Source organism: Pteronotus mesoamericanus, unplaced genomic scaffold (assembly GCF_021234165.1).
Source record: "Pteronotus mesoamericanus isolate MK-2021 breed Mesoamerican mustached bat unplaced genomic scaffold, CSHL_Meso_final contig_46, whole genome shotgun sequence".
Taxonomy (NCBI): Eukaryota; Metazoa; Chordata; class Mammalia; order Chiroptera; family Mormoopidae; genus Pteronotus; species Pteronotus mesoamericanus.
This window is the reverse complement of record NW_026555170.1, coordinates 2,110,112-2,222,256: the sequence shown is the minus strand read 5'-3', so window position 1 is coordinate 2,222,256 and position 112,145 is coordinate 2,110,112. Positions and strand designations below refer to the sequence as shown.

The 112,145-nt window shown below is 47.9% G+C and overlaps 5 protein-coding genes and 1 pseudogene across 12 annotated transcripts; 2 read left to right on the top strand and 4 right to left on the bottom strand.

Moving 5' to 3' along the window:
- Nucleotides 1–20,083: 20,083 nt before the first annotated feature.
- On the top strand, nt 20,084–23,122 carry SDR39U1 (short chain dehydrogenase/reductase family 39U member 1). Of its 2 annotated transcripts, XM_054577882.1 has the most exons (6): nt 20,084–20,136; nt 20,451–20,557; nt 20,647–20,729; nt 21,074–21,195; nt 21,935–22,078; nt 22,355–23,094. In XM_054577882.1, exons 1-6 carry the CDS (start codon nt 20,121–20,123, stop codon nt 22,765–22,767), a joined length of 885 nt encoding a protein of 294 aa, XP_054433857.1. In that variant the 5' UTR covers nt 20,084–20,120; the 3' UTR covers nt 22,768–23,094. The 2 variants fall into 2 exon arrangements, with proteins under 2 accessions (XP_054433857.1, XP_054433858.1); XM_054577883.1 differs by lacking the exons at nt 20,084–20,136; nt 20,451–20,557; nt 21,074–21,195 and having other exon boundaries at nt 20,648–20,729; nt 22,355–23,122.
- Nucleotides 23,097–31,762, bottom strand: KHNYN (KH and NYN domain containing). 5 transcript variants are annotated; one of them, XM_054577877.1, is made up of 8 exons: nt 31,567–31,762; nt 30,730–30,950; nt 28,843–29,954; nt 28,561–28,691; nt 28,376–28,472; nt 26,714–26,821; nt 26,405–26,506; nt 23,097–25,849 (listed from the first exon to the last, which is right to left on the bottom strand). In XM_054577877.1, exons 2-8 carry the CDS (start codon nt 30,928–30,930, stop codon nt 25,597–25,599), a joined length of 2,004 nt encoding a protein of 667 aa, XP_054433852.1. In that variant the 5' UTR covers nt 30,931–30,950; nt 31,567–31,762; the 3' UTR covers nt 23,097–25,596. The 5 variants fall into 5 exon arrangements, with proteins under 5 accessions (XP_054433852.1, XP_054433856.1, XP_054433853.1 ...); XM_054577881.1 differs by having other exon boundaries at nt 30,862–30,950; XM_054577878.1 differs by having other exon boundaries at nt 31,571–31,762.
- A 434-nt stretch (nt 31,763–32,196) lies between these two features.
- On the top strand, nt 32,197–36,396 carry CBLN3 (cerebellin 3 precursor). 2 transcript variants are annotated; one of them, XM_054577884.1, is made up of 3 exons: nt 32,203–32,940; nt 33,204–33,323; nt 33,651–36,393. In XM_054577884.1, exons 1-3 carry the CDS (start codon nt 32,626–32,628, stop codon nt 33,846–33,848), a joined length of 633 nt encoding a protein of 210 aa, XP_054433859.1. In that variant the 5' UTR covers nt 32,203–32,625; the 3' UTR covers nt 33,849–36,393. The 2 variants fall into 2 exon arrangements, with proteins under 2 accessions (XP_054433860.1, XP_054433859.1); XM_054577885.1 differs by lacking the exon at nt 33,204–33,323 and having other exon boundaries at nt 32,197–32,940; nt 33,651–36,396.
- Nucleotides 36,397–46,699: 10,303 nt separating this feature from the next.
- Nucleotides 46,700–65,944, bottom strand: NYNRIN (NYN domain and retroviral integrase containing). Its single transcript, XM_054577876.1, has 8 exons — nt 65,747–65,944; nt 56,368–57,014; nt 54,692–56,248; nt 53,721–53,851; nt 53,495–53,591; nt 51,854–51,955; nt 51,544–51,645; nt 46,700–50,085 (listed from the first exon to the last, which is right to left on the bottom strand). Exons 1-8 carry the CDS (start codon nt 65,942–65,944, stop codon nt 47,208–47,210), a joined length of 5,712 nt encoding a protein of 1,903 aa, XP_054433851.1. The 3' UTR covers nt 46,700–47,207.
- A 5,797-nt stretch (nt 65,945–71,741) lies between these two features.
- Nucleotides 71,742–72,650, bottom strand: LOC129074112 (40S ribosomal protein S2-like; annotated as a pseudogene).
- Nucleotides 72,651–86,051: 13,401 nt separating this feature from the next.
- NFATC4 (nuclear factor of activated T cells 4) lies at nt 86,052–94,709 on the bottom strand. Of its 2 annotated transcripts, none has more exons than XM_054577763.1 (10): nt 94,592–94,709; nt 92,402–93,497; nt 90,840–91,002; nt 90,075–90,274; nt 89,566–89,738; nt 88,964–89,104; nt 88,015–88,070; nt 87,611–87,737; nt 86,843–87,424; nt 86,052–86,119 (listed from the first exon to the last, which is right to left on the bottom strand). In XM_054577763.1, exons 1-10 carry the CDS (start codon nt 94,689–94,691, stop codon nt 86,052–86,054), a joined length of 2,706 nt encoding a protein of 901 aa, XP_054433738.1. In that variant the 5' UTR covers nt 94,692–94,709. The 2 variants fall into 2 exon arrangements, with proteins under 2 accessions (XP_054433738.1, XP_054433739.1); XM_054577764.1 differs by having other exon boundaries at nt 87,164–87,424.
- Nucleotides 94,710–112,145: the final 17,436 nt, after the last annotated feature.

Genomic DNA, 112,145 nt, shown 5'->3' with positions numbered 1-112,145 from the left:
CATTACTTTGGGTTGGTTCTCTCATCAGTAGTTGCATCACAGGGCAGGGGTAGCCAGGAAGCTAAAATCTTCGCTAATTTTCATGATGTTTTCCTGATGAAAATCTCTTATTTTCATCTTGCACATGTGCTTATCTTTGCTGGGCCTGCTGGTTCTGAAAACAGCATCACAACCAACTGCAAGTGTTCTATTGCCAACCGCACCTCTGGACAGTGAAACAATTTTGTCATCCTGTCCTTTGAGCCTTTATCCTCAAGGAGTCTGTCAATTCCCAGCAGCGACAAATGGCACAGTCACACAGGAGTATTTGAGAAAGTTGAATGGAGGATTTGTGTGCAAAGGGGGCAGAGTTACAGGACATCAATAGGAGACAGTGATACAAGAGTGAGAAGCCACCACTGTCTCTTGGGCATGAATGGGCCTGGGAAGGAGTGGTTACTGGAACCAGAAAAAGGGTTGAAGCTCTTCCTCTTCTAGCTCTAGCTGTAGTTGCAGGACAGGAGCTGGGGGCTATGTTAAAGAAAGGACTCACAGACAACTGGTGATCTGGCACAGAAAGACTGTGAATAAATTCCACATCTCCTTTTCCTGACCCCCAACTCCTGCCATTGTTCCTTTGGCCAAACCCCACTGAAAAGCCAGAAGAGGAAGAGACTTTTGAAGCAGCCCAGAAGGTAGGCCCCAGGGCAGGATGAAGAGTGGATCTGGAGGGGTGAGTGGAGAATGACCGCACAGCCTTTCCAGCTTCAGCCTACCCCCTCAGAGAACCTTCCAGAGAGTCTGTTCTCTCTTCCATGACTTCGGTTGAAAGTCCTAAAGCCACACGCCATTCTGTACACACAGCAGGCTTCTCAACTCTTCCTCTTCAAAGACAGAAGAAAAGGAAAAGATCACATCACTGAGGCTTAGATTCTCAAGCCTGTACTAAAGCCATTTTCAGTGCAGGAGTGGTAACAGGAAGGCTACTCTTGTGAATCACTTCTACAGGGAGACAAGCAGGGCTGCTTTTTTAAGGCAAACCGCTCAAAAGGGAGACATCTGGTCCTAAGTGACAGAGGCCACCAAGGGAGTCAGAGCTATTGCAGGAGCCAGAGCAATAATTTTTTGATCACTCAGTAACAACTCACTCCTAACACTGCCCCCATTCTATCACAGGGAGGGAACCCACTCCCATGCCAGGAAATGTAAGGTGACGCTAATCAAAGCTGACTAACAGCTTCAGGGGAACAAAATGTTTGACACGTCTTCTGCCTTGTCTTTTGCCCTCTTTGTTCAGCATTTTATAAAGTTTCTCTAGTCTCTCACTGCCCTGTTTGCATCTGAGAGACCTGCTCACCTCAGGGCCTTCCCACTGCACTTGATCTGACCTTCAGGAAATATTTTTGCAACATTTTGCAAAGCGACCTACAAAACATCCAGCACTCTTGAGAGCTCTTGCATACAGGATCTAAGCTGATACTAACACTTGGAGATCCAAAACGTGATCATGGCCCGTCAGAGTTGGGACATAGCAGATGCCAGGTGGCAAATGAAGTCCTTGCCTACATCCACCTAAGAATGGGTCATTTTGGTCTTTGACCCCCAGCCTGTGGTCAATTCCCTGATCTTTGAATGTATGCTTGGAATGTACATACAGTACTTAGAGGTTGACAGACTCTCATATTGATTTTTTGATTTATAAAGTAAGGTCTATTTTTGTAGAAAAGCCTGTGTAGCTGCCTCCCAACTTCTGGCCAATATGGGAGCTCAGAAACAATGCAACATCTTAGGTGAAACGGCTTAATTTAGTGGCACCCTCAAAGATGTAAAGCATGCAGGGGATGGTATCCTGGAAAGCCAGATGTACCACAGCAATGACAATGGACTACCAATATTTCACCAACTACAGCCTCAATTGCTGCTGATGTTCTGCATGTCAGATCTTTGCAACCTCATAGGGCAGCAACCTAAACCAATAGACGTGTTTGCCAAGGGGCAGATTGGGGGATGGGAAGCTGGGAATAGACAGGTACTGGAGGAGAAAGATAAGAATGATTAATAGTGACCCCAGGACCAACAGCAACAATAGGGACTACAGCTGTCCCCATAAAGGCATTTTTTAATTCAAATAACATTTACATTGGTAGACTTTGAGTAAACCTCCACAACACAGGTATGCCTTATCCAATCAGCTGAAGACCTTAAGAGCAAAGCCTGAGGTTTCCTAAAGTAGAAGAAATTCTTCAGTACTGCAGCACAGAAACCTTGCCTGAGTTGCCAGCCTGCTGCCCTATGGAATTTGAACAAAGCTGCAACATCACTCTTACCTGAATTTCCAGCCTGCCTACATCTCTATCTGTACATCTACTTATATATACATGTTTTGTTGCTGTTGCTGTTGTAACTTGAAAATGATAACTACCTTGAAGAATCAGTGGTCAGAGGAAATAGACTGACTGTAGAGCATGAGTGGGTCAGATCATTGCAGAGGCAGGAGGGTAGCTGATACTGTTAGTATCCTACCCATAGTCCATAACTGCTCACTGAAGTGAGCCTCTCCAGAAGGCTTCTTACTCCAATCATCCATAGCTCTCTCCCTAAGAGCTTTCTTTGGTTGCAGGAGCATCCTCAGCCAGTGCATGGCAAACCAGAAATGGCCCCTAAAATGGCCTCAACCCATGGATCGGACTTGGTTGATAATGTTGCTCTGGCAGGACAACTCCGAGACATGTCTTCACTACCTCCCAATAGTCTCACACAAGATGAAGCTCCAGTCATCCACAGAGGCAATCTGTTCATTAACACACCCAGTATTCTCTTTCCTCTTTCCTTCTTTCCTTGTCTGTTCACTGCTTCACTCCTCTGTTAATGCTTCCAGGAACCATATCACAATAAACTACTTCCACTCAAATCTTTCTATCAGGATCTGTTTCTGAGGGAATCCAATCTAAGATACTCCTAGACATCCAAATTTATGTAAAACTACTGGCCTTTTTGTCCAACAACTTATTGAGGCTGCAGTGGTCGCAGCTACTCTTGGAGTTTCGCTCTGCCACCGAGGGATGACAAGAAGAAAGATGCCGGAAAGTCAGCCAAGAAAGACAAAGACTCCGTGAACAAATCTTGGGGCAAGACCAAAATGAAGAAGTGGTCCAAAGGCAAAGTTTGGCTCAATGACCTAGTTTGACAAAGCAACGTATAACAAATACTGTAAGGAAGTTCCCAACTATAAACATATCCCTAGCGTTGTCTCTGAGACACTGAAAACCCACGGTTCCTTGGCCAGGACGGCCCTTCAGGAGCTCCTTAGTAAAGGACTTGCTATTAAACTAGTATCAAAGCATAGAGCTCAAGGTATGTACACCAGAAACACCAAAGGTGGGGATGCCTCAGTTGCTGGAGAAGAAGCATGAACAACAGGTCTCACCAGCTGCAGCTGTACATTTTGAAAAATAAAAACTCATTAAATCAAAAATTTTTAAATAAAACTACTGTTACTAGTACAATGTGATGTTGATGCGAAGGCAATCAATCAGAGCAGTGAAACAGCATAGAATCCAGAAACAGACACATTCATCCACAGACACTCAGTTTATGGAGGAGCTGCAGGGCAGGGAGAAAGAAGTCATTTCAGCAACATGTTGCTGGGCCAAGTGAATATCCATAGGGAAAGATGAAATTTGATCCATATCTCACAAAGCCACAAAAATCAATTCCATGTGATCCACATGGGAAAGGTAAAACAATAAAATTTGTAGATGATGTGATAGGAGAGTATCTGTATTACCTTGGGGTTTAGAAAGATTTCCTCAAGGCACACAAAAAGCACTAACCTTAAAGCAAGTTTCTCAACCTTGCACTACTGAAATTTTGAACTGGATAAACTTTTGTTGCAGAGGACCATCCTGGGCATGGTAGAATATTTAACAGCACCCCTGGCTCTTACCCATTCAATGCCAATAGCACAGCCACCACCATGCTAGTTATGACAACAAAAATGTCTCCAAGACATTGTTACCAAATATCCCCTGGAGGTCCAATTGCCAAAATTAGGGAGTAAAAACAGAATTTAAATCTAAGATAATAACCAAAAATAGTCTAAGTATGTCCCAAATATTACCTGGGAAATACTTACATTAAAAGCTTTTTTACCATGGCTAGTTCGTTGGTTCAGTTGGTTGGAGTGAAGTTCTGTAACCAAAATTGTTGTGGGTTAGTTGGTTGGAGCATCATCCCATAACCAAAAGGTTGTGGATTCGATTCCTGGTCAGGGCACATACCTAGGCTGCGGGTTCAACCCTCCCAGCCCATGCACATACAAGACGCAACCAGTCAATGTTTCTCTCCCTTCCTCTTTCCCTCCTTCTTTCTCCAAAAGCAAGAGAAAAACAAAAGTCCTCAGGTGAGGATTAAAAATTCTTTTTTTCATTGTTCATCTGGTATTTGCATTTAACTAGGTGTTATGTATTTTGTCTTTTAACCATACTTAGGGAGCAAAATCATCCCAGTTGAGAGCTACTGTCTTAAAGGAAAAATGATTTGACAAACTAGACTACAAGAAGGACTTCTAATCATCAAAACACATCTTTAAAAGAATGAAAAGGCAAGCCACAGTGTGGGGGAAGATCCTTGTATCACATATACCAACAAAGGATTCATGCAGAATTCATAAATAATGCCTATCAATCAACAAGAAAAATATCAGATAACCCAGTAAAAAATAGACCAGAGACTTGAATAGGAAATCCACAAAATAAGATATCTAAATGGCCAATAAACATATGAAAGCTACCCAACATCATTAATAATAAGGAAAATGCAAATTAAAAGCCTAATACAACACCACTACACACTCATCAGAATGGTTGATAATATCAAATACTGACCAAGGAGTGACAGGAACTCTCATACATGGTAGGAGGGAGTGTAAATTGACTCAGCCACTTTGAGAAACTGAAAACGCACATCTCCTGCGATCTACCAATTCCACTCCTAGGAATACATCAAAACAAAAAATATCTGCATCATAAAGCATGAACAAAAATGCTCATAACAACCTGATATTTGGAAACAACCTGGAGATCCATCAAGAGTAGAAAGAAAAAAAACCTTTTCAGTATGATAACACTACATGGAATACTACCCTCAGTAAAAATAGAATAACATGGATGAATCTCACAAGTATAATGTTGAGAGGAGAAAAAAGCCAGGCCTGAAAAAAAAAGACCTGTTGTGTCAGTCCATTAATATAAATTTGAGAAGCAGAAAAAACTAACCTATGGTGTTAAAAGTCAAGATAGCATTACCTTTAGTGAGGAAGGAAGAGGCAGGAACTGGAAGAGGCACATGTCTTAGGGAATGGGAAGCTTCTGGAGGGCTGGTACTGACTGGGGTCGTGCTTATATGAATATGTTCACTCTGTGATAACTCACTGAGTTACATAGGTTACACTGAAATTAAAAATTTGGGATTTTTGTTAAGTTGGTTTTTAGTCCCCCTAAGTTCTTTGGTTATCTCATTTCTAGTTAACATCTAAATCTTGTTATTCAATGATTTTTATTTTACTATATTTTTAATATATTTTCTTGATTATGCTATTATAGTTGTTCCAATTTCTTCCCCTGTGCCCCCCGCTACCTGGTACCCCCATTCCCTCCAGCAATCCCTCCCTTAGTTCATGTCCATGGTTCATGCACGTAAGTTCTTTGGCTTCTCCATTTCCTATACTGTTCTTAACATCCCCCTGTCTATTCTGTACCTACCAATTTGTGCTTCTTAATCCCTGCATCTTTTCCCCATTCCCTGCTTCCTCTTCCCAGCTGATAACCCTCCAAATGATCTCCATATCTATGATTTTGTTTCTGTTCTGCTTGTTTGCTTAGTTTGTTTTTAGATTCAGTTGTTGATAGTTGTGAGTTTATTGCCATTTTAATGTTTGTAGTTTTTATATTCTTCTTTTTCTTAAATAAGTCCCTTTAACATTTCATATAATAATGGTTTGGTGATGATGAACTCCCTTAGCTTTACCTTGTCTGAGAAGCACTTTCTGTGCCTTTCAATTCTAAATGATAGCTTTGCCGGATAGAGTACTCTACATTGTAGGTCCTTGGCTTTTCATCACTTTAATTACTTCTTGCCCATCCCTTCTAGTCTGCAAAGTCTCTTTTGAGAAATCAGCTGACAGTCTTATAGGAACTCCATTGAAGGTACCTATCTGCTTTTCTCTTGCTGGTTTTAATATTCTCTCTTTATCTTTAACCTTTGGCATTGTAATTATGATGTGTCTTGGTGTGGTCTTCTTTGTGTCCATCTTGTTTGGGACTCTCTGTCCCAAACTTTCAAATAAAACTTTCAAATAAGTTTTCAATGTTTTGCTCTTTCTTTTCTCCTTCCGGCACCCCTATGATTCGTATGTTGGTACATTTGAAGTTGTCCCAGGGGGTCCTTAGTCTGTCCTTGGTTTTTTTGGATAATTTTTTCTTCTTGCTACTCTGATGTAATGCTTTTTAGTTCCTTATATTGCAAATCATTGATTTGATTCTTGGCTTCATCCACTTTATTGTTGAGTCCTTGCAAATCTTTATTTATTTCACTTAGTGTAATCTTCATTTCTGTCTGGATACTTTTTATGCTGTTGAAGTACCCAATGAGTTTCCTGAGCATCCTAATAGCCAGTGTCGTGAACTCTGCATTTGATAGATTGCTTATCTCCTTTTTGTTTAGTTCTTTTTCTGGAGTTCTGTTCTTTCATTTGGGCCATATTTCTTTGTCTCCTCATTTTGGCAGCCTCCCTGTTTATTTCCATGTATTAGGTAGAGTTGCTTTGACTCCCTGTCTTAGTAGTGTGGCCTATTATAGAAAACACAACAGTAAGTTGGATGGGGCAGAGCCTTAGGTAATCACCAGGGTGGGACAATCCATGTTCCCCAGGTTGATGGAGTCTCAGATACGGTGTCACCATTCTGTGGTTCTGTGTGGGAGAGGGCTCAGAAAGGGGACAATGGCTCCTGCCTGGCCTCTAGAGTTTTGTCCAGGAGGAAGCTGTCACCTGGCACTCACCCTGGTGCCAGTCACTTCAGTTTCTCCCCTTCCAGCTGCTGCCCCAGTACTGGAGCCCAGAGGGAGTGAGTCTGGGTAATCCTAAGTACATTGCATGCCCTTTAAGAGAAGACACTTGAGAATCCTGCAGTTTCTTTTTCCACCCCAACCACCATTGGTTTTTACAGCCAGAAGTTGTGGGACCTTATCTTCCTGGCACTGGAACCCTGGGCTGGGTGGTCTGGTGTGGGGCTGTGATCCCTCACTTCTGATGTATCCCTCCTGATTTTTATCCACCACACGTGGATATGGGACTGCCCATTCCATGTCTGCATGTCCTCACCCTTCCTACCAATCTGGATGAATGTTATTTCTTTAATTCCTTAGTTTTCAGACTTCCATATGGCTCAATTTTCTGACTATTCTGGGTAATAGTTGTTTTGTATTTTTGCTGTGGTTGTGCAAGGAGGTGAGCCATGTTTACCTACGCCTCCATCTTGACCAGGTGTCTTTACTATATTTTTTAAGGGTGTGTATTTTAGCCCTGGCTGGTGTGGCTTGATGGATTGAGCACCAGCCTGCAAACCAAAAGGTTGCTGGTCTATTACCAGTCAGGGCCATTGCAGGCCACGTCCCCACTAGGGGGCATGCAAGAGGCAACCACTTGATGTATCTCTCATGCATGTATCAATGTTTCTCTCCCTTTCTCTAAAAATAAATAAATAAATAAAAAATTTTTAGGGAAAAAAAGTGTGTTTTTACCTGTAGCAGCCAGCCTCTTAACTATGCTAGTTAATCATTAAGGAGGATTATTTTAAGGGCCTGGAAACATTAATCCAGGAATTTTATTTCTTAATTTAAAGGGTCCGTATGGAGTGTTGCTTATCTTTCCATTTTTCATTGACTAATTTTCCTATTGTATCTCAGCTATTTCCATCTTCCACAAGGATATTGGATTTAATTGTGTGTAAACACTATTACAAAAGGAATTACAGCTAACACCTGACCTAGTTTATGTTGCAATCTATTTGCACATCCCAAAATCTTAAATAAAAACATCACTTCTAATTTCCACCCTTATACGGCATTTTCCACCCTTTCTTTCAAGTAACACAGTTTATATTCAATTAACAGCTTCTCTAACCTCCCTTTTTACTCTTGGAGTGCTCAGATGATCCACCATAGAGAGTACTCCATTTTTTTATATTCATAGTTCATTTTTTATTACTTATTCAACTTTGAGTAATAAAAGTCTACTTTGCTTTTCACCACCTCACCCACTCACTCAAAAATTCTCAGAAGGGATGTCAAATAGTTCTAGAAGGCCACCGAATAAGTAAGTTTTTTGCATCTGGAGATGATACATAAAATCAGCTGACATTTTATTGTATGTGAAAGTGATTCTGGAAAATCACATTTTCCTCCCATAGACATTATGTAAGTTTGTACTTTAATATTATTTGTCTTTCCCACATACAGGGTCACTTCACTCTCATCTGCCTAACCATATCCTTCTTTTACTGTGGAATTATGGCCTATCGACCATCTTCCCACTAAGTCCCTGCTGATCAGATAAGCCCTCATAAATTGCCCATAAGCCACTAAGGGTTTCAAATCCTGTTTAATAATTAATGATTCAGCTACGAATTAGAACCATTTCTCCCATGTGGATTGACCTGACTTTTCCTGCCTACATCTATTTTGCTACACTGGTTGGCCAGGGGAAAATCAAACCCAGGAAAAATCTCCTGATGGTCACTGTTACAGCCCAGAGCCTGAACATTAGCAACAGTCTGCAGCCTGTACCCCTCTCTTTGAGTGGATAAGAAAAGGAATTTCTGGTCCCAGCCAGGTGATTCAGATTGTTGGAACCTTGTCCCGTACACCAAAAGGTTGTGGGTTGGATTCCTGATCAGGGCACATATGGGACGCAGCTGATCAATGTTTCTTGCTCACATTGATGTTTCTGTTTCTCTCTCTTTCTCTCTCCACCCCCTACCGTCATCCAACAAATACACAAACACACAGAAGATGGGGCTGATATAGAGGTGAGAAGGTATCAAGCCCTGAGCAAAGCTCTACTGGAAATAGATGTCTGGATAAGTGTCTGACTAGAGAGGGTGGCATCTAGAAGTCTTCATGGAAGGGAGAGGAGAGAAGAGAAGGTGCACTCCCGGGAGACAAGAGCTGATCCCTCCACAGAGGAAGAGTCTCAGGTAACCCTGCTTTTGTCACCAAAAATCCAGGGATCTGAGGAGACTATCTTAAAAAGGAGGCACAGAGGGTTCTAGGTCCTTCATCTGCTGGGTCCCTATATTAGGATTTTGGTTGTTTTGTTGGCTCTACCATATTTTAATTTTTTTTTCTGAATACAACAATCTATTACATACCCACAGTTTCAGGAGTGTGGAATATAATTTAAATCCACAGATAAAACCTAATGTTTATTTTGATCATGATCTCAACTCTCTTTCCCAAGAACTTCTGTTATCAAAGATTTTTTTATTTATTTTTTTACTGTTCAAGTACAGTTGTCTCCATTTTCCTGCCACCACTTTCCACTGCCCCACCCACCCCCATCTCCCACCATCAATCCTTCCCAATTTTGACTTTGTCCATGGATCCTTTATACATGTTCCTTGACTTCCCCCCTCCCTCCTCCCCTCTGGTTTCCGTTGGTTTGTTTTTTTCTTTCAATGTGCTGGTTATATTCTTCTTGCTTGTTTGTTTTATTGATTAGGTTCCATTTATAGGTGAGATCATATGGTATTTGTCTTTAGTCGACTGGATTATTTCACTTAGCATAATGCTCTCCAGTTCCATCCATGCTGTTGCGAAGGGTAGTAGCTCTTTCTTTCTTTCTGCTGAGTAGTATTCCATTGTGTAAATGTAATAGTTTTTTGATCCACTCATTTACTGATGGGCACTTAGGTTGCTTCCAGCACTTGGCTATTGTACCTTGTGCTTCTATGAACATTGGGGTGCATAAGTTCTTTTGAATTGGTGTTTCTGGGTTCTTAGGGTATAATCCCAGCAGTGAAATTGCTGGGCCAAAAGGCAGTCCCATTTTTAACTTTTTGAGAAAATTCCAAACTGTTTTCCATACTGGCTGCATCAGTCTGCATTCCCACCAACACTGTACTAGGGTTACCTTTTCTCCACAACCTCATTAGCACTTGTTTGTTGATTTGTTTATGATGGCCATTGTGACTGGTGTTAAGTTGTATCTCACTGTGGTTTTAATTTGCATCTCTCTGATGGCTAGTGATGCTGAGCATCCTTTCATATGTCTCTGGGCCCTCTGTATGTCCTTGGAGAAGTGTCTGTTCAGGTCCTTTGCCCATTTTTTAATTAGATTGTTTGTCTTCCTGGAGTGGAATCATGTGAGTTCTTTATGTATTTTGGAGATCAAACCCTTGTCCGAGGTATCATTGGCAAATATATTTTCCCATACAATTGGTTCCCTTTTCATTTTGCTGGTGTTTTCTTTAGCCATGTAGAAGCTTCTTATTTTGATGAAGTCCCATTTGTTTATTTTTTCCTTTATGTCCCTTGCTCTAGGGGACATATCGGTGAAAATATGGCTGCATGGAAGATCTGAGAGTTTCCTGCCTAGGTTCTCCTCTAGGACTTTTATGGTGTTGCGACTCAGATTTAAGTCTTTTATCCACCTTGACTGTATTTTTGTGTATGGTGTAAGTTGGTGGTTGAATTTAATTTTTGTGCATGTAGCTGTCCAGATATCCCAACACCATTTGTTGAAGAAGCTATTTTTACTCCATTGTACGCTCCTGCCCCTTTTGCCAAAAATTAATTGACCATAGAGACATGGGTTTCTTTCTGGGCTCTTTAATCTGTTCCATTGATCTATGTGTCTATTCCTATGCCAATACCAGACTGTTTTGATTACAGTGGGCTTGTAATGTAGTTTGATGTCAGGTATTGTGATCCCTCCTACCTTGTTCTTTTTTCTCAAAATTCCTGCAGCTATTCAGGGTCATTTATAATTCCACATAAATTTTTTAAATATTTCTTCAATATCTGTGAAATACATCATTGGTATTTTAGCAGGGACTGTATTAAACCTGTAAATTGCTTTGTGTAATATGGACATTTTTATGATGTTAATTCTTCCAATTCATGAACACAGTATATGCTTCCATTTATTTGTGTCTTCCTTAATTTCTTTCTTAAGCATTGTGTAATTTTCTGACTACAGGTCTTTTACCTCCTTGGTTAATTTTATTCCTAGGTACTTTATGTTTCTTGTTGCTATATATAGCAAATGGGATTTCCCCCCCCTAATTTCTGATTCTGGTACTTCATTGTTGGTATACAAAAATGCCTCCAATTTCTGAATATTGACTTTGAATCTTGCTGTTTTGTCAAATTCACTTATTAGGCTGAGTAGTTTTTTGGTGGAGTTTATAGGGTTCTATGTACACTAGCATGTCATCTGCAAACAATGACAGTTTTACGTCCTCCTTTCCAATTTGGATGCCTTTTATTTCTTTTTCTTGTCTTTTTCTTGTCTGATCACTGTGGCTAGGACTTCCAAAACATGTTGAACAGAAGTGGTGAAAGCAGACATCCTTGTCTTGTTCCCAATTTTAGTGAGAAAGCTTTTAATTTTTTTCCTGTTGAGTATGATGTTGGCTGTAGGTTTTTCATATATGGCCTTTATTATGTTGAGGCATGCCCCCTTACTCCCACTTTGATAAGTATTTGTATCATAAATGGGTGCTGTACCTTATCAAAGGCTTTTTCTACATCTATTGATATGATCATGTGATTTTTGTTTTTCCTTCAGTTTATGTGATGTATTACGTTTATTGATTTGTTAATATTGTATCCTTGCATCCCTGGGATGAATCCCACTTGATCATGGTGGATAATCTTTTTAATGTATTGCTGGATGTGGTTTGCCATTTTTTGTTGAGGATTTCAGCATCTACCTTCATCAACGATACTGGCCTGTAATTTTCTCTGTCGTGTCTTTATCTGGTTTTGGGATTAGGATGACGCTGATCTCATAAAAAGAGTTTGGGAGTCTTCCTTCTTCTTGGATGTTTTGGAATAGTCTGAGAAGGACAAGGGGTAGCTCTTCCTTAAATGTATTGTAAAATTCTCCTGTGAAACCATCCATTCGAGGGCTTTTGTGTGCTGAGGGTTTTTTGATCACTGCTTCAATTTCCCCAGCTGTTATCTGTCTGCTCAGGCTTTCTGCGTCCTCTTCATTGAGTGTTGGAAGGTTATGTTTCTAGAAATTTGTCCACTTCACCAAGGTTTTCAAATTCCTTGGCATATAATTGTTCATAGTAATTTGTTATAGTCCTTTGTATTTCTGTGGCATCAGTTGTTATTTCTCCTTTTCATTTCTGATATTATTTATTTGGGTCCTCTCCCATTTTTTCTTCATGAGTCTGCTTAAAGGCTTGTCGATTTTGTTGATCTTTTCAAAGATCCAGCTCCTGGATTTGTTGATCCTTTGAATTGTAATTTTAGTCTCTATGTCATTCAATTCTGCTCTGATCTTGGTTTCCTTCCTTCTACTTGCTCTGGGCTTTGTTTGTTGTTGTTTCTCCATTTCTTGAAGCTGTAGGGTTAGGTTGTTTGTTTGAAATGTTTATATCTTTTTTAAGTAGACCTGTGTTGCTATGAACTTCCCTCCCAGGACTGCCTTTGCTGTGTCCCATAGGTTTTGGACTCTTCTGTGTTCATTTTCATTTGTTTCCAGGTACTTTTTGGTTTCTTCTCTGATCTCATTATTGGCTCATTCATTGTTTAATAGCATGCTATTCAGTCTCCATGAGTTTGAATGTTTTTGAGTTTTTTCCTCGAGGTTGGTTTCTAGTTTCAAGCCCTTGTGGTCTGAGAAAATGCTTGATGTGATTTCAATGTTCTTGAATTTGTCAAGGCTTGTTTTGTGTCCTATCACGTGGTCAATCTTTGAAAATGTTCCATGTGCATTTGAAAAGAATGTGTATTTTGGTTCTTTGGAATGAAAAGTTATATATATATATATCAGTTAAGTCTGGTTCTACCATATTTTAATCATAAACCAAGTGAGATGACAATTTGAATAACATTTAGCAAGTAACATTCCAGATCCTGAGAACAGCTGGAAAAATCTGCCCAAACAAAATGAGGCAGGGGCCATTCACACATTTAGAGGTGGCATGGGAGAAGGGCAGAGGCTCCTATCACCAGGAAACCCCCACCCCACCCTGGCCCAGCCAGGCTGAGGGAAGCTAGGATTCTTGAGATCCCTCCCAGAGTCCTAACTTCCTGTCCCTGCCCAGTAGTGATGGCCAGACCACCCAGAGGGACTGTGCTCAGCTCCTTTTACTGTTTCAGGAAACAGCTGTTGGGAAAGAGTCCCAACAATGAATGAAGACCTGGCAATTGCTGCAGATTCAGGAGGGACCCTTGACTTCCTGAAGGGCACATCAATACATTTGCCACTATACCCAGATATGTAGACAGAAATTTCTCATGTTTTGTTGTCTGGCTCAGTTTTGGATATTTTAACTGTTGAAGTGCCAGATGGACTGTGAGAGCTGCAAACAGTTTAATTAGTTCAGTTGTTAAAGAGAGGCCAAAGAAGAATAAGACGACCCACCCATCCCCAGAACCCAGAAAATACAAAGACTTTAAGTCGTTTGAGGAGAAGCTGAGTACACCCCAGCAGAGCCTGTTATCAGCCTCCCTGGAGAGCAGGGAGTGGCTACTGGGAGCACAGCACTGTCCTTAGGTATATCCTCTCTCAAAAGGGGCACAAAGCTCTCAAAAGGGGCACAATCACCTCCATGAGGATATTGATTGACCCCAACCCTCCTGAATTTGTGATCTAAAGGCAGCTAATTTAGCAGCATCCCTTCTCCCTCTTCCCCAGCCCCCAAGCTCACTGGAAGAAAAGATAGAGCCAGGAGAAGAAGAAGGGACTGTCAATAACTAGGGTGTGGCTGGAGAGGAGATGAACCCCTTGATACCTCAGAAATCTACTTGAGATTCCACACTGGAGGATGGGATGGTGAGTGGGGACCCCCTCAACCCCTAGTCCAACAGTAGACACACATCCAAGTATGGAGAATACTTCATACTTAGCCACATTCGTTGGTTCAGAGATGGACACATAAGCCAACTAAATCCAAGAAGAGTCAACTTCTGAGATTTTTGCTGGGATTAGAAATCAAGAATCCATCCTTGCCATAAAGCGGGGGACTCTTCCTAAACATAAAAACAAACTACAAAAAGAAGAGCTGAGAACTGGAAAGATGTGAATTTCTAATAACACTACAGCACCTGGATCCAATCATGCAGGAAAGCAATATGTTTTGAAATATTACCCAATGTATCTTCCCCTAGCAGCACTTCCTTCTCTTTCTGCAGTATAAAGAAACAAATAAGATAAGCCTTAGCTTTGAATCTCAAAATAAAGTTATTTTGTTCTGTATCTAAATAATACCTTGGAAAGTTGGACATGTGCTTGCAAGACCAAGGTTTTGTGTTCCAACTAGTTGGATCTTGGAAGACTGAGCATAAAGTCTGTTCTATAATGAAAGAGTAAAACTCTGGCTGGGTGGCTCAGCTGGTTGGAGCATCATCCCATACACTAAAAGGTGTGGGTTCAATCCCCGGTCAGAAGGCAGTGATTGATGTTTCTCACTTCTCTTTTCTTCCTCCCCTCCCCCTTCCTCTCTCTCTAAAATGAATAAAAAGGATTTTTTTTAAAAAAATTTTGAAAAGAAACAGGCTATGTATGATACCAGAGCAGCTGCCCATCACACAGCTTTTCCTGGACTAGGGGGAGGAGCTAGAAGAGATTTGGAGGGAACAAAACTAGATTATAAGTGCTGCCTGTGTTCTCTGAGAAGGAACCCAGCTAAAGAGGTAGGGAATTGATGCTCAACCCAGAGTAGCAGAAGGGGTATCTGAAAACAGCAGGATTGTGCCACCATTCCCAGGCATTGCCAAGAGACTACAAGCCTCTCAGAGAAGTGCCAATTGCCCCCACAGAACTTGTGGTGCTTTTAAAGTATGTCCACAAATTCTTTGACATTCCTCTCTTCAAAAGTTAGAGCCAAATTCCTCTCCCCTTGAACTTAGTGACTCACTTCTAAGATATATATAGTGACTGTATGTAACTTCTGAGACTAGGTTAAGGGCATTGAGACTTCCTCCTCAATCTCACTTTCTCAGATCATTGGAAAGCCAGTTGCCATGTCATAAGACATCAAGGAGCTCTATGAAGAGGTCAATGTGGCAGGAAATTGAGGTTTTCTACCAACAGCCAGCAAGAAACATGGCCCCCTGCCAACAATCCTGTCAGTGAGCCATTTTTTTAAAGAATCCTTTAAGTCTTCAGAAAACTGCAGCCCTAGCTGCTACCTTGATCATAACCTCATGAGAAACCATGAGTCATAATCACCCAGCTAAGCTGCTCCCAGATTCCTAACCTACAGAAATTATATGATATAATAAATATTGTTGGTTCAAACCACTAAATTTTTAGATAATTTGTTAACAACAATATTTAATTACAGTGCCAGACTGCAGCAAGGTGCCTGGGCAGTAATGACTGAGGCAGATAATGAAGTGAGCCTGAGGGGAGACTAACCAACACCCATGTGTTCCGTGCTGTTGGCCAGAAGCCAAGCCAAGTGTTCCCTGGTGCCCCAGGGAAGGCTCTGGAACACTGAGATCAAGACAAGGACCATGAGTATCAAAAGCAAAAGGTATGATACTCAGAAGCTGGGTATCAGTATCAAAACACTAAGCCCAAAGACCTGGCCTAACCAGCTGTGCCTCAGATGTCCACAGGCAGCATCTAAAGACCAAAGGAGATGAGATTCTTCTGAGCAAGCATTGAGAACTAGACCAAAGTGCCTGGACAAAAGGGCCTCCTACACCCAAGTAAGTAGCTGAGAGAAGGGAAAGGAAAGTGGGATAGGGCACTCTGAAAGACTAAGAATTTACTCAGAGAAACTGAATTAACTGAGAAATTTTAAACTAGAAATGATAAAAGTTACTTGGGTTGGGTGACTTTAAATTTATTACACTACCAAGGAGAAATGTTCATGCATAACTTATGTTCAATTATAAGAAATAAAGTTATGTTTCTGCACATCTGAGATCTCACTATAAATTTTAAATCCACTATATATTTTTATTTATTTTGAAATATTTCAGATACAAAGAAAAAAAAAGTGAATGAATGCTCATGTACCCATCACCTAACAAATAGGAAATCAGTTCTGGCTGGTGTGGCTCAGTGAATTGAGTGCCAGCCTGTGAACCAAAGTGTCACCAGTTCGATTCCGAGTCAGGGTATATGCCTGGGTTACCGGCTGGGTCCCCAGTTAGGGGCGTGTAAGAGGCAATCAATTGATGTATCTCTTGCACACCCACATTTCTCTCTCTCTCTCTCTTTCTCACTCCCTTCCCCTCTCTCTGAAAATAAATAAATAAATCTTTTTAAAAAAATAAATAAAAGAAAGAAATCACAGTCCCCTCTGTACTTCTCCCTGATCGCATCCTCACTCTACCCGCTTAGGGAACTGTTATCCTGAATTTTCTCATTTTCACACATTTCCTTTTACTTTAACTACAAATCTGTTTATCTCCTCAATAAAAAAAAAGTAGTATGATTTTGCCTATTTTTAATATTTAAATAGTATCCTATTGTAAATACGTTTCTTTAATTTCCTTTTTGCTTAAGATTATAATTGAGAGATTTGTTCTTGTTGAAATTTGTAATTCCAATACATCTAGTTAATTTCATTTTTTGGTCTGTTTAAATAATTATGGTTACTGATTATTCCTATTATTTTATTTGGAGTTTTCTAGTTTTATCTACACTTTCTTTTTATGGTGATTAAATACTTAAATTGTTTTCCTGTTTCTACTGCTTTGGAAGTGCACATTTTATTACTAATATGCAATAATTGCCCTTAATTTCTTTTTAATCCTCACCCAAGGATATGTTTTTATTGATTTGTGGGCGGGGGGGGAGGGAGAAGAGAGAGAGAGCAAGAAACATCAATTGGTTGCCTCCTATATGCCCCCTGCCTAGGCATCAAACCCACAACCTGGGTATGGCCCTGACCAGGGATTGAACTTGCAAACTTTTGGTGTACAGGACAATGCTCCAACCAACTGAGCCACCTGGCCAGGACTCCCTGTATCTTTTAAATATATATTTAAGTTTAATATTATTCAGTATTGTTATCCTTTCCCCAAAAATCCAGCTGCAGTCACATACTTCTCCATTATCGGTGACTAATACTTTAGCTCCCTTTTCATTTTTACCCACAAATTATATATTATTATAGTTGTTCTTTATATGATCAATATTTGTTTATATTTACCCATTTGTATACTAACATTCTTATTATTTTCTTGCATCTCACACCTTCAAGATAATTTTCTTTCTTTCTGAAAGTCTCATTTTTTGATTGTCCAAAAGTATCCTTGTTTTACCTTCAGTCTTGAATGCCAGTTTTGAGGTAAACAATTCGAGGTTCGCAATTATTTTCTATTACCATTTGAAGGTACTATTGTACTACTGGTATATATTGTGGTTGAGGTGTCAGTTGCCCATCTACTTGTTATTTCTTTACAGATAATGTGTTTTCTTTCTGCCTGCCTTTAAAATGTCTTGTCTTTTTTTTATAGTTTTATTATGATGTGACTGGGCATGAATTTATTTTTACTTTATTTATTTTACTTACTGAATCTGAGTACTCATTATCTTTCATTAATTTGTGAAATCAGCTATTATCTCCTCAAATATTTTCTCCATCTCCTACTTTGCCTCCTCTCTTTTGGAATGCCAAATAGAAGAGTTAGTATCTCTTTGTCTCTCACCTTCTCTTTCATATTTTCTACCTCATTGTCTCTGTGCTGCATTATGGGTGATTTATTCATATCTCATTAATCCTCTCTTAACAAATGACAAATCTATTCCCTGTTGCTTAAACTCATTCGATGAGTCTTTAAATTTCAATCATTATGTTTTTAACTTTTAGGAGTTTGAATTGGTTATCAATTCTGCTATAATTTTTTTTTGATAGCATCTTGTCTCTGATGTTTTTAATGTCTCCTCCTTTAAAAATTTTAGACTTGGTAGTTTTATATTCTATACCTCAAAATTCTAATATCTGAAATCCTTTTTGGTCAAACTCTAACTCCTCCCCAGAGTGGTTTGTTTCCCTGTGTTTTGTAATTTTGGATTGTGTGTTCATCACTGGCAGGATTTTATCTGAGATCCTGTGAAACCTAGGGTTTACATTGGCTCCTATCTGGTACACTTAACTTGAATTCTTGGCTTAGGGCTTCCTAAGCCAGGTAGGCAGGTAACAGTGAGTTCAAACTCCAAAACTGCATCAGGGCAAGCCAACAGATACACTTCTCAGAAAAGACTTTTTTTTTTTTTTTTTTTTTTTTTTAATGACAAATCCTGCCTAAGAGCCAAGCTTATAGAAACAAGTTTCCTGATCATGTTCTTTGATACCAAGTGGACATAGCCCATGGAGAACTTTATGCATGAGTCTCGTTCCCAATCTTGCTCAGGTCCCAGGCATCATCTCCCCTCATGCAAGCCTCTGGGTTACTGAAACTGACAACCAACCACAAAGTAGCCTCAGTCCCAAGCACACTTGTTTTTGGTCTCTGGGGCTTTCCTTTGTTTTCCAGCTAGCTCAAAAATATATTTAAATTGAGATGTGTTCAATTTTATCCAGCACATCCAGGAACTTTGCGATTGAAGGGTTGTTTTAGGATACATATGCTACTATAGTGTTCCTCCCACATGTTCTTAAAAGATCCTTCAGCCTGCAATGTATGGAACAGTTTGGAGGAGAAACAAGCAGAAACAGGAATCTATTAGGAATCTATTGCAGAAATTTACACTAAAATTTAGATATCATGGAGGGGATTGGTGGTGGCAGAGATAAATAGATAAGCAGTATTTAGTAAGTAAAATCAACAGGGCTTCAGACATTCAAGAACAGATGTCTAGTGGGAAGTTTTTATAGGAGCCAGAAGCTCAGAGGAGAGATTCAAGCTGCACAGGAGATTCGGCAAATCTTCTTTGAAAAACTGGCCACTGACTTCACCGACAAAGATGCTTGGAAGAAAGTGCATACTGGGAAGAAAGGAAGGTCCTAGAACCATCTTTGAGGAATATCAACATTTTAAAACCTTAAAAGTGGCTAAGCAGGCAACAGAGACTGAAAAGAGCTAAGAGGAAAAGCCAGAGAAATGTGGTTTTCACTGAGGCCAAGAGATGAGCATTTCCAAAAGGAGGGAGGAGTCAGCACATGTCCAGTAATAGAGTTCAAGAAAAATGGCTGAAAAGTAGGCATTCGATGTGGTGGCACATGGGAAACTGGTGATCTTGGCGAGAGAGGCAATGAATGCTAATGTCAGAGTCAGACAACAGTTAATTGCTAAGTAGAAAATGGACACCAATCACTTAGAAGTTTGGCAATGAAGGCGAAGACAGAAAGAGGACATCGGCAGAGGACGAAGAGGGCGGGAGAAGGGTTATTTTAAGACGAGGGAAACTTTAGAATGTTTAAATGCCGATAGGAAGGGGCCGGAACAAGGAGAAAAAAATAAAAGCCCGGGTAAGAAGAAATCTGTTGTAACGGTGGACAGATTGTTTTGGATTACTAACCCACGAAGTGGACCGGACCTCAAGAATTTAGCGGTTTGAGTAGCTTCAGGTTTTAAGTCAAGGATGTTCTTCTACACTAAAACCTTCGCTTTTCCGCTTCCTCCTCTTCGTTTCCGGCCCCTGAGTCAATTCCACCACCCCTCTTCGGTCCCTCCCCCAACCTCTTCCCTGACCGCCCCCCCTTCTCTTCACCCCCACGCACCACCCCCGACCCCCAACACACACAAAATCCGGGCCACGACTCCCAGTGAAGTGCTTATACGTTTTGCCTTTGCTACGAATTCTTCCGGGTCGCGGGATAGAGCCACGCCCAGTCTCAAGCCGGCCCACTTCCCAATTGAAGCGCGCTGCCCAAAGGGCGCACGCGCAGCCAGGAGGGGTGTGTTTCGATCTCGCGCAAGCGCCTTGGGTCCTGGTTGCCATGCGGGTGCTCGTAGGTGAGGGAGGGCAAAGTGGGAGAGGTGGGGGTGGGGCTGGTTTATGGGAACGAGATTGAACCAGAGGTTGAAAGCTAGGTCGCCCTGATGGAGTGCACTGTCTTGTGCACCGGCAACCTGGCCTTGTCCTCCTAACTGAAGCCGAATCTCCCTAATCCCTGTGACCTGTGTCACCTGTGCACCGCGGGGACTGGGCCGAGGCCGAGAAAGAGGGGAGAAATCTGGGGTCAAATGGGATGCACCAGAAGAGGGGGCCACATGCGGGAACAGAAGGCACCTGTCTGGAGGATAAATACCTCGTATTTTCTGATCAGGTGGCGGGACGGGCTTCATTGGGACAGCCCTAACCCAGCTGCTAAAAGCCAGAGGCCATGAAGTGACTCTGGTCTCCCGAAAGCCTGGGCCGGGCCGGATCACGTGGGTATGTCCACCCTCTGGAAGCTGGCGGGTTGGGGGAGGCCCGGTTTGGCGGCGCAGGGTTAAGCGCGCACGGTGTACTTTCTCTGACAGGATGAGCTCGCTACGTCGGGGCTGCCCCACTGCGATGCCGCAGTCAACCTGGCTGGAGAGAACATCCTCAACCCTCTCCGAAGGTCAGTTGGTGCTGGACCCTAAACTGATATCCTCTAGAGCAGAAGAAGAGGGAACGATATGTGAACCGTGGAGCTGCCCCATCACTGATTACTTATCCCGCCCCACTCCTTCAAACCCACCCTCCCTCCTACCCACTCAGCCAGTTGACTTTAGTCCTCACTTATAACTCAGAATGTTCAAAAAGGATGTGCCCTTTCCCTCTCCAGGAGACATGGGCAGTTTCTCTAAGGCACAATGCAGAGTTTTACTAGAAATGGGTATGGACAAGGCCCCAGGGAAAGGGAGAGGAACAGATATGGGCATGTATGTGTTCAGTGGCTTATTTCCCCTGTTTCTCCTGTAGGTGGAATGAAGCCTTCCAAAAAGAGGTTCTCAGCAGCCGCTTGGAGACCACCAACCTTCTGGTTAGAGCCATCACCAAGGCCCCACAACCCCCCCAGGCCTGGATCTTAGTCACTGGTGTAGGTATGCCCCAAATCATCAACCCCTTACATCACCCAAGGGAGGTGAGTACACAGTGAAGGGGTAGCTCAGGCCCTTTCAGGTAGACATGCCCAGAAGTCCATAGGCCCTTGATCCATGCATGTTTCTCCTGACCTTTGTATACTTTCACGGAGAAATAGGGAACCTCAAGAGAAAGAGAGTGGAGTGGTACTGCCCCCTGTGCCAGGAAAAAATCCCACCTACTCCCAAGTCCCTTGTTTCTCACAGCACAGTTCTTCAGGAACAAATTTTCTGATTCTTGTATTTTACCTTGGAGACCAAATAATTGCAAACAATTTTGGCACATATACCAACCACTGAATGTTTTACACATATTACAGCATTTAATCTTCACAAGAACTATGAGGTAGGTACTATTATTCCCCTTTTAAAGATGCAAAAATTTTGCAGAGAGGTTATATAACTTGCCTAAAGTCATAGTTAAAGTGATAAAGCTGAGATTAAAACTCAGCCTGGCACCCATGTATTTATTCTGAACCACTGCACTCTAGCAGTCTCTCAGCTTAGCCCTTCAGCAAAAGATAAGACACTCCAGGGCAGGAACAGATCAATGGTGACACTCAAGGGAAAAATATCCACGGCTCCATCCCATGGGGAGGCCCCAAGGGCCAAGGGGGGCTAGGCCAAGGGGGCCCTTCATTGCAAAGGACCAAGCAGTACCAAGGACAGCCAGGGCAAACAAGTGCTATTCCACTGGCAGCTTACTACCAGCCCAGCCTGACTGCTGAGTATGATGAGGACAGCCCAGGAGGGGATTTTGACTTCTTCTCCAACCTCGTAACTAAGTGGGAAGCTGCAGCCAGGCTTCCTGGAGATTCTACACGCCAAGTGGTGGTACGCTCTGGTGAGAACAAGGGCCCTGCCTATCAGGCAGGGTTGGAATGTCTTCTCTGTGCTGGGGGAGTTGGGGGATAAGGAGAGCTGAGCTTACTGATGAGGATGCCACCACTTCTGGCCAACCTACAGATGGGAGGATGGGAAGTCCCCCAAGAGCCATACCCCTGGACTGCTACAGAGCTAAGCCAGCATGGGAAGAGTGAGGAAGGGAAAATGGGAAGGAACAGTGAAGCTACCTGGAGGCTGAGGGGTCTCCCTGTACCACCCTTTTTGCCTGCTCTAGGGGTTGTGCTGGGCCGTGGGGGCGGTGCCATTGGTCACATGCTGCTACCCTTCCGCCTGGGCCTGGGGGGCCCCATCGGCTCAGGCCAACAATTCTTCCCCTGGATTCACATTGGGGACCTGGCAGGAATCCTGACCCATGCCATTGAAGCAAGCCACGTGCAGGGCATCCTAAACGGAGTCACTCCAGCCTATACCACTACCAATGCTGAGTTTGCTCAGGCCTTGGGCACAGCGCTAGGCCGCCCAGCCTTCATCCCTCTCCCTAGCACCATCGTGCAAGCTGTCTTTGGACGAGAACGTGCTGTCATGCTGCTGGAGGGCCAGAAGGTAATCCCACGGCGGACACTGGCCACTGGCTACCAGTATTCCTTCCCAGAGCTGGGGGCTGCCTTGAAGGAAGTCGTAGCCTAAGTGAGAAGATACATGGCAGGGCCTACGGTGTTTCCCTCAACAAAGGCTTCCCAGTTGGGACCGAATAGGATGAGGTATTCCTCTCCTTGAGGTATGAACCCATCTGATTCTTAGGGACTGCTCTCCTCCCTGTCCTTTCTCCTTATTCTGTTGCTGCACTTTAACTGACTGTCCACTGTTTCAAGGGTACAGTCTCATCAAGTTGGGACCGTAACATCTCCAGGTTTACTAAGCCATGTAATGGAGATTACTAACAATCTCCAAGTTTGGTTTCCCTACATGACCCAGTCCTGCCCCATTTCTCTTTTGCTATGTAGTGAATGCTCTACAGTTTAGGCAATAAAGATAAATTATCTCATTAGCTTTGGCTTATCTCTTTAGCCTAGATTCTCCTTGAATTTATTTCAAGAAATGTCACCCTAGAAGACTCCCAAATGTGGGATTTTGAAAGTTACAATGGGCATTATCTCCCTTTTTGTTTCCTCCAGTTCCAAAAGAGCTGGTAACAAATTTGGGGCATGAGGTTATAATAACGGTAGAGACTAGAAAACAAGAGAAGTCATGATCAATTTCCAGTGAGTTCTATGGTCACTCTGCATACTTGTTCACATGGTACCATTAGGATGCCAGCAGAGGAGGACACAAGGCCCACGTCTAGGACAGCCTTCACAGTCTGTTGCTGAATGGCAGTGAATTAATAAAGTGATCACACAATGGTACCAGTTCATCAAGCTGCAGGAGTAAGCCAACAACCCTTTCTGTAAGAAGCTTAGGACTGGCCTCACATCTGATTGAGGCCACTCAGTCAACCAGAGTCCCAGGCACAAAAGGGAAGAAGATACCTCTGGTCTACTTCATATCCACCATCACTGAAAGTGAAAGGGACAAGGAACATACCCAAAATTACAAACTTAATAGGAAAAAAAAAATCCCAAGTGTTCATTTAGGACCCTCTCCCTTTTCACCTACTCTGATACCTGCCACAATTTGACCAGTAGTTCCCCTAGCCCCCCAACTTGGGCTGTATTAACCAATCTCCTTTCTTCCAAGGGGACTTGAGTCACTGTCACCTACCTTCCTGACTAGCCTCTCTGACACACGTGTCCCCAGCCTAAGTCAGTAAGGTCTAGTGGTATCCATAACAGGGAGGAGGGCGAGAGATACTAGGACCCAGAGACCTTCTCCATCAGCACTCAGCTCCCACTAGCTGCTGGAATGAGGAGCGGGGGAGGCAGCCTTCAACTCCCTGCACTGCTCAGGGAGCAGAGGCCGGAGCCTGGAAAGGATCATGTCCAGGGACTTGCCTCAGGGCCCAGACACAGAACCCTCTGGTACCTGTCCCTCTTCTTTATCCAGTCCTGGACTCTTTAGGAAGTTGACCGGCCCTGTATTGTTCCTGGGGGGATGACCAGCCTCAAGGGCAGAAGCATATATCGGGGGCTGCACTGAAGGAAGGACTACTTGGAAGTAGTCAGTTTGCTGGCACAGGACTTCAAGCAGATACAGGACGACGACCTGTAGGAATCAGGGCAGAGAATGTTCTGATGGGACAGCAGTTGGTCTGATTCTATTATAATTATTCTTCAGTTTTCATTTTCCAGATAATTAGTTCATCTAGATACAGCCTTGATAACCGCCCCCCCCCCCATTCACACGCACACACACAATCACACACAATCACACACAAAGCCGAAGTGGGCCTCACTTTATGCAACGTGTTCTGTAGAGAAAATGCTATGGTTAAAATCACATTGTCATTGCAGAGCATGGCTTCCATTGAGTTCGCAACACCACAAGTGCAGTGAACAGGGGACTTTCTGACACATTCGTCAATCTGTAAACAAGCACTTGAATGCAACAGGAGAGCTGCCATTTAGAGGAACCCTGAGAGTATTCTGGTAATGCAAACAGTCACCCCTAACTGTTTTGTAAATGTGGACTTGGGGGTTGCCCCAAAGGGACGCAGCCATTATAGGGCACATGATGAGGGTGCAGTGTTAAAATCTAGGGCACAGGCCCTGGGGACAGAGGACCCTCAATTCTCTGAAAGTAAGGTTTTGGTGTGGAGGCCTGTGCAGTCACAGACAGACACACCTGAGACTTGGTCCAAATACTTTTCCTCCAAAGAGCCCTCCTCCATGTTCTTATTTCTCCCAACAGGCATTTTTACATCTGATTTATAGGCAGAAGTAAAGGCCAAGTAGCTCAGTCAAAGTCACAGACAGGCACAGCTGAGACCAGAAGCAAGTTGCCCTCTACCTTTCCCACCAGCTCTCTGCTGCACCACTGTGACCCAGACCCCGTCACACTCGCCTTTCCAGGGCCCAGCGTTCCCTTCAAGGCTCCCAGGAGCCCTGCCAGGCCTAGGAAGCGTCCTGTCCTCTGGCTATCCAGAGCAGCAGCCAGGAGCAGGAAGGCTCAGCTTCCTTGCCACCTGTTTTCATTCCCCTCCCACCCACTCCAGCTTCCATCCTCAACTCAGCTTCGAGGAGGGGCTGGCAGTCCCAATCTCCAGGACCTACGCTTCCCAGCAGCCCCCACTCCTTAGAGAAACCCTGTGCTAAGGTTGAGGAGTTGGAGCTGCACAGAATCTCTTCAGAGCTGGTTGAGGTGTTGACTCAAGAGGAGATCCGGTCACTTTATGGACCTGTCTCTGAAGTGCCCCACGCAAGAGCATTGGGATGCTCTTCCTCAGTCCTTCCCTGCCCCGCCACTCCAACTCAGAGTGGGTCTGGGTCAGGGTCTGAGCACAACAGGGATCCTCACAGAAGAGGCAAGGCTGAGCAAGGCTGATGCTGATGGGGAGGCAGCCACGCAGGCCAGTGAAGCTCAAAAGTTGAGACTGAGCAGGGCCTCAGACAGCTGGTTGATGTCGCGGCAGTAGGGCTCCCTCTGCAGGATGAAGTCCACCTTGTGATCCTGGCCCCAAAACACTTCCAGCAGCTGGCGCCGGAGCCTCTCTGTCTCCCGGGTCTTCCGAATGCCACCACTGCCTTTTTCCTCCTCTTCTCTCCCCTGCTGCTGATTACTGTGTTCTGTGAAGCCCCTGGAAGGATGCTGAGACTTAGAAGACCCCTGTGCCCTGGGAAGAAGTAAACAGAAGAGAGGAGCTGATGTGCATCCCAGAGAGAAGTTAGAGCTCAGCGGGCCTCCCAGCACTTCACTGCTCTTAACTGCCCTGACTGTTCCTGGCTCAGAAGTTCCCCAAGCGGACCACTGAGCGGCACTATCAACCCACTCCTGAAGAGGAGATGGGCGGTTACTTTGAAACCAGGAAGGCAAGCCCTGCCACTAGTATAATGTAGTTCTAGTCTAATAAATTACTCACTTACTTAATGGCCCAGCAGAGGGGGTGCTGAATACAAGTGGCTATAAAAATAAAAGCAACCATGTTCCAAATAACTCCAGCAAACACTGACCAGGGGAAACAGGAAACAGGAGCTTCCCTCCAAGCCCCCAGAGGGTCTGTCAGGATGTCCAGGGAAACAGTTAGGGCCAAGCCCAAGGCAACCTAAACCACTCTAGAATTAAGCTGGCCCAGACTGAGGTCACACTTACCCCAAGCCTCCAGGCCTGCAAGGCCCCTGCAGAATGGGGGCCAGGGCTGGGGGCTGCCTACGACAGTCCGGGGCATTACCTGACTGGCTTCTTTAGGAACTCATCCAGCATGGGGCCATTTCGCCCCAGTGGGTCATCAGGGACCATGAAGAGGTTTCCCACAAAGGTGAAGGGCAGCAGGCTGGAAGGGGACAGAAAAATATAATGATCACAGAGGGGCCCCTGCTCATCTCCCAAACAGCTGAGACTAACTCCACCGGAATCTGTAAGCCACCATTCTTTAAGCCAGTGTCAAGTCCGTTACCAGAGCCCTCACCCAGTGGCAGAGCAGAACCAGTTTTAGAGAAAGTTCTGAGTCCGAGCCCTGTTCTCAGGGGATGCCCCTCACCGCTCTCTGATGATTGCCATCCACTTCTCAGACTCCTCCGCTAGGTCCCGGAACTGGTCGTTAGAGACAATGATCCCATCAGTCTCTTCAGCCAGCTTCACCATGAACCTGTCTCAGAAACCACAAAACATTCTGAAATTCTCCAAAGCCTCAACCTCAAAGAGTGTTATCAATTCCCATGACCCACTTCTAGTGATAGAGATCTGCCCCTTCCCGCCCCCCTCATCTTGACCCAGTCACGAGGGGACTGACTGGATACAGGTGCCATGGGTTAGAGAGGAAACAGATGAATCCAGTGTAGAATCCCAAGAACATCCCTCCACGCGCCACAACCCTCCACCCAATGCTTAGTGCTTCATTAATAAGACAGTAAGACTTAGCCTTGGCTCTGTATTCTTCCACACTACAGTCGGTCACAAATCCATCATGTTTTTTCTCTGAAAAGCCTTCCATTCTGCTCCCTTCCTTTCCAGTTCCACTATTACCACCTGAGCTATTCAGACATTGTAGCAAAGATACTGGTAAGGGGGTCCCCTGCCCCCTGCCATTTACCACCCTCCCGTTTCTCCTGCCCTCCCCCAAAAGAACATGTTCTTTGACCACACAAAAATCTCCCATAGTTGCCCTTTACCTCCTGAATAAAGTCCACATGCCCAGGCCTGGCAGCCAAACCCCTCTGGAACCCAGGTCCAGCCACGTTTATGGCTTTCCCTCTCCCGGTACTCCCAAAGGTACTCTCAACTCGTGTCAAAATCAATGATCAGACTACACATCCTGTTCTTCAAACATGCTGACTTCTATGTTTCTCAAACTACTCCCTCCATCTGGAAAGTGATGCCAAACTTCACTGATAAACACAATTACTTTAAAAAAAAAAAAAAAAAAGATGCCTGGGCCCCACCTGCGTGATCCTGATCCCATGGAACTGGGGGAGGACTCATGAACAAGTGGGTGAGGATCTTTTTAAACATGTTTAGAAACCAAAAGATTCATCCCATCCCATATCCTTCTCTAGCATCAAAAAACAGATCTCTCTCTTCCCACAAAGCCCCAGCTTGAAGCAAGTTCCCTTTCCTCCAGGCTACTGAAGTGTTTGATTTATAGCCTCTTTTGGCTCTTTGAAATCAAATCCCCAGCATTCCCATCTCTTTCTGAAAGCCACACATCTAGCACTAAGTGGGCAGTCGGTGTTTGAAAGACAGTGTGTTTTATGTTATTAGGCATGGATTGTGTTTCTTCATTTGACTTGTTATTTTGAACATTTACTCATTTTTCTAGCATGTTGGGGAATTTCTCTACGTGTTTGGAAATTTAGGTTGTAAGAAGGCATCTGTCAGCTATTCATGTCATCAGCTTTCCCACCTTTCCATTTAACTAGTATTTTCTAGACAGAGAGGCACTATATAAAAGCAAAGCATTATTTAGCTTGATGAGTGAGAAATGAATGAATGATTGGGCAAACAGAGTTGTCTACCGTTTATCTCATCTCACCTGCAGGGCAGGTTTACCTGCCCAGTCATAGAGGCACACAGTGGAACAGCTGGTCCTTTGCTCAATACCAGGCTTAGAAACAGTACAAAGGGTCAGAAGCTTCTGGCTCTCCCTCGATCTCCCACTGAGCTCCTTGAATAGCAAGTGTGGGTCCAGGACAGAAGCAAGTACCTGTCATCATAGGAGGAGATCCTCTTGCCATCCATGACCCGGGAGGGAGTGAGGGAGAGTAGACTGAGGGAGTACAGCTTTTGCAGGAAGTGACCCTCTAGAAACAGAGGAGCATAACGCAGTTTATCCTCAAGGTAGAAGCAGGATCTATCCCAGGACACAAAAAAAGACAAGACCCAACTCACCTCTGACCTTGGAATCCTTACTGAAGCGCCACTGAGGCACAAAGACAGTTATGTCCCGATGGCCACGGTCCCAGAAGTACTGCACGGCAATGGCAATGCCCCGGCTGGAGAAGTAGTGCTGGAGGCCGTGCCTGCAGTGGGAAGGGGTCGGCACTCTGGGGCCCCAGAGGAGGGCCTGGCAGCCTAGCTGGAATGCTCACCCCTCAGCACATGTCCCCAAGGTGAACAGTACTGCCCATCGCATCCCCCTCCCCAGGACCCCCAGCCCCGCCTGGTACTCACACCATGGCCACGTTGCTGCCATCAATGACAATATGGCGGAGGTCTGGCTGGCCAGGTACATTGGCAAGGCACAGGGTAAAAGGGTCCTGTAGGGCCTCCTGGAAACGCTGTGTGCCAGTCACCAAGTTGCCCCCCCGGGTGCCTCGTTTCCATGGAGACCCGCGACCTCGAGCCACAACCTGCTGCTTGTCTCCCCTGTCTCCTCGGTCTCCACAGTACCATGGGGGTTCAGGTGCAGGGGGAGGGCTAGGCACTCTGGGAGGTGAGGCTTCCCCATTGTGGAGCCGCTGGAGTAGAGAGGCTCCCCGGAGCTGAGCTGCCCTCTGACAGGGGCCCTGGGCACCAGGAGGCTCACCCTGTATACAGAACCTTCCTCTTTCCTGAGGCACCCCCTCCTTCTCCAGAGCCTTCCCCTTCAGGAGCCCTTCCTGCCCTGCCTCTCCTCCCCCGAACTGCGACCTGAAGGTCACTTCTTTCTCCCAGGCCTCTGCCCCAGGCAGCTCCTTCCATCCCAAATCCATATCCCTGGGACCACCCTGCTTCCCTCCCTCCTTCTCCATAGCATGTCTCTCTCCCCTTGACTCTTGCCACCCTGTAGGTCCAGTATCCAGGAGCCCCCTGCCTTCACTCAAGGGAGCTCTGACTCCCTGGTGCGGAGCACCCAGCAGGCCTGGGTTCGCCCCCTCCCAGTAAGGAAGCCCTTGGGGCCCCTGTCCCTTGGATGCCTCTTGCACCAGACTCAGCAGTTCCTCCTGGACAGCCGGGGGCAGCTGCAGCAGGGCCTCTCTGTGGGCATCCCCCCGGGGCTGCAGCAGGGCACAGAACTCTCTCAGCACTCCAGCACACTGGGAGGCTCCAGCGGACGGCCCTGGCCAGAAGTCCCAGCTCAGCCGCTCTACCAGCTCCTCCACTCGGCTCTGAGCCATGACGAAGGCCTCGGTCAGGCCACTGACCATCAGTGAGCCAGGCGCCCCAGGTACCAGGTGGGCTGATGTGCTCCAAGCCAGGCAATCAAGAAAGAGGCCCTGGGCCCCCAGGAAGATGCAGTGCAGTTTTGGTGGGTAGTGGATTTCATCCTGCAGCTCCGGGCTGCAGAGACCCTTCAGGTACTCCTGGAGGAAAAAGGGAAAGGTAGGAAAAAAAGGAGACTGCTAGAATCCTAAGTGGCCCAGTAGCCCCTTCAGGCTGACTGCTCTGCCCTGAGCTCCAGGATGCCTCCGCAGACAATGGAGCCCCACAAATCCTGAGAAAGGTGAGGGTTAAAAAGGGGTCAAGAACCTCACTTCCTTCTCTTTCCAGCTGAAGCCACAGCTAGTATTTCCATTTAGAACTTGACTGACATTAAGATACAATCATAATTGATTAGTTACAGGACTGTCTCTCTAAATATTTATGTGTATGTGCTGCGTATTCCCATCATAATTATCGCTATTGCTAACTTTTACTCAACTCATGCTTTACCTCATTCACAATTAGCCCAAAGAGGCGCATACTGCTATTATTCACATTTTATAGATAAAGGAACTGAGACTCAGGTCACAGGGCTGGTAGGCGGTAGAGCTGTACTGGACCCCATGCCTGGCCTCCCTACAGTGAATTCCTTGGTGGGGCTTGCTTGCCCAACCGGATTTTCTCTACTGTCCCAAAGAGCACACACTTATTTGAATTGAAGCACTTGTCTCCAAACCCTGGCAGAACCTAGGTCATCACAGCAGAAATAAAACCAAAACTCCAAACAAACACAAAGTTGGAGACTGTCTCAACTGCGCAGGACCACTGAGGTCGCCTTGAGACCAGCAGTGGTGGCATCCTTCCCACTCCCTCCTCTCTCAGGCCTCTGAGTGGGAGGAGTCATTGTTCCCAGAAGGGTCAGAATGGGTCGTTCACCTTGGCTCTGCTGGCGTTTTCCTTGGGGCCCTCCAGCTGCAGCCAGATGTGAGGGTTCTCAGGGCAGTCCTTCGGGAGGACGCTCATCCCCACGCGGAAGATGCGCTCCACATGGGGTACCTGCTCCCGTACCTTGTCCTCGGCCTCCGCAGACACGGCAAAGCGGTCCGGGGAAGGGGAGCCAGCCCCCCAGGTAGGCATGGCTGCTTGGCTGCCCAGGCCTGGAAGTAGGAAAGAGAGCTCAGAGCCTCACCGTCTCCTCAACCCAAATCTTGGTCTCTTGGGCTACATCAGCTACCAACAGGTCGCACCTAGTTACAAATCTGGTGAACAACCCAGGAGATCTAGGCCCATCTTGAGGGTAGGAAGAGAACGTCAGGTTAAAGGGGCACGGGCCTTCTCTCCAAAGAGGACGTCATGGATCAACAAGGCTGTCTCTCTGGGATGTAAGTCTGGGCTTCGTAAAAGGATGACCACAGCGCTGAGCTGAAGCGGGGGACGGTTCCAGCTCGATATGGGTCCAGAAGGAGAGGACGGGTGACGAAAGAGTCCCTCCCCTCGGGGGGCTCTGCAATCACCGGGTCGAAGACGTCCTGTTTAAAATGGATCCTCACCAGGGCTTGAACTGAGCTGTACTCTGAAGTCCCTCGCCTGCCATTTCCAAGGTTCTAGCCACTCTCATCCCCCTCCTCCTCCCTCCGCGTCTTCTGCCACCCCCTAAGTTGCGCCACGCGCCCCACCCGGGGCCCAGGAGCCTGACCGAGCCCCGCCTACAGCCTCTGGCGGCCGCCGCCCCCGGCCACGCACTGCACTGAGGCCTCCGACTTCCACCCCTACCCACCTCGGCCGCTGGCTGCGTCCTCTCCAGCCGGTGCCTCTAGGTGTCCGTCGGCCCCAACTTCACCAGCGTCCCCGGCCCGGGCCCAGGGGAGAAAGACTGGGGGATGGGGGGCTCAAATCTGGGCGGGCCTTCCCGGATTTCTCACCCAACAGGGACCTCTCTTCACATCTCGAACTGTTTTTTGGAGTCACTTCCTGGCCGGGGGCGGAGTCAGCCGAGCTCCTCCCTTGACTAGGCCTGCACTGCCCCCCGCCTCGCGCCCTCCCCCGCCCCCGCCCCCGCCCCTCCGGTCTCCTCCCAGCTCTCGGCCCCGCCCCCGGCCCCGGCCCCGCCCACTTGCCCGCAGTTCACTGTGTCTCCCTGCAATCTCTTCAGTTGCCTGGGGGTGCTTGCTCTTTCTCCATAGTTCTCAGAAAACAGCAACCACTCATTGGAGTGGGTGAAAAAAGCCTTGAAGTGACGAATCCAGTCCCTTCGGATGAAGCTATTGGAAGGCCAAAAAGGAAAAGTGACTGGCCCAAGCACTTTCCCCCCAAAACAATTGTTGGAAAAAGACAAAGGCTTTCCTTTCTAACAATGGAAAGGATGCCACTGAAAGTGCTGTAGACTTGTGAGGGATTCTGAAGAGGGGAGGAACGAGGAGGACGAAGGGCTGTAGGATCTCTCTTGCACTGAAGCGCACTCAGGCACGTGCAATCTCTGTGGTCCCAGTTCCAGCCTTCAGTTCTCTCCCGAGGGGCTGTCCTGGGATTCGGGCTGTAGCCCTCCTATCTGGCTGCTTCCTCTCTGCTCTCCCTCCCAGAGCCCAACTGCTGTCATTCTGTGCCCTGCCAAGGAGGAGGGAACTGCAGTGACAGCAGGAGTGAGAAGCAGGACAGAGTTGTGGTGCACAGAGAGGTATGAAGAGGGAGATGCTGAGACCAGGTGAGAGTGAGACAAAGATAGAACGCTGAGGAGCAGGGTGAGGAGAGTTGAGAGTCGGGGGAGAGCAGAAACTGAAAGAAACAGAAAGGGGGACAAGAAGACAGGAAGACTTGTGAGTCAGCCACTCAGCCATGCTGGGAGCAAAGCAACACTGGCGACCAGGTCTCTGGCTACCAGGTCTCACACTCAACTCCAGGTTGCCCTTGGCCCTGGTGATTCTGGCCCTGGGGACCGGATGGGCCCAGGAGGGAACAGAGCCTGTCCTCCTGGAGGGCGAGTGCCTGGTGGTCTGTGAGCCTGGCAGAGCTGCTGCAGGGGGGCCTGGGGGAGCAGCTCTGGGAGAAGCACCCCCCGGAAGAGTGGCATTCGCTGCAGTCCGAAGCCACCACCATGAGCCAGCAGGGGAGATCGGCAATGGCACCAATGGGGCCATCTACTTTGACCAGGTAACCCCCTACCCTGGAATAAATCTGAGCCCACTATGCTGTGACCAGCTGCCCCTCAATCCCACTGCCCATCTCCCTTCCCTTCACTCCTACCCATACTCCTCCTTGCCCTCTCTCATTATTTCTTTTGAATCTGTGCATTCCTCCTGTTGGCAGCTACTTGCCAACCCTTATTTTCCTTACTCACTGCCCCATCTCCCAACGCAGTGGTTTCTCTGAGCCCCAGGTGTCCCCAGCCCTCTCAGCAGGTCTGCTTCCCCCAGGTCTTGGTGAATGAGGGCGGTGGCTTTGATCGGGCCTCAGGCTCCTTCGTGGCCCCTGTCCGGGGTGTCTACAGCTTCCGGTTCCACGTGGTGAAGGTGTACAACCGCCAAACTGTCCAGGTGATCTGAGCACTAGGCCCTGTCCTTGTCCCAGGTCGGGTGGAGGGAGGAATAAGCAAAGCCCAGCTGAATCCTGGGCAGGTCCTCCATTGGCCTGTGTCCTAGGGGCCCAGAAGCAAGGGAAGAAAGGGCCTGCATAGCAGAATGTGAAGGACCTGCAGAGTCCAACGCCGGCCACCCCTCAGCCCTCCCAGGAGAGTGCATGAGCTCCAGGTCCCCAGATTCCAGAGTATCCCTCTGGAGCTGGGGAGAAGGAGGGCAATCCTCAGAAAAGTGGGGTTCTAGGACAAGGACTGGGGAGAGATGCTAACTAGCCTCCCTTCCCAGGTGAGCTTGATGCTGAACACATGGCCTGTCATCTCAGCCTTTGCCAACGACCCTGACGTGACCCGGGAGGCAGCAACCAGCTCTGTGCTACTGCCCCTGGACCCTGGGGACCGGGTGTCTCTGCGCCTACGTCGGGGGAACCTCCTGGGTGGCTGGAAATATTCAAGCTTCTCTGGCTTCCTCATCTTTCCGCTCTGAGGGCTCATGCCTTTCAAGGACAGGAATCTAGCTGCTGACCTCTGGTCTCTGCCCTCTCCCCTCTCCTGCCCCAAAAGCAACATATCTGAGGTCAGAAAGAGGTTCCCTCTGGCTGTTTATATTTCACCTTCTTGCATGGAACCCTGTGCCAAACACCCAAGGTGATGAGCAGCGCTATGGTGCCTCAGGCCCGTCCTAACCCCTCCCCCTTCCCAAAAGCTGTCACGGTCTCTCACAGTCTCTCTTTGTCTGCAGCCCTAGGAAGAGGGCAGGATTTGGCACGTAAAGAGTCCTGCCATACTTTGCAGACTTTGCTCTTCCTTCTCCCACCCCACCCCCAGCTTCTAGCTCAGTGCTACTCGGAACAGGTGGACAGGTCAGCCGGACAGGCCCCCCACCAGGGCCCAGATGGACCAGGCTCAGCATACCCTGCAGGCTCCTTCCTGTGAGGAGTGCCAGCATCACGGATCTCAGCCAGCACAGTCAGGAGCTCAGCCAGCTCCATATGGACTAGGGCAGGAGGCTCAGCCAGCAGTAGAAGTGTAGGGAGGGCCACTGAGCAGCCCAGGGTCTATGGCTGGTAGGCCCAGAGGGGGACATGTGACCAGCCTGAACAAGGCACATGTTTTTCATATATATTGGAGCAACCAGCAGGCAGTGAACCTGGGTGTTCATCCATAACAAGTCCCAAATGGACTCTGACTCTTACTTCTCCACCTGAGACATGGGGAGTGTGTTTGTACCAGCTGAAAGCAGGTGTACAGCACTTCCTTGGGCAGCTGTAAGTAAAAGGTCACATGTGGGCAAGCGTAGATCTCCAGGCATGGAGCACATCAGTGACCATAGCCACCTTCTAAAAGGGTCCCTCCGTTGTAGTCTGATCTTCCGTCATTCCATGCTCTGACCACCACGTCCTTCCTCCAGTTGTCTGTTATCTTCACTGAACCTTTTCTAGACTACCCCACAATGTCTCTTCTTTCTCCAGATCTTTACTGTCTTAAACTTTCTATTACCTTGAATTCAATAATTCATCCTTTTGACCAATCTCCTGCCAATATTTTAAACTCTCTTATTTCCCTATCCCATTGGCCCAGCATGGATGACTCCGTCAATAAAGCAACTAGAGAACTATGGTTGATGAGACATTATAAGGTCACTAAAGATAGGAGGTGCCATTACAATTTGGGTCAGGATATAACCAGGTATGTTGTAGAGACTATAAACCTATACGTTAGAGTCAAATAAGAAAGGATTTAGTAATGCTTGAGTTAAATAGGAAATACCAATGTGAATTTGTGGTTTTCAAAAGAAATAATTTTTCAAACTATATCACTAAAGTAGCATAGAAACAACATTAGGAAAAATTCTGATATGCATTCTTAGCACCTGGATCTTTGCCTCAAACATTATTCACCTTTAAAAGGACTCAGGGTTCCTTGGTGAATGGCTCTGTATCGTAAATAATTCTAGGCCTGGAACATGTTGTAGATGACAGTAAGCAAAGATACATTTTTAAATGTATAGTACAAAGCTGAGAAGGCAAAGAAACCAATTTTAAGAGGCGCCCATCTGACATTCTGTGACAATTTGACAATCAAAAGGAAAATAATGTAGTTAATTGGAACAAGGTGACTTTTTAAAATTTATGACTCTAGTGATATTCCAAAAGGAAAAAAGTCACTATGAAGCATGCAAAAAGACAGTTAATGTACTGAGTGAAGAAGAATGAATATATTGGATATTTTTAGTTAATTTTGATAAACAGAAGAGTATAAATATAGTAGGTATTTTAACTATTCATAAGGTACATTTACTTTTCTTTATCTGTATAAGTAGGGAGGGGTGGATATAGAGAGCTGTGAGTAATTCCAGAAAAATGTTGGAACTGTACCAAGAATGAAAGAGACTGATTGGCACCATCTGGTCATATATTACAACTAGGAAGAAAGAAAGCCCAACAGATAACTGCTCACTGCTCAAACTTGATCCTTTATCTCTTGGGAAAAGGAGGCTCTGTATTACCTACTAATTAAAATGATATTACAGTAATAGTAAAGCCCAAAATAAGAATGGCTTAAACAAGGTAGAAGAGTATTTCTGTCTCGCATGGAAGAATCTGCAAATCGCCCTGGCTGGTGTGGATCAGTGGATTGATTGCCGGCCTGTGAACCAAAGGGCCGCCACTTTGGTTCCCAGTCAGGGCACCTGCCTGAGTTGCAGGCCAGGTCCCCAGTAGGGGGCGCGTGAGAGGCAACCACACACTGATGTTTCTCTCTTTCTCTCTCCCTTCCCCTCTATCTAAAAATAAATAAATAAAATCTTTATTAAAAAGTGTTTTTTTAAAAAAAAGAAGAATCTGAAAATAGAGTCCAGAGATAGATGGCAGTTCTTTTGGGTTCCTGGATTCAATTCTTGTGTGTGTGTGTGTGTGTGTGTGTGTGTGTGTGTGTGTGTGTAGGGAGGGAGTGCTTCCCACAAAATTCCAAGCAATTCTCAGACACCAGCAGGATATCCAAGATTTTGACTCAATTCAACACAATTCTGACACTACCTGCCTGGATTTTGCATCAGATTCCACAAGTTAAGGATTTGTCCTTCACCCCCCACCCTCCACTTCAGACCCCAGCAGAAAACCCAGGCTGTTAACTGTGCTTCTGATCAACTACCTATAGATTGGGGGTTTCAACGATCCCTCCTTGGCAACTCGATTCAAACAGCAGTCTCAAGTCCAAGTTGTTCCCTGTGCCTTTGATTGACTGGCTGGGTTCCAGTATGCTTCTGACAGGATGGCTTTTTGAGTTTAACCTTTACATGATGAGCCTTAGAGCCCCAGGAAGATATAAAAAAGAAAGGACGCACCCTTTTTCTTTAAGGACGCTTTCTGAAAGTGCACCTAACATTTCTGATTGTATCTCATTGGCTGGAACAGTGGCTTAACACAACAGCCATTTACCTCACAGTTTCTGTAGGTCAGCAGTCCAGCGAGCGTGATGGGATTCTCTGCTCAGAGTTCCATTATGTCAAACGCAAGGTGTAGGCAGGACAGCCTATCTTCCTGAAGTGCGAGAATCTACTTCCAAAGTCATTCAGAATTCAGTTCCTTATGGTTGGAGGGGAGCAGAGTTTGCCACCCCAAGATATACCTGTTTGGAATCTTGATTATTTTAGGCCAGTTAATTTTAAGAGCCAGAAGACTTGCAGAGAAGCTCTGGAAACCAAGAGTAAGCTACTCTCTGTAAAGGATATTTGCATTTGTATGGGAAGTCTCCATCTTTAACGGTGTTTATCTCACTGTACCAACCTGCCTTCACTATCAGTGGAGAAGGCCCTGGGCTGAACTCTGCAGGAGAGCCTTACCCTTGTTTACCGTGCTTTCCCCGGTAACCTCCTGTAACTGACTCGCGCTGGCCAGCGGCTTTGTCTTCGGCTGACAGTGGTATGACAAGGTGATGGCTTCCACCGTGTTGGGGAACTAGTCCAGTGTTCCTGGCTCTAGCCCATGTATACAAGACGTATACATGTTATTAAACTTCAGTTTGGTTTTCGCCTGCTAATCTGTCTCATGTTAACTTGATTATTAGCACAGCCAGAAGAACCTTGGAGTACAGAATGATTTTTTCTCCCCAGCATGACTGTAGGACTGAGGTCCTGGTCCCCTCCATCTCTGAGCCAACTACAGGGAGCCAAGTCCTTCTCGCAGTTTGACTCTCTCTGACCTACCCTTCTGCCACATGTCTGACTTCGGTAGCGAAAGTTCTCTGATTTTAAGGGTTCGTGTGATTAGATGGGCCCTACTCAGATAATCCAGGGTACAATAATCTATTTTAAGGCCCATAACCTTAATCACATATTTAAAAGTTCCTATTGCCATGAAATATAACATATTCAGAGGTTCCAGGGATGTGGGCATGGACAGCTGTGTATCATAGTCGATAAACTCAAAGATGACATCATTTAAAGAAAAGGCATCCAGTTACAACACACTAAATGCATGGAAAATGTGTAAGCTTGAAAGGATCCCATGAAATACAAGATAAGCCTGGGTTTTAAAGGTAAGCCAGTTCCCAGGTCCCAACCCAGAATTCATCTATTTTTTTTTTTGAATTTTCATAAGAGTTTATTTGAGCCAAACTGATGATAAGCTGGAAAGCGAGATCTCAAACACTCTGGAGAAAGACAGTTTTGCAGTTTCCTTTATATATTTGGAATAAGAATGTATTTAATGTAAATCCAAAACCTGATCTGCACTGAAATAATACTCTTTGGGGTATCCAAATTCAAAACATGGTCTCAAATGAGATAGTGTTTGTCTCTTGGGTGTACAAACCAACTTTTATAACAAGTTTAGGTGTGGTAAATTTCATAATCCTTATAGGATATGTGTGCTTTACCAAATGTTTGATGGTTTTAGAGAAGCTGATCTATTATATTGATGATTCTATCACAATATGGAGGAGGGTTTAAGTTTGTAGTCAATTTTTAAATAATTTGATTTGTAAAATGTGTTGACTTTGATTTGTTGGTTATATAAATCATGTTTAAATGTTCAGACAATTTTTGCTAAAATGGACTTATGACGTAAATAGGTTAAACAATAAATAAAGCATAGATGGCAGTTAGCGGTCCCCTCCAGGTACAAAAAGCTCCTCAGACTTTAAAGATCCTAAAAATAGAATCCGACTGCCCTGCTTTCCCTACACCGACACCCTGGCAGCTGATTACTACCGAGATAAGTCCCACCACTGAAAGATGCGCTGTGGACCTAAACCCATGGTCTCCAGACACCCCGTCCTCAGTCTTCAGGCTATTAGTCCCCAACATTTTTGGCACTAGGAAGACCCAGTTTCATGGAAGACAACTTTTCCACAGACCTAGGGAGGGAGGAGTTTCAGGATGATTCAAGCTCATTACATATATATTGTGCACTTTACTTTTATTATTATTACATTGTAATATGTAATGAAATAATTCTACAACTCACCATAATACAGAATCAGTGGGAGCCCTGAGCTTGTTTTCCTGCAACTAAATGGTCCCATCGGGGGGTGATGAGAGACAGTGACACCCAAAGTGTGTCACTTACGTCCAGTCTACTCTGTAATTTTGTTTTGGTTGCTGTCACTGCAGAAAACCCTACTTCACAAAGATAGGATGTTGAATGTGGGAGCAGGCTTTTCAGTGCTTTTGTTGCAATCTCAGGATATTCCTTCTTGAATTTAATCCAGAACATATGGAGATGTAAAGTTGTCTCAAACATACTTTTAAGGCCACCATCATTTGCAGTCTCAAGCTGTTGATTCTCTTCTAGCACGGACAAAGTTAATTCACCTGGCTTACTCACAAATGGGTTGCAGATCCATTCCTTCCCAATTTGGGAGTCTTTAGTAGTTGGAAAGTAATGTTCAAACTCTTTTGAAAGACGAGATAAGTGATCATGCACCAGCTGAGAGAAAGAAGTCCTTGGCTCAGTCTCTTTCAAAATCTCTGCTAATGTTTGAAACATGTCAAAAATCCCAATGTTCACTCATCGCCCCCATAATTCCAGTTTGGCTTTGAATGCAGCTACTTTATCTGCCAGCTTGAACACAGTTGTCATTCTCCCTTGAAGTAACAGATTGAATTCGTTGAGTAGGTTGAAGATGTCACACGAGTAAACAAATTTTGTGACCCATCCTGTGTCACTGAAATGTGCTGCCACTGGTAACTGTTTTTCTAAAAGAAATCTCTGGAGCGGCTCTCACAACTCAACAACTCTCGCCAGTGATCTACCTTTAGAAAGCCATCTCACTTCTGTGTATAAGAGAAAACGTGTGTGCTCTGGGTCTATCTCCTCACAGAGCTGTGTGAACAGATGTTGAGTTAAGGGCATGTACTTTAATGTGGTAGATAATTTTAATAGCATCCTGCAAAAGGCTGTTAAGTTCAGGTGACATTTTTTGGCTAGCCAGCATTTCCCTATGGATGACACAGTGCATAGACTCACATTCAGAAGCGACCTCTTCCGCCTGAGTAGTGAAACCAGAAAGACATCCAGTCGTGGCAGCCACTCCATCCGTGCATATGCTGACACAAAATGACCAATTCAGCTTTCCTGATGTGTAATCATTCAAAGACTTGAATAGTTCCGCAGCTGTCGTGTTGGTTAGCAACAAAAAACCCATATAACATATCCTTATGCACAACCTCCTAAAAAATATATTGCACAAAAACAAGCATTATTGCCTTATTGTCAACATCAGTAGGCTCATCAACCTTGATCACATGCCATGGTGACTCATTAACCCTCTCTAACAATTGTGCCTCAGTATCCTCTGCTGTTTCACAAATTTGTCTAGTTATGGTACCAGCCAAAAGAGGAACACATGCCACCTTTTGAACTGTGGCCTCTCCTAAAAGTTCATGACAGATGTCCTTAGCAGCTGGCAGGATCAATTCTTCACCAATAGTAAAGGGTTTTTTAGTTTTAGCAATGTGATTAGCCACTAAGAATAATATTTTCAGTGCAGACGCGTTGGATGAAGTGGTGGCCTTCAATAACTGCTTCTGTTCTTTGTGTTCACCTTTTTTTTTTCTTTTGAAAAACTCCAAAGCCTTGTTTGTTAATGTAGGGTGCTTGGTCTCCATGTGGTAAAGCAGTTTTGATGGTTTCATGGTTTCCTCGTATAGCCAGCCACCACATATATAAAGCAGGCTTAGAGAATGTGAATCATCTGTTGCAATGAACCCATAACTTAAGTAGGACTCTTGATATTTTCTTTTGAGTTCAGCTTTCTTTTTGCTGGCAGTCTTAGAGTCTACTGCTGTCTCATCACTGAATCTTTCCCCCTTTCCAAAGAAGCTCTCCAGCACTGTTCGTTTGTAACTTATTTTGGCTAGGGTAGCTTGTGGGCTTACCAAAACTGCAACTGACACAAGTGCACAGTGCAGAAAAGAAGAGCAGACAGGAGTGGCACAGACTAAAATAAGTGTCATATTCTGACTTAGAGCCTGCCACCAGATGCAGCTTAATCATCATTTGCCACTCACTGACAAGGTTTTGATATGAGTCTGCAAGCAATTGACTTATGGTCTCTGTGCTGTCAAACCTCTCTGCTAATGATAGTCTGTATTTGCAGCCACTCCCCAGGGCTGGCATCACTGCCCTAGCTCCACCCCAGGCCATCAGGCATTAGATTCTCATCATGAGCACTCAACCTAGATCCCTCACATTAGCAGTTCATAGTAGGGTTTCTGCTCCTACGAGAATCTAATGCCACAGCTAATCTGAAAGGAGGCAGAGCCCAGACTGTAATGCAAGCGATGGGGAACAGCTGTAAATACAAATGAAGCTTTGCTCACCACCACTTGCCTCCTGCTGTGTGGCCCAGTTTCTAATAGGCCACAAACCAGTACTTGTCCCTGGCCTAGGGGTGGAGGACCCCTGCTCCTGACAATTTTTCTGTGGTTTCTTTTGCCAGCCTTTTTCCTCACCCTCCCTAGAATCCAAGTGAAGCCTCCTGTTTTCTCCTTAAACCTCTACCCCACCAACTTTGCCAGCAGCAGACAGCCTCACCTTTTATTTCACTGAAAAAGCAGAAACACCAATCTGGAGTCCATCCCATCACCACATCGAGAAACTCACCATCCTCCTCATCTGGGCTTCTTCCTATCTGGCTCAGTAGAATATGTGTCCCTCCTCTTGCCAATGCAGCTATCTTCATCCTCCAGCCATGGACTCCACTTCTTCCAAACATACCCTCTTCTTTTCCTCTTATCTCTCCTATATGTTCAACTTCTCCCTCTCTACTTACTCCTTCCCTTCAGCAGTTAAATAAATTCAAGTCTCTTAAACCTAAAAGAGAAAAAATGGGTGTGGAAATGGTTGTAGATTTATAGTTCTTCTGGGCTCTATATGCCCCCACAGCTAAAAGGCATCATTCCCCTCTTCTTTAGAGCCAAAGATCTATGCTCACCAGTTACCTCTTAAGTCAACTGTGGCCTCCACAGTTCCACCTAAATTACACTGAGCTGGTCACTACTTCCATGTCACTAAAGTCAAAGGACACTTCCTAGACCTTCTGTTGCTGGGGCTCTCCTTAACATTTGACCCTGTTGGCTACCCCTTCCTTCTAGAAGCACTCTCTGACCTGGCTTCCCTGACTGTGTACTCTCTGGGCTTTCCCTCTACGTCTCTGTCCAAGCCCCATTTTTTTTTCCAGGCCTCTTCTACCTCTGCCCGCCTCTTAAATGTTGGTCTTCCTCAAGGTTCTGCCCTAGGATTCCTTCTATCTGACATACTCTCAAAAGCAGGAATGTCTCCCCATGTGCTGGCAACTTCTGCATTGTTTATCTCTATCTAGAATCTCCCTCCTAAATCTCAGACCTATACATTGTATATCCCACCTTGAAGTCAACCTACTGAAATTAGAGTCTTTCCTCCCTAAATCTGTTCTCCCTCCCTCATTCCCTGTGTCTCCATATGGAACCTCCCTGTTGCCCCAACCAAATACCAGCTCTTATCCTCAATTCTTCCTTCTCCCATAACCCCCATATCCAATTACTCATATCCCTGGATTCCATCCATTGTTTTCCATCCACTCTGGCTCAAACCACCAGCCTCTCAGAGCTTGACAAAAGCTTCCTAACTGGCCCCTTGGCCTCCAGTTTTGCCTCCCTTAGTCCATTCAATGCACCAGTATTGCTGTAGTGATCTATCTGAATGAACTTCACTGTCTAGAGCTCTTCAAGGGAATCCCCAGTAGGGGAGTGGGTCTCAGAATGAAATCCACATTTCTTAACATGGATTTTTGAGGTCCTTTGCAATCCAGCTGCTGCAATATCCCTACTTCATTTTTCACCATCTACAAGAATGTGGAAACCTATGAAATAACACCCTTCGTTAGCTGAGGGAAAATGGCACTTCTTGGAAAAAGAGAGTGTGGTATTTGAGTCAAAACTTAACAGGGCCAAAGGAAGCATTCTTGGACCCAAATGAGGTAAATCAGGACCTGTTTTAGTTTAAACATTACATCAATCTGGGCCACACTGAAATGGAGAAATCTTAACTGACATTATATAACATATTAATGAAAGATGGCAAGGCCATAGATTGTGGAGGGAAAGGAACTCTAGGAACACAGTTAACCTACGTGCATGAGAGGTGGTGAGCACCGTGGTCAAGGTGGTGGGCATGGGAGCCTCTCCCTGAGCAGCTGCACACGACCTTGAGCAAGTCAGTTCACGGTGCCTCATCTTCTACATCTATAAATGGAGAAAATAATTGTATCTACCTGACAGGGTTGAAAAGCACTTAGAACAGTGCCTGGCACAAAGAAAGTACTCAAGATATGTAACTTACTGTTATTGTATGAATTAATAAACAAGTTAAAACTTGTACATGCCCCAAGGATTCTTGGAGAATCTTTAAAGAGTAGGCAGGATTTTTATTTCGTTTTACAGTGGTCATTTACCTGTTATAATGCTTCTTTCTTTCAGGTATGTTCACCTTTACCCATGAACACAGGACTTAGTAAATGATTGCTAAGAAAATATGGTTATAGCATGGCTTACGGCAGTTAGGGGAAGGGGGAGGTTCTTAATCTCACCAAATAGTTTATGTATGTTTTAATGTGGGAATGGGGTACAGTATGGAACGTTCTTTATAGATTGCTTATGTCATGAGACTGTCTGCATGCTAATGACTTTGTAATTTCTCAGTTAGAAACTTGGCCAAACCCCCCAGCCAGTGCCCCCAAGGGGGGCGGGGGAAGTGACGGTGTAAATGAGAGAAGCAGTGATTCGTAGTCTTTAGTACCCAAGGTGCTCAGCTGTGGACAAGCCATTTTATTCACTCCTTTTCAATCTCTGCTCAGACCTTGTAAATTGTCTGACAGTGAAGAAGAGACATCTCACCATCAGAGGGCCCAAGAAGCCAATGTGCACAAAATCTGATACTGCTTAAAGTTATCTTGAGTAAAAAATGAAGAGGTTTTTGCTGACACGCATATCTTTTTTTTTTTAAGATTTTATTTATTTATTTTTATAGAGAGGGGAAGGGAGAAACAGAGGGAAACATCAATGTGTGGTTGCCTCTCGCACGCCCCCTACTGGGGATGGGCTGGGCCACCTTTCTGATCAGTCTTCCACTTAGGAGTTCTGAACCTTTCACTCTCCTCCCCGTACCAAAAACCTGTACATTATTCCTGGTGCAGGGAGTCAGGGAAGACCAGACCTGTCTGAATGATGTGTGAGCTGAGACCTCAGGCCCCTGTGCCATGGGCTGCTGTGCCACGCCCTTTCCCTTACCACTCTGAACTGTGTTTGCTTGTTGGGCTGTCTCCCTCACCTGACTGTGGGCTCCAAAGGGGCAGAGACCCATGTCACTCATGTAACCTACTATCTACACCATACCTAGTCAGGGCCCGGCACACAGCAGGTGCTCTACAAATACTGAATGGCAGTGTACAGATGAACTGGGAGTTGTCAGCTCACATACATGTGCACTGCCTTTCAGTGTGGGCAGGTAAGAAAGGCAGCAAGAAGCAGAGGCCTGAAGTCGGGAAGCTTGGCCAGGGTAAGAAGTTCTCTGAGCCTGAGGGGCAGTAACCTCGGGAGTTCTAGAAGCAGGAAGGAAATGCTAGCTACCATGTGATCCTCGTAGTCCGTTCAGGCTGCTATAACCAAAACACCACAGACTGGGTTGGCTTAAACAACAGAACATGTATTTCTCACAGTTCCAGAAGCTGGATATTCCAGACCAAAGTGCCAGCAAATAAAGCGTCTAGGGAGGGCTCACTTCCTCGCTTGAAGACAGCCATCTTCTTACTGTAGCTTCACAAAGTTGATACTGAGAGCAAGCCTAGTTTTGTTGTGTTGTTGTTGTGTGTGTGTGGGGGGGGGTTTCCTCCTCTAATAAGGACACTAATCCCATCATGAGGGCTCCACCCTCATGACCTCATCTAAACCTAATTGCCTCCCAAGCGCCCCTTTTCCTAATACCATCCCACTCGGGGTTAAGGTTTCAACAGAGGAATTTGGGGGGAACACACACACTGAATCCATGACTGACAAATGCTTACTCCTCACCCGGCACCGCAGAAGCCTCTTCGCAAAGATTATTTCATACAGTCCTTGCACCATCCGTAATTTAGGAATTGTTACCATGCATCTGGTAGATGGGGAACCCGAGACCTAAGGAAACAGACCACCTAGGTAACAGACACAGAGTCAGTATTCAAACCTAGTTCTGGCGTGTTTCCAGGACAACTTAGCTGGTTCTGCATTGATGCCATGCCATTACGCCAGTCCTCCTTCACCTTCCCACCCTGCCTGTCTTCGAGACATAAACTGGAAAGAACACTAGCTGGGAAGCCACAGCCCGGGCTTTCCTGCAGGCCCTGCCATGAACCAGCGGGGTGGGGGCCTTCAGATCCCTTACCTGAGTGGTGGTCTCGTCTGTTAAATAAGAGCTTGGGTCGGATGAACCTGAGAAGGTGCCACCCAGGTCTCCAGATCTGCAAGTTGGCCCGGGAAACACGCAACAGCCATGCGCCATGGCTGCGCCCCACCCTCCTCACTCCCATAACTGAAGATAACAAAAGAGCTGGACATTGGCTCCATATTGACCTTTTTATTGATAAATGAAAAATAAAAAGGTATAAGATCATAAATGTAGGTAACAGGGGGGATGGGTATAGCACTGGGGAGGGAGAATGAGGTTGGCCATACCATAGAGAGGGAAAAAAAGTGGGGAGGGGAGGAAAAGAGGAGGTCTCTGCTAACACTCCCACAGCTCACCTTTCAACTTCTCGTCTCCCAATCATTCTTTCCTGGACAGAACAGCTGAAAATGGTTTAAGGGCAACATCTAGTAGTTTGCCTATAAGAAACAGGAGGTGAGGAGTTGGAGGTAACTAGGAGTACAGGATTTTGAGGGATTCTCTGACTTGAGCCTGTCACCAGAACCCCGTCTAAGGTGAACTGAGAATCAGGAAACTTAATCCCAGTCCCTGCTCAGCCACACACTAGCTGTGTGACTTTAGGCAAGTCACTTCCCTCTCTGGGCATTTCTTTGGCTGTCAATCAAATTTGACTTTATGGCAGGTTCTACTCTGGCTCCTGCAATGCCAAGTGTGCAGGCAACCTGAGTGAGGCCAGGAGACTGGCTCAGCTTTGGAGAAATAAGAGGCCTAACCAGTGGGGTGCGGTGCCGTGCCGGCCTTCACTGGAGTTCATTTTGTCAGTGGCAGTAGCAATTCAGAGGGTGAGCGTTTAAGCACACACACTTCCGGGAACTCACTCTTGCTGCAAGCATGCTCTTTGCAGTTCTCTGACAAAGCCCAGATTTTGCTCCCCACAGAAAGCAGGTCCAGGAAATTTGGGGTGGGGGAGAGAGCCAACCACAGCAGTCACACACTCTGTGGGGGCTGGGGATGCAGTGGAGGCAAGGTACAGTGGAGGCGGGAGGAGGAGAGGGCTGTGGGCTTTGGAGGGGGGTTGGGAGGTAGAGCCACATCAGCACCTCACCGTCTGCCACACTGCTCATTTCAGACACCTTCCCCTCTTCAAAGAGAGGCCGGGCCCCTTGGCCTAGTTAAAGCAGCTCTTCAGGTAGATGCCATAGTTGGCATCACGATCCTTGATTCCTGTGGGGTCGATACCATCGCCGCAGGGGTCAGGGTTGTCTCCAATGGCTGGAGTCAAACGAGGTAGGCTGTCTCAGTCTCCCCCTCGCCCTTCTGTGCTGACAAGCTCATCCGCAGCTGGCCCACCCTCCCACCCCAGCTCCAAGTCTAGGGGCCCGGGACTGGCAGCTGGGCCGGCCGGCCTGGCCTGAGAAAGCCGACCATGAGACTGGGAACAGACTACCTCTCCACAGCCTGCATGGACTTGTGTCAACTGTGACAACTTCAAGGGCAGAGGGTCCCCAAATGAAGATCGGGGGAGGAGTCTACATTTGAGGTTCCTGTTCGAGGGGAATGTGTGGTTCCAGTTCTGAGATCCTGAGCCACAGTTCCTGGATTAGGTAGCCAGAAGTCAGATTCTGGGTGTGCGTGGGCATGTTCGTGTGTGTACACCTGCACATGTGTCAGGGCGAAGGGGATACTTGGGGAGAGACACTGAGCCTGGCCTACCTCAGTAAGGGGCCTTCGCGCTCCCCCGGGTGAGACTGCCAGAGGCCCCTATCTGACAGCAGGTTCTCCCACAGGGACGCTGGTCCCCAATTCAAGGCGATTCAGCAAAGCTTTATGAAGTAACTTCACAAAAGGCACATGGAGGCCCCCACGGGGCTTTCGAAAGGAGTACTGATGGGGGGAGGGGGAGGCCTAGCAGCAGCAGCAGCCCAGGACACTGGGGGTGTGGCCTCCCCCACAGCTTCAACTCACTGCTCCAAGACCTTGAAGGACAGGGGGGTGCCACTCTTGGCAAAGGACTTCATCAGACTGCTAGGATAGATACACCCAAGCTTCTCCGGGGTTGGAAAGCCCCAGACCCTGTAGAGAGACAGGCTCAGCCGGTCCCCAATATAGAAGGGACCCACCCATTTGGCGCTGCTGCCATTCCTGGGGAGGGACAGCAAGAGGACCTGGTCGCCCACGTTCCACTCTTTCTCCTGGCTCTCCCGCTTGAAACGCCTGTTCTCTGCCTTTTCACTGGCCTTGTCAGCCACCCTCCAGTGGAGCTCCAGCAGCTCCCCCACCAGCTGCAGCAGGAAGACATCCATCTTGAGCCCTTCGATATTCGCGGTACTCATCTCCCACCACAGGGGTTCCATCAGCCTCTCCTGGCCCCCCGTCAGGATCTGGAATGGTGTGGCCTGGAGGGAGGAGGCCCTGAAGGCCAGGTGCAGCAAGGGCAGGGAAGCTGCCCACTTCTTGCCGTGCAAGAAGATAAACTCCTTGAGGGCCCTCTTGAATTCCCAATAGGCCCCTGAGCTCGTCAGGCAGGGGAACTGGAGGTCTCTACTCAGCGAGGCAGCCTGGGCTCCCAAGGCCAGCCCGCAGCTCACCAGCACATGCCGGGCAAACTGGGGGCCCTGGGCAGCCTCCAGCCTAACGGGAACGCCCCACCTTGCAAACACATGCTGAAGCAGCACTTGGGCCACAGCCATGTGCGTGTAGGGCTTCAGCGGGAACGCTTCCACCCACCTGGTGTTGGGATCAGCCACAATCAGAACATGCTTGTGACCCTCCTCACTTACGGTGATTGGACCCACCACCTCAATCTGCAGGTTCGACCAGGGGGCAGTTGACCTGAGGGGCCACAAGGACTCGATAACCTTCAACTCGCTGCCTAGATTTCGGGGGATGCAGAACAAGCAGCTCCTGCAATAATCTCTAACATGCTCCTGCATCCCAGGCCACCACCCCAGCAACCGCAACTTCTTGTAGGTCTCCTCGGGCCTCTGGTGGGACCCCACGGGGAGGTCATGCACAGAGAAAATCAGGTCCCTCCGGAGTTGCCTCGGGACTACCCAGACCTTGGGCTTCTTATCTCCCTTGAACAGAAGCAGACCGCTCTCCTTGTCCAGGCTGAGAGAGTTAAAGGCAGAACTGAATGGTGAGGAGCCAGACAATTTCTGCCCAGCCTGCAGCTTGGCAATGATATCTGCCAGGGTGCTGTCACTCAGCTGTAATGCCAGCAGGTTGGGCCTCTTGTCCATAGTATGGGGAGACACCATGGGGGCTGGCACATCCGTTGGCAAATTCCAAAACTGCCCGCCCCCCTGCGCACCTTGCTTGGCCAGGGTGTCCACTGTCACAGCAAACAGGGAGCCACGGTAGGAGGTTCGGTAGATAAACGGAAGGGATGAGAGGCCAGAGGTGAGGGATATGATGTAGGAGAGCAGGCTCGGGTGAGGTAGCGGGGCCCCATCGGAGGACAGGAAGCCCCGGGCCTTCCACAGGGGCAGGAGCTCCCAGAGGAGGCTGAAGACCCAGTTGCAGTGCGTGAGGAAAACCACAGGGAGGGGGGACTGGCCGAAGCGCTCCAGGCCACAGGCCACAGCAGCCAGGTGGGCATAGGTAGGTGTGTAAGGCGAGCAAGAGAAGGAAAGGGAGACGGGTGGGCTGGTGGGAGACAGGACATAGAGGCCAAAGCCAGCACACCACTCGTCCTCACGGTAAAAGCAATAGCCTGACATGTGGATGCAGACAAAAGTGGACAAGTCAGAAAAAGGAGGCAGAACCTGGAAGAAACGAGGCATGGAAGTTGCGGGTGTCAGCAGCCGGTTTTCCCCCAGCAGGCCCTGGAGAAGGGCCAATTCCAGGGCCCTCTTGCCTTTGTCCTGTACCAGGAGGGACCATCGGATCAGCCATGCTTTCGAAACCCTGCGGCCGTCCCATGCCTCAGGGTCCACGGTGGGGCGGGCAGCGTAGGAAAGGCCCAGGACCACTGGGGTGTCTCCAATGCAGCGGGAAAAATGCTTGAGAGCCCAGGCCACAGCGTAGGGGCTGTCTCCCCCCGACTGGGGGCCCTCACTCTCCTCGTCAGGGAGGAGGGGTTTCGAGGTATAGGCAATGGGGTGCTTCCTCCCTGAGTGCTCTTGATAGACAGTAGCCGTCAGGGCCACCTGGCTCACTGTCACCTCCAGGCGGAAGGGCAGCTGGGAGTTGGGGGCCGTCAGGCAGAGGGCAGACACCAGGGCTCGCTTCAGGGCCACAAAGGCCTTCTCGTGCTCCTGGTCCCACTGCCAGTCTGGCTTCTGCTTGAGGAGGCTGTGGAGGGGGCCCACAAGGGCTTCGTAGTCAGGGATGACTTCCCGGTGGGAGTCCATGAATCCCACAAAGAAGGAGAGCGCGGTGAAGTTGCTGGGGATGGTCATCTGGGCCAAGTGGGCAAGAACCTGCTGGCAGGGAGCTTGCCCATCCCAGGGGATGCCTAGGGACGGAGAAGCCACCACTGGAAGGAGATCAATGTCAAGGGCTCCGTCGGTGGGGTCATGAAGGCTGAGGCACCGGAGGATTTCCTCTGAAAGAGAAGGGCACTCAACCCTGAAAACCGACGCCAGCGAGGAGTCCAGGTCCTCTTCCTCTTCCTCGGCTGCTCTCTGCATGCCCTGCTCCTCCATGGGCTCCTCATCCTGCCTCTGACTCGGCTCTTCATCCTGTCCCTCCTCCTTCTCCTCCCTGACTTCTTCCACTTTCTGAGGACTCTCCAGCGGCCTTGGATCAGCGGTGTCACTCAGCTCAGAGATGCTGGCTGAGCTGGGAGGAAGAGCTTTCCACACCTTCAGGAAGTTGCCAATGTCGGTGTCCAACCTGTACCGAAAGAGCAGAGTGGAGGAACCCTGCGGAGTAGGGAGAAGGACAGCCTACCCCAAGGGGTCAACCAAAGGGGAAACTGCACCTGTGGAAACCCTGGGGAGCCCCAACCTATTGCTCAGGTTGGGCAGAGTGCCAGCCTGTGACAGAGCAGAGCCTCAGTCAGGACCCGCCCACAGGTACTCCCTCTGCCTCCACCCTGTGCCGGGCCTCAATAGGAGATTTCAACGTACTTTGAAGGCTTATCCAGCCAAAACCTCATTAGCCAAGTGACACTTTCTTTTCTTTTTTCTTTTTTTATCCTCACCCCAGGACATTTTTTTCATTGCTTTTTTAGAGAGGAAAGGAGAGAGAGAAACATCGATGTGAGAGAGGAGCATCAATTTGTTGCCTCCACGACGCACCCAGACAGGGGAATCACATGTGCTCTTTGCCGAACCAACAACCCCAGTATGTGCTCTGACTGGGAATCAAACCCGCAACCTTTCAGTTACAGGATGATGCTCCAACCAACTGAGCCTCACCGGCCAGGGCAACCAACTGACATTTTCAACCAGTTTTAAGTCAGTGGTTTGATGAGAATTAGATGACTGCTGCTTCCAACCTGACCCCAGGACGAGTGAGCCAGGGAAAGGTCGAGAGGGAAGGAGGCCTGACTAGGGATTTGGGAGGACACAGCAGACCAACTTCAACCATGTCACTTTTTTCCAAACTGAGAAGATGAGTTTCGGGAAAACTGGCCCAGGAGACAGTGCCCTGACCAGACAGTCCACCACAGTCCCCTGCTGGGCTCAGGCACCTGGGAGATGGGCAAAAAGGTGGCTTGGAGGGAGCAAAGGCCAGAGGATCTGCATTATGGCCAACTAGTTCTGCTGGCACCAGCAAAGGGACCTTAGGAAAGTATTTGAGTCTTGGATTGCTTATCTGTAAAATGAGGATAGTGGTCATGAATGTCAAACTCAAGTTGTAAGGACCAAAGGGGATAATAAACGTGGAAAAAATTCTACTTGGCATAGACTCTAGACACAGTTGCTCTTGTACCCAGTGGAACAAGAACAAGGCTGCAGCATTGGTTCCAATAGCATGATTCTAGGAAACCATCAGTGGCCCTCCAAAAGCGATCCGGTAACTGTTGGGTACTCCTGTGATGGAATACCACACAGCCACTAAAGAGAGCCACATGAATTAACATCTTGAAAAAAATAATAAAAATTGAGTACAAATGCCAGTTGTGGAAGGATATGTATAATATTAAAGCATGTGTACAAACCTGTAAAGCTGCAAAACCATCCTGGAAGTGGTTTACAGTTACATAAGTAAGTGGGAAAAGTATAAAGACGTGAAAAAGTCAAATCACTCTGCTCCCTATTAAGCACTAGACAAATGCTGGCTGGCACTTAGAGGAAGGTTCTGGTCAGTCCCGGGAGGGGCTGGGATACAGGGGACACCCGTTACCTGTTTGGCTTCCTCAGAAACTCATCCAGGGTGGGGCCATCACGGCCCAGGGGGTCATCGGGCACCATGAAGAGGTTTCCCGCAAAGGTGAAGGGCAGCAGGCTGGACGCGGAAGAGAGGAGGCACAGTCACAGGGGAGCCCTTGACCTGCCCGCACCCTGTTGCTGCCTGGGCATCTCCACAGGGGCAGAGACCCACATCTCCTCTCGGCAGGTGCTGGTGGGCACTGTCCCAAGGGCCCTCTCCCTGCTTCAACACCCTACTGCCGTGGTCTGCCTGACATTCAAAGGGAACAGCCCAACCCCCTCACCGATCTTTGACCATCAGTTTCTTGGAATTATTCATCAGGATGTGGAGCTGCTCATTGGTGACGATGACACCATCTGTCTCCTCTGCTAGCTTTACCATGAACCTGCAAGGAGAGAGGGAGTCACTAATGGCCCAGTGACCAGCCCCTCCTTTCCCCGAGCCTCTGGGAAAATGAACTTGCAGCTTCCCTTTGTGTTGGACAAAGACTGCCCTTGGTAGTGGGGAAGCGGGGCTCCCCCATCCCCTTGTCTTTGTGGCTACCTGGGGTCACGACTAGCCCCTGGGAGGGTGAACTGAGATGGACGCCTCCCAACTGTATATACATACACAGACCCTTATTTTACACATAGGCACTCACATACACACAACCACAGACACCCACACAGACCCACGCACTCGTTCACACCCATACGTGCATTTTACTGCTTCAGTTTCTGCATCTGTAAACCATAAAATACCTCCCATACATTGCCTTGAGGATTAAACTGAATGACAACATATTGAAGTATCTAGCTCAGTGTCTGCCACACAGCATACACACAAATTTTCCATTATTACTCTTCACCAACACACAACATTCAAGTAGTACACATAGAAAAACACACACCTGAATAAACAAATCCATGTCCCAAGGGTCACTTCTCCTTAATCTCTTTAACCAGGAAAGAGCGAAGGCCACCTCCTTAGGCACTCCCTGAGGACTGCCGTGTGGGCGGCCCCGGACATGCTATTCCACAGGTGCCCAGCAGAGGGGCCTCCTTCAGAAAAGCCATCTTCCCTTGAACTCACGCCTGAATCTACAGGCACTCAAAACACCTCCCCGAGGGGCCTCGCTCTTGAAGGAGGGATGCCTGGGCTGCCCTGCCCAGCCCTTCCCAGGCCTGAAGGCTGAATGGGTGCCAGGTTTTGGGAAAAGCGTGGAGAAACAGAATTTCTCCCTGCCCAGCTCGGGAGGTGCCGCGGTGAAGCCAAGACCGGTGTCTGCCGGGCATGGACTCCAGCCCAGGACCAGTGACTTGAGCCTTCCCTGCCCCCACAGAGGCAGCATCAGGGACACCCCCTTGTGCACACTGGTTGTGCAACCATGTTGGGGACTGGGTGCTTAGGATTGGCACGTAGGGAGGCATTTGGGCTTCAGCTAGGAGACAGGGCCGGTCTAACCACCATATTCAGAGCCCACCCAGAGCTCCAACCTCACATAGCCACACACATACCTCCTCCCAGTGCCAGAGCTGGGGAAGGGAAAGACTGAAGCAGCTCCTTGAGACATGAACTTCAACTCAAAATCAGCTGCTTGGGGGAGCAACTCACTCGATGCACCAGGAGTCACCTGGGCTAATCTCATCCAGGGCAGCAGGTCTCAGTTCGTAGGTCATGGGGGAAGAAAGCTTGTTAACTAAGGGACACGGAGCTGGAGAGTCCCAAAGTCAGGAATGCCCCTTGGCCTCGGGTAGAGCCAACACTGGAGCCCTCTCTCACTGTGTCCCTCTCTCTGCCTACAGAGGGTCATGTGCCCGCCTCCCTGAAATGACCCCCTCGGGCTTGTTTGCCTCCATCTCCGGACAGCGGATGAGGCGGGACTCCACCTGACACACCAGCCCAGTTCCCGGAGCCCCACAGAGAGGCCTGGAGACTGGCACACCTGTAATCGTAGGTGGTGATCTTCTTGCCATTCTCAAGCTGGGAGGGGGTGATTGAAAGCATCTTGAGGGAATGGAGCTTCGTCAGAAAGTGGCTCTCTGGAGGTGAAGGGCAGGAGACAGAGATCATCAGAGGAAGGGCTACGTGGAAAAGGCCATGGCAGGGACAGAGAGGCAGGGAAGGAAAAGCGGGGGGCTGCTGCAAGGGCTGGGGAAGGGACAACTCACCCCTCACCCTCCGGTTCTTCTTTAGTTGCCAGGTGGGTACAAACACAGTGACCTCTCGGTGTCCTCGGTTCCAGAAATACTGCACCGCCATGGCAATGCCACGGCAGGAGAAGAAGTGCTGAAGGCCGTGCCTGCAAGCGTGGTGGGGAGTGAGGGAGCCACTTCCTCACGCAGGAATGGCCCTGCCTCCCCCCAGCCTGAGCCTGGGCAGCACAGCGGGCAATGCCCGGGCACCACCAGCAGCACCACAGGCACTGACCATGCCTTTCTCCCTTCGCTCCCTCACTAAACATACCGTGAGCACCGGCTCACCTACCCCTACAGTGTGCGTACGCATGTGTGTGCGGATGCACATGTGCATAGGGGCCTCCAGGGCAAGAAGAGAAGGCAGGCAACCTCTGCACCCACAGACCTCAGGTTAGAGTGGGAAGCAAAGAACAGAAAACTCCAGTGTGTTGGCACATTAAGTGGTCTTACATATATTTATGCTGACACCTACATACAGTAAGTGCAAAGAGGGCAACTTCTAAGGGTTGGTCAGGAAAAACTTCCTAGAGGAGGTCTGCTCGGCCTTACAGTTCGGGCTAAATGTTTGAAAGCTCGCCTGGGGTTGACTGATCGCCATGTTATGTGAGACAGGCTGCAATGGGAAGAGCATGGGCCTCAGCAGTGGACAATCGGAACCCAAAGGACAGCTGGACCCCTCACTGGCTCAGGAACCTTAGGCAATATTCATCACCTCTCGGAGCCTCCTTCTGCTTTTATCAAAGAGGAAAAACAGAAACCTACGTTTGCAAAGCTGCTGTGACACGTCCACGCCCACGGCCTAGCATGTAGTAGCCACTCAGCGTGGGCCACCTCCCCTCCATCTTTTCCCCATTTGAACCCCATGTCATCCATACAGAGGACAAAAAGGAATGCCCACACTGCCCCAGCTCCCCGGCAGGCCCAGCCTGCCCCGTGCTACTCACACCATGGCCACGCTGCTGCCGTCAATGACCACTCGTCGCAACCCCTGGTTCCCAGGTTCTCCTGACAGGTTCAGCTCGAAGGGTGTGTTCAGGGCTTCATGGTACCTCTGAAAGCTGGTCACTGTGCTGTTCGCCTGTGGTTGTCGAGGCGGCTGCCTGGGGGCCCCCTCCCAAGCCCCGAGGAGCCCGCCCACCTGAGAGCGGTGCTTACTGCTGGGAGCCAAGGTGCTGCTGGACTGGAGACCCTGCTTCCTGGCCTCCCCCTTGCCTTTTGGGACGGAAGCACTGCCCCTCGACAAAGGCTGGACCTCCCTCAGGAGCTTGGCTGCATCCAAGGCCAGCCCTGGATCCGTGAGCGCCTTCTGGGCTGCAGGTGTTTCCGGAGCTCTGGAGGCTTTGGGGGCCGCAGGCGCTTTGGAGGCCGCAGGTGCTTTGGGAGCAGTGGACCCTGTTTTAGCTGCAGGCCCGCTTTGAGTTTTGGGTGTTTTAGGACCCACAGGCGATGTTTTGGCTGCAGGCATTTTCTGAGCTGCAGGCTCCACTTGAGCTGCCGATGCCGACACAGGTTGACCCGCAGCTGCCTTTTGAGCTGTGGGCCCCCCATGAGCTGCTGGCTTTGTGGGAGCCGAAGGCACTTTGGGGGCTGCAGATTCTGAGTGCACTGCCGGCGTCGTTTTGGCTGTAGGCACTTTGGGGGCTGGAGGCAGCACTGGGTTTGCAGGTGCAGTTTGTGCTGTAGGCACTGCTGCAGCCATGGGCACTTCAAGAGTATCAGGCACTATTTGAGCATCAGGTACTGACAGAGCTGTCAGCCCCCCTTGACCCACAGGTCCCCCTTGAGTTGTAGGCGGCCCTTGCCCTGTGAGCAGCACTGGAATAGGCCCTTCTTCTGGCCCCTTGCAATTCCACTGTACACTTTCTTGAGCCCCCGGCTCACTTCCAGCTTGGAGTTGGAGTGTAGAGATCAAAGGTGGCCCTACCTGAGGAAGTCCTGGGCTAGCTTTGTCCTTTATACCTGAGCTCCCTGAGACCACCAATAAACTCATGACTTTTGGGGGGGTCTCTGCCCTTGAGCAGTTCTGTAGGGCTGCCTCTCCTCCTGGCCCCCCTTCTGGTCTACAATCTGGGCTTTCCACACTGGGCAAAGGAACAAGCTCCTTCTGCTTCCACTCCAGGTTTAAGGGCAAAGGACTCTGCCCTGGCAGCTTGAACTGAATGGGGCCCAGAGGCCTCTGCCAGAAGGGGAAACTGAAGCACGCCTGGGACAGGAGCCAGGCCAGGTGGAGAGAATGCAGTTCATTGATCCTCCAGAAGGTTGCAGCAATAGCCCCTGGCCACAGGGGCCCAAAGGCTGGCCCCGGGGCCCAGGCCTTCCAAGATGGACACACGCCCAGGGCTGACACTGGAGGCTGGAAGGGGAGTTTGTCTTCCACCCTCTGGACCTGCCTCTGCTGCGACAAGGCTTGTGAGTGGTTCGCAGACTCCTGGCCGCTGGAGGCTGGCACTGGCCCTTCCTTGCGAGCACTGTCCGTACCACTTTGGTGGTTGGAACCGACCCTGGAGGAAGCCCAAGTTTGTTGGAAAGGTGGGGAGGCCAATTAGGTCCCAAACTATTTCCTTGGGGTGGGGAAGCAGGGGTAGGGGCAGAGATGCCATACTAACTCTCCAGAACTTACCGCACCAGCTGGTTTGCTGCCTCCTGCTGCGCGTTCTGTCCTGGGGTGGCTCCCAGGCTGGTTAATCTCTTTGAATTTTCCGTGCCCCCATTCTGGAGGGTCCTCATCTCCAGCAAGGGTCCGGGACCATCTCCCACGGACGTCATGGACGAGCCTTCCTTCTGCTGGTGGGGAAGGCAGATCAGGACCTCCGGGTCGGAGCGGGCATGGGAGGCGCCAATGCGGCTGAGCCACTCGATGATGTCCTCCTTGCCCGCGGCATCCCGCACCAGGCTCAGCAGCAGCTCCTGGACCGCTGGGGGCAGCTGCAGCAGTTCCCCTGCATGCTGGTCACCACGGATCCAGATCAAAGCCCCAAAGGCCCGGGTCACCTCAGCTTCCCAGATCCCCCGGGGGGTAAACAGAGGGGCAGGGCCCCAGCGCAGCCGCCCCACCAGCTCCTCCAGCCAGTTCTGGGTCATGATGAAAGACTCGGTCAGCCCGCCCACCATTAGGGAGCCAGGGGGGCCGGGCACCAGGTAGGCCAGGGTACTCCAGCAGAGGCAGTCGAGGAAAAGGCCCTGGGCCCCCAGGAAGGCGCAGTGCAGGACTGGCGGGTAGCGAACCTCCTTCCACAGCTCTGGGTTGCACAGGCCTTTCAGATACTCCTGAAGCCACAGCAGGGAGAACACAAGGAAGTCATTCCTTCAGGGAGTGGCGACCAGCTCACGCATCCCAACCCAGAAGGCCCACCCTTCATCAAGCAGGTACCTTCGCCCTGCCCCACAGGAGCCAATGACTCCCCCAGGGCCACCCCTTCTCTCCTTGGTCCTGTCTCCTCACGCAGTCATTTCTGTCCAGGAAACTGACAGATTGGGGGAGCTCTGGAGAGAAGGGAGCACTTGGGTTTGGAATCAAGGGACCTGGTTCTGCTTCCAATTTGACCTCAGTAAATTAGGTTAATTGTGGGAAATTTATCATCTTTTCAGGGCCTTAGCCTCTTCACCTGTATGACAGGTTAAACAAGGTACTCCGAAGGTCCAGTCCTACCCTGACCTTCCAGAATTGTGAAATAGCTGGGGAAGGGGGTTTGCACCCTCCACATGCCAGGGACTTAGGTGACCTGCAGCGAGTTATTTATCCTCCCTGTACCTACATTTCCTCATCAGTAAAATGGGGATAATCATTGGCCCTCATTAGGCTATTATGGAGCTTCTGAGAGTTAATACACAGGAAGTGCTTGGACTAGCGCCTGGCATAGCCTATTCCCATTTCGCAGGCTCAGAGGGCTATGCGGCTTGTTCAAGCTGAGGGTAACTGGGCCAGGACCACAACCCACATCCGTCTGACCCTGAAACCAGGGCTCTCCATTTCCTCAGGCTGACTACACATTGACAACAGGGTAATCCTGTGGGATTCTGGCTTAATCCACCTTCAGAAAGTCTCTAGCACAATCTGTACCCGTAACCATGGTAACTCTGTTGCCCAGAGAGGACAGAGGAGGAGAGGATATAAGTTGCTGGGCCAGCATCCAGGAGATAACCTCGCAGATACACACAATGGTTGAACCAGAAGAGAGGCCTCTGGCTTTCCAGGCAGACCTAGTCCTCCTGCTTACAGGGCTCACACACTCAGCGTTCAGCAGTCCTTGGGCTGGGAGAGGTTGGCTTCCTTCACCACACGGCTGAGTCCCACCGGCATGATCCCATGAGCCCCAAGGGAGCACGAGCGCTCCCTCTTCATCAGCCACCCGACGCTGACTGCATTTGCCCTCGTGTTGCTCCCTATCTCCCTGTTGGTAACAGTCATGTTCTTCCTGCTCTCTCCTGACAGTTCTGTTAGAAAACAAATGCTCCATTCTGGGTCTCCAGCAGCGACTCTGAAGGCCACTCTGGGAACTCTGCTCAGTGCCCAGCCCGTGCTTCCAGGCTCCAGCCTATGCTCACCTCTTCCATCTAAGGAAGAAGACCAGGCCACAGACTGCCAGCCCCTTCCCCAAAGGGCCCAAAATGTACCCAGGCACTTAGGCCTGGGTCTAACCCCTTTCTAATAAGTCCAAAACCAGCTCAAAACAGATATCCCAAGCCAACTCCTCCCACCCAGACATCAGCTGGACCCAAAGGTGAGTCTGACCAGGTGCGTGATCACTCTCACAGAACTTAACAAACTCCCCTGCCCCGTGCACCCCACATTCTAACCGCATGAAAACAAGATGCAAACAATAAGAGATGTCCTGAGGAAGAAGATGGTGGATGGTTTCTTTCTCTCTGTGCAAAGAGCTTACAATATTTATGATACCATTAACTATTCAGTATTTTTATTCATTTTATTTTTTTAAGATTTTATTTATTTATTTACTTTTAGAGGGGAGAAGGGAAGGAGGAAGAGAGGGAGGGAAACATCAATGTGCGGTTGCCTCTCATGCGCCCCTTACTGGGGACCTGGCCTGCAACCCAGGCATGGGCCCTGACTGGGAATCGAACCAGTGACCCTTTGGTTCACAGGCCAGCACTCAATCCACTGAGCCACATCAGTCAGGCCCTGTTCAATATGTTTAAACTAAAAGATATATAGGAACTGAAATACTTTTCAACATAATACATCTGAGTATTTACTGAACACTTACTGTGTGCCACACGATATCTCATTGATTCCTCTCTTGGTCCTCTAAGGAAATTACTATCATTCCCATTTTAGATGAGCAAAGACAGGCACATGTCCTAGGTCACAAAGATAGTAGTCTGGGATTCTTAGCCACTCTGACTCCAAAGTCTATACTTTGAGTATGATACACGATGCTATCTATACTTTCAAGGAAAGAAAAAGGGAGGAAGGAAAAGAGGAAGGGAGGAAGGAAGGAAGGAAAAGGAGAAAGAAGGAAGGAAGGAAGGAAAGTAAACAGGCATATACATCCAGAAAATACCTGGAGCAATTTTCCTGCACAAAGCCCACCCAGACCTTTTTCCCCCAAGAGGAGAAAAAGTAGATAAGAGGCAGGAACAAAATAAGCATAGAAAAAGAGTGTTATGTTTGTAAAAATATATTGCCCAATGTCCTGCAAGTCCTTTGTCAACTTGTACATTAAATAGTTCAACACTGCTCTATACTTGATCAAAGTGCTTTATTATTTAACACCTGACTTAGGGTTCTTCTTTTTCATAAGCCAGTTACCATTCATTGTCTACTTTCCAAAACCATCCAAAATTACACTGCAGAATACACAAAAGTCTCAGAAGATGGCTGCACCAAGAAACTGTAGAATTGGGAATGAAGGGGAACATAAAAAAAGGTGGACTGAGGTAAAGTTATCTGTGGAGCAGTTAGATTCAGGAACCACCCTCCCTAAACACACATACACACAAATACATGCTGGGCAAGTACCTCCCTACCCACTGGAGATTTGTTCTCTAGAGAGCTGAAAACAGGTCCTAGGATTAGAGGTTTATCATCATACTTGATAGTGTAGGTAGCATACCAAAACACATGGAGGAAGGGAGGAGAGCCAAATAATGATGTCCACAATGAAAGCTGGGTGTGGAGAAACTCATGCTTCCCATTCAGAGATTCAGCAGCCAGGCCCTGACCCTCCAGGACAGAAAAGAAAGAAATACATTCTAGAAATCCAGCCAGCCCAAGAGCAGAGACCATCAAATGGGTTCCCTTACAGACAGTGCCCCCATATCTCTGTACAGCCAGGCTCAATATCATAAGCCCCAGCCTCAGCTCCCCATTGACTCTTTCTTCACTCTTAATCATGCAAAGATTACTGGACACATGAGGAAACTTCTAATGTGAGATAAGTACACGCGCGCGCGCGCGCGCACACACACACACACACACAGCACATAGGAAGGGGATCAACTTGAAGAAAGAGAAATTAGGCAGGGAGAAGAAAACTTCAAAATGTTTACTATCACTATTCTCCTCTGAGAGATAATAGAGAATATTGTACACACTGAACAAGAATAGGAAAGTATTTTTAAAAAGAGAATTCAGAGAGAATGTAAATGACTTTTAGACATTAAAAATAGGATGACAGAAATGAAAGACCCAAGAAAAGGGATGGAAGATAAAGGAAATCTCCAAAAAAACAAAGCAAAATGTCAAAGTTGGAAAATTGGAGAAAAAATATGAAAAGTGAACCAATCAGTCCAGAAAGTCCAATGTCTGAATAGGAGTTCCAGGAAGAGAGAACACAAAAACCACAGGGGAGAAAATCATCCACGAAATACTTCCAAAAAATGTCCTAGATCTGAAGAACATGAGTCCAGATGGAAAGGCCTACTGAATACAATAGTAACCAACAATGAATGAGGACAGACCCACACAAAGGGGTTTCCCTGCGAAACCTGGAACAGCGGGAGAAACTACAGACTTTTAGAGAAAAGAAACTTCACATATGAAGGACCAGGGACCCAGAATAGTCTCTGACATCTAAAACACAAGAAGTCTGTGGAGTAATGCCTTTACACTTCTGAAGGACAATAATTTGCCACTTATAATAATTCAATGCCAGACAAAGTATCAATCAAATGACCTTAGATATGCAACCGCAACATTTTACTTCCTACAAAACCTTTCTCAGGAAGCTACGGGAGAGTATTTTCCAGCAAATCAAGAAAAAAACAACAAGAAGAAGAAAGGAGAATAACATAGGCAAAAAGCAAAGGCAATCTCCAGGATGATAATAAAGAGAACTCTCAAAATGTGTTTATTCACTCAACAAATCATTATTGATCATGTACTATGTGCCAGGCACTGTTCTAGGATGACAAATGTCAGCAGGCATAGAGGACAGCTAGTTCAGACTGGAGGGAAGGACTCAAGAGACGACCACATTGAGAGCTGTCATCAGAATGCTCTTTACCGTGCCATCTTCCTGACCTGATGAAGCTATTGATGGATGGGTCTAGCAACCCAAGAAAGTGAAATACACTCAGTTCATGGAACAAGACATTTAACAAAGGGGAAAAAAGGCAGAGAAATGCCAAAAATGACAGCAAACAGAAATTCTCAGGATGACAGCTCTGCAAGGCAGACCAGACAGAAGAAAGGACGTCTCCAAGAAAAAATGCAGAACTGAAAGAACAACTCGAACTGATAGATTGACCTTGTAGAAAACTGTAGTGAGAGGCCACTGAACATTGTAAGATTAGCAATAGCTACAAAGAAAAACAAGCATATTAAAAAGCAAGGGGTTCTAAACCTCAGTGAAATAAAAAAGAAAGAAAACAAAATCATAGTACACTTCAAAGCTTAGATGTTAATGATATTTGCATAGGCATAATGATGCAAATACTAAATATAGATTTAACAGAAAATTGAAAAATAACCATATTGGGGATATAGAGGGGATGGCAATCTAAGGAAGTTAAATTCTCACCTACAATAATAGGAAGTGAAAAAAAATCTAAAATGGATTGATCGAAAGATAACATCTCTACAATTTTTTTAGGAATATGGGGGTGTGCAAATGTCAGAGCCAACGTCAACTAAAGAAAGGGCACTAAAGAGAGAGTCAAGTCAGGAAGGGAAAGGCCGTGATTCAGTGTGTTCTACTGTGAGCTTTTTCAAAATTATTGGACTTTTAAATTACTAATTACTTGGATAAAAGAAAAATTAAGTTTTAAAAAAAGAAGGGCCCCGACCACTGTGGCTTAGTTGGGCATCATCCCACAAGGCAAAAGGTCAGCACCGGTTTAATTCCCTGTCAGGGCACACGTCTGGGTTTCGGGTTTAGTCCAGGTCGGGCGCATACGAGAAACAACTGATCGATGTTTCTCTCTCTCATTGAAGTTTCTCTCCCTGTTGTCCCTCCCTTCCCCTCTAAATAGATAAATAAGTATTTTTAAAAATATCTTTTAAAAATTAAAATAAATAAGCAATCAAACAAATAAATAAGGAAGGAAGCTTCTTCTTCTCAACAAGGCAGCAGAGTGGCCGTCCCAGGAGACATTGAGATGCAGATCTTTGTGAGACCCTGACTGTCAGAACCATCGTCCTGGAGGCTGAGCCCAGGGACACCACGCAGACCATCAAAGCTAAAATCCAAAACAAGGAGGGCATCCCACCTGACCAGCAGCATCTGATTTTGGGGGGCGAACAGCTGGAGAATCGCTGCACTCTCTCAGACTACTATGACATTCAGAAGGAGTCCACCCTGCCCTTGGTGCTGTGTCTGCAGGGTGGCATCACAGAGCCCTCCCTGCGCCAGCTCACCCAGAAGCACAGCTGCAACAAGGTGATCTGCCACAAGCGTTCTACCCTCCTGCACTCCGGCGCTGTTGACAGCGCACAAGAAGGGAGGTCACACCAACAAGAAGGTTAAATGAGGCCTCTCCGCCACCTCTTCGCCTGCAGGGCGGCCTTCCCCCTGTACCCTAGGGCCTCAATAAAGTTTCCCTTTCATTGGCTGAAGCAATGAAAAAAAAAAAGGTAATGTGCCCGCAACACAACTGGGAGATAGTCCTGATTTGTAACATTTGCCAATTTATTATCTTTTAAAAATATTTTGGAAACACTTTTTTTTTTTAATCCTCACCCAAGGACATGCCCATAGATTCTAGAGAAAGGGGAAGAAAGGGAGAGAAAAATCTACTCTCACACATGCCCCAACCAGGGACTGAACCTGCAAACCAGGCATGTGCCCTGACCAGAATTGAACCTGCGACCTTTAGGTTTAAGGAACAACACTCCAACCAACTGAGCCACATGTCCAGGGTACATTTGCCAATTTCTGTGGTGTAAAGACTCCCACCATGGCTGATTTCAAACTACCAATAGGATCCCACAGGTTTGCAAACTTCCTGAAATTTTAACAGAGTCAGCTCCAACATACCCCTCACCACTACCAACTTCCACCGTGCAGTGCTCACAGTTCGTGTGAAGAGACAGATGAACTTCCATCTGACAGCCAAGCCAAAAGTCAGCAAACCACACCCTGTCTCCCAGCTCCCTGAACCCAGTCATGGTTCCCAATCAACTCCCTCTCCCATCTCCAAAAAGAGTCTCCATCAAGGGGAGAAGTAACCATGTCACCTCTCCTCTCATCCTCACATTGTTGCCCAGAAGGACAAAAGGGCTTGTCCCTGAGCAACTCCGATCATTATGAAAACCCTCCTTTCCACTTGCTCATTTCACCTCAGTGGCCAGACCTCCCCAGTGTTTGTTTTGGCTGCCTGGGAATGTGATTCGAGCAATGTCTTTATTTTTTAAATCCCGCCACAGCATAACAATGTGAAGACACTCTAGAGTTTGATAGAGATTTTCCTGGAAAACCAGCCACATATGATGTAGAAACACAACCCAGTCCCTCTCCAGATAGGTCCAAATCTGTCCTGACCCTTTTTCCCCTCAAGAACAAGCCATCCTTATCCTCAGCCCTTCCACATCCTGCAACCCTGGTCTCACTGAGACCTCTCTGCCAGCTGGCCTGTGTATAGTAGGCCGTTATCAAAACGCATGATTCTGTGTCCCCACAGCTGGAATTGGGGTGAGCCACAGTACATCCACACAGAAACCACAAGACATCCTAATACTGACCTTAGAGAGCAATTAATCCAAGCTTCTCACTTTACAAACAAGGAGATCACGACTAAGAGAGGGAAAAGGACTTGCTCAAAGTTACACAGCTAGTTAACAACAACTGACATCTATACTCTACAGCTCTGCACATTTTGCAAAAGTACATAAGCATGCATTGTTTCAGCTGATTCTCACAGCCCCCCCATAATGTGGGTGTTATTATATTATTTTATAGATGAGAAAATAGGCTCAAGAGAAGGTAAGTGATTTGACCCAGGTCACCCAGTTAGAAGGTAGCAAACCCCAATCTCAAACTCTCTGCACCATATCCCTCTCTCCCAGTATAACTTAGTGACAGCAAATTTAGCCCAGATCCCCTAACTCCTGGGACAAAGCCTTATACTCCCTGCCTTCCCTGCCCTACTTAGAACCCCCTCATGCTATATTTCCATCTTAAACAGTGCCTCCCCCCTGTGGAAGACAGGGTGGGGAAACTGAAGGAACCACTGGTTACATTAGCAGGGCTGGGGTGTGAGGGATGGATCCCTGAGGAGGCAGTGGGAGTAGGAGCAGACAGGCCTGGAGAAGCTGATCCAGGATTTAAGCAGGGAGCAGGGGAGCTGGGCACTTCAGAAAGTGCCAAGAAGATTAAGAACCCAAAACAACCCAAAGGCTCCTCTTATTGACCCACTCTACCCCAGCTACTGAAAAAACTTCATCTCGGGGCTCCTGCACATCTGTTCGAGGGACAGGCACCCCACCCCTCCCCCAGCACCTCTGTCAGAATTGGAAAAACCGCTGACGCAGCAGCTCAACAGAGGGAGGAACTATCCAGCCAGCCTGCCTGCCCTCTGGCCAGTGTGTTCTGGGCCTCCCCCACCCATGGCCTTGACCAATTAGGATGTTGGTATAGACCCAGCTGGGGTGGTCTGGGGAAGAGGGAGGCTGTAGTATTCCTGCCAGGAAAAGATAAGATAAAGGAATTCTAGGAAAGAAGGAGACCTTGGCCATAATTGGGGGTCAAAGGGAACTTGAGAGGCCCAGGCGGAGAAGCTTGTGAGAGAATCCAGGGAGGATACAGAGAGGAGCACTATGTCCTGGCCTACCCACTGTCCAGCCCCATACAGCCAGTCCTTTCATCTGAAAGCCCACAGTCGTCCTCCCAGATTTCAACCCAGCCCTAAGGGCTGGTGCCTTCCAGAGCAGCTGCACCCCCAGCCCTGAGCCCCTGCAACAGGCTGCCTAGGGCATTAAGAGTGGAGCAGGGAGCCCAGAGCTCTGGGTTCCTGTTCCAGCCCCTGACACCCCTACCTACCTGACCCTGAGCACTCAGGCCCCTGACCCTCTCCAGTCCCCAATAACTCATCTGTAAAATGCCAGCATTGCTTCAAGAGCATCGCTAAGGCCCCTCCCGTCCCAGCACCCTGACAGACTCCAAGGCACAGCCCAGGATTTAAGGAGATTTAAAAAGAGATAAAAAGAGCCTCTTGGTGAAGAACAAAGAGGTGTGTTGCAGAGGCCATAGAAATGCAGGACCTTAAGTTTTTCCCCAGATGGGGGAGGGGAGTTGTGGACTGTGGGGCCCTGGCCAGGGAAGGCTCATGGGGGTCCACACGCTGGGAAGCCTCTCTCACGGCACTTGAGGGACAGAAGTGGCACGCGAGAGAGGGGTGGGGCAGAAAGGAAAGAAGAAACCAGAGGGAAGGAACCAAGACTGCAGATCTGGAAAGAGGGGAGGATGGTTCAGAACCTGCCCGCCATTCTACCGAACCCAGATCCCCGGACCTCTAGGGACCCTTGTCTCCCCGGGTGGCAACGAAGTAGGAGAGGGGTCTGGCAGGGAGGGACGGGGTGGGGGCAGGGAGAAGCTGTTTACCTTGGCTTTGCTCAGGTTCTCCCGGGGTCCCTCGAGCTGCAGCCAGAAGTAGGGGCTGTCTGGGCGGCTCTGGAAGGCGTTCAGCTTGACCCTGAAGATGCGCTGCACTTGCAGCCGCTGCCGCTGCACCCGGGGCTTCGATTTGGTCTGTACCATGACCCATTCCTGCGCGGGAGGGTCGCCCCCAGCCAAGAGCATGGCTGCCCCGCCTGCCCCTGGAAGGAGGGCGCCCGAAGTGTCACCCCCGTCCCAGCGCGGGAGGCTCCCCCAGCCCCGTGTCAGAGGAGCCCAGGCCACGCCCCCAACTCCCGGCGGCGCGCCGCCGCCTCCGCCGGGGTCCTCCCGGCGGATTGACCCACCCGCCACCGGTCGGGCGCCGGCCTTCCCTAGCTCCGTCCCTTTCGGCGGCGGCTCCCACGACAAGCTCTTCCTGCCAGGGGTTGCAGCTGGGGGTGGGACCGGTCGGGCTCCCGCCGCCCTTCCCTCCGCCCCTACCCTTCCCCCTTCACCACTCCGCCAGCCCCTCCGGGATGAACTCCTTCTCCGACTGCCGGGCAGCTTAAAGGACGCGGAAGGAGGGGGGAGGGAGAATTGAGGGACGGGCGGGGGGTGCTGGAAACCTCTGCCTTCCACCCAAGTTTTGGGCCCAGAGCCAGAATCTAGGGGTCAAAGTTAATTTCCTTCCACGTTCCCCTTTCCCCAGTGGAAGGAATAGGAAGGGGAAGGAGAGGCATTTGGAAGAGCGAGAGGGGGCTTTCAGGGACCCGGCCTTTCTCTTCGTTTCCCTCTCCCATCCCGCTGCCTCCAGGCCTCCCCGGAGAACGAGGACCTGTGCCCCCTCCCTCCCTCGAGGAAAGGGTTAAGAGAGGGCAGGATGGGCAGCCCAGGAGGCCCGGGCCCGAGGAAACTCTGGGCTGGAAACCGGGCGGGCAGGAGACGGTAACAGCACAGCCTCTCCACCCTCCCCCCAAGTCTGGGGACAGCCAGGAGCTGGCAGGCAGCCCAGACCCTCCTGAAGCCCCCAAGGCTGGAGGGGCCTCCCAGCCCCAGTTTTCAGACTTGCCTTGTTTATGAAAGCTTTTTTTTTTTTTTTTTTTTTTTTTAAATAGCAAGTTTGAGCTATGCCCTGAGGCTTTAGGATAGGAGTGAGGGTCTGGTGGGTAACACAGCCTCTGAGAGTTCCCGTTCAGGGAGGGTTGACCTTGACCCACAGCCAGCTGCTTGGCATCAGTGGTCAGGGACTGGCCCTGGGCTGGGGGCCACCTCCAACACCGGGCCCTGGAGGCATCCCCAGCACAAAGGACAGCTTATGCAGCCTTGTGGCCCGAACAGAACCTGGCTCTGTGGAGGGTACAGTCTGCATCTGGGCCTCACTGACCTTTATGTTCCAAACCCAAACCAAGAGCCACAGTCTGACAGGCACAAGTGTACCTATGGAGACAAAGGGCAGTGGACTTCAAATCAGAGCTGCCATGGAACATCTGGGCTGAGGGAACATCGTGTTTTTGTGTGCATGCAGGCAAAGGCCAGGAGTGCCCCACTGCAAGGAAATGGCCAGCTGGGGGAGGGGAGATGGGCCCACACCACTCCTAGTCTGGACTGAACTGGGCCCAACCAGTCCAGTCCCACACCCACTTCTGCTGCTTCTCCCTAGATTGGAATCCAGATAAGGAAAAAGGTGATCTGTATCACCTCTCAAGGCCTTCAGCTCTGCTGCTTGTCACGTCCCTAACCTGCCCCTCTACAGCACCTTGAAGCAGACTCTCGGAGTGAACTTTTATCGCTCCACTCTTCTCACCTCTAACTGTTCTCCCTTTATCAGAAGAAGCTCCTGCCTTATTGTGTCCTTCAGTTTCTCCTCTGAAGCCAGCTGACAAGCCAAGTACTCCTGCTCCCTCTAATAAATACTGAATTCTTGCTGCTCTCTTCCAGTTAACCTCAAGCATCTTAAAGGAAAACTCTCAGCTTTAATCCTATGTTCAAAGAGATGATGTGAAAGGTGAGAACAGGTCAAGCTTAGGAGTCAGGTACTTGATAAATGAGAAGAAGTGGGTAATTTATTTAAAGTCTTGTGCCTCTATTTCCTTAGCTCATAAAAATGGGGACCATAATACCTACAAGCACAGGCTGGAAACCAGACCACACAGGTACAGGTACCACACCTGGCACATTGCCTGGCAAGGAGTAAACATCCAATATCTTTTCATTTTTTCTTCCTAAATCTTGTTGGTTCGCCACCACCTCAGTCTAGTCATTATGTCACCAGACGTTCCCAGAGATTCCCCTACTTCCTATTCTTTTGAATCTCACTGCCACATAGATGGCAGCAGTCTGGCTCCTACATCAGGCTCTCCTTACCCTTCCTGCTAACCCATTCCCCTCCAGCCTCTCCCCCTAGATGTAGTGGAGTTAGTTAGATCTCCTGGTTCTAGTTGCAACTTTGTCAGTGATGAAGAGTTGTACACTGTTAAGCAGGTAACTAAATCCCTTGGCCTCTCCAGGCTTCCTCATCTAAATTCATCCACTGGGCAATAAATAAGGAAATAAATAAAGCCAAATTCATTCAGTCATTCAATAAATTCAACACATATTTATTGAGTGCCTACTGTGAGCCAAGCCCTGGGTATAGAGCATTAACTAAGACAGGTATCTATCTGCCTGCCTTCATGGAATAAACGAAGAAAGAAGAAAGCAGCTGTCATTTCAAGCAATGATACTGTACCTACCCTGCGGGAAATAAAACAAGGTGTGGTGATGCGGAGAGTGCCCTAATGGGGCCTCTTTGGTTGGGGTGATGTTTCAGCTAGAGGGAGCACAAAGACATGGGCTCTCAGGTGGCAACGCCCTGAGCACTAAACGATTTTTGATCCAGGTCTCTCCCCAGCTTGAATACATGTAGCCATTCCTTGACTACAATATTATGTTAAAAGTTGTTTGATTGTTTTGGAGGCCTTCCTCACCCTGGCCCAGATCTACCTTCCATGTTGTATGGAAAGATCCCAGGTCGTGTGTAAATAGAATTAGATGTGTCTAGGCATGTCTGTCAACAGGGTAGCACTGCCCTGCCAGGAGCCTGTTTGCATAAGGAATGAGAAGCCTCAGGGAGAAAGCTCACTGTGATCAAAGGACTGGCCTGCCCTGTGATCCTGACAGTAACAGATCTTATCCCTCCCAGGCTCCAAAGAGACAGGCAGTTCTGTCACTAAGAGACCTCCCCGCCTAGCCCAGACCATTCCTAGCCCAATTCCTGGGGATGGGGGTGGTGAGCCCTGGAACCCAGGCAGTGTGCCTGGGATCTTTGTGTAGAGTAACCCAGAGGGGAGACAAGCTCCTCCCACATTTTGCCAGCCTCCCTCAGCAGCTTGCCTTCCTGGAGGGCTCCCATCAGAGAAGTGGCTTCCCAGAGGCACGTAGAGTGGTCAAGACTTACCGTGGATCCAAATGAGCAGGTGGAGGCAACAGCTAAGGCAACTGGAGTTGAGGCAGGAGACAGTCAGGAAGGAGGAAACTCCAGAGGTGCCCCAGGAGATAAAGAACATGGATAAAGGGCAGAGACCCTGTCCTAAGTCTGGTAGTTTCTGCATCGGGAGAAGCATTGAATCCTAATGAATCAGGACTGCCCCTGCGCAGAAGATGCTACCTGACCCCTACTTCATTATAATGAATTAGCACTGTGGGACCCTCTTCCCAGTAGCCAATCAAGGAAAGGACGGCCCACCCTAAGGAATAAAAGTCCTCTAGCCCCTGAGTTCCGCCCTTTTTTGCCCTGCTCCAGCTGCCCCTGCTGCTTGCTGCTGCCGCGGCTGTTAGGCTCTTCTCCTTTCTTCTCTGTTCCACTCTGCTCAGAGTTGGCCTGTTCCCATGTTCTATGTGGCTTAATAAATCTGCTTTTCCTCGCTTTCTGCTATAAGCTCTATGTGTTCAGTTCAATTTTTTGTCCGCGATCACCAAGAACCTGGTTACCTGTGCCCACCTGTGACAGAGTTACTCAAGGTATTGAACGGGGAGTGGTGGTGCCCGCCGTTGGTCAGGATCTGGGCAGGAAACACATAGTCCTCTCACAGAGATGGCTGAAGGAACTTAAAAGATCTCTTATGGGGATGTGGTCGGGGTTAAGGAAAACAAGTAAGAGATGGGAGTAGTACTCTACGGTTAGTATGGGGGAAGCTGTAGGCCTGAAAGGGACAAGGGGAGAAGCGGTCATTGGAACCAATGGGCCAGAGCTGGAGCTGCAGAGGCCACAGAACACGAACTGTGACCTTCGGTAAAAAGGTGCAGCCCCTGAGGAGCTGTGGCCCAGCAGGAAGCAGGTCACCTTTCAGTTGCCGGCTGCTGCCTAGTGTTGGCCAAAACCAATCAAAAGTCAAAGGGCAAGGAAGTATGGTCAAGGCAGTCCATGGAAGTCAGCCTCAAGGTCACAGGGCAGGTTGGAGAAGAGCAAAGAAGAGAACTAAAGGGACACAAAATAGTCAGCACACTCCTTTGGCCCTCAACACCCACAGGCTGATGAGGCCCAAGGAAACTGGCATTATATGAATTCCCCCTCCACCTCCCCGCAAAAAAACACCCTATCTCAGGAACAGGGCCAACTATCCTTGAGCTCCTGTTCAAAACACAAGGCTTACATTCCAAGGCTTGCATTCAAATCCCAGCTCTGTCACTGTATCAGTTACCTACAGGTGTCTTTACAAGTTAGCACAACTGGGTGGCTTAAAACAACAGAAATGCATTCTCTCACAGTTTTGCAAGGTGGAAGTCCAAAGTCAAAACATATAAAACCACTACAAGTAACTGGTGCATGAATGCACAAACTATTCAGTGAAACAGACTAAAAATCTGGAAAAGCAAAACATCCATACCCTGGAATTTAGTATTTTGACAAAAGCCCTTCAGTCAATGTGAACTTTTCCATAAGTGATCTTGGGACAGTAGATAGCTCTTTGAGATAAAATAAAATATGCACACTTCACCCCCTACACCAAAACAAATTCCCAAAGGATCAAAAATTTAAATATTAAAAATGAAATGATAAAAATACTACAACAAACCATGGGATAACATTTTTTATTCTTACATTGGGAGAGAAAGGCTTTTCAAACGATGGCACCATATCAGAAGTCATTTATAAATTGCTCAATACAGGTGTTCACAACTGCCACTGTACCACCATTGCTCTTGAACACCAGAGCGACCTCTAGCTCCCCAAGCTCTTTCCGAAGAAGGAAGATAAGTAAAGAGGTCTCTGTGTCCTGGCTCAGGTAGAGGGGTGGTAAAGCACCAAGGAAGCAACTGGCTACAAAAGGGGTTTTCAAGGCACGCCCTCCACTGGAGGGGTAAAGAAACCTCATCGTTACAGGCCTGGTACCATGGCACTCCATGAAATTAGACATTATCAGAGGTCCACTGAACTTTATGATTTGCAAACTTCCTTTGCAGCGGTCTCGTGTGAGCAATTGCTTCAGGACTTAAAAACAGATCTGTGCTTCCAGAATGCAACTACTGTTGCTTTGCAGGAGGCATGTGAAGTCTATCTGGTTATTTTTGAAACGCCAATCTGCGTGCTATCCATGCCAAACATGTAACAATTATGCCAAAAGATATCTAGCTAGCACACCGCAAACGGGAGAGTGTGCTTAAGAATCTGTTATGATGGGAAATGTTTCAATTTTTTTTTTAATTTCTCTTCTTCCTGTTATTGTTAGTTCTGAACATTATATTTTTTTCCCATGGGGTCAAAAGGTAACTAAGTATATGATTGCAAGTGGAAAATAGGGGGCAGAAATCAAGTATTGGCAGTTTTCCCTTTTTCATTTGTGAGTGAATTTTTAAAAATGTAAATGTGGGGACAGAAAGCATTAATGCAAGTCAAAATGTTTCAGTGAACAAGTTTCAGCAGTTTGACTCTATAACAATTATAAATAAACCTGTTAAATTTTTCTGAACAATGCCGGCATTTGGATTTTTTTTTTTTTTTTTTGAACAGGCTTAATTCACTTTATTTTTTTGTATAAAGGTATGTGGTGGCTGCAGCTGTAGCCTGCCCTATACCCTCCCTCCTCACAGAAACTCAGGTGTGGCTCTTGACTACATGGTCAGTGAATTCTTGTAGGGAGACCTGGTGAACACAGTCTTTGGCCAGAGGTCGGGGGTGAGATAGCTATAGGTCTTAGGGACAGCATTAAAGGTGGCCTTGACAAAGTTGCCCAGAGTGGCAATGTGGCCCCCGGTCGAGGTATAACAGTCATCAATACCAGCCATCAGCAGCAGCTTCTGGGGCACAAGAGCTGAGAGGATGCCAACGCCCCTGGGGGTGGGAATGAGGTGCGCCAGCATGGAGCCACAGTGGCTGGGGGGTGGTCAACTTACAAGTTGGTGTGGGGCTTGCCGATCTCATCCCCCTTAGCCTGGCCCCGCAAGGACAGTAGAGAGCTGGGCCAGGATGACGGCCCCACAGATGGCAGTGGCTACTTTCTCTGAGCATTTAACACCCAGACCAACACGTCCATTATAGTCCCCAGTGGTGACAAATGCCTTGAACCAGGTCCTCTGGCCAGGGTGTGTCTGCTTTTGCAGGGGCATAGTCTTCAATACCTCTTCCTTGAGGGATGCCCCCAAGAAAAAGTCAATGATCTCAGATTCCTGATGGGCAGGGAGAAGAGATGGATCTCCTTCAGGGACTTGATCTTCATGTCCTTGCCCAGGCGGCCCATTGTCGTGAAAGGGATCCACTTCTTGCCTGCATGACCTTTGTAGCCTCAGCCCAATCTCGACCCTGGCCTTGACCTGCCACCCTAACCAAGACCTCAGTGCCCGAGGCCGCTGCCAAATCCTCCACGGAAGCTGCCACTGCCTCCTGCTCCGGGGCCTCCAGGGCCTCCCGCACAACACCGGCATCATCCGCCATTTGGTGTCTCCTTAGAAAAGAAGCTGGATTTTTAAAAAACAAGTAAACACTCTTTTTGATGGCAAAAAAAGAAAAAAATTGCTTAATACATTCGGTTACATAAATACAGAATTTTTCCCCATGAGAAAACTAATACCATAAGCAGAGTCAGTTAACAAATGAAAAGCTAGCAAAATACATTTGCCAATTATAACACATACCAAGGGCCAATTTTCTTAATATTAAAACAGTTCTTACAAATCAATAAGAAAAAGATTAACTCAATAGAAAAATGGAAAGAAGTACATAAACAGTCCACAGAAAAAGAAATATAGGTAGTTCTTAAACATATGGAAAGATGCGACTCTTCATCATTAATAAGAGAAATGCAAATCAAAACTACAGCAAGATAGCATTCTTCACCTACAGAGTAAGGAGTCAGCAATGTTTGCTAACACAGTGTTGACCACTCTCATACCCTGCCAGCTTTCCCTCAAGGACAGCATATGGCAATATGCATCAAAAATTCAACTGGATATGCTCTGAGACCCAGCAATAGTACTATAAAAATGTATTTTACAAATATGTTCTCACAGATGCTTAAAAAAATATGAGCAAGGTAATACTTTGCAGTGCTGTTTGTTATGGCAGCTTGAAATCATCTAAATGTGGATGTTTGTACCATGGAATACTAGCTTTTAAAAAAGTAGGGGTAGACTTGGCCTCCTTTATTTGCCCAAAGATGAAACCATATCCAAGACATACAAAGGTGAACTTTATCAAGCCAAGGGCAAGGGAAGGAGTGCAGGGGGGACCAGCTAACCGCTGGCAGTCCCAGTGTGCTAGCCACACCCCCTGCCCAGAGGCACAGTCACTTTGTCCCTAAGGAAGCTGAGGCATCAGGGCCTAACCCAACATAGGCCCTACCAAGGTCATGTGTTTACACAGTCCTGTGTTTCTATCAAATTGGCAAGAGATATTTTAACCTCAGTTGGTTTAGATCACTGTGCCTTTCCCTTTAGACTTCCCTCTGTCACACTTCCCCTTGTCTCAGGTGACCTTGAAGCAGCCAAGGGCATTTTGGGGATCTGGCTAAGGGGAAGGAGGGTTGCAGACACGTAACTTGTAGGTTTTGTGGGACAGATTTATGTGACTTGCAGTAACTTCCATACAGGCTTAAGTTATTGCTTGCCATCCCGGAGCCCAGATGTCTTCCAGAACTATTCTACTGCCTGCTCACTGTGCCACCTCATCTGGGATGGTCACACAAATTCTGCATTAAGCAGTTAGTTATCATTTTAAAACACCATGTTATTTTTCTGAATTTTAGAGTGTTTGTGGTATTTGTTTTTCAAAATGTGTAATTTAGTTTGATTCTTCTGTTTTGTACCAAAAATTTCAAAGCAAAATGCAGAATACCTTGCTAACCTCTGTCTTTAGGGGAAAAAGAAAAAAGGAGTGTTCCTCCTATTGGCTTAGACCTTAGGAGTCCAGATAGCCTGACAGTAACTGCCCTGTTTGAACCCCCCAAAAGGGAAAATTTGTTAGTAGGAAACACAAGTCCTCTGTTTCATAATGGCCCTTTGTTCCCCCTGCAGAGTCCCCAAAACCAGAGTTTCTCATACCTACATGAGTTGCTCTCTGTCTCTCCTTAATTATGTTACAAATTAACAGACTGACTCCATTGTTTCACTGTTGGCAAACATTCAGGTGACAGAGTTTTTCATGCGGGCACTGGCGCTTCTGTAGGACAAATTCCTAGAAACAGAATTGCTGCACTAAAGACCGTGCCTGCTTAGATTATTCTCCAGAATTATGGTACATTCCCGCTGCTAAAAGTTATGTGGCCAATAAAAATAATGAGGTAGATGATTTATCAGTTCCTTAAAGCGGTGGAGCAGGGCACAGGCTGCAAGACAAGACACATGGCATGATTTTAAAATAAGGGCGGGTAGAGGTGGGTAGAGAATGTGGGACAGGACTTCCACTTTCACTTTCTGCTTCTTAATGCTTTACGGTTTTTAAAAATATTTTAAAATATTTTTAATAATCAGGTACTGACTTTATAACTTTTATATTAATAGAAGGTAGACCTATTCTTATGCAAACATATCAATACCCAAGAAGGAAATTCTTAAGAACGTTCCAACTGACATGGAGGGGCTATTCACTCCTCTCCTGAGTTCATTTCTGAAGGATCATTCCTAGAACTTCACGATTACTGTGCATCTTGGCTTGGGCTAGTGAAGAGAGCATCTGTCCCTGACATCACACTAGATATGCTGATTTCTACCTTGCCTCTGTCCTGACAATAGTTCCAGCCCTAGAAGCCTGGGGTAGGGCTCATAGAGATCTACTCCCTGGCTTCTCAGAGACACCAGAGGATACCCACAATCACCCCATATTTACTGCCATGCGACACCAATGCACTTTGGGAAATCGTTGCACAAAACCAAGGGCAACGTTTCAGAGCTCTGCTGGTGCTGAGCCGCGTCTTTGAGGCTGACTGTGAGGGCATTTGGATTAAGTGGCTGTGGAAGGCTAGGGATCTGGTGGGGGACAGTGAGCACAGCGTGTGCTGGGGCATATTCAGAGACTTGTCTGGAAGACACTGAGAGGAGGGTAGGGGGCAGCAAAGCTGGTCAAATGGGGGCTCCAGAGGTCAAAGGCCATCACAAGTCAAGCAAAGCAGGGTAGGCAGTGGGGAACTTCAGGAAGGAGCCTCTCTGACAAGTGTAGTGTACGACTAATTAAAGCTACCCCAAAGCTCTAGCTCCTGCCCCCTCACCTATCTCATCCAATCAATCATCAAGTCTTACAAGACTTGCACGATTGATTTATCTTTCCTGCAGTGGGTAAGTATTGAGTGCCCACCATGTGCCAAACTCTGTTCTAGGTGCCGGAGATATATCCGCAATCATGGTCCCTACTTTCATGGAGCCTATGCCTAGAGCTGAACAAATAATGACATAATGACATCATTATAATTGTATTAAGTGTTATGAAGGAAAAGGAATGCTGTATGTTTTACCTTTAAAAATAATCAACTTCATTTACCTGTGTTTTCTATACTTACCTCAAAAACCACTACCTTCCTCTTTTTCTTTTCCTGTACATACAGGCTTTACTTTCAGAGCACTTTTCGGTTCTTAGCAAAGTTGAGTGCAAAGTACAGAGTTCCCACATGCCCCTTCCCTCCACACATGCGCAGCCTCCCTCACTGTCAACATTCAGCACCTGCATGGTACTTTTGTTACAATAATTTACATTAGGACCCCTCTTTGTTTGTTTGTTTGTTTGTTTGTTTGTTTGTTTGTTTGTTTTTACTCTAACACTGTATTAACACTGAAACCCACAGCTCTAGGCAGCAGAGAGCCTAGAGTATCGAAGAGGGAACTGACCACTTAGATTAGTGTGTTGCGCAAGCAATACACTCACTGCTTTTCCTTATTTTACTCATGAACGTGCCCTTATCTTCTGAAACTTATTTGGTTCAAAAGCCACAGACAACACCCTTGCCCAGGCTACTGGAATGACCAGATTGTCCCTCCACTGCCATGCCTGATTCTCTTAACTCTGAACTCCTGGAGAACAGGAATTGTATCATTGTTCTCGATATCTGCAGTGGCTAGCATTGCCTGGTGCTTACTACTGACTCTGAAGCGAGACACCCAGTTAATTGAAGAAAACCGCTGTCTTGATGCCATAAGCTTGCTCACACATTTTCAGGAACTCCCTAGCAGTAGTTTTCCAATATCCTTATCCATGGAACCCATTTGGTTATGGCAGTTGAGCATAGTGATTAAAGAGGTAGACTCTGTCTGGAGCCCAGACACTATATCCCAGGTCTAAGAATTCCAGTTTTCTCATGTTTAAAGAGGATAATAATACTACCTAGTCAAGGAGGTAGGAGATGGGGAGGGGGGCATTAAATAAGATAAAGTACATAAAATGCTTACTAGATGTATGATAAACATTTATAATCATCAGCTCTTAGTGTTGTTATTGTTCAAAGGAAATCGTAAAGAAAGCCCAAGATATGAGATATAAAATCAGTTGATATGATCTGAACACCATGGTTCTACCAGCTTATAGGACTGTGTCTAACCTCTCAGCCCTGTCTGACACTCCTCACCCCAAAGTTCACTGCTTACCTTTACAATGTTCAGGCCATACTGATCATTTACTTTGCATCTGTATGTCATGCAATGTCTGAATTTTTGTCCATGTTGTCCTTCCACTTCCTCTGACCCACCCAAACTCTACTGCAGTCAGAGGTCTCAATCAAACACTACTTCCCACTTCCTGTTGAAGCCTTTCTTGGCCACTCTAACCTCTTCTCTGATCAAGTAGCACTCACTGTCATTACCAGCTGTCTTCAACCTTCCCCTTCTTGTTCCTCCTCCTCCTAACCTGGAGAATTCATATGGCAGATATACTCTCTGAGTATGACCACAGTTGTACAAAATCCCTAGTTATAATGCTGCTGGTCTCTCATTCAATAGGTTGCAAGTGAGCATGAGTGACATTTATAGAAGCATAAATTTCAAGAGGCTCTATTTCATCTAGAAGAATCATTCACTAGTATACTAGACTGAATAGTGTCCCCCCAAGATTCATGTCCCCCCAGAGCCTCAGAATGTGATATTATTTGGATATAGAGTCTTTGCAGATGTAATCAATTAAGAACAGGTCACACTAGATTACAGTGGGCTCTGAACTCAATAATGATCAGTGTCCTTATAAGAAGAGGAGGAGACAGAGAGACCCAGAGGAGGAGAAGACCATGGGAAGATGGACAGAGACTGCAGTGATGCAGGAGAGGGACAAGCCAAGGATGGTCAGGAGCCATCAGAGGATGGAAGAAGCAAGGAAGTATTCTTCCCTGGAGCCTAAAGAGAGAGCACGGCCCTGCTGACACCTTGATATTGGACTCCTGGCCTCCAGACTGTGAAAGAATAAAGTTCTGTTGTTTTAAGCCATACAGTTTGTGGTCATGTTGATAGCAGCTCAAGGGAAATAATACAATTAGCTTCAACATTTAAACTATTTTTAGTAAAAAATTATTTCTATGCCATTTTATAGTGCCTCACATCCCCCTACAGGAGCAAGTGGTTGAGTGACCTCTAGGACGTATTTGACCTCATCACATACTGTCCTCCATAGTTACCATCAGAAATGCTAAAAGACAGTGGTCACAAACAGTGGTCAGGCAGATCTGCTGGGTCAGCAGAGCCTGAGATAAGCAATAGAGAGTGACAGGGACTCCGATGAGCTGGAGATGTAATGTCCGGTCTCAGTGGGCCAGTAGTAACTCAGCTCTAGCAACTTCTTGCCATAGCTCTCCATTGTTCAAGAAAAAATAGTAAACCTGATCTTTTATGTGAAGTAGAATTTTGTTTTTATGTTGGCAGCTGCGGTAGTTTGCAAAACATAACCTCAGGTTCTTCTCCGTCTGTATGCACACCTTTTGCAACGTGACCTAGCCATTCCTCCCATCACAGGGTAGAGCCTAGCCCAGCCTTGTGTTTTGTGTTGACCAATAGGATGCAGTGTGGGTGACATTTGTAACATTGTGCCAACACCCCAAGAGGCCTTGGGACTTTGGGTTTTACCCTCTTGGAATTCTCTGCCATCATGTAAAAGAGCCCAGTATCACCTGAAGGATGGTGAGAACCCACATGGAGAGAGGCCATGTGGTCAGAGAGAAGCCAAGTTATCCCAGCCTTTCCAGCAGCCTCAGCCGAGGTCTCAGACACATGAGTGAGGCCATCTAGGACCAACTAGCTGAACTGCCTGCCCACTGAATCCAACCATGTACATGTGCCCAGGTGAGACCAGCATGAGAACCACCAGGGCAAACCACAGAATCTAAGGAAATGTAAATCACTGTCATTGTAAGCCACTAAATTGGAGTGGTTTGTTAGACAGCAATAGAGAACAGGCAGAAATTATTAAAGCACCATGCCCACCGAACACCTCAAGTTACTAGCTAGTGATCTCTTAACTGTGAACTCCTGGAGGACAGGAATTGTATCTTACTGTTCTTGGTATCTGCAGTGCCTACCATTGGCTGGTACTTACGGCTTAATAAGTCCTTTGTGAATAAATGAATGTGGCTGGAGGACAAACTCCTGCACAGCTGCAGCTTCTGTGGGGATAGGTCTTTGTCATACATGCCTTTTTCCTCCCAGCAGAGACCAACCGTTCTCCCTGCAGTTACATATTTCTTTTTTTTTAAGTTTGATAAATAATGAATTAGTAGTGCAAATCACGTAATCGGATAGAATTTTGGATGGCTGATGAACAATTAAGCCAACAGGAATTTTGGTGACGGTGTGTTACATCTTGGGAGAACAAGAGAAGGTCACTCTGTCCAACTACAACCTCAATGAAACAATAATAAAGAGTCTAGATGAAGGCAGGAAACAGAGTGCAGCCAGATCCACCTGAAACTGGGAGACTCCAAAACCAGGCGAGAGTATGGTCAGTAGCCAATGGGGTGCTCAGTTAGGAAGTGTTAGAATTTTCAGGATAGAGAAAATAATACAAAAACAACCCAAAATGGAATTGACACTTAATCTCCCCTGCCTTAGAAAAACCTTTTGTGCTCTACATAATCACTCACATCAGAGGTAATAAAGCATTCAGCGCCTGGTTGAATCCGTGTACTATAGCTTTGTCTGCACGACCAGGGTATGGAGCTGGCCAGGAAACAGGCAGGTCAAGGCCTTGGCCTACTTTCTTTCTCTGCCCTCTGCCACCAGGGGGACAAGGAATGAAGAAGACTTCTCTCTGAGGTTGAGCAACCTCCTTAAAGAACCTAAAGAATGGAGAGGAAAGGGGCTCAGCTCCGCTCCCCATATGCACACACACCCAGCCCATATACCTCTTCCCCACTCCACCCTGTCAGCTAGGGACTGAGGAGATGGGACTTGGCCGTTCTGTATTTTATCCAGTGTCCCTGAGTGGGAGTGTCTCCTTCTACAGGCTCCTCTGCACACTGCTATTTGTGATATGAACTCCTGGAGTATTAGACCTGGAAAGGGTCTCAGGCACTGTTTGGACCAGTCCAACCCATGCATTTTACTACTTAAGAAGTAAGCAATTTCCAAATAGGAGCATGAATTCCAAGGCCTTTGCTTAAAAGTCTGAAGGTCAGCCCTGGCCAGTGTGGCCCTGTTGGTTGGAGCATCGTCCCATAACCAGAAGATTCCAGGTTCGACCCCTGGTCTGGACCCGTATTATCTCTGGTTCCGGTGTGTAGATGTCTCTCTCTCCCCTATCCTCTCTCTCTTCCTCTTACTCTAAGAAAAAGCAAAGAAAAAAGCAATTTAAAAGGATTTAAAAAGAATTCTGAAGTTCAATCTCTGGGTTGTCTGGCTGCCTCATTTGAATGCAGCCTTGGATGTTTACATTTTCCCTATCTTAAAATTTATTTTTCAATCACAGTTGACATACAATATTATATTAGTTTCAGCTGTATATAGCAATTAGACATTTTGTATACCCTACTAAGCGATCACCTAGATAAGTCTAGTACCTGTCTGACAGCTTACGTAGTTGTTATATTATTGACTATATTCCCCATGCTGTACTTTACTAGATGTTCACTTTTACTCTGATTTTACCCATGTGATAAGGAACTGGCTACAGCATAGTGGAAAAGATTGCTGGACCTGGTGTTAGGAGACAGCCTTCGAATCGCAGCTCTGTCCTCAGGAAACTGCAACTGTAGTCATTACGTAAGCCCTATGTGCCTCACTTTTCTCAGCTATAAAATGGGGACAGTAATAGAAGCAACTTCTGTGGATTGTTAGGAGAGGCTTAAGTGAGGCGAGCTATGTAAAAGGCATGATGAAGCACCAAGAGGTGAGCACTCCCTAAGTATTATCTACTTCCATTGCTGTGGTTCTTAAAAAGTATCTCTGAGCTTTGGTTTGAGATCTCAGCAAACTTGGAGTTGAGACACATAAAGCACTCCCCTAATATGCATCACCAAAATATGGCAGCTTTTATTATTTATTATAACTCTTTGTATCCGCAAAGAGTTATAAATAAAAACACTGTCTCTGCTCTTTAGGACGTTACAATCTAGTAGAGGAGACACAGAGGTCTCCCTAAAAATGCAGTTAACAAGACAAATCTATGATTACTAAGGGCCAAATGACTGGTGATTCAGAGAAGGAGAACCAGTCTTCCAGAGGTGGTCTGAGAAAATTTGGAAGAGGATCTGGATGTGAATGAAGTTCGCACAGGGCAGGGGCATTGATTGCTTTTCTAACCTTTCTTCTCCCACCCTCCCACCCCACCCTCCACCTTGTTACTGCTGCCCCCTGGTGCTGGTCACCTTTCTAGCACTCCTGGGTGATCACCTCAGCACTGTTCACCCCAGGGCAGTACGGAGGGAAGGGCCGCCACCTACCTCAAGGCACAGCCAAGCAAGACTTGAAGCTGGGCCTGGTCTCACCGGAAAGGATGGGGCCTCTATTCTTTAGAATTTACAATGGGCCCTAAATCCAAAGACTGGAGTTTTCATAAGGGAAATTTGGACACAGAGACTCGGAGACACAGGGAAGAATTCCATGTAATGACAGAGGCAGAGATTGAAGTGATGCTTCTGCAAGCCAAGGAACACCAGAGACTGCCAGCAACCATCAGGAGCAGGAGAGGGGACTGGAACAGATTCTCCCTCCGAACCTCCAGAAGGAGCCAACTCTGCCAACAATTTCATTTCAGACTTCTGGCCTCCTGAACTATAAGAAAGTAGGTTTCTATTGCTTTAAGCCACCTAGTTTGTGGTGCTTTGTTATGACAGCCCTAGGCAACTAAGACATTCAAACAAAAAGAAGTAGAAGAACGTTAAAGTGGAGTGCCACCTAGTCATGGAGCTGGGCCCCTGGCTTTCTGCCCTACCAGGACCCTGCCTCACTGCAGTGGAGGCTACTTGGATATACTCAGGACTAACTCGATCCCTCAGGGCTCAGGCCCAAGAGAAAAAAGCATAGGAGATGCTCCTTCTAATTCTACCCAAGGCCTGAATGAGAGATGCATGTTTCCTGACTTTGGATGCTCTTCATCTAGTATAACACTGACATTGAAAATAATCTCTTCCTTCCAGAGAATGTCTTGTCTCCATCCTCCCTCTCCAAAAGGGGTGGATCCAGCAGATTTTCTCAAAATACAGTCTTCCACCATTGCTACAAGAGATACATAAGGAGTGGGAAAGAACAAGTTCAGTGAATTTTCTGTGAGGTCCCAAAGCCCCCAGCATTTCCTACCGTTACATTGTTCTGTAATTGCCTGTTAAATCCCGAGGTCTGTGAGTGAACAAACCCCATTTGTCTCATTCATTGTGTATCTCTTGTAGTTAGCACAGAGATTAGCACATAGTAGGAGCTCAGGAAACATTTACAGCTGGCAGCCAGGGCCCAATTGCATGTCAGATGTGCCAGAAATCACACAGATAGTTGGCTGAGCCAGGACTGCAGCTCAGGACCTTTCCTGTTCCCTGTTAGGAATAGCTCAGCCTACTTAGCTGAGCTAAGCAGGAGGCAGAGCCCAGACTTCTCTTGCCTGAACTACTGCAAAACCCTTCTTTATGGTCTCCCTGCCACTTTCTCTCTACACAGCTTCTAAAGCTTAAATTTCATACACGCACACACACACACGCACGCACACACACCTATAAACCTTTGACCAACTGAGTGAGTGACTCCCTGTTATTCACACTCCTTACTATGGCCTACTAAAGCATCCCAATTCTGATTGCTGCCCACCTGTTTGGTCTTCACCTCATACACTTTAACCCTCAGGCATGACCCTCTCTCTCATCCCTATCTTGTTTACCCAAAAAACCTCCACTCCTCCTCAGAAAGCCAGCTCAAAATTACCTGCCTTTGTAAAATGTTCTTTGACCCTCCCCCTTGGGCTCTGGCCCAGTGTTTCCATAGCAACGTATCATTTCTGCCTCTCAGAGAACGCAGACCAACCCCTCCCCCCACACATGCTCCACCATCTCTAGGCAGGAAGGTCTCTCCCACTAGTGAGTGGGTTGTCCGTTCCTCCAGGGCAAGGCCCCAGCGTGATGTCCATGTCCTTCACACCCAGCACAGGGTTTGGCACAGACAAGGGACCTTGGAGGACTCTGTGGAGAGTTGGCTCATTGAGCAATCAGACACTGAGGCTACTAAAACCAGCTCCTAAAAAAAGCAGCCAAACCCCTATGCATTTCCCACATCTGGGATTTCCGGGAAGCGTGAAAGATGCTGCTTCTCTGCAGTTTACGGCAACTCGGAAGGTCGGGCAGCAGGCTCCGAGGCAGCACACAGGCCTCTCCAAGCACAGCCTGAAACCCAGCTGGAAGGCTCCCCACCAGGTCCTCCCCGGGCATCTTGGGGACCCACAGCTGCAGCCAGAGAAGGAGGCTCAGTAAGCTCTGGGGGAAGCTGCTCCTGCAGCAGGGTTCCAGGCTGCCCCTGACACTACATCACCCCAGCAGCAAGGCAGAGCCAGGTGCGGGAAGAGATAAGTTGCAACATCAGGAAGGTGTGTTCTCTTCCCTAAGTACAGTTTTCCAGGTGACCCTCCACCCACAGCAGCCCAGACAAGATCTGTGAGGGGGCAGGGAGCAATTATAGAGTCTGGAGAGGGAAGAACTAACACTTATTTGACAAATGACACCAGTTCTCAAACTTTCCTGTGCTGAAGAATCACCCAGAGTACTCCTTAAAAAGCAGTTACCTGGGCCTCCGCCCCCACCCGCACCAGAATATGATTGAGAAGGGGGGAGGGTTGCCTAGGAGTCTACATTAAAAAACAAAACAAAACAAAGCAAACCACACCACCACCACCACCACCACCACCACCTAGTGATTCAAATGCAAGTTATCCTCCGACCACACTTTGAAAACCCCTGACCAAGAAAGTCTTTCCTGGCACCAGCTGAAGACCCAGCATCCTTCTCCTCTCCCAGCTCCAGCCTGGGGGAGCGAGACATCGGCAGGGATTCTGAGAGGCTGACCCACATCAGGGTTCTGATGGGGAGAGGGGTTAGGCCTGTAAGGTGAGGGCAGCACAAGCGCCTTGCAGAGCAGTCACAGGGAAGCAGATGTGGGCTCACCCCGAGGAGGAACTGCAGGGCTCATCTATTGTACCCTGGCGCGGTTACAAGGCCCCTCGAATCCAGCCCGTGCTTTCCTCTCCAGTCCCTCCTCAGGGCCCGCCGCTTCCAGAACTTAATTTCTTTCACCCCCATCACGCAGAACCTCTCTGTGGCCTTCAAGTGCGGCAAGCCCTCCAACTGTCAGCCTTTGTTGTTCGCCTCTCCTCCAGGGCCTGGCCCCTCTGGCGGCTCCGCCTGGCCCGCCTTTCCCTGCTCTTGGGCTCAGCAGTTCCGTTGTGCTTCGGGTCCCAATCTAGAAGTCATCTCTGAAGCTCCCGATAGCCCCCATAGCTAGACGGAGTACCCCCACCCTCTGCTCCTTCTACACCCTGTAATAACTTTGTTCACTGCCCGCCCCCCCCCACCAAAACTCGACATACTAGGAGAAATATAGACTGAGTTGAACGGTTGAGTTATAACGAGATGTTGACTTACTGTCGCCTCATGAGGCTACGAGACCCTTCCAGGACCCATTGGCTGGCACGTAGTAGCCGCTTGATCAGCGTCTGGCAATGAAAGGATGGCAGTACGCTGGCAGAAAATGAGATCATCTAAACCTGGAAGGTAGTGAGTCCCCTTCACTACAGCTTTTTATTCACAGAAGCTAACCTACCTACCATTTGCTAGGAATCTTGGGGTAAGGAGTGGGAGTGGGGAGAGTTGAAGAATGCTGGATATAACATGTGGCCCAGGGTCTCTCCTGACATGGAAATTACAGGGTAACCACTCTGGCCCCTCACTGGAGGGTATCTCTGAAAAGCGGCCAAGACCCAGTGAGCTGATCACGTGATGTCAGTTTTGTTCACAGCAGTTTGTATTCGGGAAGACAAAGGCAATTCCTTATTGCTGAGGGTTGCTCTTGTTCTCTCGTTCTCTGTTCTAGAACCAGCTTCTCTCACACCCACTCTTGAACACATGGGTTCTTGCCAGACCAGTGAGGACCCACTAGACACAGAGATACCCCACCAGCGTAGAGGTGAAGCCAGTGCCCTAAGTACCAACACCCTGAATACATTTTGGGCATGGCCCCCGGCAGCCAGGCCAGCCAACTCAGGTTAGTGGTAGTCGGTCCCTACTATGTGCCAGGCTCCATGGAGCAGGACTGACAAGGCCTGACTTTCCCTAGTATGTCATCAGTGAGCAGAGCTGGGGACTTGGCCCCATAGGCTGTCAAGGCAGGGAACAAACCAGGTTTTCAGCACAGGCCGTCAGTGGTGATATGTGGGCACACCTGCAAGATAGGCCAGGGCTCGTGCGGTGCCCTGGGCCCCGGGGCAGGTGGCACTCAGAGCTGCTACAGAGCCTGCTTGGCTTCCTACAGTCTCCCTCCAAAGCACAGATCTTTCCAGAATGTTTTCACAGTCCCCAAGAATCCAGACCCGTGCCAGCCTTCCCTCACCCCCAACCCTGCTCAGGGGCCGGAGCCGGGTGAGTCAGGGCGCCTGAGGGTACACTGGGGGCAGAAGCCCCGGTGCGCAGCCTTCACCCCACTCCTGACTAGCAGCTGTGTGACCTTGGGCAAACCGCTTCCCTCTCTGAGTCTCGGATTCCTCCTTTGCAAATGAGAGAGAAGGACGAGACTGGTGTTTCTTGACCTTGGCCGTGTATCAGAATCATCTGGGTGGTAGCAAGAGAAAGAAACTTGAAAATATATATTCTTGGGCCCCATCCCGCAGACTCTGCAGGCTTCTGCATTGCAGGGAGAAGAGGTCCACTGAGGCGCTGGGTCCAGCCTCAACCCCATAAGGGAGCCTCTGAGGCCCCCTCAAATCCTCCCCAGGCCCCTACTCCAAGAAGCTCCATGGGACACAGTGATCCAGCCACATCCCATCTTTTTCCAACCTCTAAGCCACCTCAGGCCAGGACAAGCTGTACCTCCTCTCTCTCCAAAGAGTTCTGGAGCCTGAATCAGCACACATCAGTGAGCAGTTTATTACCCATCGACGGTCCCAGCCTCCCAGCACCAGGGCCCATGCACAGTCTAGACACAGCCTTCACTCTAGTCAGTCCTCGCACCCAGCCTCAGTCTCCACCCACCGCGGTCCTCCGCGCTCTCCCTCCCGAGCCCTCCCAGGCAGCACCAGGCCCAGGGGGCCATATCTCAGCTAGGGGAGGGGACGGAGGGCAGGGGGAAAAAGGCAAAAGCTGAGGAGAGAAGAACCAGATTGGCCCCAAGCTTCTGGAACCACCACCCCAGGGTAAAAGGAAAGTGGGCAAGGCTGGAGGGGCCACGGAGGCTCGGGTTGCCAGGCGACGGTTCAAGCAGGAGGCTCTTCTCCAGGAGGTGCAGGGAAGCCACTCAAGTCTCGACCAATGATCTCACTCACTGTAAAGGAGGGAGAGTTGAGAGACTGAGCTAGGTAGGGGCAGGTCCCCTCCTTTTCCAGAGGCCCTCAATCCATTCAAGGCAGGCCTCAGTCCAGCATGCCTCTAGGCTCCTCCTCCACTGGGCCTCAGTTTCCCCAATGTGTCTTGACACCTGCTCCCAATCAAATCTTGCTCAACTCTATCCATGTGGGCTCCCAGGCCCTCATCCCACCCTTTCCTGCTGGCTCAGCAGCCTGCAATATCAGGACAATTGCTGCCAGCAGAGCCAGGGGTGGGTGTAGTCAGTGGGAGGAAGAAGAGGCAAAATATGAAGGTTCTTCATCAGCAATCCTGACCGCAGTCACCATGTTGAGGGGAGAGCTGAGGCGAGGGAAAACATGCTAGACTGGGACCTCAGCAAGCCACCGCTCCTCTCTGAAATTCAGTGTCTGAATCTGCAAACTGGGGAGTTAGATTTGAATGATCTTGAAGGTACTTCTAGCCTGAGTTTTAGTGCTGATGGAGAAGGGTTGGGGCAGAAACTCCACGAACCCTTCAGAATTAAGTTAAATGGGTTCACGTGGCTACCTGCACCAAGAATTTGCCTCTGAGTCCCTCTGACTGGCCCCGAGGGATCAAAGATGCCCAATTTCTGGGAAGCCAAGCTCTAGCCCTCAGCAAACATGCGGTGCGCGGATCTCTCACACACATTCACACTTGCAGCTCCCAGTGCCACACCCACCTTCCTCCAGCGTGATACCCTGGATAGGCGCACTGTCTCGGAAGCCGCTGCCGTAGCCACCCCTGGATTTCTCCTGCTCCGGAGTCCCCTCCCCAGGGCCATAGCTTGGCCCTACCTCATTGTACCCATCAGCGGATGGGGGATGAACACCACTCTGGGGAGGGAAGGGGCCTTCCAGCGGTGGGGAGGAAGGCAGTGGAGCCCGGAAAGGGGCTGGAGGAGGGAATGGCAGCCCCAGGGGAAAAGGGGAGGCCCGTCCCCCATAGGGGTCACTAGGGAAGGGCCGGGGAAGGAAGGCGACTGGAGGTGGGCGAGCACAACCTGTGGTACCCCCAGTCTCAGGGAACATCCGAAGGCCAGGTCTGTATGATGGCGGGGGCCCCGTTTGGGGGTACAGAGGGGGTGTGCCATAGCTGAAGCCTTCCGACAGGTAAGGAGGTTCGTAAGCAGGGTCTTCATGGGGATAGGAGGGGTAGGGGGCCCTGGGTGGTGAGAAGTCCATGTCAGTGCCGAAGGGAGGGCCTGAGGCTGAAGGGAAGCCCCGGAGAGATGAGTCAGGCAAGGGCTCCTCCTTGAAGATCACTGGAGAGATGGGAAGCAGGACACACTGTGAGAAGGCCGGCAAACTCCCCACTGCACACCCTCCGCCCACCTTCCCATCTCCAGGTTCTCTCCTGCCCTGCCCCTTACAATGGGGGCGTGGCACCGCCCTGCCCCGCCTCAGCTCCCCGGGCCCCGCACCCCACCAGGAGCTGTCCTGGAGCGCACCAGGCAGGAACTTGAAACTCTGGGTAGGGCTGCGCTTCCTGCGCCCATTGGAGACATAAAAGTAGACCTGGACGGGCCGGGACACCCTCTTGTTGCTGTACTCAGGGACAGTCAGGGTCAGCGTCACCTGGGAAAGAGGAGAGGATGAGGCAGGGAGCCCTCAGGAACAAAGGCTCGGCCCAGCCCTTCCAAGGACCCGAACTCCACCTCCTGGATTTTTCCCTTTGCTCAGGAGCTAAGTTCATTCCCTAGAGAAGAACCTGCTCCCAGAGTGGCCAGAATGCCTCTTCTAGAAAGGAACAGGTCGTTTCAGAGTCCTTTCCCATGGGCAAGGACACAGCTGGGAATTCCCTGACCTCTCCCCCGCCCCGCCCCCATGGTGGGCACCCCAATGACACTGGTACCTCATTGCTCTGCAACCGATTCACGGTGGCCTCCTCCTCCCATTGCAGCTTTCCATCTGTGCAGGGGGAACAGATCACTCCAGCTCAGCTCCAGGGCCCCTGCCCCGTGCCCGGTCCCCTGCCATCTCCCCTCCTGCTAGAGCCACAGCAAGGCTCAGAAGGCCCCTACAAAGGCCTGGCTCACAGAAGAGCCCACTGTGTGTTTACACAATTCAATGGAAAAGGCAGGGTTTAAAACTGTCCACAAGATATAGAGCAGTACACTGAGACCACTCGAGGTGGCAGGGCCAGCCTAGAGACCAGAGGGGGTGGGTGCCTGAAGCAACTCCTGAGCCCTCCCATCCAACTCCAGGCATCTCCGCCCGCGATAGTGCTGGGAGGACGTTCAAGGGTAGGAAAGGGTGCTAGCTTGAAGCAAAGCAATGAGGCCTCAAGACTCATGATCCAGAGCCTCAAAATCTGCTGTCTTTGAGCGTAGGGGCAGGGCTCCCGGTGGTCGGGGTTGGGGGAGGACAAAGACCTCAGGCTGGTGGATGCGCCTCCGTCCCTCAGTCTTCCCTTCTCCACCCCTGAAGCTCCACCTTAGGGTATGTCACAGGCTCTCGTAATCATAGCCGTGCTGCCAGGCTCATAACGCAGGAGGGGCTCAGTGTGCGGCTGTGAGGACCCAAGCTACCTCTTCCCTTCTTCTCATACATCCTACCCACATGGGGTCCATCGTCTCAAGGCCAACTTCTCTTTAAAAAATAGGATGTTTATTTCTTACACGGGTTCACCATCTGAAGCATTTTAGATTGCTGTCATGCCCAAGAGCAAGGACGATCTATCTGACCCATTTTCCAGAGAAGGAAACTCAGGCTCAACTAGCTGGTTAGTGACAGCGCCAGAGCTCTTCGCCTGCCCGCTCCAACTCTTCCTGCCTGCCCTCCCCTCCCCAGGGGCTACTCACCAGGGCCCCTCTCGATGAACACCACCTTGGAGTCTGGCAGGAAGTTGGAGCCAGTCAGCACTAGCTCCTCTCCTCCTCTCACTGAGCAGGCACTGGGGCTGTAGGCCTCCACCTGGGGCAGCTCCTGGGCCGAGCGCTGGGCTGCAGAGCAGTGCAGGAAAGGCCTGGCTGGGCTGGGTATGGAGAGGACAGCCTCCTCTGCCCCCGCCGCCTTGGAATAACTGCCACAGGGCCCTGGAGGAGCCGTCCTCAGTGGCAGACACACACAAGTGAATCCACGGAGTCCCTAGGGTGGCACCCACCATGTAAGGAGCCACCCAGGCAAAGAGTGAAACCAAGAGAGCAGGCCAGAGAGTTACCCAAATACGTGCACAGGGCCACCCAAGGCAGAGGGAGGATAGGGGCACTCCTGTCTGCAGCAGGAGCAAGTTAGGACACTCCTCCCACCCCTTCAGTATAGAAATAAGGGCTAACTCCTTTACAAGACTTCCCAGGACAGACGGGACACAGGACACTATGCCCAGGAAATGAGGTAAACAGACAGACACATAGACAGGAGAGTCGCAAGAGACAGAAAGATAGCGTAGAGCCTCTTTGCTCACAGCACTCAATGGGCACCGATGCTGTCTGCACAGAGACGACCTTCCCGCTGCCCTGGGGCACGTGTACCCGGAATACCAGCCGCACTCGCGTGTTCTTGCGCCCGATGTCTGTCTCACCCTTCCGCAGCTCAATGTCTGAATTCCGAAGCTTCAGGATTCCAGCACAGTCAATGCTGAAGGCAAAGAGTAGATGGCAAGCCTTCCCAGCTGAAGCCAGAATGGTAATGCCCGCCCCCCTGCCCACCCAAGAGGGAAGCCCCCGCCCTCTATGCAAAGCCCCGAAGACCTTCTCTGGGCGCATAGGAGGGCTATTTTAACCCAGAAACGGCCTCTGCAGACTGCTTCCCCAGCCCCTAATGTCCTCTTCTACATGATAAGAGGGCCTGAAACTGCTTCTCTGGATGATGTCTAGCTCTTCTGGGAAGGGCAAGAATTGGCCTAGCTTAGGACCCAGGGAGAAGACTGATCCTGGAGCCCAAGCACTGGGGGGAAGTAGAGTGGGGACCTACTTGGCTGCCATGTTGTTCTCGGGAAGCAGGGTCATCTCCAACACCTTGGTACCACTGACTACAGCTTCGTAGCTGGCCGTCGCCACCATCTTGCCAGTAATACGGTGCACCTGATAGAAGGCATGAGGCCGCAGATTCCTTTCATCTGCAGTGCCAATGAACATCTGTAGGGTCAGTGGCTTCTCACTGTAGCCTAGGAGCTGGCAGAGGGAGATACAGGTAACCCAACTGAAATCTCATCCTTCATCCATCCCAGGGTTTTCAGTCCACCAGGGGTTGAGGTTGGTGAAAGACAAAGGATATCCAGGAAGGGATTCCCGGGGGGAATTGGGCACCAGTTGTGGAGAAAACACGGCCTGGAGTTCACAGTGTTATTCTTGGAACAAGGCCCAAATTGAGCTGGGCAAGGGAGAAAATCTCCCAAGGGAGACCGGCTCAACTCAATGGAGACAACCTAACTCCCAGTGAACTTCGGCCTTGGCCTAAGCCCTCCCCCACATCTGGCAGGCCACCATTTTCCAGAGTAGACAAGAGGCTGGGGTCCCATGGGATGAGGGAAGTGGGGGTGGAGGGATAGAGGAGTAGCAAGTATATCCGGGTCCTTGAAGGGCACTCTTCCTCCCCCAACTCCAGCCTACGTGCAGGGTCACTGCTGAGAGGGAGTGTGGGAAAGGGCAGTGCCATGGGTCTGCACAGCTGGATCCCGTCTGCGGGGGTGTGGGACTGGAGAGGAGAATGGCTATCAGGCCTGGCCTCTGCCCTTACCTTGACTACGGGGTGACCGCCAGGGGCAGCTTTGACAGCACCTCGGCTGCCCTCTGTCTCGTAGTGGGCCCGATGGTGGGCTCTAGGCTGCACCTCGATCCTCAGCTCCAGCTGCTCATACTGGCTGGGCAGAGGCCAGTCCAGTGGGGGTAGGGCAGAGGTCCTGGACAGAAGAGAAGAGCACTGGTCATCTGCAGCCTCAGACCCCAGTCAGGGCAGCACCGGGTCTCAGCTCCCTGGGATGTGAGGGAGAGGGGATGTGGGTGTGGGAGAAATCACAGCAGAAATAAAATGGCCCAAAAACCTGGAAGCAAGGTGATCGGGGACTGGCCCCTCAGACCCCCTCAAGATGAGGTTGTGGAAGAGGGCACCAGACTCTCTCCTTTCCAGCTCTGAGAGTAGGGTCTGAGGTGGCAAGGGTTCACTGGGACACAGAGGAACCCAAAGCCCACCCCCTAATCCTTAGATCTGGATAGGAAGAATTCAGAGGAAAAGGCCTCAGAGATAAACCCCTTTGTTTTTCAAATAAAGAAACTGAGACCCAGATGTTAGAACAAAGTGGGCTGAGCAAGCCAGTGACTGACAGAAGCCAGGATTGAGTACAGACCCTATTTCCCCCTCAGCACCCATTCCACTAGCTGGGGCTGGACAGGTCAATTCCAGAAGCTGGAAGTTACAGATGCGCAACTTTCCTCTTTTGAGCTCCCAGATACCCTCGGCCAGCGGATCTCAACTAGAGTTGCCCCCAGGTGATATTTGGCAATGCCTAGACACATTTTTGGTTGTCATACCAGGGGAGAGGATGCTACTAGCATCTAGTGGGTAGAGGCCAGGGATGCTGCTAAACCATCCTACAATGCCCAGCACAGCTCCCACAACAGAGAATTATCCTGCTCAAAATGTTAATAGTGCCAAGGGTGAGAAGCCCTGCCCTATAGGACTCCAGGGGAGCAGGTGTTCAGGTGTCTTTCCCCAGGAAACTTTCCTAGATGGAGCCAGCTCAGTCTCACACCCCAAGGTTTAGGATTACTGGAATGGGCAGGATTCTTTGAGGGTAAAAGGGGTAGAAGAATGCAAGAACAGCTTGTTTTAATATGAAGTTTTGTCTTGCAAATATATGCTATTTTAATTTGAATGAGCAGGTATACTTTCTGACAAGTTAGGCCCTAGAAACTAAAAGTTAGAGAACGGGACTTCTTGCCCCCCCGTTGTACGTCTGTCCACAGCCCCTGTCCCGACAGTGCCAGCCCAGAGCTAGGTGTGGGGGAACGCCCAGGAACTCCCCTTTGCTAAAGCAGTGGGGGAGGGGGCTTTTTCTAATTGGTCCGCAGGGAATGATTATATTTTGCAAATCATCGGTTCGTAGAAGGCATGTTGTTGTTGTTGTTGTTGTTGTTTAAATTCTCCCTAAAACTGCGTACGTGGCAGCAGCCAAGCTAGTTGCAGATTCATTTGAAATGCCAAGGGCACAGAACCTAGGACCTCTCTTCAAACCCATCCCTGACCTCCTGCTCTGAAGTGGAAGAGCTGGAGATAGCAGTGCTGCCAGGCACGACCCTCACCTGAAGATGGGGCTGTGTCCCCCAATCCGAGCCTTGGACCACGCCAGAGGGGAAGGCACTGCCAGGTAGTCCATGCCAGCCACCTCCTTCCGAGGACCACCTGGAGGAGCTGCAGCCTCCTCTGCTCCTGAAGGCAGCTTCCCATTGCATGGGGCAGGCTCCTCAGACCGAGGCAGGGCCACTGCCTGCTCACTGGAAGTCCTCCGGGTTTTTTGGGGGATGCTCTCGGTTGGTGGGGCCCCCACATAGTCAAAAGGCCCAGGGGAGCCAGGGTCCCGCGCCAGAGGCAATGGGGGTGGTGGAGGTGGCTCAGGGCCCTCCTCTCCCAGGCTGCCGCGGCGGGACAGAGCTGGAGAGGCTGAAGAAGGGGTTCCCGAGCTGGAATAGCGCCGTTTTCCACAGGGAGAGGCAGGCCGTGGGGAGGCTGGGGTGGGCCCAGGAGCGCTGAGAAGTAGCCAGCTATCTTCTGGTCCCCGACCTCCGGGGCTTGGACCATACAGGCTCCAGGGATCATCGGGGGTCCATGGCCTAGGGGATGCGCGGGGTGAGGGTAGCGGGGAACCTAGGCCAAATCGGGAGGCCGCTTCATTTAGCTCAGACTCCACCTCGTCGCAGGCCGCATACAGGGCTGCCTCGTCAGAGGCATCGGAGAAGAAGCTCCACGAGGACAGGCTGCTGCTGCCAGGGCTCGGGCTGAAGAAGGGGCCCCCGCCCTGGCCTCCTGCCTCTCGGTAGCCTCCAAAGCCTTCTGGTGGAGGGTAATCCCTGGGGGAGCCGTCCCCCCAGGCATCAGGGTTGTCCTCCAGAGTGGCTGGCGGGTCAGGCGTGGGAGAGATAGAAGTGATGCGGATGCTTGGGCACTCAAGGACACGGCCTCCCCCAGCCCCAGCGGAGCTCCCTCCCGGCCCCCCCAGCCTCACCGACCGGGCCGGCTGGCTCTCCCAAGTGCCTGGTGAGGGGGCTGGACGGGGTGGTGGTGAGTGCATGCCAGGCCGAGGGGGTGGTGGCCGGGGAATGCCAATAGGGGCGGCGCCATAGGGAGGGGGCTCCCCCAGGGCCAGACGACAGCATGGCGGAGTGTCCTCTGAGTCCAGTTCTGTCAAAATGGGAAGGGAGGGGAACAGAGAGGGACACCACAGGAGATGGGAAAAGAGAGAAGCAGATGAGATGTCTAGGTTCCTTGAGTAGTCAGCCCCCTAAACCTTGTATGCCACCCGCCCCGCAGCAAAGAGGGTTCTGTACGGTGCCCTTCAAAGCCACAAAGACGGGAGCAAAGTTGGACCGCGGAAGGTGGAAGGGATAGATTCAGAAGTGCCAAGCCTTTTCCCACACGGAAGAGCTCACACTCTTGAGACCTCTGCCCTCGGACCTCGGACCTCGGTACCAGACCGGTTAGGTCTTAAGGTGAGGGAGGTGGATCGGGAGGGGCTGGAGCCGGGCCTGAAGGCGCGTTTAGAGAGGCGCTACGCTGGGCTGGGGGCGACTCACACATGAACCCAATTAGCAGCGGTTCCCAAACCCCCAAACTGCGCTGGCAGGAGCCCCAGTTGCTATCGCAACAGTGGCCAGGGGAGGGGGGCGCCAGGGCAGTGGTGACGAGGGGAGGTGGCTCCTCCCTCGCTCCCCCCAATTCGGGGGCGGGGGTGCTGCTTGCCCGGCCCGGCCCGGTGGGGGGAGGGGGACGCACGCTGCACGGATTCCGTGCGAGCGGCAGCCGCCACCCCCGGCTCAGTCCCAGCCATCTGCCTCTCGTTGCGGCCAGACGGGGGAGGGGGAGGGGTGCCCTGACGCGGCCCGAGAGCGCCTCCGGCCCCCGGCGTCGGGTCGGCCGGCTCAGGGCTCAGTCCGCAAGGGGCAAGCTCCAGCGTCCCACCTTCCCGTCCCCCGGCCGCGCCAGGGGCTCTCAGGACCGCTGTTCCCGTCCGCCCCCCTTGCCAGTGACAGTCGGCCCAACCTAGAGGCGGCGCGCAGCCCGCGGCACCCCCACCCCCACCCCAGTCACGACCTAAAAAGGAGAAAGTGGTGCCCGGCCCCCGACAGACAGCCGCAGACCCCCAAGCCTCGCTACTCCCCTCAACCTCTGACCCCTTCATCCCCCACCCCAGGCTCGCTGCCCTGAAGTCCCCAGACTCAGGACCCCAGGGCTCTTCCCTCATTGACCCCAGGACCCCTTCCCAGCCCCGCACTAACCTTCCCCCGGCCCCCCCGCGCTCAGCGGGGGGGCCTCCTTTTCCTCCCCGAACACCAGCTTAAATTCCAGCTCCTCATCCTCGCAGCTTGCTGCCCCCATGGATCCGGCCTGAGACCCCAGGTCCCAGTCAGGGAGGGAGGGGGGAGCTCAGGAGGCTACCGTCGCTTCACCCGCGGCTCCCTCCCTCCCCTTCTTTAAGACGCCCCCTCCTCCGCCGCTGCCGCCTCCCTCCGGACGCCCCCTAGTTATTATAGAAAGTTTTCCAAACTTTTTTCCCCAAACTTCTTCAAAGCGGCCCCCCCAGCCTGTCCCTGATTGGCTGCCTGGGATGCTCCAGCCCCTCCTCCAGGGATGCACGCGCCCCTCGTCCTTCCCCACCCTCTCTTTCTCCCTCTGTCCTCTCTCCAGTCCCTCCCTCTCAAAAAAAAGAGAGAGAGAGACAGAGACAGAGACAGAGAGAGAGCGCACAAAACTGAATTGGAAATCGGTCCCTCAAGCGTGGTATGACCATAGTGATGCCGATTGGCCTGCAGTCGTGACAATCATTTCCTGCGGGGAGCACTACCATCGCTACCCCTCCCCAACTTAGTTTAAGTTCAGGGGCTCCGGGTCCGAGCGCCTTAAAGGGGCCACATTTGGGGCCCACAGTCTAGCGGGTCCACGGAAGACCGTTTCTTAAGTTCTGAAGGAGTTCTGCAGTCATCTAGCTGGGAAGGACCACCTCTCCTCTCCTTTCCCTCAGGTCAAGGGGACACTCGGGTGCAGAGTGGCCCCAGGCTGCGCTGAAAAGCAAAAAGGCCATTCCTTCGAAGTCCCTCGCCTGAGGCTGCCCTGCCTGGGCCTTCGCGAGAACTCTTCTCTCCCAAATCAGCCCTTCCACCGGCTGTCTCCCGCACCACTACCCCCGAAAGGTGAAGAACATTTAGCCGTCCTGGAAAACAGTTCATAGGTCCACGGCCCCAAATGGGCGATGATCCAGGCCGGGCTTTACCATCGCCCTCGTCCCAGGCACCCAGAGAGGCCATTAATTAGCCTCCACGGGAAGTCGGCTCCCTCCTCCCTAGAACTGAAGTCTGGAAAGAGTCGCTGACCCTTTGGCATCCCGCTCCGGCTCTCCCGAAAATCCTGGCCAGGTTTACTAGAGGCCCGGAGCCGGGCGACTTGGTGGGCCCCGTAGTGGGACACCTGTCACCTGGGCGAGAGGAGGAAGGAAAACTCGGGCTGGATTTTCTAGGAAGGACCCTGTTGTGTGAGGGAGATTTAGATCCGAGATTCGAGCTCGGGCAGCGGACCAGGTGGGGTGTTACCATTTCCCTCCATGCATGATGTGTACTTCAAACATTTCTAGCACACGATCTTTAAATCTTTCCTGCTCAGGGCTGCGCCCCCACCCCCCATCCACAGTGCTCCAGCCCCGCATCTAAAGGGTTAAGCGACGGCCCTTGGGTCAGACGTTTACAAACACTCGGGAGCCGGGCGGGGACCGCGCCCGTTACTCTAATGAGAAACAGGCTCCGCCGGGCAGAGAAAGAGGGGAGGGCTGGCCCAGCGGCCCGGGATCCGCAGCGGTCGAGGCGGCTCCCATCCCTTTCCTCCCATCCTCCCTCTGGCCCGCCCTGGGGACCCCCCAGCCCCCGGGGACCCCAGTGACGTGCAGAGCTGCCCCGGCTCCGAGCCCAGGGCCGCGACGCTAGAGGGGCGGGGAGAAGAGGCCGGGCTGGCGAGGAGGGAAGAATGTTCTGAGGCCGAGCGGGGAGGCGGCCTGGTTTGATTTTTTCCCCCTTTAGCTGGTCTTCTCAGGTTACATTTCCCTTTCAGCTCCGACTCGGAAATAAAGGAAGGAGGGAGAGAGAGCAACACCCTGAGACCTGCGACTAGCGACCACCTAAGGGGTGGGGGGAGGGTGGTAGGAAGCGGAGGCCAGGAAGGCAGGGTAAAGACCCCGACGCGGACCCAGCCCCTGCTGCCCTCCACCACGCCACCCCCGAACCCCCAAAGCCACCCCCGAGCCCCCCTCCGCACCACAGGCAGACGCGCACATTCTTTTCAAATGTCATATTTCCTTTGATCCTGGGCAGCGTTTCTCCATGTGTCTGGCTCAGCTCCTGCACAGCCAGCAGCCTCCCCCTCTCACCCCCTTTGTATACTTTCCTGGAGAACCTCCCCCTCCTCCTAGCATCTGGAAGGCCCCGAGGGCTGGCGTCGGCGCACATTCCCCTGGCGACTTTGGCCGCTCCTCTCAGTGACTCAATTTCCCCTCTGCGGTTGTTGAGGGAGGGTGGGGAGCAGAGAGGGGAGTTGTGAGGCGCAAATGTGGTACAAATGAGCCTGAAGACTGCTCCGGGTGCCAAGTTTTTCCCGGGGGAGCGGAGGGAGGACCCTCCACTCTGAAAACCCTCCAGTCTGTCTGGGCTGCAGCAGAGGGATGGAATTTATGACTTCGGCCATGTCCAGCCTGGGGAAGAGCTGGTAGTTGTAAATTTAGGTTACCCTACACTTCTACCCTCTGGTGAAGGATGACCCAGCAGCCATCCCTCCAGCAGTTCCGGGTTTCTCGCCCCACTGGCCCTTGTCCTGGCTCGCTGCCTCCTAGCACACCTGAGCGCAGCTTGGCTCTCTCACCTGGCCTTTGAAAAGTGCTTTTGCTCGGGCTCTGCACTTTCACTATAGTTCAACAGCCTTGGAGGTGGTCGCTTTTTATTATTATTATTATTACACAAGATACATTCTCCTTGTAAACTACTCAAGTCATACAAAAATATATAGGAAACCATGATAGTCCATTTTGTATACACTTACATACACACACACACACACACACACACACACACACACAAGCTCTCTTTATGCATATGAGACCATACTACAAGCATTTTCCTTGCCCTGTTTTTGTTGTTGTTGTTCAGTTAACCAATGGCTTGGGGATCTTTACTTGTCAACACACGTCCATCTAAAAATGATAATGAAGTGCCCATCTCTATTTGAGGTTAATGTCAAAGCTTAGTCTGAAACCGGGCTTTCTAGGTCTTGATCCAATGCTAATTCCATTCTGCATAGGAATCTATCTTAAGCTGGGCTTCCCCATGAAAGCAGAGCCTGAGACAAGAACTAGATGTACATAGTGTATTGTGGAAAGCAATCCCAAGGGACAAAAGTGGCAGACCAAGAAGAATGAATGAAACAGGGAAAGACAGAAATCCTGGCCAAGGGTGTGGTATTGAGCCACTCAGAGATTGGAATATTGTCCCTCTGGGGACCCTCGTGAAGCCATATATAATGTGATTCAAGAAACAGGGGAATATTTATCTACTCGCTCCCACTCCAAGTGGTCAAAAGTTGCCCCTTTAGTGTTAATTCCCTTACTCTTCCAGGTTTACACAGGTGTCAGAAAATGGTAGATGGCCCACAAACTTGCAGCAAAGAAGCCCCGAGGCAAAAGGCAAAAAGATAGAAGCAGGTATTGTCAGGTGGCACCTGGAAGCTGTTGGTTCCACAGTAATGGCTGGAGTAAAAAGATGGATGGAGAGTATATGAGGCAGATAAGATGTGTCCTAGATAAATCATTCATTCATTCAAACAAAAAATATGCATTAAGGAACTTTTTTGTTCAGAGGCTGTTCTAGGCATTGGGTACCTATATCGATAAACCAAAGCCCCCCAAAATTTCCAGTTTTTATCAGGCTGAAAATATATTTCATAGTAGACATCTATTCCTTGCTCCCATAACTGTAGAGAACTATCAGTGTTATTCATGCTATTCATGCAGCTTCTATCGACCCTTGTTTTCCATTCCTTTCACTGCCATTCCAGTGTAGGCCTTGATTTTTTTTTCTGATTTAGACTCTCAATAACAGTATCTAATGCCAATAGCATACCGTACATATTTGATGACTGAAACATATTATTTTAAAGCACTTCTTGACAACAAAAAATTATTTTCATTATTAATAATGATATGAAACATAGTAATGGCCAGAAAAGAAATACAAAGAGTAAAAATATTTTTATTGAATTCATACACACATATGTATAATCACACTGGTAAAAATATATATTTATATTCAATATAAATGAAATCACATGTCACTTTTTGTATCTAGCTTTTTTCACTTAGCATAATGTTTTCAATCTTCATCCTTATGGTGTCATTCCTTTCCTAGCTAAATATCAATTTTAACTTTGAAAATTTTCTTCACACAAAAAACTGGTATATAGTTATTTAAAAATCTTAAATCTAAGGATAACATTGGCAAGATTCATCAACATCCCATTTCACAATAAATTCCAAACATTGCAATATGTCTTTTTTTTTTTCCTCCAGGATTGAAACTAATAGCTTTCAAATGTCTCCTTTGTTGAAAAAATTTTAAACACAAATAAACACTTCAAGTTTTTTACATAATGTATTAGTTTCAATTACTGAATAACAAATCACTCCCAAAACTTTGTGGTTTCAAACCACAATGATCATTTATTGTCCTTCATGGTTTCTATGAGTAAGAAATTCAGACAGGGTACAGAGAGGAAGTAAGAAATTCAGACAAGGTATGGAGAGTACAGGGTGCAGCTGTTATCTGCTCCACAGTGGCTGGTGGGGGACTTGAAGGCCGGGAGCTGGAATTGTCACATGTCTAGCAGTTGACATTGATTGTTCGCTGAGATTTTAGCCAGAGCAATTGGCTCTACCACCTACATGTGACTGCTCCGCGTGGTTTGGGCCTCCTTACAACATAGCAAGCACTGAGAGAGAGAGCGCGAGCTCCGGGCAAGAATTACTTTTTTTTTTTTTTTTAACGTACCCTTGAAAGTCATTGTATGCCATTGATGAAGGCAGTCACATACCCCCAGCCAGAAGCAAGGGGTGAGAACATAGACCTCATCTCTAGATGGGAGGAGTATCAGTTACACTGCAAGAAGAGCATGTGGAATGAGATAAATACATATATATGGCCATTTTTAGAAGGTCACAGTCTGCCCGCTGGTCACAGTTCACATCCCTCCCACACTTATCCTTTTCCCATAGACCCTCAAGTCTCACGATCATCAGGATACCAAGCTCAGAAACAAGGGACCAGATCTTATCACCTAGATCCTGGACCTCAAGCCTGAGCAACTGCTATATAACAAAGCACCCCCAGAGTTAGTGGCTCCTTTCAGGTCCATATTATCTGATCAGGAGATAAGACATAAACATATGAAAGGTTATATACTAATAAACAAGTTTAGCAAAAAAACAATAATTCTGGAGATGTAACAAAACAATTCTATCAATAAAAAATATTTGGCTGAAAGCAACAGAAACTGACTCCATGTAACTTAAGCAAAAGAGGGATATTTTGAAAGGTGAGCTCACAGAACTAACAGAAAAGGAGAATCAGGCTTTAGGATGGATGAACACCAGTGGTTCTGGGGAACTAGAGTCCTCCAGACCTAAGGCACTGTCTCTTCATGGTGCTGGACATCTTCAGTTCCCAATGTGTACCAGGTCCTTTCTGTTTCCAGGACTTCACAGATGCTGTCCTTCTGCCTGGATCTCTCTTTCCACACAACCCTTTTTGCTTGACTAACTTTTACTCATCTCTAGATTTCAGCTACAATCTCATAGCATTCGCATAGCATTCATAACACATATCCCAATTGTAATATGAGAATTGTGTACATACTTGTTTAATGTCTGTGTACCTCACTAGAATATAAAATTCTCTGAGAGGAATTTTGTCTTTTTATCTACCAAAGTCTCAACTTTTTAATTTTCATCTATATAATAAACATTGGTGGAAATAAATGAAGACCATGTAAATGAGAAGAGGCAAAAGTTACTTATTCACAACTTGTTACAGCAAGGGAGTTAGCCACCATCATTTGCATTTTGGCAGAAACTCAAGGTCAGGTAAAAGAGTGGGAGAGCTTTACAGTGGAAAAAAGAAAGCTTTGGGTATGTTTATTGGGTAGGGAAGCTGTAGGTGAGTTAACTGGAAGCAGGGTGTCCTATGTGATAGGTTAAGCGTGCATTATTTGGCTTTCTCTGGTTGGTCCCAAGTTGGAAGCAGGGACAAAAATTAGGGAAGCTGTCACTTATTAATCAAGATCTGCTGTTTTAGGAAGACTGTTACAGGGCCTACTGTATGGCTTCTTAGCCTGACTGATGAAGACAGTGGTCTGACTTCCTAGAAGTCTGACTTACAGATCATAGACTGGCCTTCTGGGCTGGTCAGGATGGATAATGGGTTGGGTTCCCAGACTAGTTGCTGCGATTGTGGGTCGGAGTTCTATTTTCATGTATGGTATGGACATTGCTCATTGTCTATTCAACCTCTCACATTTATAAAAAATCTATTACATGCCATACACCATGCTGAGCTCTGGGGTACAGAGATTGATAAAGATAGGTGTTGACAAATTGAACTGTTAGCACAGGATGGTATTTAAATAACTAGGTGCGTCCATTAGAATTAGGCGTGTCTTGTGTATGACAGAGAAACCTTAACCCTATGCTTTCAGTGAAATTTAAGTTTACTCCTCTCTCATGTAAAGGCTCTGCAGTTGGCACTCAAGGTCCGACAGGGCAGCTCCACCCCCGTCAGACTCCCAAGCTCCTTCTTCTTGCTGTCCCACCATCCTTAGCATTCCACTTCATGGAAAGCGGTTGCTCAAAGTCCAGCCATTACATTCATATTTAAACCAACAACAGCAACAAAACAAGAGCAGTAGAGAACACACATCCTCTCCTTCCCCACACCATTTATATTTATGTCCTAAGTGGCCAGAATTTAGTGACATATACCTGTAAGGGCCACATATACCTGTAAGAGAAGCTGGGAAATGTATTTATTCCAAGTACACATATGTAAAGCTAAAAACTTCAGGTTTTATTACTAAGAAAGATGGGGAGAAAGCCTCTGCCAACTAGAGAAATGGAATCCAGTGATTATCCATAAATCCAATTACTCATATTGCTCTTTTCTCTAACATGGAATACCCTTGACTTTCCATGTAGTTATTCTCACTGTTACAGAGTACAAATCAAGTTCTTTTCATAGTTAAAAAGAAATAGCTGTATGAGATTCGTGGTTATCTTATTTTAAGGATGCCGTCCAGGATGTTGTCTACAGCAACTATCAGAGTCCTCACTGTAACCAGGGACACTTTTCTCTCAGCTCTCAACAACTATGCTTCTCCTGAATCATCAGGCAAAGAACAAAACCAGAGAGATGGTAGGTACTGAGTTTTTTCGTAGGCTAAGCATTTGCAATGTATGTTGTAGACCTTGTATTGCAATTAATTTGGTCCAAGGTATTATGTTGTCTTTTTGGGTGAATTTATGATCCAATCAAATTCATGATCACATACATTCCATTTCATAATCACATAGAATTCCCTATATTTTGACTTAGAAAATTCCTGCAGCTCTTTCTGGGTACAATTCCTGTTTACTTTGACATGTTACTGCTTCTCACCCTCTGGTCCGTCCTGGTTAGAGGATGAGTGTGAGGTGAGGTAGAGCGAGTGGGGCATAGCAGAGTCTCACTCTCCCCTCTCGAAGGAGGACACAGTGAAATGCTTCTGACGGGACTATGAGATTGCATTTTCCCAAGACTTCTTGTTCTTTTCTTATGTCCATATTTGGATTGTCAAGTCCCTGATATTTTTCCAGATCATTATTCTTACTTTCACTGCAGAATCCTGGTGAAGTTGTAAACTTTTCTACAGTTCAACAATGTGCAAGATCAATTTCAGCATTTAGTTTATATCTGACATCTGCAGAGAGAAAAAGATGTATGAAACATGCTGTATTTTCTTCTGGGTTTGAGGTGGATATTCTGTGTTCTAAGTTCTTTGTTCTCCCATCTTTAACTATCCAATGGCATTGGAGCTACCTGGTCCCTCAGGACTTCATCTAATTTGCTTTGCTAGAATATGGAAGGAGTCTCATTTTCTTTTGCGTGATCTTTACTCCATATCCAATTCCACATACCCTACATATTGTCTAAGGTTTTGCTGCAATCCTACCTATAGATTAGTGGAATGGCTTAATGAATGATCATTTAATTCACCACCAGGGAGATACATGTTGAGGTTAAGTGCTCTTTATACTTTGGCCTAATGACTAATAAATGGTATTGTTTATCTAATAGCAGAATCCATGGTTCTGAGAAACAAGATGTGATAGGCAGAATAATGGTCCCCAATTATTAAGTAAGAGTCTGCAAAGAACTTTCAGCAGTCTTGTGGTACTGAGAAAACAAAAATTGGAGTTAAAGTCCTGTCAAAAAGGAGGGCCCTGATAAATACCCCCAGAGTCCCTGAAGAGTTATATCCTAGGATGGCAACTGTATCAGTCAGAGTTTAATCAAGAGACCAATACCACAAAGGAATTTGACTGAGAAAAGTTTAATATAAAGAAATATTAACTATAATAAGATATTGAATTACTGAGAAGTTGGCTAGTAAGTAGAAGAGACGATTCCAAAGAGTATAGGAATAGCAGATATAAGAAAGAGCTACCCCTCCTAGGGCTGAAATAGAATATCCAAGAAAGACCACCCACCCTGCCCCAAACTCCCTCTCAGGGCTGAGATCCAGACTTAGTTTAAGAGGACCTAGCTGTGGCTCACTAGCTGGTAGAGGAGCTGCTAAGATGCTGTACCTCCAAATTCCCTGCGAAGTTGCCCAAGGAGGTGACCCAGGAAGTCATTCATGAGGAGGTGCCTCACCATTTGCAATTTGCTGAGAATCTACCCAAGGAGGTGACAGGTGAAGCTGCTGACTGCCATGCACTGAAGGCGCCCGCACTGAAGGCAGAGTGCATGCCCCTGGAGCCTGGCCAAAGGAACATCACTACTAGGGAGAGACCTCGTCCTCCTCCAGTGTTTCTCCAGCACCCTCTACTGACAATGCTTAACACTGTGCCAGCTGGCAAAAGAAAAATATTTACAGAATCCAACTCCGGTATTATAAAGCAGGAAGTGAAGGGTGGGTCTGGAGCTGAGGGTTAATTGATAATTGGCACAAAGGACAGTCTGGAAATAGGTCAGCCTACACTAAGACTAAAGCCCAGCTCCAAATCAACTCAACCCCAATTGGATTAAAGTGATTTTTTCCCCTATTCCAATTGCCTGCCAGAAATAAAAGTAAATGACTTCTGAAGAAACCTAATATTTTCCATAGACACAAACTATCTCTACAAATTTTCATACAAAATAACTGTCATTCAATCAAAAATTACAAGGCTGAAACCAAGAGAAAAAAAATACTCAATAGTAACAGATCCACAGCTGATCCAGGTACTGGACTTACAAGACATGGACTTTGAAATAACTGCAACTAATAAGTTTGAGAAATACATGATAAGATGGAGAATTTCAGCAGAGAAATGAAATCTATAAAAAGAATTAAATGTAAAATCTGGAACTGAAAAAATCCTATAAAAATATAATTGTCTCTATTTCCCACTTTTCATTGGAATTGATCCATGTCCAAGCCCCGCTTAATTTTTCCCACATAGAAAATTGCTTTACTTAATAATTGTTATTATTTTTAAGTGTCTATTATGTGCCAGGCACTGTAATACATGGGTTCATATACTTCTATCCACCCACTGACCTTGTTAAGTAGATATTACTTCCCCCATTTTACATATATGAAAATTGACATAGAGATTAAGGAATTTTCTCTGAAACAAACAGCTGAAATGGTAAAGCTGACATGCCAGCCCAGGTCTATCAAACTGACTGCAAAATTGCGTTCTTGCAACTAAACTACACATTATCTCTCTCCTTTCTATTTGAGCAGATTAAAACTATTTTCCTTCCTCTCTCTTCAGTGTAATTTAGTATCTTCACCTATTTCCTATTTCTTTTTGTTTTTCAATCCTCAACCAAGGATGTGTTTATTGATTTATTTTATTTTATTTTATTTTAGAGAGAGAGAAAGAGGAAGCAAGAGAGAGAAAAACATCAATGGAGAGAGAAACATCAGTGTGAGAAACGTGGGTCAGTTGCCTCCTGAACACGCCCAACCATGGGCCCAGCCTGTAAGCTGGGTATGCGTCCTGAGCGGGAATTGAACTCACAACATTTGGTGTTTGGGCTGATTCTCCAACAGAGCCACTGGGCCAAGGTTCTATTTCTTGTTTTCTTTTCATAAAGACTTTCTTAATTCTGAGCAAGGCTAATCCTTCTACCTGTACCCCTGACTCCATCCTTACTCACTACTCAGGGCCCTCACTTCCTCTCTTAGGCCTGTGACCTTTCCCTCAATAACTGCCACTCCTTCATCTCCATAGCCTGAAGTTAGCCATCCTAGGAAAGGAGAGGAGGGGAGGGGGGAAGAGGGGAGGGGAGGGGAATCAAAGGGAAGGAAAAAGAGAAGAAAAGAATCCCTCGATTGTTCATCTTGTTTAATCTAACATCCATTCCTCTTTCCCTCCCTTCACTACCAAACTTCTCAATGGTAATTTCTGCTCTGGGCTTCCCTTTCCACAGATCATTCACACTCATTAACTCACTCAAAATGAAACATAAAACCCCTCTCTCAACCATCACCGAAGTCCTCCTTACTGCCAAACCCCACAGGCTGTGTGATTCCTTACCCTGTTAACTATCTCTAGCAGATAAGCTGCACGTCACATCTCTGAGTCCAGCCACAGCTGTGGTGGACTATTCAGTATGACTCACCTTGCACTGCCAGCCTTCTACTTCAGGTCTGCACCTTGACCTTCACATTCTGTTTCAGGTCTCTATTAGTCAGGGTTGTCCAGAGAAACAGAACCAATAGAATGTATACATGGGCGTGTATATATGAAAAGATGTTTACGATAAGGAATTGGATCACACACTTATGGAGGCTGCCAAGTCCACAGTCTGCATTGTGGGCCTACAGGCTCAAAACAAGGAGAGTCAATGGTGTGGTTCCAGTCCAAAGGCCAGCAGACTGGAGACCCTAGAGACCTGATGGTACAGATGAAGTTCGAAGGCAGTCTGCTGGGTAATTCTTCTGACTAGATAAGACCCGCCCTCATTATTGAGGCGGCTTTACTCAATGTTCACCAATTTAAATGTTAATCTCATACAAAATAACCCTCCACACTGAAAAATAAACTTAATCATCATAAGGTCCTTCTCCCGCAAAATGGTCCTTGCTCATCACCCCTCTCTCCTAGTGCACTCTGACGCAAACACAGCCAGGAAGTGCAGGGAGTTAGTGTCCAGGTGCAATCCTCAACCAATGAGTACATTCTTTGGTGGAGGAATATTCCAGACTCCCATCTTTCATGAAGACAATTCTGAGAGTTCTGCTGGAATGAAGTCTGCATTGCCTATGACCACAAGCTCAATAAAACATACTTTTATTGGCTTTTCCTCCTTCCTTGTTTCATTTTCTGTGTTTTCTCACTCCTGCTTCCTGGGATCCATCCCAAAAACACTACTTGCACCTAAATCCATGCTCAGGCTCTTCTTTTGGGGAAACTCAAACTTAATGCTTTCTCAGTAGCAGCTGGTTCTGATGATTCTCTTCTGATTCTGCCCCTGCCCCTCTGACCTCTGTTTCTCTCATTGGTTGTCTTCTCTTGGCCTGATCTTGATCATGTGGCATTCTCAGTCCTGTACCTCCTTCCTTTCTCCCTCCATAGATTCTTCTGGTTGATGTCATTCATTTCAGCCCACTGCTTGCCACTCTCCCTGCTCTAGTTTCCTGTTTCCTCCTGCCTTCTTCTGGGGATCCCCTGAGGCTGCAGCACCTGGCTCTCACACACATGTGCCCACATCCAAACATACTCTATTCCCACACAATAGATGTGTCCCTTCTATGTTCCACTTCTCCATTCATAGTATTATCATTCTCTCAGTGTCCCAGAACAGAAACTACAAATATTCCTTCTTTCTCAGCCCCTAGATCCTTCTATAATGCCTCAGAAATAGCTCCAGTTTCTATTCCCTCCTCTCCATCCCCACTGGCATTAACTCTGTCCAAGTCTTCATCATCTCTTTCCTTTTTATTTTTTTCTTTTTTCAGTTATATTTTATTAATTATGCTATTATAGTTGCCCAATTTTTCCCCCTTCGTCCCTCTCCACCCAGCACCACCCACTCCTTCAGGCAATCCCACACCATAGTTCATTTATCCATGGGTTATATATATAAGTTCTTTGGCTACCCCATTTCCTATACTGTTCTTAACATCCCCCTGTAGGTTTTATACCTATCAATTTATACTTCTTAATCCCCTCACCACTTTACCCATTCCCCCACACCCCAATCCAAGCACCATCAAAATGTTCTCCATATCCATGATTCTCTCTCTGCTCTTCTTGTTTACTTTGTTTTTTAGGTTCAATTGCTGATAGATATGTATTTATTGCCATTTTATTGTTCATAGCTTTGATCTTCTTATTTTTCTTAAATAAGTACCTTTAACATTTCATATAATAATAATATGGCAATGAGAAACTCCCTTAGTTTTATCTTGTCTGAGAAGCTCTTTATCTGCCCTTTGATTCTAAATGATAGTTTTGCTGGGTAGAGCAATCTTAGCTGTAGATGCCTGCTTTTCATGATTTGGGATATTTCTTGCCAATCCTTTCTAGCCTACAACGTTTCTTTTGAGAAATCAGCTGACAGCCTTATGGGAACTCCCTTGTAGGTAACTAACTGCTTCTCTCATGCTGCTTTAACCTTTGTCTTTAAAGATTTTTCTTTAACCTTTGGCATTTTAATTATGAAGTATCTTAGAGTGGGCCTCCATGTATCTTGTTTGGGGTTCCCTGTGCTTCCTGGAGTTGCATGTCTATTTCCTTCACCAAATTAGGCAAGTTTTCTTTTTATTATTTTTTTCAAATATATTTTCAATTTCTTGCTCTTTCTCTTCTCCTTCTGGCAATGTTATGATGAGAATGTTAGAATGCTTGAAATTGTCCCAGAGGCTGCTTACACTATCCTCATTTTCTTGGATTCTTTTTACTTCTTGTAGTTCTGATTGGTTGTTTGTTGTTTGGTTTTTTTTTTTTGCTTCTTTATGTTGCAAATCATTGATTTGAGTCTCAGCTTCATCCATTCTACTGTTGTTTCCCTATAAATTGTTCTTTATTTCAATTAGTGTATCCTTCATTTCTGTATGGATCTTTTTTATGCTGTTGAGGTCCTCACTAATTTCCTTGAGCATCCTTATAACCAGTGTTTTGAACTCTGCATCTGATAGATTGCTTATCATCATTTCATTTAGTTCTTTTTCTAGGGTTTTGATCCATTCTTCCATTTGGGCCATGTTTCTTTGTCTCCTCATTTTGGCAGCCTTCCTGTGTTTGTTTCTATGTATTAGGTAGAGCTGCTATGACTCCCTGTCTTGGTAGTATGGCCTAATCTAGTAGGTGTCCTGTAGGGTCCAGTGGTACAGCTTTCCCTATTACCCAAGCTGAGAATTCAATTTGCTACCTTTGTGTAGGCTGAGTACACCCTCCTCTTGTAGTTGAGCCTTGATTGCTGTTGCCAGTCCAATGGAAGGGATTTACCCAGGCCATTCAGCTGCAAGGACTGGCTGTGACCACTGACCACCAACCTCTGCCCTCTGTGGAGGATCAGCTGTGGAGGGGCAAGGTGGTGGTGCTGCAACATGGTCTGTAGCTGTCCACTGGGTACACAGGCTCTGGGGTTTCATGGGTGGTGCATGTCAAGGTCAGGCCCCACCTGTGTTTTTCCCAGGACCACCCTGCCTGAGCTATTAATAAATCTGAGATGAGTGCTACTTGTGCTGGGCTTGGAGATTCCCAGGCAAAGCTAAGCGGTGAGTCTAGGCTGGCTGCTGCTAGTGGTGGGCCTGTGGCCACTTATCAAGAGGTACCAAGGCTGGGGGCTCACTAAGGTCAGCTGTTGCTTGTTTGAGAGGATTTAAGAAGTTGGGAAGCATGAGCCAAGACCAGCCATTTATATGGGAAAGTCACTGTTAACAGAACAGGGCAAACAGTGTTAGCCAGGTTGATGGAAGTTCAGATATGACACCTGTTTACCAGCTCTGTGGCTCTGTTGGTGGAGGGTTAAGAAAAGGGACAATGGCCTCTGCCCATCTTTCTGTCTGGGAAAAAGCTGTCCCCCAGCTCTCACCTTGATGCCAGACACTTCAGTTCCTGCTTGTATGCACTGGTGCTTTTTAAACTGCTACCCTGGTGCTGGAGCTCAGATGGAATGAATCTGAGTAATCCCATGTGTAGGTTCTTTAAGAGGATCTGCTTGGGTTTCCAGAAGTTTCTTCCACCCACTCAATCCCCACTGGTTTTTACAGCCAGAAGTTGTGGAGACTTATCTTCCTGGCACAAGAAACTTGGGCTTGGGGTCCTATCTTGGGGCTGGGACTCCTCACTCCCAAGATATCTCTCCCAAATTTTATCTACCATGCGTGGATGTAGGGCTCGCCCATTCCATGTCTCTGCCCCTCCTGCCAGTCTAGATGGATGTGGTTTCTTTAATTCTGTAGTTGTCAAACTTCCATTCAACTCAATTTCTGATGGTTCTGAGTGATGGTTGTTCTATAGTTTAGTTATTTTGATGTGGTTGTGCAAGGAGGTGAGCCATGTTTACCTATGCTGCCATCTTGACCGGAAGTCCTCCATCATCTCTTTCTTTTTCTAACCATTTTATTTATTTTTAGAGAGAAGGAAAGGGAGGGAGAAACGTCGATGTGATCAATCAGTTGCCTCTCACATGGCACTCCGACCAGGACTGAGACCAACACCCAAGCCAAAGATAGAACTGGCAATCTTTCACTTTGCAAGGCTACAGCCAAGCAACGGAGCCACACCAGTCATGGCCGTCATCTCTTTCTTAAATTCCTCTGTGGTCGCCTGTTTTCTCTACCTCCAGATCTCCCCAATTCAATTCATGCTCCAAGCAGCCACTGACTTGATCTTCCTAAATCACAGATCTGATCATGCTGTAGCACAATCAGAACCTTCCAACAGCTTCCAGTATTAAAAGAAAACAAAATCTTTCAACCTTTGGCAGAGAGGAAGTTGAGAAGGCACATCTTCAGTGGTTAGTGGTTACTTAAACATTCTTGATGCTCATTTGAGTTACTTCTCTACCTACACACCAAAGATGCAGGTGTGGAAAGCAACCTCTTCCATCCAAAAGCTGGTCTAAGCTACACAGATTCCCTGTGTGTAGTTCCCCTATTAAAGGTGAATCAATCTAACACCTTTGAAATGAATTTCCTTAAAAATCCAAAAGAAAAGTTCAAAGAAAATATGCATACACGCACACAGACACACACCATAATCAGAGATGCCAGAGCCTTTAAAATGAATAGATCTATTTTAAAACAAAACTAATAGATATAAATGTAAAACCATTTATAAATGTAAAACTGTTTATCTAAAACTTTTAAAAGAAAACAAGAGAAAATCATCATGACCATAGATTAGCAAAGATTTCTTATAGATGACAACTAAAGCACAATCCACCAAAGAGAAAAACAGAATATATAAGAAATTTTAAAACTTAATAATAAGAAAACAAATGACTCAATAAAATATGGACAAAAAATTTGAACAGACAGTTATCTAAGAAGATGTGGATAGCAAGTGAGCACATGAAAAAGGCTCAACATCATTAGTCATCATGGAAACGGAAATTAAAACCACAATGTGAAGCTATCAGAACTGCTAGTATTGAGCATACCAAGTGTTGGAAAGGATATAAAAGAATTTGAACTCTCACATTTCTGGAGGGAACTTAAAATGGTACAACTACTCTGGAAAACCATTTAACAGTTTCTTCGAAAGTTAGATATATACCTACCACATGATTGAGCCATTCCACTCCTAGATATTTACCCAAGAGAACTGAAAGCCTAGGCTCATATAAAGACTTGTACATGAATATTCATCAGGGCTTTATTTGTAATAGCCAAAAATTATTGTCCATGAACAGGTGAAAGGATGAAGAAATTGTGGTACAGTGGAATATTATTCAGCAATAAAAAGAAATGAACCATTGACACACACAATATCAGTGAATCTCAAAAAAAATTAAGTAGAGTGAAAGAGGGCAGACAAAAAAAAGAATATAAACTATGTGATTCCATTTACATAAAATAGAAAATGTAAACTAATCTCAAGTGACACAAAGGAGATGAGTGGTTGCCAGGGAAGGAGGAATGGCACAGAAGGACAGAAGGGAAGAATTGGAAAGGGGCACAAGGGAATTTTCGGGCGTGATAAATATGTTCACTATCTTAACTGTGATGGTTTCACAGGTATATACATGTGTCAAAACTCATCACATTGTACACCTTAAATGCATACAGTTTATAGAAAGTCAACTCTACTTCAATAAAGCTGTTAAAGTATTAATTAAAAAATACTAATAGTCTTACTTGATTCAAAAATCCTGCTTCCCAGGTCGTGCACTGAGCTGACTTTTACACATCCTCTTGATTCCGTCCAACATCTTGGTGGTGTTTTAGAGACAGGATGGACTTAGCTACATCCCATACTCTGAGATCTGTGCCAAAGCACTGAGAAATGCACTGAAAACAGAATTCAAAGCATACATCAAGAAGACTTCTGGCAGCAGCATAAAAATTGTGAAAGTGAAAGAAAAGTAAACACCCTGACTAAAGCTTGAAATGCTACATTTTCAAGGTGAAGATGTGTGGACACATATTATGGCAGATTGAAAATGACCTCACTGTCTTGTTTATAGACTGGCAATGCCAATAAATTGAAGTATGGTATTTAAAAAAAAACAAGTCCTGCTTCTAGATTCTTTCAAAGAACCTCACCCATAAATGGAAGTAGCTGAAAGAGCATAGACCTGGGTTTAAAACCCTGTTCTGCCACAGAGTTGTTTATAACCTTGGACTGGTTAATTAATCTTTGTTTCTTCATCCATAAAATGGGGCTAACAATAATCTGCCTCACCAGTTTTTTGCTAAAATTTTAGTGAAATAACAGATGAGTGAGTCCCTAGCCCATTTTAGATGCCAGAATACATTATGCCCCATCTCCAAGGAAGCTATATTCTTTTTTGTTCCCTTCCTTTCCCCTCCTTTCCTCTTTCCTTTCAGATAGGGAGGGGTCCTAGTCACAAAGACATTCAGAGGAGAAACAATGAGGAGGAAACAGAGCAGAGGACTTGGATTGTATTCCCCTGAACACGGTACTTAAGACCAGAACTTGAGACTTCCTGGAGGGTGGTCCCAGGGATCAGGAGGGAGGAAGCAGAAACTGTAAGTCGGAGAAGGAGAAAATGCCAATAAAATGGTTCAAGAACTAGCTACTGATGTGGAGCTCAGCCCAGCCAGAGCCTCTCTGCAGACCTGTGGAATGGGCCTTAGAATCGGCCCTCTGAAGATCAGGAGGCTGGGGCACTGACCCGTGTCCTCCACTGGGTGAGGGGTGCACTCAAAGCATTAGCTCTTCTCTCCTCTTGCCACACTTCTGTCAACTGAGAGAGAAAACCCAAGACCAAGCCTCTTCCTGGGACACCGGCGGGGCCATGGGACCATCCACCACGGCTGCAGTTCAAATCAAAAGTAGCCTGAGGACAGACATGTGGCATG

What these genes read in the sequence shown, in the direction of transcription:
- SDR39U1 (XM_054577882.1), top strand. An exon ending in GGCCGGGCCGGATCACGTGG is followed by an intron (nt 20,558 to 20,646) that starts GTATGTCCACCC and finishes TTTCTCTGACAG; the next exon opens with GATGAGCTCGCTACGTCGGG. An exon ending in GATCTTAGTCACTGGTGTAG is followed by an intron (nt 21,196 to 21,934) that starts GTATGCCCCAAA and finishes TTCCACTGGCAG; the next exon opens with CTTACTACCAGCCCAGCCTG.
- KHNYN (XM_054577877.1), bottom strand. Translation starts at nt 30,930, where the DNA reads ATGCCTACCTGGGGGGCTGGCTCCCCTTCCCCGGACCGCTTTGCCGTG. An exon ending in AAAACGCCAGCAGAGCCAAG is followed by an intron (nt 29,955 to 30,729) that starts GTGAACGACCCA and finishes TTTTTCCTCCAG; the next exon opens with GAGTACCTGAAGGGTCTCTG. An exon ending in TTCCTAAAGAAGCCAGTCAG is followed by an intron (nt 25,850 to 26,404) that starts GTAATGCCCCGG and finishes ACTTCTTCCCAG; the next exon opens with GGCACAGGGGTCTTCTAAGT.
- CBLN3 (XM_054577884.1), top strand. Translation starts at nt 32,626, where the DNA reads ATGCTGGGAGCAAAGCAACACTGGCGACCAGGTCTCTGGCTACCAGGT. An exon ending in GGGCCATCTACTTTGACCAG is followed by an intron (nt 32,941 to 33,203) that starts GTAACCCCCTAC and finishes TGCTTCCCCCAG; the next exon opens with GTCTTGGTGAATGAGGGCGG. An exon ending in ACAACCGCCAAACTGTCCAG is followed by an intron (nt 33,324 to 33,650) that starts GTGATCTGAGCA and finishes CTCCCTTCCCAG; the next exon opens with GTGAGCTTGATGCTGAACAC.
- NYNRIN (XM_054577876.1), bottom strand. Translation starts at nt 65,944, where the DNA reads ATGCTCTTGGCTGGGGGCGACCCTCCCGCGCAGGAATGGGTCATGGTA. An exon ending in AGAACCTGAGCAAAGCCAAG is followed by an intron (nt 57,015 to 65,746) that starts GTAAACAGCTTC and finishes CTGTGGCTTCAG; the next exon opens with GAGTATCTGAAAGGCCTGTG. An exon ending in GGCAGCAGCGTGGCCATGGT is followed by an intron (nt 53,852 to 54,691) that starts GTGAGTAGCACG and finishes CCACGCTTGCAG; the next exon opens with GCACGGCCTTCAGCACTTCT.
- NFATC4 (XM_054577763.1), bottom strand. Translation starts at nt 94,691, where the DNA reads ATGGGGGCAGCAAGCTGCGAGGATGAGGAGCTGGAATTTAAGCTGGTG. An exon ending in ATCGGTGCCCATTGAGTGCT is followed by an intron (nt 89,105 to 89,565) that starts GTGAGCAAAGAG and finishes ACTGCTCTGCAG; the next exon opens with CCCAGCGCTCGGCCCAGGAG. An exon ending in GTTCATCGAGAGGGGCCCTG is followed by an intron (nt 88,071 to 88,963) that starts GTGAGTAGCCCC and finishes CCCCCTGCACAG; the next exon opens with ATGGAAAGCTGCAATGGGAG.